The 131,601-nt window shown below is 49.7% G+C and overlaps 33 protein-coding genes across 33 annotated transcripts; 14 read left to right on the top strand and 19 right to left on the bottom strand.

The window, feature by feature from the left end:
- Nucleotides 1-25,814: 25,814 nt before the first annotated feature.
- On the top strand, nt 25,815-26,631 carry EI90DRAFT_3127350 (uncharacterized protein; the record flags this gene model as incomplete). Its single annotated transcript, XM_039064007.1, has 2 exons — nt 25,815-26,294; nt 26,374-26,631. The coding sequence occupies 2 exons, from the start codon at nt 25,815-25,817 to the stop codon at nt 26,629-26,631; spliced, it is 738 nt and encodes a 245-aa protein (XP_038913474.1).
- Nucleotides 26,632-39,465: 12,834 nt separating this feature from the next.
- On the bottom strand, nt 39,466-40,876 carry EI90DRAFT_3068623 (uncharacterized protein). The gene has a single exon (XM_039061104.1). It carries the CDS (start codon nt 40,652-40,654, stop codon nt 39,914-39,916), a length of 741 nt encoding a protein of 246 aa, XP_038913473.1. The 5' UTR covers nt 40,655-40,876; the 3' UTR covers nt 39,466-39,913.
- Nucleotides 40,877-41,366: 490 nt separating this feature from the next.
- On the bottom strand, nt 41,367-43,085 carry EI90DRAFT_1840761 (uncharacterized protein). Its single transcript, XM_039052259.1, has 9 exons — nt 42,974-43,085; nt 42,740-42,826; nt 42,441-42,638; nt 42,162-42,319; nt 42,082-42,099; nt 41,832-42,024; nt 41,650-41,777; nt 41,561-41,567; nt 41,367-41,501 (listed from the first exon to the last, which is right to left on the bottom strand). Exons 2-9 carry the CDS (start codon nt 42,768-42,770, stop codon nt 41,398-41,400), a joined length of 837 nt encoding a protein of 278 aa, XP_038913472.1. The 5' UTR covers nt 42,771-42,826; nt 42,974-43,085; the 3' UTR covers nt 41,367-41,397.
- Nucleotides 43,086-52,795: 9,710 nt separating this feature from the next.
- Nucleotides 52,796-55,489, bottom strand: EI90DRAFT_2998826 (Squalene/phytoene synthase-domain-containing protein). Its single transcript, XM_039056272.1, has 7 exons — nt 55,210-55,489; nt 55,004-55,154; nt 54,621-54,937; nt 54,390-54,563; nt 54,008-54,316; nt 53,574-53,953; nt 52,796-53,513 (listed from the first exon to the last, which is right to left on the bottom strand). Exons 1-7 carry the CDS (start codon nt 55,263-55,265, stop codon nt 52,903-52,905), a joined length of 1,998 nt encoding a protein of 665 aa, XP_038913471.1. The 5' UTR covers nt 55,266-55,489; the 3' UTR covers nt 52,796-52,902.
- A 356-nt stretch (nt 55,490-55,845) lies between these two features.
- EI90DRAFT_3068602 (uncharacterized protein) lies at nt 55,846-56,526 on the bottom strand. The gene is made up of 2 exons (XM_039061103.1): nt 56,505-56,526; nt 55,846-56,481 (listed from the first exon to the last, which is right to left on the bottom strand). The coding sequence occupies exon 2, from the start codon at nt 56,445-56,447 to the stop codon at nt 55,971-55,973; it is 477 nt and encodes a 158-aa protein (XP_038913470.1). The 5' UTR covers nt 56,448-56,481; nt 56,505-56,526; the 3' UTR covers nt 55,846-55,970.
- Nucleotides 56,527-59,160: 2,634 nt separating this feature from the next.
- On the bottom strand, nt 59,161-60,672 carry EI90DRAFT_1840493 (aquaporin-like protein). Its single transcript, XM_039052258.1, has 8 exons — nt 60,588-60,672; nt 60,324-60,531; nt 60,218-60,255; nt 60,126-60,148; nt 59,979-60,068; nt 59,740-59,926; nt 59,503-59,672; nt 59,161-59,439 (listed from the first exon to the last, which is right to left on the bottom strand). The coding sequence occupies exons 2-8, from the start codon at nt 60,500-60,502 to the stop codon at nt 59,269-59,271; spliced, it is 858 nt and encodes a 285-aa protein (XP_038913469.1). The 5' UTR covers nt 60,503-60,531; nt 60,588-60,672; the 3' UTR covers nt 59,161-59,268.
- A 688-nt stretch (nt 60,673-61,360) lies between these two features.
- On the bottom strand, nt 61,361-63,494 carry EI90DRAFT_3127342 (uncharacterized protein; the record flags this gene model as incomplete). The annotated part of the gene is made up of 5 exons (XM_039064006.1): nt 61,361-62,365; nt 62,442-62,976; nt 63,031-63,172; nt 63,232-63,278; nt 63,349-63,494. The coding sequence occupies 5 exons, from the start codon at nt 63,492-63,494 to the stop codon at nt 61,361-61,363; spliced, it is 1,875 nt and encodes a 624-aa protein (XP_038913468.1).
- Nucleotides 63,495-64,596: 1,102 nt separating this feature from the next.
- Nucleotides 64,597-66,887, bottom strand: EI90DRAFT_1840322 (uncharacterized protein). Its single transcript, XM_039052257.1, has 4 exons — nt 66,732-66,887; nt 66,407-66,665; nt 65,821-66,352; nt 64,597-65,760 (listed from the first exon to the last, which is right to left on the bottom strand). Exons 2-4 carry the CDS (start codon nt 66,556-66,558, stop codon nt 64,759-64,761), a joined length of 1,686 nt encoding a protein of 561 aa, XP_038913467.1. The 5' UTR covers nt 66,559-66,665; nt 66,732-66,887; the 3' UTR covers nt 64,597-64,758.
- A 93-nt stretch (nt 66,888-66,980) lies between these two features.
- Nucleotides 66,981-67,478, top strand: EI90DRAFT_3068594 (uncharacterized protein; the record flags this gene model as incomplete). The annotated part of the gene is made up of 3 exons (XM_039061102.1): nt 66,981-67,068; nt 67,127-67,292; nt 67,363-67,478. Coding segments are annotated over exons 1-2 (178 nt in total), but the record flags the coding sequence as incomplete, so codon positions are not given.
- On the top strand, nt 67,232-68,406 carry EI90DRAFT_3291118 (uncharacterized protein; the record flags this gene model as incomplete). Its single annotated transcript, XM_039067259.1, has 5 exons — nt 67,232-67,590; nt 67,619-67,668; nt 67,734-67,946; nt 68,025-68,274; nt 68,336-68,406. The coding sequence occupies exons 1-5, from the start codon at nt 67,518-67,520 to the stop codon at nt 68,404-68,406; spliced, it is 657 nt and encodes a 218-aa protein (XP_038913465.1). The 5' UTR covers nt 67,232-67,517.
- A 1,332-nt stretch (nt 68,407-69,738) lies between these two features.
- On the bottom strand, nt 69,739-70,897 carry EI90DRAFT_2928772 (uncharacterized protein; the record flags this gene model as incomplete). Its single annotated transcript, XM_039054971.1, has 4 exons — nt 69,739-69,886; nt 69,946-70,496; nt 70,561-70,773; nt 70,838-70,897. 4 exons carry the CDS (start codon nt 70,895-70,897, stop codon nt 69,739-69,741), a joined length of 972 nt encoding a protein of 323 aa, XP_038913464.1.
- Nucleotides 70,898-74,487: 3,590 nt separating this feature from the next.
- On the top strand, nt 74,488-75,785 carry EI90DRAFT_3068577 (uncharacterized protein; the record flags this gene model as incomplete). Its single annotated transcript, XM_039061101.1, has 5 exons — nt 74,488-74,677; nt 74,761-75,049; nt 75,085-75,269; nt 75,293-75,346; nt 75,397-75,785. The coding sequence occupies exons 1-5, from the start codon at nt 74,504-74,506 to the stop codon at nt 75,781-75,783; spliced, it is 1,089 nt and encodes a 362-aa protein (XP_038913463.1). The 5' UTR covers nt 74,488-74,503.
- Nucleotides 75,786-76,224: 439 nt separating this feature from the next.
- Nucleotides 76,225-77,144, top strand: EI90DRAFT_1839597 (uncharacterized protein). Its single transcript, XM_039052254.1, has 3 exons — nt 76,225-76,621; nt 76,697-77,077; nt 77,138-77,144. Exons 1-2 carry the CDS (start codon nt 76,372-76,374, stop codon nt 76,993-76,995), a joined length of 549 nt encoding a protein of 182 aa, XP_038913462.1. The 5' UTR covers nt 76,225-76,371; the 3' UTR covers nt 76,996-77,077; nt 77,138-77,144.
- Nucleotides 76,761-78,640, top strand: EI90DRAFT_1839856 (uncharacterized protein). Its single transcript, XM_039052255.1, has 8 exons — nt 76,761-76,826; nt 76,901-77,077; nt 77,134-77,300; nt 77,364-77,400; nt 77,459-77,470; nt 77,527-77,616; nt 77,704-78,270; nt 78,326-78,640. The coding sequence occupies exons 2-8, from the start codon at nt 77,051-77,053 to the stop codon at nt 78,473-78,475; spliced, it is 1,050 nt and encodes a 349-aa protein (XP_038913461.1). The 5' UTR covers nt 76,761-76,826; nt 76,901-77,050; the 3' UTR covers nt 78,476-78,640.
- EI90DRAFT_3068567 (uncharacterized protein) lies at nt 78,345-79,995 on the bottom strand. Its single transcript, XM_039061100.1, has 6 exons — nt 79,636-79,995; nt 79,562-79,574; nt 79,346-79,508; nt 78,829-79,279; nt 78,736-78,766; nt 78,345-78,673 (listed from the first exon to the last, which is right to left on the bottom strand). The coding sequence occupies exons 1-6, from the start codon at nt 79,767-79,769 to the stop codon at nt 78,584-78,586; spliced, it is 882 nt and encodes a 293-aa protein (XP_038913460.1). The 5' UTR covers nt 79,770-79,995; the 3' UTR covers nt 78,345-78,583.
- Nucleotides 79,996-80,225: 230 nt separating this feature from the next.
- On the top strand, nt 80,226-84,001 carry EI90DRAFT_2998810 (topoisomerase II-associated protein PAT1). The gene is made up of 11 exons (XM_039056271.1): nt 80,226-80,621; nt 80,690-80,842; nt 80,893-81,006; nt 81,056-81,837; nt 81,897-82,209; nt 82,268-82,425; nt 82,477-82,616; nt 82,673-82,744; nt 82,800-83,136; nt 83,188-83,291; nt 83,343-84,001. The coding sequence occupies exons 1-11, from the start codon at nt 80,444-80,446 to the stop codon at nt 83,695-83,697; spliced, it is 2,706 nt and encodes a 901-aa protein (XP_038913459.1). The 5' UTR covers nt 80,226-80,443; the 3' UTR covers nt 83,698-84,001.
- Nucleotides 84,002-86,713: 2,712 nt separating this feature from the next.
- Nucleotides 86,714-89,636, bottom strand: EI90DRAFT_3127335 (uncharacterized protein; the record flags this gene model as incomplete). Its single annotated transcript, XM_039064005.1, has 2 exons — nt 86,714-87,440; nt 87,496-89,636. The coding sequence occupies 2 exons, from the start codon at nt 89,634-89,636 to the stop codon at nt 86,714-86,716; spliced, it is 2,868 nt and encodes a 955-aa protein (XP_038913458.1).
- An 835-nt stretch (nt 89,637-90,471) lies between these two features.
- On the bottom strand, nt 90,472-91,989 carry EI90DRAFT_2928483 (acid protease; the record flags this gene model as incomplete). Its single annotated transcript, XM_039054963.1, has 6 exons — nt 90,472-90,698; nt 90,760-91,169; nt 91,231-91,383; nt 91,435-91,506; nt 91,582-91,764; nt 91,823-91,989. 6 exons carry the CDS (start codon nt 91,987-91,989, stop codon nt 90,472-90,474), a joined length of 1,212 nt encoding a protein of 403 aa, XP_038913457.1.
- Nucleotides 91,990-93,088: 1,099 nt separating this feature from the next.
- Nucleotides 93,089-93,876, top strand: EI90DRAFT_3018329 (uncharacterized protein; the record flags this gene model as incomplete). The annotated part of the gene is made up of 5 exons (XM_039057222.1): nt 93,089-93,118; nt 93,180-93,288; nt 93,320-93,434; nt 93,475-93,543; nt 93,651-93,876. The coding sequence occupies 5 exons, from the start codon at nt 93,089-93,091 to the stop codon at nt 93,874-93,876; spliced, it is 549 nt and encodes a 182-aa protein (XP_038913456.1).
- A 237-nt stretch (nt 93,877-94,113) lies between these two features.
- Nucleotides 94,114-95,105, top strand: EI90DRAFT_2975300 (carbonic anhydrase; the record flags this gene model as incomplete). Its single annotated transcript, XM_039055854.1, has 5 exons — nt 94,114-94,253; nt 94,305-94,382; nt 94,439-94,523; nt 94,650-94,911; nt 94,956-95,105. The coding sequence occupies 5 exons, from the start codon at nt 94,114-94,116 to the stop codon at nt 95,021-95,023; spliced, it is 633 nt and encodes a 210-aa protein (XP_038913455.1). The 3' UTR covers nt 95,024-95,105.
- Nucleotides 95,106-95,285: 180 nt separating this feature from the next.
- On the bottom strand, nt 95,286-96,348 carry EI90DRAFT_3068551 (uncharacterized protein). Its single transcript, XM_039061099.1, has 2 exons — nt 96,307-96,348; nt 95,286-96,231 (listed from the first exon to the last, which is right to left on the bottom strand). The coding sequence occupies exon 2, from the start codon at nt 96,074-96,076 to the stop codon at nt 95,777-95,779; it is 300 nt and encodes a 99-aa protein (XP_038913454.1). The 5' UTR covers nt 96,077-96,231; nt 96,307-96,348; the 3' UTR covers nt 95,286-95,776.
- Nucleotides 96,349-97,983: 1,635 nt separating this feature from the next.
- EI90DRAFT_3018326 (uncharacterized protein) lies at nt 97,984-99,353 on the top strand (the record flags this gene model as incomplete). The annotated part of the gene is made up of 4 exons (XM_039057221.1): nt 97,984-98,017; nt 98,072-98,225; nt 98,276-98,496; nt 98,554-99,353. 4 exons carry the CDS (start codon nt 97,984-97,986, stop codon nt 99,351-99,353), a joined length of 1,209 nt encoding a protein of 402 aa, XP_038913453.1.
- Nucleotides 99,354-100,719: 1,366 nt separating this feature from the next.
- On the bottom strand, nt 100,720-102,862 carry EI90DRAFT_3127331 (uncharacterized protein; the record flags this gene model as incomplete). The annotated part of the gene is made up of 5 exons (XM_039064004.1): nt 100,720-100,973; nt 101,033-101,376; nt 101,495-101,603; nt 101,686-101,858; nt 102,471-102,862. 5 exons carry the CDS (start codon nt 102,860-102,862, stop codon nt 100,720-100,722), a joined length of 1,272 nt encoding a protein of 423 aa, XP_038913452.1.
- Nucleotides 102,863-103,209: 347 nt separating this feature from the next.
- EI90DRAFT_3127330 (uncharacterized protein) lies at nt 103,210-103,718 on the bottom strand (the record flags this gene model as incomplete). The annotated part of the gene is made up of 2 exons (XM_039064003.1): nt 103,210-103,333; nt 103,489-103,718. The coding sequence occupies 2 exons, from the start codon at nt 103,716-103,718 to the stop codon at nt 103,210-103,212; spliced, it is 354 nt and encodes a 117-aa protein (XP_038913451.1).
- Nucleotides 103,719-103,944: 226 nt separating this feature from the next.
- EI90DRAFT_3156324 (uncharacterized protein) lies at nt 103,945-105,778 on the top strand. Its single transcript, XM_039066047.1, has 5 exons — nt 103,945-104,200; nt 104,255-104,746; nt 104,803-104,946; nt 105,012-105,127; nt 105,187-105,778. Exons 1-5 carry the CDS (start codon nt 103,990-103,992, stop codon nt 105,580-105,582), a joined length of 1,359 nt encoding a protein of 452 aa, XP_038913450.1. The 5' UTR covers nt 103,945-103,989; the 3' UTR covers nt 105,583-105,778.
- On the bottom strand, nt 105,713-106,928 carry EI90DRAFT_3068523 (uncharacterized protein). Its single transcript, XM_039061098.1, has 2 exons — nt 106,183-106,928; nt 105,713-106,129 (listed from the first exon to the last, which is right to left on the bottom strand). The coding sequence occupies exons 1-2, from the start codon at nt 106,581-106,583 to the stop codon at nt 106,069-106,071; spliced, it is 462 nt and encodes a 153-aa protein (XP_038913449.1). The 5' UTR covers nt 106,584-106,928; the 3' UTR covers nt 105,713-106,068.
- Nucleotides 106,929-107,976: 1,048 nt separating this feature from the next.
- EI90DRAFT_3225841 (uncharacterized protein) lies at nt 107,977-110,080 on the top strand (the record flags this gene model as incomplete). Its single annotated transcript, XM_039066486.1, has 4 exons — nt 107,977-108,364; nt 108,467-109,445; nt 109,502-109,601; nt 109,655-110,080. Coding segments are annotated over 4 exons (1,893 nt in total), but the record flags the coding sequence as incomplete, so codon positions are not given.
- On the bottom strand, nt 109,677-112,478 carry EI90DRAFT_3291104 (P-loop containing nucleoside triphosphate hydrolase protein). Its single transcript, XM_039067258.1, has 5 exons — nt 112,096-112,478; nt 111,436-112,038; nt 111,080-111,374; nt 110,534-111,028; nt 109,677-110,474 (listed from the first exon to the last, which is right to left on the bottom strand). The coding sequence occupies exons 1-5, from the start codon at nt 112,435-112,437 to the stop codon at nt 110,116-110,118; spliced, it is 2,094 nt and encodes a 697-aa protein (XP_038913447.1). The 5' UTR covers nt 112,438-112,478; the 3' UTR covers nt 109,677-110,115.
- A 4,035-nt stretch (nt 112,479-116,513) lies between these two features.
- On the top strand, nt 116,514-117,077 carry EI90DRAFT_3068497 (uncharacterized protein). The gene is made up of 3 exons (XM_039061097.1): nt 116,514-116,627; nt 116,687-116,818; nt 116,902-117,077. The coding sequence occupies exons 1-3, from the start codon at nt 116,544-116,546 to the stop codon at nt 117,034-117,036; spliced, it is 351 nt and encodes a 116-aa protein (XP_038913446.1). The 5' UTR covers nt 116,514-116,543; the 3' UTR covers nt 117,037-117,077.
- A 1,794-nt stretch (nt 117,078-118,871) lies between these two features.
- EI90DRAFT_3068492 (uncharacterized protein) lies at nt 118,872-119,758 on the top strand. The gene is made up of 4 exons (XM_039061096.1): nt 118,872-118,999; nt 119,106-119,219; nt 119,289-119,420; nt 119,564-119,758. The coding sequence occupies exons 1-4, from the start codon at nt 118,958-118,960 to the stop codon at nt 119,699-119,701; spliced, it is 426 nt and encodes a 141-aa protein (XP_038913445.1). The 5' UTR covers nt 118,872-118,957; the 3' UTR covers nt 119,702-119,758.
- A 679-nt stretch (nt 119,759-120,437) lies between these two features.
- On the bottom strand, nt 120,438-122,005 carry EI90DRAFT_3127325 (uncharacterized protein; the record flags this gene model as incomplete). The annotated part of the gene is made up of 4 exons (XM_039064002.1): nt 120,438-120,577; nt 120,635-121,057; nt 121,118-121,630; nt 121,720-122,005. 4 exons carry the CDS (start codon nt 122,003-122,005, stop codon nt 120,438-120,440), a joined length of 1,362 nt encoding a protein of 453 aa, XP_038913444.1.
- A 2,388-nt stretch (nt 122,006-124,393) lies between these two features.
- EI90DRAFT_1837728 (uncharacterized protein) lies at nt 124,394-125,027 on the bottom strand. The gene is made up of 3 exons (XM_039052253.1): nt 124,953-125,027; nt 124,796-124,872; nt 124,394-124,738 (listed from the first exon to the last, which is right to left on the bottom strand). Exons 2-3 carry the CDS (start codon nt 124,797-124,799, stop codon nt 124,476-124,478), a joined length of 267 nt encoding a protein of 88 aa, XP_038913443.1. The 5' UTR covers nt 124,800-124,872; nt 124,953-125,027; the 3' UTR covers nt 124,394-124,475.
- Nucleotides 125,028-128,706: 3,679 nt separating this feature from the next.
- On the bottom strand, nt 128,707-130,434 carry EI90DRAFT_2928527 (uncharacterized protein; the record flags this gene model as incomplete). Its single annotated transcript, XM_039054965.1, has 4 exons — nt 128,707-129,023; nt 129,088-129,513; nt 129,566-130,081; nt 130,158-130,434. 4 exons carry the CDS (start codon nt 130,432-130,434, stop codon nt 128,707-128,709), a joined length of 1,536 nt encoding a protein of 511 aa, XP_038913442.1.
- Nucleotides 130,435-131,601: the final 1,167 nt, after the last annotated feature.

The following is a 131,601-nucleotide window of genomic DNA, read 5'->3' as shown; positions in this document are numbered from 1 at the left end:
TATCGGAATGGATGGGAGTAGGGTAGGACTCCAGAGGTGGTGATGATGGGGGTCTGGGAGTCGGATTGGGATTGGGTATGTATGGATATGACATCCGGAAGTGGAGAAGGGACTCAGGAGTGGAGGGACCTTGGCCTCAGCGACCCAAGTGGAGCACTGTGCCATTGCTTGTTGTCTAAGGTGGTCCTTAACTTCAGGTTAGCAGGGGGAGTCTCTTTGGGAGACAATCCAGTCGTCATTGTCGTCAATTTCGACTGGGGTACAGAGTATATATATAATGATACAGGAGTGGAGTCAGAGAACAAAGGGAACTGAAAGGAGGACAAAGGGGGACTGGATGAGGGAACAACCCCAAGGGTCAAGGGTTGGGACTCTATGGTGCTTCCCAAAAGGGCAAGGCCAAGAGGGGAAGGAGTGAGGGGGTTGTGGGGTTGTGGGAATGACAGCTGACTAATATGGAAAGGAAGCAGCTGTCTAAATAAGGAAGAGGCAACGAGAGGATTAAATGACACCATAGAGTAGAGACTGCAGGGTCCAGAGTAAGTTCTGGAGGTCTGGAGTCGGAAGTCTAAGTCCAGAATATTGGCAAGACGTAATAAATGAAATGTAATAAGGAATACAAGGAGATAAGATGGAGGAGGAGGTCAAAGTCCAGAGGCAGAGATGTGACTGGAGTTCTGGAGGTGGAGGTGCGATGGGGTTCTGGTACAGGAGTCTGGAGCCGGAGTGTGGAGCATCACAAACTCTGGTCTGGAAGGTACAAGGTTGGGATCGGACCCGGAGTAAACTGGAGTCAGATCGGAGGTAGTGTTGGACGTGTGTTGGAGCCAGGGGTAGAGTGGGCTCTCAACAACCAACAAGGGAGGTGGTGGTGGTGGATGTGGAGTTCTTGTCAGGGCACGCCCCGCCTGACCCTGCGCCGCACCCACACCATACCGCACTACCCACTATCACTCCCCATCTACCCTCCCCCACTTTCCCCTCTCTCTCTATCTCTATTTCTATTTCTATTCTACGGTCGATTTCCCTTTCTCTATGTACCACTACATACTTAACCCCGCCCCCAATCGCCGCACGCACCGCACACACTCCTGCTTACTGAGCGGCCACCTCCGGGATCTCCTGCGGAGACACCCAGGGAGGTGCGGCTGTGTGTGGAGGTGACGTGGCTCCCTCCACGTGACCCTAGCCGCATGTATATAATAGTGCCTGGGGTGGGAACAGAAGAAGCAGCCTTCTTCTCAACTTCCCACTGTCAGGGACCAACCCGGGGTCGAGAGCGCCCGGGTGTATCGCCCGAGGCTGAGGGTCCAGTAGGTATGACGCGGGCCCGCGTAACAATGGGCCCGAAGCAGACAAGGGTCCCTGGCCACTGAGACTAAAGTGGGAAATGTGTTATTGTCATTATCAAGGGAAGTGTAAGCTACTTGCCTAAAGTGGGAAATGTGAGAAGAAGGTTGCTTCTCAGTTCCCACTTAGGCTGTGTTTATATACATGTGGTTGAAGGCCACGTGGAAGCGCCACGTCATCCGAGCACACAGCCACCTCCGTCTGGGTACCTCCGTAAGAGGTCCTAGGAGCGTCCGGTATGCGGGGGTCGTCTGGTGTGTCCGGGTTCGGGCGCGTTACACTGCAGCCAGGTCAATGGTACATTGATACAAAGGAAGTCGTCCGTGTGATAAGAAAGGAATAAAGAGGAGAGAGAATAGAAAAGAAGGAGAAGAAGAAAGGGAAGGGAAAAAAGGGAAGAGGGGGGGGTCGGGGGAGTGGATGGTGGGGCACCAGGTTGTGGGGCCAGGTCAGGCGGGTGTGCCCTGACAGAGTCCCTGACAGAGAGAGTGCATCTGGTTTCCCCATGAGCTTCCCTGGGCAGTGGACGGGGTGAAATGGAAGCGGGAGAGGAAGAGGGACCATCTGGCCTGACGTCGATTTAACCTCTGGCCATCCGGAAGTGGCCCAGGTTACGGTGGTGTCAGGGACTCATCTGGGGTCGAGGGGGCCCGGGTGTAGCGTCCGGGGCTGAGAGCCTGGCGGGGTGGATCGGGCATGCATACTGACAGGCCCGATGCGGGACAGTGGTCCCTGGCCACTTAGACTGAAGTGGAAAGTTGTTATCATTAAAGGAGAAATATTGTACTGCTTACCTGAAGTGGAAAGTTGAGAAGAAGGCTACTTCTTCGGTTCCCACTTCAGGTTTGTTTATATACATGCGGCTTAGATCACATGACGGATGCCATGTCACCCTCACATGCAGCCGTAACCACCCGGGTATCTCCGTGGGAGATCCCGAGGGCATCCGTGCAGGTGCACGTACTGGGCACAGTGGGAAGTCGCCCGAGGTGCCCGGTCCGGGTGCATGGTGGGCGTGCTGCAGATGGGTCAATGGTACATTGATACAAAGAAAGTCGTCCATGTAGAATAAAGAGAGAAATAAAGAAGAAGTAGGACAAGGAGGAAGTGAGGAGGGGAGGATGAGGAGGGAGGAAGGGAAAGGGGGAGGAGGCAAGGAAGGGTGGGCAGTGGGGTACCGGGTCAGGTTGGGCCGGGTGGAGCCGGGTCAGGCGGGTGTGCCCTGACAGGTGGTCGGTGTAGATCTCGACCTTCTCCTCAGCACCTTCCACAAAGTGTCGCCATTCCTCGAGGGCTTGGACGATTGCAAGCATCTCCTTATCGTACACTTCGTAGTTGCGCTCTACATCCATGAAACTTTTGGACATGAATGCTACCAGGTGGAACTCTCCATCCAGTTGGAGTTGGGAGAGGACCGCACCAGTTGCAAAGTTGGATGCATCGCACTCGAGCCTGAAGCGGCCGTGGTCAGTAGGGAAAGAGAGGACGGGGGCTGTGGTGATGGCTTCCTTGAGGGCACGGAAGGCATCGTCTTCATCTGGGCCCCAGTTCCAGGTTTGGGTCTTCCGGGTCAGCCTGTGAAGGGGGCAGGCCTTCTCAGAGAAGTCTCTGATGAACCGGTGATAGAAGTTTACGAATCCTAGGAAGGATTGTACCTCTTTCACCTTGGTTGGGGGGGGGCCAGTCGAGGACACCCTGGATCTTCACTGGGTCCATTGCGACGTTACCCTCCGAGATAACGAGGCCCAGGTACTCGATCCAGGTTCGCTCAAACTTGCACTTCTCTGGCTTAAGGAAGAGCCTCCTTCTCCTCAGCGTCTCTAGGACTTCTTGGACGACCCTTCAATGTTCCTCCAGGGTGGCCGTGAAGATCAGGATGTCGTCCATGTAACAGATGACAACCTCCCGGTCAATGAAATCCCTCAGGATGTCGTTCATCATGGTCTGGAAGGTTGCTGGGGAGTTACACAGGCTGAAGAACATCACCATGGGCTTGAACAGCCCTTGGTTGGTCGCGAATGCCGCCTTCCACTCGTCTCTGTCCTTGATCCGGATGTTGTTAAACCCCCAGCGTAGGTCTAAGGCTGAGAAGTATTTGGCGTTGCAGAGGCGGGCGAGGACGTCCGAGATGAGGGGGAGCGGGTACAAGTTCTTCACCGTGATCTCGTTCAGCTTTCTGTAATCCTGGACCAGGCGTAGGGACCTGTCCTTCTTCTTGACGAAGAAGACTGGTGCTCCCATAGGGGATTTGGATGGCCATAAGCGCCCGTTCTGTAGGTTCTTGCATAGGAACTCATCCAACTCTTTCTGTTCCGGGCGCGAGAGTGGGAAGGTCTTCCCCCTGGGCAGTTTGGCATCCGGTACCAGGTCTATAGCATGGTCCCAGGGCTTCCGGGGGGGCAATTGGTCAAAGGCTTCTTTGGAGAACACGTCCCGGAAGTCCTGGTAGTGCTCTGGTACTAGTGTCTCAAACGATGCAGGCTCAGCCTCCGGGTCGTGGGCCTCCTGGGCCATCCGCTGCGAGGGGGTCATGGTGGCTCTCAGGTCATGGCCCCAACTTGGGGGAATGATAGCGGCGTAGATCCCATCCCCAGGCTCCAGTACAGGGTCCTGATCATCTCGTATTCGCAATTGTCTGCAGGAGGACAGGCAGCAGGACATGACGACTTTCTGTCGTACCCAGTCCACTTCTGGGTTGTGGTGCAGCAACCACGAGTGTCCTATGATGAGGGACTGTTGCCCAAGATTTGCAACCGCAAAGCGTGCCCGCTCTGTGTGTCGCCTGAAGGTCAGGAGGGCTTCTAGCTCCTCTGTTATAGCTCCATTTTCGTTTGGGGTCCCATTGACATTATGGACGGGAATGGGCTGGGGGAGGGGGGTTGTCTCTAGGTTGTGCTTTCGGACGAACTCGGGGCTTACGAAGTTCCCGGTGGCTCCTGAGTCCAGGAGGGCTGATACAGATACTGATGCGAGGGAGGTTAGGGTGGTCAGCTTCACTGTGAGGTTAAGGGATCTGGGGGACTGCTTGGAAAGGACATAAATGGCCAGGGGGGAGACTGCTACCTCGGGCGTTACTGCCCCTGGGGTCTTCTCATTCTCATGGGTGGAGGATGCGTTTCTCCTCTTTTTCTTTGCGATGACTCGGTGAAACTTTGGCATTGGTGTTGGCTTACGTGTGCTGCGGTATTTACATGAGCTATCTTCTATGGGTGGCCGGGACACATCCCTTACCGGTCGCCTGCCTGAAAATCCCCCTGAGGTTCTACCTCTGGTTCCCCCTCCACCGTCTCTGTCCCTTTGGTCAACTGTCTCTTCAGCCCTTCCATCAGTGTCCTCAGGTCTTCCAGGTGGAGACGTCATACTCGGCTGACCCTGGGGTGTGGGCATTCTCGCACAAGATGACCCGGGGTGTTACAATTGTAGCACTGCCTCTGGTCAGTCCTCGACCTGTCGAGATCCATCGGCTGGGGGCCCGTCCCTGGTGTAGGACGGGCTGCTGGGGTGGGGGGCAGAGGTGCAGGAGCAGGTCACGGGGGGGTCTGTGCAGGTTGCGTCTGGGATGGGGTCGCGGTCAGCGGAGGTCGAGCTGGCGGAAATGGGGGTCTGGGTGGGGGTGCGCATGGGTGGGTGGCTTGGAAACGTCGCCACTGGTTGTCCAGAAGCATGGCTTCACGCTTCCACTCAGTCCAAGTGGTGGGCATGGGGCGGAGGCGGTATATACTCTCCCTGAGCCGGGAGTTAATCGCTTGCTTGAACTGGTCGACCAGTCCGACATCGCCTAGCCTCGAGGTGGGTCCCAATATCTCGAACTCCTGGATGACCTTATCCACGGAGTCAGTCCCTTGGCAGATGGCTGCCAACTTCTGCCGAGCTGTGGCCTCCCAGTTCGGGTCCTGAAACATGGCATCGAGTTCTGTGTTGAACTCGTCCATGGTTATGGTGGGGGAGCCGGCTGTCAACAGGGTGATCGTCCGTTGTGTCGCCCACGCCCCTGCGGGTCCTCCCTTCATGTAGGAGAGGATGAAGAGGATCTGGGATAGTTCGGTAGGGAACTCGGCTGTGCGGACATGGAAATAGATCCCGCACTCGGCCTTGAAATGATCAAGGTCTTCACTGGCTCCCGAGAAGGGAGGGGGGGCAGCGACCTTCGGTGGTTTGGGTCTAGGTGCAAGTGTGGGTACGGGCGCAGGTGCAGGGGTGGGTGTGGGTGCAGGTGCGGGTGGGGGGTGGTTGCAGGTTTGGCTCTCCACAATGGCTTGGAGCTCCTGGAAGCGGGCCAGCAGGTCGTCATACTGTTCTTCTGACACCATGGCTGAGGAGATGGGGGAGGCAGGGGAGATAAGGTTAAAACCTTCTTCTGCTGTCAGGGACACGTCCGGGGTCGAGAGGACCCGGGAGTAATGCCCGGCACTGAGGCCGTCGCAGGGTGTGGAACGGGCATGCATACTGGCGGGCCCGATCCGGGACAATGGTCCCTGGCCACTCAGTCTGAAGTGGAGAATGTGAGAAGAAGGTTACTTCTTTGGTTCCCACTTCAGGTACATTTATGTACATGCAGCTTGAGTCACATGATGAGTGCCACGTCATCCTCGGAGACAGCCGCAGGCATCTGGGTGTCCCCATGGGGGATCCCGAGAGTGTCCGCTACATGCGCGCGTGCTGGGCACAGTGGGAAGCCATCTGGGGTGTGTGGGCCGGATGGGTCAATAGTACATCAATACAAAGGAAGATGGTCCGTGTAGATAGAAGGAAATAAACAGGAAGAGGAAGATGAGAAGAATGAAATAAAGAAAGGAGAAGGAAGAGGGAAAAGGAAGGGGAAGAGAGGGAGGAAGGAGGAGGGAGAGGGATGGACAGTGGGGAGCGGGTGTGGTGCGGCCAGGTGGGTCCGGGTGGACCCGGGTCAGGCAGGTGTGCCCTGACAGTAGTGGGAAGTCATCCAGGGTGTCTGAGCCAGACAGGTTAACAGTACAATGATACAAGGGAAGGTGGTCCATGTAAATAGAAAGAATAAACAGAAAGGGAGAATGAAATAAAGGAGAAAGAGGAAAGAGAGAAAGGGAAGAAAGAGAAGGAGGGGAAGAGGGAGGAAGGAGGAAGGAGAAGGATGGGTAGCTGTCAGGGCACACCCACCTCACCCAGCTCCACCCGGTTCCACTCCACCCACTACCCCCTTCTCCCCCTTCCTATCTCCTCCTCCCTCCACTTCCCCCTCTTCCTATTTCTTCTCTGTCTCATTCTCTATTCTTTCTATTTCTATTTACATGGACGACTTTCCTTGATCGATGTACTACTAACCCGCCTGTGACCCATGCACGACGCATGCACCCCCGGATGCTCCAGACGACCCCTGGGTACACCCAGCATGCACGCCTGCAGCGGATCCCTTCAGGATCCCCCATGGGGATACCCGGGTGGCTGGGGCTGTGCATGGGGACGACATGGCAACTCTCATGTAACCTGAGCACCATGTATATAAACATACCTGGGGTGGGAACCAGAGAAGCAGTCTTCTTCTCACCATTCCCACTTCAGGGACATCTGCCTGCGCCGGACCTGTTGCTGTATGCGCCTGCTTCATACCCCACTGGGCCCTCAGTGCCAGGCAATATACCCGGACGCTCTCAACCCTGGACTGGTCCCTGACAGCAGAAGAAGACTTTATGTTATGGATATAGACTAGAATCTTATGGTCCATGGGTGGACCCAGGGCCTCCCCCCATTTTACTTCTCCATCAAACCCCATGCCAAGCTTTCCCACTGGGTTTTGGTGCTGGCTGGGGGATTTGTTGAGTTTCAAGGGACTTCCCTTGACCATTATAACTTTTATATTAGATAGTTAGAAGTCATATGATGTGTAAGGCAGATGCCGAAAATTTTTTCTCATTATCGAATACATAACCCACAAACCTTGTACTGCAATTGTAACATCCTCACCATTGTGCCACCACTGTAAACTCAACCTGTAACCTCGGAACCATGTCCACCTCCCTATTCATCCTCTCCATGACAAAACCGCAACGAGGAGGGCATTCCCACGCCCAACCTCCCGCTGCCCGCTCCCACCAGTCCACTGGGTGGTTGAGCAGTCACTCTGTCATGACTGACAAATCCCGGGGCTCCGTCAGCGGCAAATCAATGCTGACAGGCGATTCCTCTGACCCGAACCCATCCATACCAGCCTCAACCTGATGTCTGTTCGATCGACCATGCACCGCTTCCGCACCTTCCGCAACCTCTGTCCATTTCTGGTTGTCCTTGACACCTCTGGTCAGGTCAACACTCCCCTCCGTATCTTGCTGGCCATCATGCTGTCCTTTTATGACAGCACTGACAGACCACCCTCTGTTGCGGACTCATCAGCACCATGCTGATTCCCGCATCCTGATTTGCGGACTTGTATCGGTGCCGCGTGCTGACCTCCGCTTTTCCTCTGGCCATTTGTCACTTGGCAGCTTATCATTCATTCCTTGCTGAGTGCCATTTATTGTTTGCTTCCCTGCCAATATTGGCATTTGATCCCCTCTTTATTGGCACTAGGTTATTGATCTCATTCAGTTATTCATCAATAACCCTTGCCACTTATTGTTTATTGATCTGTTCCTCGTTTCCAGTTCCCGGGCTCTTGTCCTTATTTAGTTTGACAATCCCCGCTTATCTCCGTGCCAGACTGACCAGCCTTTCTATATTCCCTCTTGCCTATTTATATACCTTGTAAATACTTTTGGGGACCTCAGTCTGAAATCAACTAGAGTACCCCCCCTGTCTGGTCTGAGTCTCTCCTTCTGCAAAGGGGGCTTCCCCCCCCTCTGAGTCCGTCCCCATGCCCACCACCTGGGCCAAATGGAAGCGTGAGGCCACCCTCCTTGACAGCCAGTGGCAGCACTTCCAGGGGGTGCAAGTGTTGGATCTGGTGGGCTCTGCAGTGCGGGCTTGTCCCTGCCTTGGGGCGGGCTGCAGGGGTTATGGATGGTGTTGGTGGGAGAGGGGGTTCGGGTGCAGGCATCCGTGGTTGCATCCTGAAGACCTTCAAGTGCTGATGAAAGGGCTGAAGGGCCAAGCAATGAAAGGATCAGAGACAAGGGAAAAGGGAGTAAGGCCGGACCCGAGAGAACGCCCAGGGGACCATCCCGCGAAGGATGCACACCGGCTGGTTACAGAGAGCGGCCCATGCAGACGCAGCGACGCACGTAATTCGTCACCAGCACCAAAGCTCCACTGACTCATCGCAAAGAAGAGGAGGAAGGGTGCACCCTCAGCCCACAGAGACAAGAAGGCCATGGAGGAGGTCCCAGAAGTAGCAGTATCCCCACCCACCATCTATGTCCTCTCCAAACGCTCCCCAAGATCTCTGAACCTCTCCATGAAGCTGACCACCCTCACCTCCTTCACCTCTGTGTCCATGTCAGCCCTCCTAGACTCAGGGGCCACTGGGAACTTCGTAAGCCCCAAGTTCATCCGGAAGCACAGGCTCGAAACCACCCCGCTCCCTCAGCCCATCCCTGTCCGTAACATTGATGGGACCCCAAATGAGAATGGAGCCATAACAGAGGAACTAGAAGCCCTCCTGACGTTCGGACAGCATACAGAACGGGCCCGCTTCATGTGTCATATCCATCCCCGGCCATCGACTTCCGGTCCCTCCGATCCCTCCGGTCTACCTCCGCTCCTTCTTCACTAACCTCGGAGCTCCCATATTCCGCAATTCCCTTGGTACCCCTCGATGGTCACCACCCCCTCCTTTCAATTTATTACCTACGCCTCCCTAAGTATGGAGCCCTGAAGACTTCCGGACAGCTCCGACGTCCGCTAGCGCACTCCCACCTCTGCTGGGCAATACACTCGCCTGCCCTGCAGAGCCCACCTTCGGGCCTATCCCTCCTTTCCGTTTCTGGGTTATCACCTGCCTTTCCGTTAACCCCGTGACCCGACTCATTGGTAATATTCAGTCGGCTAATGTTTAACCCCGTTAGCTCCGCTCCGTTCGGCTCTGCCATTTGTGGACCCGTCTTTGCTGTAACCATATATATATCCAACTTGTACATAGGTTACACTTCAGTAATAAAATCGACTAGAGTTAACCCCCTTCAGTTCTGGTTGCCAGTTAGTAAGTTAGGGCACGGATGTGTTACTAGGCACAGCGCTCTTGGCATAAGTCACTGAGGCCGAAGCCCTCCGCCACGGAGACTTTCCTTCATCTCGAACCTGGTCTCTGACATCGGGTCGCAAACCTCGGGCAACAATCCCTCATCATAGGGCACTTGTGGCTGCTGCACCACAACCCGGAGGTGGACTGGGTACGACAAAAGATCACCATGTCCCACTGCCCATCCTCCTGCCAGCTGCCACGAGCACGAGATGACCAAGACCCCATGCTAGAGCCTGGAGATGGGATCTATGCTGCGATCATCCCCCCAGACTGGGCACACAAACTGAGGGTGACTACTACCCCCTTCCAGCGGATGGCCCAAGAGGCCCACAACCCAGAGGTGGAACCCGCACCATTCGAAACACTGGTACCAGAGCGGTACCAAGACTTCCGGGATGTGTTTTCAAAAGAGGCCTTCGACCAGCTACCTCCCCGGAAACCTTGGGACCACGCCATTGATCTGGTACCGGATGCTAAACTCCCCAGGGGGAGGACCTTCCCACTCTCATGGCCAGAGCAGAAGGAGCTGGATGAGTTTCTGCACAAAAACCTGCAGAACGGGCACATACGACCATCCAAGTCCCCAATGGGGGCCCCAGTCTTCTTTGTCAAGAAGAAGGACAGGTCACTGCGCCTGGTCCAAGACTACTGGAAGCTGAACGAGATCACAGTGAAGAACTCATATCCACTCCCACTCATCTCGGACGTCCTTGCCTGCCTCCATGGTGCTAAGTACTTCTCTGCACTAGACCTGCGCTGGGGGTTCAACAATGTCCGGATCAAGGATGGTGACAAATGGAAGGCCGCATTCGCGACCAACTGAGGGCTGTTCGAGCCCCTGGTGATGTTCTTCAGGTTGTGCAACTCGCCCGTGACTTTCCAAACCATGATGAACGACATCCTTTGGGATTTCATCGACTGAGAGGTTGTCATCTGTTACATGGATGACATCCTCATCTTCACTGGTACCCTGGAGGAAGACCAGAGGGTAGTACGAGAAGTCTTGGAGACACTGTGGAGGAGGAAGCTCTTCCTGAAGCCCGAGAAATGTAAGTTCAAGCGGACACAGATCGACTACTTGGGGCTCATCATTTCTGAAGGTAGCGTGGCAATGGACCCTGTAAAGGTCCAAGGAGTTCTCGACTGGCTGGTTCCGACCAAGGTGAAGGAGGTGCAGTCCTTCCTAGGGTTCGTGAACTTCTATCGCCGGCTCATCAAGGACTTCTCAGAGAAGGCACGCCCACTCCATGCACTCACCCGGAAGACCAAGGTTTGGAGCTGGGGCCCAGATGAGGATCTGGCCTTCCATGCTCTGAAGGAAGCCGTCACCACTGCCCCTGTCCTCTCCTTCCCCACCGATTCCGGGCACTTCAGGCTCGAGTGTGACACCTCCAATTTCGTGACCAGCAGGGTCCTCTCCCAACTCCAGTTGGACAGAGAGTTCCACCCAGTAGCGTTCATGTCCAAAAGCTTCACGGGTGTAGAACACAACTACAAAATATACGACAAGGAGATGCTTGCGATCATCCGAGCTCTCGAAGAATGGAGACACTTCCTGGAGGGCGCCCAAGAGAGGGTTGAGGTTTACACGGATCACCATAACCTGGGGTATTTCCGGATGGCCCAGAGGCTGAACCGGCGCCAAGCATGATGGTCCCTCTTCCTCTCCCACTTCTACTTCACCCTCATCCACTGCCTGGGGAAACTCATGGGGAAGCCTGACACACTCTCCCGCTGTTTGGACCACCCGAGAGGGAAGGACGACAACAAAGGGCTGACGCTCCTTCAACCAGCTTGGTTTGAAGCCTGGGGGATGGAGGCGATCTCAGTGGAGGGCGAAGAGGCAGGTATACTGGAGAGGATACATGGGGCAAAGGACCATGATGAGAGGGTGGTGAAAGCTATGTGAGAGTTAGGAGAGGGAACACTTAGGTCGGACGAATGGGAGAAGCAAGGAGAGCTGGTTCTCTACCAGGGGAGGGTGTACGTCCCGAAGGACCCTCAACTCCGCCATGATCTGGTATGGCTACACCATGATGCATGGGTGACAGGGCACCCGGGGCGATGGAAAACCCTGGAACTCGTCTCCTGCGACTACTGGTGGCCCCGGATGGCAGAGTACATCGGCCGATACGTACACGGGTGTGACACCTGCAACCGTGTCAAGCCCTTCCCCACATGCAAAGTGGGAAAGCTCACCTCAAACAAGATCCCTACCCACCGCTGGCAGGTGATCTCAGTAGACATGGTGGGAGAACTCCTGGAGTCGAAGGGCTACAATGCCATCCTAGTCGTAGTGGACCGCCTGTCCAAACGTATCCACGTGATCCCCACCACAACATCAGTGGACTCAGCTGGTATCGCGTGGCTCTTCCTGGACCATGTCTGGAAACACCATGGGCTCCCAGAAGAAATCCTCAGCGACAGAGGGAGCGCATTTGTCTCCCGCTTCTCGAGAGAGCTTGCGGACCTCCTAGGAGTGAAGCTGACCCCCTCAACACCCTACCACCCCCAGATGGATGGACAGACAGAGCGAGTTAACCAGGAGATCGAGGCCTACCTCCGGGTATTTGTCAACCACCGCCAGGACGACTGGGCGGACTGGCTCCCCTTGGCAGAGTTTGCCCACAACAACCATGTCCACTCCTCCACCCGCCGGACCCCCTTCAAACTCAACACCAGGCAGCACCCCAGGATGGGGACAGAACCCACACGCACATCCGAAGTGGAAGCTGCAGACACCTTCTCGTCTAGGATGATGAAAATGCAGGAAGAGGCGAAAGCAGTGCTGGAACACGCAGCGGACGAGATGGCCCACTATTACAACCGAGACCGTGAGGCAGCCCCAAAGTACCAAGAGGGCAACCAGGTCTGGCTTAGCACCCAGAATTACATGACAGACTGGCTGACCAAGAAGTTGGACCACAAATGGCTAGGCCCCTTCAAGATTATTAAAGTCGTCTCCCCAGCTGCTGTTAAACTCCAACTCACCGCACGACAAAAGGGAGTCCACCCAGTCGTGTCCGTGACAAACATCAGACTGCACCACCCGGACGAGATTGCAGAACAACCTCCCGACCCCCGCCCAGGTCCAGAACTCGTAGATGGAAAGGAGGGATATGAGGTGGAGAAAATATTGGACTCCAAGTGGCTACGCCGGAGACTTTGGTATTTGGTAAAGTTCACCGGCTGGCCGGACTCAGAAAATGAATGGCTTCCCCACAACCAACTAACCCACGCCCCCAACCGAATTAAAGAGTTCCACCAGACACACCCCCACGCCCCAGGGAGGGAAAGGGAAAACCCTCTGGCCACTTTGAGGCAAAGCTGTTAGAATGGGCAGATTCAGACGACTCCGGAGTGGAATCAGAGACTTAGCGTGGAAGGACCTCGGCCTCAGCGACTCAAGTGGAGCACTGTGCCATTGCTGTTTGTCCATTTGGTCCTTAATTTCACAGTAGGCGAGCAGGAAGTCTCTAGGAGGCATTTCAGGTCGATTTCGGACTGAGGCTCGGAGCAAAGGTACGAGCAGTAACCGAGTACGAAGTACAGGGCAGCGGTGGAAGGTCGTAACTTGGTGGGAGGTCGGTGGAAGAGGACCAGAGGGAAGAGAGGGGAAGGAGGAGAGGAGAGGAGTCAGGTCCGAAGGTGGGTATTGGAGCGGACGGGAGAAGAGTAGGAGGATGACAGAAGGGTGGAGGTGTTGTGAGGAGGGAGCGGAGGAGTGGGAGGAGGAGTAGGAGGAGGGTGGCAAGAGGGGTGGTGTTTGGTCCGAGGTGGTTATCGGAGCGGATGGAGATAGGACAGGAGAGTGACGGAGGAGTGGAGGTGGCATGGGAGGTGAAGGGTGGTGTGGTGCCAGGACCGAAGGTGAATATCGGAACAGACAGTGGTAGGGTAGGACTCCGGAGGTGGGGAAGGAGGAGGTCCGGAAGTCGGGTCGGGATCGGGTATGCACGGATATGATAGAAGCGGCTTAAGGGGGGGGTGATGTCAGGGCACACCTGCCTCACCCAGCTCCACCCAGTTCCACTCCACCCACTACCCCCTTCTCCCCCTTCCTATCTCCTCCTCCCTCCACTTCCCCCTCTTCCTATTTCTTCTCTGTCTCATTCTCTATTCTTTCTATTTCTATTTACACAGATGACTTTCCTTGATTGATGTACTACTAACCTGCCCACGACCCATGCACAATGCACCCAGCCCCGGATGCTCTGGACGACCCCCAGGTACACCCAGCATGCATGCCTGCAGCGGATCCCTTCAGGATCCCCCATGGGGATACCCGGGTGGCTGGGGCTATGCATGGGGACAACGTGGCAACTCTCATGTGACCTGAACACCATGTATATAAACATACCTGGGGTGGGAACCAAAGAAGCAGTCTTCTTCTCACCATTCCCACTTCAGGTAAGTAGCTTAGTTTTCTTTCTAATGATAATTCCCACCATTCCCACTTCAGGGACATCTGCCTGGCCCAGACCCGTTGCCGTACATGCCTGCTTCATATGTACCCCACCGGGCCCTCAGCACCAGGTGATATACCCAGACACTCTCGACCCCGGACCGGTCCCTGACAGTAGCGGGGGAGCGGGTCAGGTGGGCCCGGGTGTGCCTGGGTGGAACCGGGTCAGGTGGGTGTGCCCTGACATCACCCCCTCCTTAAGCCGCTTCGCCTTGAAGTGGCCAGATGGTTCTCTCTCTCTCTCCCTGGGGCTTGGGGATGCATCCTGTGGAATTCCTTGATCTGGTCAGGGGCATGGGCTAAGTGGTCCCGTTGGAGCCATTGGTTCTCTGAGCTTGGCCAACCAACAAACACCAGATACCAGAGTTTCCGGTGTAGCCACTTAGAGTCCAATACCTTCTCAACCTCGTGGGTCCGAGAGCTCTGGTAGTGAACCGAAGCTTCTCAGGGAGCCCGGTTCTGCTGGGTGGTACAAGAGGCTCTAAGAAGGATGCAGCCTCAGCAACTCGGAGGGAGCGCTGTGCCTCCGTTACGTCTCAGTTAGTCCTTGTATTTCTTATGTCTGAGGTATCTTGTAGAATAGGAACGGGATTCACTCAGAGGGACTTTGGGTGGCATTTTAGTCAAGATTAGAACTGAGGAACTACAGGTTCTAATCTACGGGTATTTATAAAGAGGAATGGGAAGGACTTAGTCAAAGTCCAAATGACAATGGAGCAACACCGGAAGGTGCCGAATGATACTGAGAGGTACCGAAAGGTCCCAAACGATATCTTAAACGGGGAACCGAGGTGTCGGACCAAGGAGGGCGGAGTTGGAGGCCGGAAAATGAATGGGAACGAGAAATGGGTAAAGGGGGGTTAGCCGACTGAATGGTAGGAAGAAGGTAGTCATGCTAAGAATGGAAGGTGACTAATAAGTGATAACATGAGTGAGATCACCGAAGGATGCGGGTAGCTCTGAAAGCGGAGTTGTGTATCCGAAGGATGTTAGGTGACTCAAATAAATGAAATGGGTGGAGGAATGTTTCAAGGGTATGTCACGGGATGTCGGAGGTCTGTTGGGATATCAGAGCAAATCCGGAGTCTCCGAATGTTCCGACTCAGGACCGAGCTTCCGGGATGGGAGTGGCCAAGGTTTCGGTGTTCCACAACCAGACCAGAGCTGGGACAGACAGGAGGGAAGGTGACTAGGGGAATGGGGAGGCAAGGTGTAGGGGATGGTGAAGTTGTTAGGAAGGTGTGGTGTGGTGGGAATGCGCGGGGTCAGGATTCCAGGATATGACATTCGGTACCGCTCCGCTTCTGTCTACCCTTTGTTCCTGTTTGGACGTCTTCGTTCCGATTCGGATCCCCTTTGTCTCCTTGTGCTTTTGCCCCTCCATTATATATATCGGTGCTTGTACATACTCGTTTTGGGCTCAGTCCGAAATCGACCTGAAATGCCCCCTAGAGACTTCCTGCTTGCCTACTGTGAAATTAAGGACCAAATGGACAAACAGCAATGGCACAGCGCTCCGCTTGAGTCGCTGAGGCCAAGGTCCCTCCACGCTAAGTCTCCGATTCCACTCCGGAGTCGTCTGAATCCACGACACATCTCTAACATTACATGCAAATGAACCATTGGGGGGTGTGAACCATTGGCACGTGAATGACTGTACAACTTGCCTAAGTGGGGATTGAGTTGAGAAGAAGGGTAAGTTTCCCTATTCCCCACTTGGCTGCTATAAAAGGGAAATGTACTGTACAGTTCATAACATGACTATGGGTAGAAGCTGAGCATGTTCCCACGATGCAGAAAAGGTGTCACATGGGTTAAGGTGATTTTTCCCATGGGTTTGCATGCGGGCTGTAGTTGTGAGAGGTGTGTAAAGATGGGAGGATCAGGGAAGTGGGGGGAGGTCAGGGAAGGTGGTTCTGGGGTTGTATGGTCAGGTGTGGTTGCTCTGACAGTGTGGCTCTCAACAATGGCCTGCAGGTCTTGAAACTGGGCTAGCTGTCAGGGCAATAGCCCCAAACCCCAAGCCATATGTAATCACGATGTACATATAGTCACGTGGGTAAGTGGGAACTGTGATAACTGCGCAGCGTGATACCTCAATTAGTTAGGTATGAGTAGTGATGGACGGACTTGCCTGCACAGCGTGATACCTCAATTAGTGAGGTATCAGCTGCTAGCGCAAGTCCGGTCCTTATATACATCTTGTAATGACTCTACGCCACTGAGGTGAAACATAAATGGTAAACAACAAGTTGAAAACAAAAGTGCAAAGACAAAGAGTCTAAGAGGTTGCCGCCATTTGTGCCTCAAAGCACCCCTCCCCTTCCCAAAGCATGAATGTCCGGCCCAGGTGACTCCCTTGACCACCAGTGGCGTTGGGCTGCAACTTCTAACACTCCCCCACAGTCCAACGTCCACGCATCTATCTAGGCCACGAACTCCATCCCAAGCATCAGGCAGAAGCGATCGTGCTTTGCCTTGACTAAGGACTTCGTAAGTATGTCAGCCGCCATATCATTCGTTCCAATAAGCTTCAAATCAACCGTTCCATCCGCAACACATTCCCATATGAAATGATACCTGACATCGATACTTTTGGTCGTGGCATGATTGATGGGGTTTCGAGCGAGTAGGTTTGCAGCTCGGTTATCAATGTGTAACGTGGTTGAGCCAGGCATTCCTTCATGTAATTCCTCCAGGAGGCGTCAAAGCCAGACTACTTCTTTGGCTGCTTCGGCTGCTGCAACGTACTCCGCATGTGTTGAGGATGATGCTATGCCAGCTTGCTGCTTTGACATCCACGAAACCACTCCCCCAGATAAAAGAAAGGCATATCCGGATACTGACTTTCTGTTTACCACGTCGTTCGCCCAATCTGCATCGGTGTAGCCTACGAGGTCCCCGCTCCCGGCTGTATATACTATCCCTCAGTTCATAGTCCCTGCAAGATATTTCATTATGTGCCTAAGTCCCTCGATGTGTTCTTGTCCGAAGGTCGATGTGAATGGTGCCAGCGCTCTCACGGATGCGCAGATGTCTGGACGGGTTCCTAGAGCAGCATACATGAGAGATCCGATGACTTCGAGGAAGGGGTACGAGGAAACTCTCAAATGGTCTTCCATTGGTACCGGTTTGTAGTGTATCCCAGCAGGTAATGGCATGGTGCATGGCGCGCAATCTGTCATGTCGAAACGAGCGAGAATATCCTTGATATACTGCAACTGGTCAATCGATAGCGTGCCGGCCAATATGTCTTGGCGAACTCGGATCCCCAGGATCCATGATGCTTCCCCTTTGCTTGAGACTTTGAAATGGTCCCCGATGGTGTCTTGGATAGATGTAAGCAGTTTTTCGTCGTTTCCAGCAAGGAGTTTGTCGTCAACATAGACAGGAATGATTACAATGGATCGTCCTCGTTTGAATACGAAGACCGAGTGGTCAGCATGTGTTCAACGAAATCCAAGGTGAATCAAGAAGTCATGTAAGGTTGCATACCACTCCCATCCAGCTTGCTTCAATCCATAGAGCCCCTTCTTAAGTTTTGCAACCATTTGTTCCCTCCCCTTTTCCTCATATCCCTTCGGTTGACACATGTATATATCTTCCGAGAGCACCCCATTGAGATATGCCGATTTGATATCCATCTGGCAGACTTTCCAACTGTGACGGTGTAACGGGTCTATCCAACTAGACTCGCGACAGGAAAGAGGGGGGGATAAAGATCTCACTACAAGTCAGGTCTGAAGTGGGGTATATTGGTCCAGTAGAGTCTGGTGCTGATACTCTCTACCAAACTATACAGCGGGTCACGGAAGAGTCCGATAGACAAAATAGGAAAGAATATCACATGGCAATAAGAAAATGGAAACATCGGCCTCTAGACATCGGAAATGGAATCAGAAAAATTAGGAAAAATAGGAAATATGTGTAAGGAGTGTGAGTGGATATGGGCTACATGTGATGGATGTGAGGTGCTTGCTGAGGGTAGTAGAATCGCGGGATTTGGCTCGTTTATGGTACACCGGCAAATCCCCGTGACAACGGGCACATATGGCAAGAAAAACACGTAGGGAGGCTGATTTCACAACGGGGGCAAACATCTCTGAGTAATCGATCCCCTCCCGTTGACCAAAGCCTTGAGCCACCAGATGAGCCTTAAAACGGGTTACCTTTCCATCAGCGCCATGCTTCTTGGCGAGCACAAATCGACAGCCGATGACGTTACGGATACTTGGAGATGGGTCAACCAGATCCCAGGTGCCGGCGTCCTGGATGGCAGCAAGCTCTTCTAGCATGGCGGCATGCCATTGGTCCCGCTCGGGGCCAGCCAACGCATCCCACAAGGTTGGAGTGTCTGGCAGATCAGCGTCTTTATCTAATATGGGGTTCACCAGATGGGCCTCATCCAACACAATATCCAGGACGTCTTCCATGGTGACAGTCGCCGCAATTGGTACCTCATTCAGGAAGTCTTCATACACATTGGCAATCAGGTCCTTGCGCCGGCCATGTGCATCGTAGTCTGATGGGTCGAAGCGATGAGGATGTCGTTCCCTCTGTGGTCAAGCAGTGGGCTGGGTGGCAGCGGGAGGTACAGTAGGGGGTACAGGCGGAGATGTGGGTCTGGAAGATGCTGCCTCAGTCAGGTGATCCGGGTCATCTGACTCATCACCAGAATCGTCATGTGCCCTTGACTCAAAGATGGCACGTGGCTGGATCTTCGCCTCCTCCCGGAAGATAGGTGAGTGGACGATCTCGACCTTGTGGGTCAGTTCATCGTATGCCTTATACCCAGAAGAATTCTCTGGATACCCCAGAAACTTAGCTGGTCGCCCCCTCTCCCCCAACTTCTGCACTCCCAAATCTTTCGGCTGATGAACGAACATGTTAGCGTACCAAACCCTCATGTGCACGACACTTGGCTTCCTTCTGTGGAATCGTTCAAAGGGCGTCGTTGTATTAGAGTGGGTATCGATGGTCCAGTTCATAGTGTAGACAGCTGTGGCGAAAGCCTCAGCCCATAAGAAGTTTGGAGCCTCGGCGTCCTTCAGCAAGGTGCATCCTTTATCCAAGATCTTCCGATTAGTCTGTTGTAGGAGAAATAATATTCAAAGAATAAAACAATGATCTATCAGAATAGTCAACGAACAGGTGACAAGTTCAGATGTTTAACAGATCTCATGATCTTTATGAGACTGGACAGACATTAGAAGATCATTATAAATTATCTACACCCATGTAGCATGAAATTTAATCTACTACAATCATGCCTAGAACTTGGCATAAGTGTAATATTCAAAGAATATAACCCTACAACAAGAAAATAGCACATAGACGGCAGAATAAGAAGGAACATTGGGAAAGAAATGTGAATATCTCGGGAACCAGTAAACTTTTGACTGTAATCTTTTTACCATCTGAAAGGACTGTTTCTTAACTTTATCCACGGTTTTGTTTCATTCTAAAAGCTTCAAAACTGACGGAGATATCGCTCAAACGGCGAAACACCTTATAATTCATATATATTTATTTGCTAATTCTTACAAAAAGTAATGTGACTCAAGGGAAATATATTGGCGCCCGAAAGTCTGGCGGACCGAATACCATATGATAGAGTATTCCCCGGCGCGGGCGGACAGTTTTTGATCGCATCAGAAGAGGAGGAAATGCTAAAAAACCGGATCTTGTATATTTTCCCATGATTCATCAAAACTTTTTGATTTTAAGCTCAAATAAATCGGAACAAAGGAATGATTGATGATCTGGATCTCGGATCATAAGCATGAAGTGATTCAGAAGTCCGCGGATCAGTTAATTAATTGGGAAGGCTCTAGAACATTAGTAATGATGCGGCTTCACAAAAAGGGGTCAATTAGAGAACAGTCTAGAAAGTTCCTTTATAGCCGAGTCATTTCTAAAGATAACCGTTCGTAATTAAGGCGGTGTAGAGCATAGCTTCAGCGCTACAAGATCCCGCTGAGATCGGCCCAAAAGACAAAGAAATGAATTACTTATTGCTGAGTCATGTCCTAAGTCCATTATTAAGCTTACACAGCCCAAGCCCCTATATCATTCTAGAACTATCTATAATACAAATGTAGCACATGTAACTAGTGCGAGGCGTGGGAGTAGAGAGGCCTCTGAAAAGCATAAAAGGCCGCCGCTTCTGCCCCCTCTCAAACCTCAGGTAGAAATAAAAGTTTAATTCTCCTCACCAGTGGTTGGTTTGTTTGCTCCAAAAGATAAAAGCAAATATTAGTTGTTAGCTAATATAAAACTAACACGTCACTCTAAGCGTGAGTTAGGGTCAGTTAGACACAGCTGAACAAAAGTGTCATAGTGAGAATTAGTGAGAATTTGGTGGAGGGACTTCTTAATTGAATAATCTCTCAGCAATACTTGGTTATCACACCACAGGAGAAAAGTGAGCGATCCTGAACCTGCTAGATAACTAGCACGCACTCTAAGCGATAGAAAGAGCAGTTTGGTCACTCCTGTATTGAGTAACATTTATTGCGGAATTATTTTATTAGTAGTTTTTTCCTTCAGTAAATTATCAGGAAAATCACGTCCTACTGAAAAGTGGTATATCTAGGTGTAATATTGACTAGAAATCATAGTAAAGTCAATATAAAATTTTATCTGTAGACGATCTATACGTCAGGTGAGATCGTTGGGGGGTGTTTATTGTTGTTTAGACAGTGAACAATCATATATTTGGCAACCAAAACACAGTCAGTACGCAAATCAGCACACACTCTAATATCGTTATTGGACATAGGAAACTGGTTACATAAGGTGATCCAGCTCCACTCCTTCACCGTTCGGCCACTCCATTTTGTTCAGGGGTGTGCGGGACTGTCTGCTCCATGGCAATTCCCTTGTCTTTACAATACATCCGAAGGGTCGAGTTCAAGTACTCTCCTCCTCCATCTGTCCTCAAAACCTTGACATGGGACCTGTACTGATTTGCAAAGTATGTGTCCATCTTGATGAACCACCCTGTGAAATCTGACTTAAGTGAGCACAGACAGAACCAGGTGAAACCTGTCTTGTCGTCCACGAGTGTGCAGAAATATTGCCTCTTTCCAAGTGACATCACCTCCATCGGCTTGCAGATATCGGAGTGTATTCGCCCTAGTCTCTCACCAGCAACCTCATGTCCCCTTCCAAACAATCCCCTCGTCATCTTTCCCCTGATACACACTTCACAATCGAAACTCCTCGAATCATCCCGAACGTCTTCCATTCCCAGAACTGACCTGCTCTTTATCATTTCCTTTAATGCATCCTTCCCAGGGTGGGCCAGGCGTTTGTGGAGAAGGTCAAAGGAGGGGGTGGAGGCTTCTGCAGCCAGGTTCGCCCTTTTGGATGTGGTGGGTGTCAGCTGCGAGGTTGGGTGATTCAGGTAGAACATCGGTGCAAGTTCTTTTAGTGTTTCGGCGATCAGCTTCCCATCTTTTTCAATCCTGCAGACATTGTCAAGGCCAAAGGTAATCCGGGCGCCCCGACGGATGAGGACTCTACAGGAAAGGAGACTGTACTTGAGACTAGGTACATACTGTACGTCTGGAATTCGACAGGTGAAGCACCTCCCTCCGGCAGTGCAGGCGATCAAGACAGTCCCCTCCCTGAGCGAGGGAACACGGCTATCGTTTCCCAAGGCAATCTGGTGTGGAGGATCAAAAGGTGTGTATTCCACGAAGTCGTCTTTGTTTGGGCAAAAATGGTTACTGCATCCTGAGTCCACGATCCAGGGTTTCGGCGCATCTGTGTTCCTGTCAGTGACCAGTGCAGTGTCCATGATATGTTCAGCACATAGAGCCTTTTCTTCAGAGTCCTCAGTAGCGTTTGCACTTTCTTTTTCGGCGGCTCTCTTTTTCTGGTAGGTTTCCTTTTCAGCTTCTGTTGCCATGCATTTTGTGCGAAGATGGCTGGTCTTTCCACAACTCCAACATGTTTTGCACGTTAGCCAAGATGGATCACCCTTCCTTCCCTTTGTATTGCTCTCTGCAGCAAGGGCCTTTGGCATGAGTGCAAGTTCAGTTTTCATTCCAAGGTTCTCCCCCTTTGCCCGGGCCCGGAGTTCCTCGGTCTCTACCTCCCCCTTCAGTTTGTCGAGGTCCCAGCTCATGTCGTTAGTTGCTGCTGGGGCGTTCTGGATGAGCAAGGTCTGCAGGGTACTCATGCAAGATGGGAGGGTATGGATGAGTTGCATGGCAATCATTCAATCTTCGATCCGTCCTCGATTGCCAGGGACAAGTTTGTTTACCTCATGAGCGAGGTTCATAAGGCCAGATAAGAAGTCCGAGATCAATTCGTAGTTGCTGACTTTTGCCTCACAGTACCTAGTTCTTGCATAGTATTCAGCAGAGGCACCAGTCTGCTGGTAGGCACCTTTCAAGGCTCTGAATAGTGTTGCAGCAGGACTTTCGGAGTGGCGAAAAATGTTGACTTGGACTGAATCGCTGAGAGATAGCCATAATCTTCAGCGAGTATTCCTTTCTCCTTCAACCCATTCCGCGTTTCAGGTATTGTCTTATCAGATGGTTCAATCAGGCTTCCATCTAGGTAGCCCCAGGTGTGTCCCATAGCAAATCGGAGGTTGATAGACCATCTATTCCAATCGTTGCGTCCCTTCAGCTTAGCGATAGCAAGGACAGCCTTATCGATGGTTGAGTCTTTCAGAGTCATGGTACGTTCTTCAGGTCTGATCCAGAACGAGTAGGTAACGGCGATTCAGAACGAGACAGCTCCTTTCTGAGCAATAGTTCAACAGTGCCGGGCAACTTTTAAAGTGGTGGAGTAAAACTGGGCTGATAACCTGTGATAACTGCGCAGCGTGATACCTCAATTAGTTAGGTATGAGTAGTGATGGACGGACTTGCCTGCGCAGCGCGATACCTCAATTAGTGAGGTATCAGCTGCTGGTGCAAGTCCGGTCCTTATATACATCTTGTAATGACTCTACACCACTGAGGTGAAACATAAATGGTAAACAACAAGTTGAAAACAAAAGCGCAAAGACAAAGAGTCTAAGAGGTTGCCGCCGTTTGTGCCTCAAAGTGCCCCTCCCCTTCCCAAAGCGTGAATGTCCGGCCCGGGTGACTCCCTTGACCACCAGTGGCATTGGGCTGCAACTTCTAACAGGAACTTCCGTTAACTGCTTACACATACCATAAAATATACCATCATGTCACTTACGGCCTCATGTGCTGAGCTACCCTGTGTCAGGGCACACACCCTGACTAGCCCAGACCCGCTACACTTCCTGCACATTGCAAGCGGGAAAACAAAGTGAGGACCACAGTCAAGGGTTACGTCATTCTCCAGCTGCTCCCTCACCAAAGGGAAAGAAGAAAGGGCACCTAGGGCTTCAGACTCACTGCGGCCCCAGTCCTGACTAAGTCAGCCTAAAAATCTCAACACTAGGTGGACCTCCCTGGAAGACAAGCTAGCAGTACTGCCTGCGAAGCACTGTCCCCAAGACTACAAGCACTCAGACACCACCCCAGGCACACGGACCTAGTACTTAGTGGAGCAGAGGGGAGAATCCCTGTATCATACTGGATACATCTTGTATATAAACCCAAGTTATACTGAGCTAATGTCTGAGCAATCCGACGGTGTAAGGGACGGATAGAAACGGACAGAACAACATAGAACAAAGCAAACAACAGAAAACATAAAAATATATAGGAACAGCCACACAATCGACAAACTCCGACGATCTCCACAACGGCTGAACCAAATCTCCTGATCTTGGACTCGTTCTACTCGCCTTGATGGTAGCTTTCCAGCGATACCAAGTGCATCCGGATCGGAGAAGAACTGGGGGAGTTATGGTGAAAATACTGTGAAAGCGGCCCAGTAACATGTCCAGGTGGGCTGTAACCTGGTCTGAAAAATTATCAAAAAATACAACGAAGATAGGGGAGGTTCATCGAGCTTTGGGGGACTGGGGTACTGTGTGTCAGGCGCTAGGTAATGTCTGTAGGCCATGACATAGTGGTGTTGGGGTACTACCAGCTTTTCCCTGCTTCAGCATACTTCCTGTGCCGCATGCTCCGGCCCTGGATCCTGCCTTCATGTGACTTCTGGGTATCCCCGGAAGTTTTCCTGATATGGTGGCCACTGTGGGAAGATGAGAAGTTAGCTTCCTTCTCATCTCCTTACCTACTGTCAGGGCCTGGCCTCAGACTCGGAGGCTCCCTGACCTCAACCCCCCATCTAACCTGTCCTCACACTATGCAGGGCATGAGATGTATAGTAAAAGAGAGAGAATATATACACTTGCCTATGTGGGGCATGAGATGAGGAGGAGGGTAGAGGTCTCATCTCCCCGCATGGTTGCTATATAAAGGAATGGGTCACATGCTGTCAGGGAAATAGCCCCAAACCCCGAGCCACATGTAATTAGATACATATAGTCACGTGGGTAAGTGGGAACCTCCAGGTAACTGCTTACACACTACCGTAAAATACACACTCTTGTATCACTTACAGCTCTGTGTGCTGAGCTACCCTGAGACCTCACACATGCCCACAACTATACAACTCCTAGAGTTGTGTAGTGTGACCTGGAGGGGACACCCAGGTGGCAGTGCCCAGTAAGCATGGGAATGTTCTGGGCGAGTTGCTTGCCCAGAATTGTGGCTGTGACCTGTGGGAACATTCTGGGCAAGCTGCTTGCTCAGAATGTTCCCATGCTATCCCATGCATGCATGTACACAACACACAAAGGCAACAACAAGGCAACAATCAAAGAATAAAGGGAGTAAAGTAGGTGGGGAGTCTGGGGCACCCTAAGGCAGGGTGCTGAACCCTGACACCTACTGTTTATATATTCATCTCCTTACCCACATAGGTTGTGCCCTGGATAGGGCTGGTTTGTCATATCCTGGAATCCCAACCCCGCGCTCTCCCACCTCATCACACCTTCCTAACAACTTCATCATCCCCTACACCATAACTCCCCACTCCCTAAGTCATCTTCCTTCCCAACTGTCTCAGCTCCAGCCTGGTTTGCAGCACACTTTACCTTGGCCACTCCCATCCTGGAAGCTCAGTCCTGAGATGGAGCATTCAGAGACTCCGGATTTGCTCCGACCTCCCAATGGATCTCTGACATCCTGTGACATACCTCTAAACCATTCCCCCTCCCATTTCATTTATTGGAGTCACCCAACATCCTTCTGATACGTAACTCCACCTTCAGAGCTACCCACATCCTCCAGTGATCCCACTCACGTCATCACAAATTAGTCACCTTCCATTGATAGTATGACTGTCTTCTTCTTTCCATTCAGTCAGCTAACACCCTCTTACCCATTTCTTGTTCCCATTCATTCTCCAGCCTTTTACTCCACCCTTCTTGACCCGACACCTCAGTTCCCTGTTAAGGATATCGTTTGGCACCTTTCGTTATCACTCAACACCTTTCAATGTTTGTCAATATCACTCAGACTTTGACTAAAGTCCTTCCCTTCCTCCTTCTATATATGGGGTCGGCAATCCATGTTGAAGCATGCCACCCCCACATGACCCACTTTTCCCTGTGAAACCTGGCGAGTCCTTTGATCATCTAACAAAGTGCTTAAACTCTCTCCAATCTCTTAATTATTGTTATTAATGCCAATATATGGTCTCTAGTAATCTAAATGGCCAGTTATTTTGAAAATTTCTCTGTGGGATTGTGCTGATCGGCTGTCATCACCTCGCTATCTCCCACATCCTCCATTTCTCGCCCTCTCCTGTGCTCAATTCGCCACTGCCACAACAAAAAACTGTCGAAATCTCGCTCGTATCTCAAAGTGCCATACTGACGCCATAACCGTCTTATGCCCCAAAATGAAGGGCCACAAGACCCCCCCCACAGGTCCTCTTGTGAACCCGGGGGGGCTCAAGAATGTGACCAACAAAGCATGGGCTAATTTTATGCACAACACCCAAAATTCAGAAGCAACTAGTATTAATGGCTCAAAAAAGAGGCCGTCGGACTCTTCACCCCCACCGAATTGCGCAGCACCCTCAGTGCCGAAGACACCACCCCAAAAACCCAACTGTATATTGCAAAGCGTGACTGTCGAAAATTTTGTAACATTGATCAACTCTGCTTGGGAAGCTGCCACTAGATTAAAAACGGAACTCTCACCACCAACGCTAGATGAATCAGTCAAAAAGAAAATTGAGGATATCTATGTCATGTTTGGTGCACCCCTCCCAAAGTTCCCAGACATAACTCCCCTGTCCATTGACCTTGAACACGCTACTGCCACATGTAAGAGCTTGGCTCAAATGAATGCTACCCTTACAGCGGAGCTAGCGAAGGTGAATGAGAAAATAATGCAGACACAGGAACCTGCAGCTAACATGCTGAAAACAGTGAACACCACGCATTCTGCACCAGCGCCCTCAGTACAATCCCCCACATCCCAGAACAACAACCACCCCACCATCATACACTCAGCAAACCCCATCCCAATCAAACCAACCAAGAAACCAAATAATAAACCACCCTAGCCACCTGATCATTGCCACTGACCCGCCGCTTCCTATTCACAAGCGTAACATACAGCCCGACACAATCCGACATATTAATATGCTACTGAAGGAGAAGCAACCCATGGCGAACAAGCAAATCTTGGCTGCATACTCCTCTGCATGAGGCAACATCGTTGTTGTTGGAGCAGTTGGAACACACGCAGTAGACTTAACACCCCTCAAAGAGGAAATAGTCAGCATTATCGATGATGGCCAGCCCTACTGAACAACTGCCTGGCAAGACAAAGCCCTATATCGGAAAAAGCTTGATGGTGTCCCCACCAGGGAGATGCCAGGAAGCGACCCATACAACCCCGAACAAATTCTTACTCAACTTCGAGATGGGTATGGCCTGCTCTGGGACCAATTCAACCCCACAGCACCACCATCTTGGTTGGCCAGCGATGTGAAACTATGAACAAGTCAAAGAGCGTCACTTGTATTTATGTTTGACAGCTTCAAAAAGGCACAGCAATTCCAGAGCGCCAAATCTTTCTATATCAGGTACATTGGCTACAGTCTCTGACTACAAAGACTGGCCCCGCCCAGTTCACTGTGAAAAATGTGCGTCTCTCCACCACATGTCACATCAGTGCAAGTCCGCCCACCTCTGCCATGTATGCAGTGATGAGGACCATATGACAAATGACCACCCTGAAGACCGACCACCGAAATGCATCAACTGTGAGGACCACCCATCAACCAGTCACATCTGCCCGGTTATATTGCAAGAAGGCACAGATCATGCCTAAACTATTGGTAACAAACATGGGAAAGACCTCTGGACCCCCTGCTGTTGAAGTCTCAATGAGAGACAGCCCATGATCGGACCTCTGCCCCTTCTTTCTTTTCCTTCCTTACATGACACCCACCCCCTGACGCCACAAACCAGAGGATTATGCTTTAACCTGACGTCACCCACCTGCCCTTCCTATTTTCCCATCCCAATGACCTCACATGTAAACTCGATGTAGATTACAGTAGGGGTAGCTGCACTGTTGCGTCGTCACGCGACCGTGGGGTAACAAATCAGAGTACAACAACATCCTGTGCTCAATTGCTAGCATCAGCTCTCTAACCTTGTCATCCTGATTTGGAATGCGACTGCTGAGAGGAACCAATGCATCTTGGAGCCTATATGCATTTAGCTGAGGCTTAGGCTGCCAGCTGCGCGATAGTTGTCTTTGGGTTTCTTGCCCATTCTATGTCATTGGTGAGTTCAACTGCCTTTAATGCCTTGATTTTAGCAGTGTATTTGAGTTCCTTAAACTTCCTTTATCTGCCTTTCCCTCCTATTTTCTGCAACCTTTGCTATTCCAGCATCTGCAAGCAATGTTCTACGAGCTTTCTCGGATCCTGACATGCTGATAGGGGCTGTCCGCAAGATCTTGTGTTTTCTTGGTGTAAGCTTTGCTGTGATGAATTCGTTGACAATTGATGCAGCTGTTTGATTACGAGAACAGCCATTCCTTTTGACCCGGTTCTGCTGTGAAGCCATGATACAACGGGATCCCTCATCAGTACCCAACCCTGGTGTGTGAATGCACTTAAAAGAGCGAAAAAGGCCCACTTTGCGTGTGAATTTGGGCTTCGGCAACTGCTGCATGCACTCAATAACCACAAATCCCGCTGCCCAAATTTCTCCTTTATCTCATAGTGTCTTGACTTTACAGATGAATTGAATATATATTGTATTGGATGTATCTAGGTATCCATAGGTTTCGTTTTCAAAATTAATGGCATCTTTCATGTTTTTCACTGTGATTTCTTGCAATATCTCAACAAAGAAGCATATTCAAAACGAAAAAAACCTAAGGTGCACTGGTATGGGTCACCAAGAACACTAATTTGCAATCACTTGAGTTCTATATTTGTTGTGTAGAGAGTCAAATGTCCCACCGTTCCCAGCTTTATTCACAATAGACAGCACAGCCACAGGTGGGTCAACCTGAATTGCCAACCCCCACTATATATACCCATAGATGAGAACTCTTTGTACCTCAGTTCTAATCTTGACTTAAAGTTACCCCAAGTCCCTCTATGAGTGAATCCTGACCTCTTGCTACAAGATACCTCAGACACCTGAAATATAAGGACTAACTGAGATGTAACGGAGGCACAGCACTCCTCCGAGTCACTGAGGCCGCATCCTTCTTAGAGCCTCTTGTACCACCCAGCAGACCTGGGCTTCCTGGAGAAGCTTCGGTTCACTACCAGAGCTCTCAGATCCCCTCTAGTTGAGCCCTGCCTGCATTTGGACTCATGCACTTTTCCCTATGTTTGGGGTTTTTGACATGGTTACACCATAGGGCTGTGGACCATAGGGAGGGTCATGGGGACCTGGGAGTCATCCCCTGACACCCTGTCATATCCATACAATCCCAACCTCTGCTCCGGGCTCCTGGAACTCCAAAACTGACTCTGGAGCCCTACTTCCCTTCCATCACCTTCTCCTTGCCAACTCCCAAGAGGTTATCCCACCTCCGGCTCCAACACCACCTTTGGTCCAACTCCAGAACATTCCAGGCCCAACCTCAACCTCGACACCTTCCAGATGAGCATGCAACACCTATGCTCCCGACTCTGGACCTCCACTCCAGAATCCTGTTTGCATCTCCATCTCCAGAACCTCCAGTCTTAGCTCCAACCTCAGACTTTGACCCCACCTCTGCTTATACCCATTGTATTGGTTAGCTCATTCCATTTAATTACCTTTGCCAATATTCCGGAGTTTAACTTCCGAGTTCGGACTTTCCAGACTTACTTCAGACCTTGTAACTATTGCATTGCTCCATTCAATTCTGCTATTCTCCCTCATTCCTATTTGGGCTGCTGCTTCCTTTCTATTCGGTTAGCTGGCCATTCCCCACTCCCTTCCTCCTTCCTTCCTCCTTGGGCCTTGGCCCTTCACTCCTCCTTTGGGAAACACCATTGAGTCAAACCCTTGACCCTCAGTGTTGTTCCTCCTTCCAGCTCCCTTTGTCTCCTTTCAGAGTACCCTTGCTCCTTTTGATTCTGGACCCCTCCTTATATACAAATAGACGACTTTCATAAGTCATCACTCTCTGGATGCAAATCTCACTAAAACTTGCATCCTGTTCAATGCTTGCCTCAATGCTTTTGGGGCTAATGTGAGACTTAAAGGTAGTAGAACTAACATTATTTTGTAACTTCTCAGTGCACAAATTTTAATATCTGTCCTTACTATTGCACTGAATGTAAAATACTTTATAGTGATACATTGGATGTTTCTTTCAACTCTAAACCCGATTTCCAGATTAAAAAAAAAGAACCAGTTTTAAGATTCACCAGCATGGACCCATGCAAACTGAATTGCAGTAATTGCTGAATACAAAAAAGGAAACCAAGTTTATCACTCCCTTTCCCCTCCCAAGCACATTCATGCCAATACACAGGAAGCACCACCATGCAAACAATCTTGGAGAGTACTCCAAGAAGGTATGGAACTCCCTTGCAAAAAAAATTGATTAACAGAAAGTTTCTTGGTTAGAGAAAATGTCTAAGTCTCACACCTGGATCCGTTCACACAGCACAGAGCAGTGGACGGCCTGTCAGGGTCAAGAGTGCCTGGATGTGTCACCTGGCACTGAGGACCCAATAGGGTGTATCATGGGCACGCGTACTAACAAACCCAGCACAGAAGGGCATCCCTGGCCACTTAGGCTAAAGTGGGAAGTGTGTTATTATTATTAGCGAGGGAATGTAAGCTACTTGCCTAAAGTGGGAAGTGTGAGAAGAAGGTTACTTCTCAGTTCCCACTTAGGCTGTGTTTATGTGCATGCGGTCGAAGGTCACATGGGGGGTGCCACATCATCTACGCGCACAGCCGTATCCACCCGGGTATCTCTGTAAGAGATCTCAGGAGCGTCCAGTGTGTAGGGCGTCACCCAGTGTGCCCGGGTCTGGGCATGTTGCACAGCCTGGTTAATGGTACATCAAGGAAAGAAGGAGAAGGAAAGGAAAGAAGAAAGAAGAAGAGAAAGGAAGAAGGAGAGAGGATGGAGGAGAGAAGGGAGGATGGAGGATGGGGGCACCAGGTGAGGGTAGTGGGATCGGGTGGGGTTGGACTGGGTGGAGTAGGGTCAGGTGGGTGTGCCCTGACATGGCCCCACAGCATGCAATGGCACTGATATGTGTCAGAGACTGGATCAAGATGAAGGATTGTCTCCATGACAGAGGGCTTCAGCCTCAGCAACTCAAGCCAGGAGCGCTGTGCCAAGTTACACATCCATGCCCTAATTTACTTATTGGCAATGAGAACTAAGGGGGATCAACTCTAGTTGATTTTATTACTGAGGTGTAACCTATGTACAAGTTAAGTATATATATAGTTACAGCGAGGGCAGGCCCGTGAATGGCAGGGCTGAGTGGAGTGGAGCTAACGGAGTTAAACATTAGCCAATTGAATATTACCGACAAGTTGGGTTATGGGGTTAGCAGAATTGCAGGTGATAACCCAGAAACAGAAAGGAGGGATAGACCTGAAGGTGGGCTTGCAGGGCAAGCGAGTGAATTGCCCAGCGGAGGTGGGAGTGCACTAGTGGATATCGGAGCTGTCTGGAAGCCTTCAGGGCTCCATACTTAGGGAGGTGTAGGTAATATATTGAAAAGAGGGGATGGTGACCATCAAGGGAAGTGGAGGTGATTGTGGAATATGGGAGCTCCGAGGTTAGTGAAGAAGGAGCGGAGGTAGTCCGGAGAGATTGGAGGTAGTGGAAGTCGATGGCCATGGATGGATATGACAGTATCCCCTTCTTAGGCCTGAACCCTTGAAGGCCCAGAATTAGTAAGGTGAGGGGAGCTGTACTGACAGAAAGAAAAAAATGAAAATGGAAGTGGAGTGGAGAGAAAGGGAGAGATGGGAGAGGAGTCAAGGTTCCTAAGGAGCTTCGGGACCAGGCTTGTCTGGGTACTGGGAGTGGAATGCTTCGATGAGGTCAGAGGTGTGATCGAGTTCACCAGCAAGGAGCCATTGTGTCTCCTTGTCAGTTCCTTCATAGCCTAGCCACTTGACCAGGTAGAACAACTTGTTGCGTCTACGTTGGTTGATCTTGGAGTTGAGTATCTCTTTGATCTCAATCTCAATCTCGCCTTCAATTTCTATGGGAGGCGGAGGTGGCTGGTGTCAGTTCAGAATGACGTTTGGGATGGAGGGTTCGATCTGTGAGACATGGAATACCAGGTGAATGGCTTGCATGTTTTCTGGCAGGCAGAGAGTGAGGGAGTGGGTTCCAATGCAGGCAATGATCTCAAATGGGCCGAGGTTTTTCTTGGAGAGCTTTTTGGAAGGTCAGGTGGAGCAGAAATACTTGGCCTTTACATAGACCAAAGTTCCTACCTCAAAAGCTGGGGCAGGACTCTGACAGGAGTCTGCCGGGCCCTGATAACAGATCTGAGCGAGGTGCATTTCCTCACGAAGGAAGTGATGGAGGGAGTCGAGATCTACAGAGTACTCCTGGGCGCTGTCAGGGGATGACTCCCGGGTCCCCATGACCCTCCCCTATGGTCCACAGCCTACTGGTGTAACCAGCCCTATCCAGGGCACAACCTACTGTGGGTAAGAAGATGAGAAGGAAGCTAATTTCTCATCTTCCCACAGTGGCCACCATATCAGGAAAACTTCCGGGGATACCCGGAAGTCACATGAAGGGGTAGGAACCAGGCCCAGAGCATGTGGCACGTGGAGCATGCACATGTGTGGGAAGCGCAGTGGGTGGAAGTGGGTCGCTCCCCCAACCCATCCCAGTCTGCAACATTGATGGGACCCCAAACGAGAACGGGGCCATAACTGAGGAGCTAGAGGCCCTTCTGACATTTGGATGGCACATAGAGCGGGCCCGCTTCGCCGTCACAAACCTAGGGCGACAGTCCCTCATCATAGGCCATTCGTGGTTGCTGCACCACAACCCAGAGGTAGACTGGATGCGACAAAAGGTCAGTATGTCTCGCTGCCCATCCTCCTGTCGGCCGATGTGAGGGCACGCTGACCAGGACCCCGTAGTGGAACCAGGGGACGGGATCTACACCGCTATCATCCCTCCGGGGTGGGGACACGAACTGAGAGCAACCACGACTCCATCTCAGCAGATGGCCCAGGAAGCCCGCAAACTGGAAGCAGAGCCCACACCGTTTGAGGCGCTGGTCCCAGAGCAGTACCAGGACTTCCGGGATGTATTCTCAAAAGAGGCCTTCGACCAGCTGCCCCCACGGAAGCCCTGGGACCACGCAATAGACCTGGTGCCAGATGCCAAGCTCCCGAGAGGGAGGACCTTCCCCCTGTCACGACCAGAGCAGAAGGAACTAGACGAGTTCCTGCGCGAGAACCTGCGGAACGGGCGCATATGGGCATCCAAATCCCTGATGGGAGCCCCAGTCTTCTTTGTCAAGAAGAAGGATGGAACGCTGTGCCTAGTCCAGGATTACCAGAAGCTCAACGAGATCACGGTCAAAAACTCGTACCCCCTCCCACTCATTTCGGATGTCCTCGCACGCCTCCGAAACGCCAAGTACTTCTCAGCGCTAGATCTGCACTGGGGATTTAACAACGTCCACATCAAGGACAGCGACAAGTGGAAGGCGGCGTTTTCGACCAACTGCGGGCTATTTGAGCCCACCGTCATGTTCTTTGGCCTGTGCAACTCCCCAGCGACCTTCCAAACGATGATGAACGACATCCTCCGGGACTTCATTGACCAGGAGGTCGTCATCTGCTACATGGATGACATTTTGATCTTCACTGCCACCCTGGAGGAGCACCGGAGGGTCGTCCGAGAAGTCCTAGGGATGCTGCGGAAGCGGAGACTCTTCTTGAAGCCGGAGAAGTGTAAGTTTGAGCGGAAACGGATCGAGTACCTCGGCCTCATCATCTCCGAGGGAAGCGTCGCAATGGATCCCGTGAAAGTCCGCGGAGTTCTTGACTGGCCAACCCCAACCAAGGTCAAAGAAGTACAGTCTTTCTTGGGGTTTGTCAACTTTTACTGCCGGTTTATTAAAGACTTCTCTGAGACCACCGCCCCCCTCCACACGCTGACTTGCAAAACCAAGGCATGGGCCTGGGGACCAGACGAGGACCATGCCTTCCACGCCCTTAAAGATGCCGTCACCTCCACCCCGCATCAGCAAACTTGGTAGGGAGCTCTTGGAGCTCTCAGAGCTCTGTGAGCAAATTGAGTCTTTTTGCTGTGCACCCTCTACACATTGGGTGGAGAAAATTAAATGTTTGAATGATTTTATTCTCCTAAGGATGCAGAAGTGCAAAGATAATATGTATATACATTTTTGGAAATACATATTAAATGGCCAGCATCATTACTTGAAACACTCTATGAGCTCTATGAGCTCTATGAACTCTATGAACTCAGTGGGCTCATAGAGCTCATATACCTTTTGTGTTTACTAAAATCAGCACCTTATTTTTTATTGCTATTTACAAAATTTGAGGAAAACTCTGAAATTCAAAAATTTGCACTTTATCTTTCATCTCATTTCTTGCTCAAAACTCAACCAATTTTGATGATTCTATGTGAATTGGAAAGCACCAAAGTGTGGCAATGTAACCATGCATGTTATGTAGGGTATAAATCAGTTTTAACAAAGTGTTCCAAATGAAGTAAATTGAAAATAAAGCAAACAAAAAGCTGATGTATTCTTCAGATATCATCCAAGCCTTTGACACCAAATTTCCCATGGTCAAAAAGCCATGGTTATTTGGCTCACTGTCAGGGCCCAGCCCTTGTTCTGTGACGGGCCCAGGGGGATCCTCCTAGTCACTGGGGTATCTAGTCCCAGTCCGAGATCCTCAAACTCACTGAGGGGGCTAAACCTTCTCAACCTCCTCTACAAATGGGAGCCAGGAACTATACAGTTTTCAGCTCTTTGTTGACTCCCCATAAATGGCACCCCCCCGTGGGAACGAGCTGCTCACCCAGAAAGTTCCCACAGTTGTGGCTGTGATGGTTTCTGGGTGAGTAACTTACCCAGAACTTTCCCATGGGTCTGCATGCATGCAGGATTGTGGAATAGTGAGGGGCTGTGCCCTGACACTCACCAAAACATGGTGGGAGACTTTTCTAACACTGAAACATACATTGCTACATTGCCCCACTTTGGCACTTTCCAATGCACATTGAATTATCAAAAAAGTGAATTAATTTTTTTTCCAATTATTCCTAATTTCCTGAAATATCTCTCCCTAACTTATCCCAAAATTTCTGATTTTCCCCCTGATTTTTTGGACATTCTCCTTTTTTAGAAAGTCCCCCATTTTCTGAATTTTCCTTAATTTTCCCTGACTTTTTTTCAAGTTTTTAGAAACCCCCCAGTTCCCCCTCATTTTCCTCCCATTTTCCCCTTCATCCCCCCCCTCAATTTCCCCCCCATCCCCCCCTTCGATTTTCCCCTCATTCCCCCCCCAATTCCCACCTCAATTTCCCCCCCATTTCTCCCCCATTCCCCCCCCCATTCCCCCCTCCATTTTCCCCTCATTTTCCCCCTCATTTCCCCCCTCATCCCCCCCTCCAAATTTCCCCATTTCCCCCCTCATTTTCCCCCCATTTCCCCCTTTAATTTTTCCCTCATTCCCCCTCCCAATTCCCCCCCAATTCCCCCATTTTTCCCCCTCAATTTTCCCCTCATTTTCCCCCCCATTTCCCCCCCACTCATTTTCCCACATTTTCCCTAAGTAATTTCAGATTAACTGCATTTATATCCCTAAATTTGGTCTATATATTGATTGGGCTACATACCCTTGGTGTCTGGTGCCACATTGGTGCTGAAAGTGAAGCTGAGTTTGTTCAGTCCCTTGTATGGTAGGGAGTTGGCTATGGCTAGTCACATGATGCCATAGTCAATGCTTTTAAATTTTAATTTTGATATCGGGTAAATTAAACACTCAGGGAGCTCATATAGATAATAGTCCCCTGTGTGCAAATATAGCTCTATGAGCTCTCAGAGCTTTGACTACTTTTCAGAGCTTTGACTACTTTTTGGAGCTCTCAGAGAAGGGGACCTGCAATTTCAAAGTACTGAAGCTCTGAGAGCTCTATGAGCTCTATGAGCTCTCAGGCCTCCGCATCCAGGTTTGCTGATGCGGTCCTCACCTTCCCCGCCGATACAGGTCGCTTCAAACTCGAGTGCGACGCCTCTAACTTCGCCACCGGAGCAGTACTATCCCAGCTCCAGACAGATGGAGAGTTCCACCCCATAGCCTTCATGTCCAAGGGTTTCACGGACGTAGAGCATAACTACAAAGTGTATGACAAGGAGATGCTCGCAATAGTGCACGCCCTCAAGGAGTGGCGGCATTTCCTACAAGGAGCAGAGGAGAAAGTCGAGGTCTACACCAACCACCGCAACCTAGGATACTTCCGCACCGTGCAATGGCTGAACCGGCGCCAAGCGCGGTGGTCCCTTTTCCTCTCCCAATTCCACTTCACCCTCATCCACTGCCCCGGGAAACTCATGGGAAAGCCGGACGCACTCTCTCGCCACGTGGACCACCCGAAAGGCAAGGACGACAATGATGGGCTAACCCTCCTCCAACCTGCTTGGTTTGAGGCCCATGCAGCAGAGGCGGTCTTGGTAGAGGGTGAGGAGACGACTATCCTCGAGAGGATTAGCAGGGCAAAGGACCTAGATGAAAAGGTGGTGAAGGCGATGTGGGAATTGGGAGAGGGCACACTGAGGTCGGACGAGTGGGAGAAGCAAGGAGAGCTGGTTCTGTACAGAGGGAAGATATATGTCCTGAAAGACCCACAGCTCCACCATGACCTAGTGTGGCTACACCATGATGCGCAGGCGACAGGACACCCAGGATGGTGTAAAACCCTGGAACTCGTCTCCCGCGACTACTGGTGGCCATGGATGGCAGAGTATGTCGGGCAGTACGTCCGCAGGTGCGACACCTGCAACCGTGTCAAATCCTTCCCCTCCCACAAAGTGGGGAAGCTCATCCCGAACAAGATCCCTGCCCGCCGCTGGCAGGTGATTTCGGTGGACATGATCGGAGAGCTCCCCGAGTCGAAGGGCTACAACGCAGTCTTGGTTGTGGTGGATCACCTATCCAAACGCATCCACGCAATCCCCACAGTGACAACGGTGGACTCGGCGGGGATCGTGCAGCTTTTCCTCGAACATGTCTGGAAGCACCATGGCCTCCCTGAGGAAATCCTCAGTGACAGAGGGAGCGCCTTCGTCTCGCGATTCTCGAAGGAACTCGTGGACCTCCTCGGCGTCAAGCTCACCCCCTCGATGCCCTACCACCCCCAGACAGATGGGCAGACAGAGAGAGTAAACCAAGAGGTAGAAGCCTACCTCCAGGTATTTGTCAACCACCACCAAGATGACTGGGTGGACTGGCTCCTGCTAGCGGAGTTCGCCTATAACAACCGCGTCCACTCCTCCACTCACCGCACCCCTTTTGAGCTTGACACTGGCCAACACCCCAGGATGGGGACGGAACCCACATGCACATCTGAGGTAGAAGCCGCTGATGCCTTCTCATTGAGGATGATGAAGATGCAAGAAGAGGCGAAAGCGGCGCTAGAGCATGCGGCGGATGAGATGGCCCACTACTATGACTGGAACCACGAGGCGGCCCCTACGTACCAAGAAGGCGACCGGGTCTGGCTCAGCACCCAGAACTACACAACTGACCACCCAACCAAGAAGCTAGACCACAAATGGACTGGCCCCTTCACGATCGTTAAAGTCGTCTCCCCCACCGCCGTCAAACTCCGGCTCACCGCCCGACAAAGAGGGATCCACCCAGTTGTATCCGTGACAAACATCAGACCACACCGCCCCAATGAAATCACGGAACGCCCCACCGAACCCCGCCCCAGCCCAGACCTCGTAGATGGAGAAGAGGAGTACGAGGTTGAGAAAATCCTGGACTCTAAGTGGCTACGCCGAAAACTCCGGTACCTGGTAAAGTATACAGGCTGGCCACACTCAGAAAACCAGTGGCTCACGCACGACCACCTGACCCACGCCTCCAACCTAGTTGAGGAGTTCCACCGAGTGCACCCCCACACCCTGGGGAGAGAGAAGGAGAACCGCCCAGCCACTTCGAGGCAAAGCGGCTTAAGGGGGGGGTGATGTCAGGGCACATCCGCTTAACCCCACGCCGCACCCCGTGCTGCACCCCGCACCGTACCGCACTACCCCGTTATCACTCCCCGTCTCCCCTCCCCCATTTTCCCCCTTCTCTCTATCTCTATTTCTATTTCTATTCTACGGTCGATTTCCCTTTCTCCATGTACTACTACATACCTGACCCCACCCCCCTGATCACCGCACATGCCATGCACACTCCCGCCTACTGAGCGGCCACCCCCGGGATCTCCCATGGAGACACCCAGGGAGGTGCAGCTGTGTGCAGAGATGACGTGGCTCCCTCCATGTGACCCTGGCCGCATGTATATAATAGTGCCTGGGGTGGGAACAGAAGAAGCAGCCTTCTTCTCAACTTCCCACTTCAGCTTAAAGTGGTTGGGGACGCTCACCCTGTGACGGGATCGCCGCTACGCACAGCCGCTACTCGTCCCACCGAGTCCCACGTGCAGGGACCTCGCCGCTTTCGGAGCTGTCCCTGACAGACAGTTAGGAAGGGAGGTGACTTGGGGAGTGGGGAGGCATGGTGTAGGGGATGGTGAAGTTGTTAGGAAGGTGTGGTGGGGTGGGAGTGCATGGGGTCGGGATTCCAGGATATGACAGTAGGAATGAAAATGCACTGTTTGGACAGGTGGTCCACGACAACCAAGATGGAAGTGAATCCAGAAGAGGAGGGTAGCTGTTCGATGAAATCCATGGAGATGGAGTTCCAAGGATGTTCAGGGATGGGGAGTTGCCCGAATAAGCCGTAAAGCTTATAATGGGGGACTTTGGCACAGGCACAAGATGTACAGGAGGAGACGTAGCTCTTGATGAAGTTACGGATGCCTGGCCAGGTATACTCACAACGGACTAGATCCAGAGTCCAGTTTTGACCGAAGTGTCCAGAAAGCTGGTGGTCGTGTTTGTCTCACAAAACATGGAGACGAAGATCGTTAGAATCCGGAACATAAATGCAGTTGTCCAGCCTTAACAGGCCTTCAGCATCAATGGACCAGTGGGAATTGGGGAGGTTGGGGGAAGCAAGATGAGAAGAGATTGTGGTATCGGAGGAGAGGGAGGCTAGAATGTCTCGATGGAGAGCCTCTGTGTCGATGAGTACAGCTGCTCGGATTACTGTGGCAGCTAGGAAAGTGGCTTGTAAGGACGCAGTGAGCTGCTCCAAAGTGAAGACTGGTCGGAAGTTCTGTGGATTGACGTGAGCGTAGTTGAAAGGTTTGCTTACTATTTTGGGGACAGTATGTTCCGTTCCCCCATTCGCCTCAGGCCTCAGGTAGTCCGTCTAAATATAAACTTTAATGTGCTGTATATTCAATGGGGTAGAGGTAAAATACAACTACTCCAAGGTATATATATGTAAATTACATATCTCAGCACAAATAAATAAAGAAATAACCACATCACTATAATGGGAATTATAGTGATGCAACATAATATAGACATTGTAATGGGTCTATCCAACTAGACTCGCGACAGGAAAGAGGGGGGATAAGGATCTCACTACAAGTCAGGTCTGAAGTGGGGTATATTGGTCCTCTAGAGTGTGGTGCTGATACTCTCTACCAAACTGTACAGCGGGTCACGGAAGAGTCCGATAAAACAAATAAGGAAAGAGCATCACATGACGATAAAGAAGTGGAAACATCGGGCTCTAGACACCGGAAATGGAATCAGAAAAATAAGGAAAAATAGGAAAGTGTGTAAGGAGTGTGAGGGGGTATAGGCTACATGTGATGGATGTGAGGTGCTTGCTGAGGGTAGTAGAATCGCGGGATTTGGCTCATTTGTGGTACACCGGCAAATCCCCGTGACATACAGGCCTAGCTCTTAATCGTTCACGATATCCTCCAATCATCCTAACAGATTGCCTCTGGTCCAAGAATCGACAAGGAATAAATAAATAATATGCTGGGTATCCGCTCTGGTAACATCTAAAAGTCTTTGCCACATCAGGTGACTTCATGTATTGTCCACAAACTCTTGGCGTTCGTGCTCGGAGCTGGTCAAGGAGGATGCTTGGTCTGTGGAATGACCCTTCGGCTGGGCAATGCTATTCGACATAGCAGAAGCGGTGTGGCGGCAACCTAATTCTGGATGAAACTCTGGTAGTTTGACTGACTTGCGATCGACACAGCGCAATTCTGATACACTTGAGTTGAACTCGACATCGTTGTCATCGCTTCCTGGAGGCTCAGGGACTTGAGCAGCCTCGCTCTTTGCGTCAGGTTCACACCCAGTATCACTCAACAACATTACTGTGCAACTGGGACCTTTCACGCGTCTCTGTACCATCGTGGCCACTGATCCAGGAGAACCACAGGTCGAGTGATAGGATTAGGCACAATGGTGCGCCTCATTTCCACTTGCATCACTGGCTCATGTGGGCTGTTGCTGACTTCCCTCGCTTCGGCACCAAACTCCACACCCAACATGCAATCGACACCTCGCTCTACCCCAGGCTTGCAGTCTTGAGTTGGGCACTTAGGATTCCCATCATTCACGGCGATCTCACGATCCAAGGCTGATACTCGCATGGCCTCAACGGCTTCCTCATCTGGAACTTCGCTAATGAGCTTGTCGCTGAGGTCAGGAGGCCTCAGCTCTTTAACCTCGTGCTCTCGTGCCCGCGGAATCACAATATACATGTTCGGTCCTCTTGGATGAGGATCCTCTGACTGGCAGAAAAACTCCAATGCGTGGTCAGCACTCGCGTCTCCGACCTTCAAAGCCATCATGTATTCAACATGGTCTGTAATCACGCTTGGATCAAGGCCGTGAGGCCTAAGCTCTTTAGGCTCGACGTCTTGCTTGCTCAAGTTGGAACTCGGAATGTATTTGATGTCACTGAGGACTTTGCAGGACTCAAGGCTGGGAGACTCAACGCGTTGCTTGCTCGACTCAGATGCTAGGTGTGGGGTGGGCTGTCTGACGACTCCAGTGTCTCCTTGAATGGTGGGAGAGCGCTGCAGCATTTCTAGCGGGCATGGGTCAACCTGGAACTCGGCGACTGACATGGAATGGGCGACTTGAGTCAATTCGGACTCGCATGCTCGGGCCCCTGCACTCTGATTCGTGCCTGAGACCTCGTCTGGGTCTTTCTCAGGTGGGCGTTCATATCCATCGTCAATCGCATCAGAGGAACAAGCATGCTCCAGCGCTTTCTTACTGGGATCATTGCTGGCGGCACAATTGACAGTAGAACCATTTGTCACGATGTAACCATGATGTATGATAGCATAGTCATGAATCAAATCATGAACTCGTTTTTCGTGTGGCACAAAGGCAAGAACGACTTCGGGTGAGATAATGAGTCTGGTGCACTCAGCCTGAGGCACATCAGCACCAACTGCGGTGTCGTCGGATTCATATCCGGAATCCCAAGTGAAATCTTCGGTTGAGTTAGCGGTTTTTAACACATCCCTGAAGTACTCTGTGTCGTAGTAAGGCACTTCAGACTCGTCACAGTTATGCACCAGATAACAGTGAATAAATGTGTCAAATTTCCAACAGTGGAAGACCCATCTGCAGAACAGTGGCTCACAAGGGAGAAAAGATCATACAGTCCATCGATTCACATCGCTGAATTAACAAGGCAGGTTTGTGAAACGGTTCTGGATGTGTGGCGAAATCTGCTATGGGTGAATTATGCTGAATCTCATTCTCAAATTGTGACAAGCAAGAAAACTCTGACATGAACTACTTTACAACAATATGCTTCATCAAGGCGGGAATTCCTTGACAGACAAACAGACACAGGTTAATTATCATCCCCATCGTAGTCGTCCCAAACAGCAACCTGGTCCGTCGACACCCATCGAAAGTTTCCAAGAGCCGTCGCGTCTGAATCTTTGGTTTCAAGGGCTAGAGAAGCAAGTGAGTAACCGCATCAAGTCTTGGAGTGGACTCGAGCTAAGACTCACGGAAGAACTAGTGAAAAGGATGAGGGTGGGCCGAGAGCAATGTCATCAGACTTCACGACTACTGGGCGAGCTTGGAAGGAAACACGTACAACGGCCGTCAGGTCTTTACTCCCATTCTGAGGGTAGAATAGAATTCGATCGTCGTTATAATTGACGACTGATTTAGTGCCCTTCTTGATCTTTTTGATGTCGTTGGTAGACAGATTTCCCCAGACGGCTGTGGGGACACACTATAAAGTTTCGTTCTATGCTACGAAAGGCAAATGCTCACAAATGTTTTTTCCGGAGGCGTACCCAGCAGGGAGGTCGAACGAAACTTGTTTACCAAGGGTAGCGAGGGTGATATTGACTTCGTTTTCATTGCCTCTCTTTTCGACAAACGCAGTGCTTGTTGTGAGTTTGAGGGGATGCCACTCCCCTCCCCTGTGCGCCGTACCGTCCACGATCCACCAGACAGTGCGCGCCTGGGTATTTTTTTTTACTCAGGCACGCGTCTAAAACACATGCAGACAGTCACCTACCGGATCTCTGCCGACAAACTGAAGGCAAAAGGAGTCATCAATATCACAAGAAAGAAGAGGGTCCAACGGGGGAAAAGCACCTCAGCATAAAAATTGCCCTGACTCTTATTGTTGCCAAAGAATTGAACGATGACAGCCGCATCCTCGTTCTTCACAGAGGCATCGCTGTAGATCACATTGTACTTCGTCTTCCCTCTGATATCGTTAATGTCGTTGTAGAACAATGTACCGACGGGATCTAAAACCCAAGCACGTCATTAATTTCAGTATCAAGCAGACCAACATGCCACTACTACCTCTTCCGTAGGCAACGTTGTCAACGAACTCCTTCAAGATCTCAGGGGCTTCGATGCGCACGCCTTGCTCTTCGTTGCCATCGGCATTGCTAAAGTAGAACAGAGCAGAGGCGCCAGCTGACCAGCCGTACTTTTTGAGGCGTTCCTCGTATGCAGCCTTGTAGCCCTGGTTGGTCTTGGCAACAGTATAACCCATTGAGCTTTGCTGTCTTGGTGTTGGAGTGTGAGTAGCAGTGTAGGTGTAGTTCGAGCCTGGGGTCTCTGGGATGAATCCATGAGCTATTTATACGCTGATTGGGTCAATAGAGGCCCTGCGCCATGAGAGATCACCAGTAATGGCTATTAATTGAGTTGCTTCGCACTTTTATTACTTACTGCCCCACACCTAGACATGTCGTCTTCAATACCATGTAGACTTTCTTTGGCTGCTTGTTTCGGCCGTCGATGTCCTGCTTGCGTAGTGACAATCAGCGTACACCATACCCTAGGTTTTCTGCTCATTATTCTTCTAAACCAGCTGTGTTGTGAGTATCTCTACCTTGCAGTGGGTTGGCACGAAGGCATGACCTTCAGTAAGGAAGATCCCATTTACTTACAATATATGGCGCACGGAGATTGGTCCCCTTTCTCTTTCAGTTCATTCCGGACTGTGAATTCCTTGTTCTTACACCATCACAGTCTACTGCTGGGTATCCCCTCGATTGCACGGATGTTATGATTGAATTAAAATCATCTCAAGGTAACCCGTGGGAACTTACCTTTTATTTGCAGCGTTACATAACTTCTCGTAGCGCTATATAAATACCCTTAGTACCCCAGGCCCTCGTTTCCCAGCACCCCCGCGCCATTGAAAGGAAGACAAATATTAATGCTATCACGCATGCTTCTATGCGTGTCTAGTTGGACACATGATGCAGCCGTGGGCAGTGATAAGCCCTAGGACATTCAATGTCCACTTTATTAATTTCCACTTTTACGAGGCAATCTTCCCATTCACTCTCTTCCTGCTGAAGAGAGGCTGGTCACCTGCCTACCCATTCGCCCTGCGTTGATACAAGCCCCATCAGCTGCCCTGATTACCAACAAGTAATGATGATATCATCGAACTTTTATCGGAGACTGACGCTGTTGGATGGGACAATAGCCCCATATCTCAAATGTAATGCTTAACCTGCAAGCATCCGATCGACATGTCCGTCCGACATGTGCCGCCCTCACGTTCTTTTATTATCTGGCCCTTCTGACGACGCTGGACGACCCCGCCCCTGCTAGTAGTAAATACCTTGAGGCTTCAAGTACTACTCACACTCAACCACCCTTTCTTGGCGATGAATACTTCTCCCGGCGACCCCTCGTTTTCATGCCCGCGCGTCATTGAAAGGAACACAGATATGCTATCACGCATATGCGTGTCCAGTTAGACAGCCGCAGCAGCCATGCGTAGACGATAAGCCTTAGGACATTCAACGTCCACTTTCTTTTTTACGCTGTAATCCTCTCATTCCTTAATATACGGCTTATCAGCTGCCGCCCTGATTACTAATGAGTAACGATATTCATCGGGAGACTGATGCCGTTGGACGGGACAGCAGCTCCGGATCTTAGGTAGAGTAAATGTATCTGTGTAATTCTCAATCTGCGAGAGTTCGTCCAATATGTGCCGTGCCCCCCCTCCTCTTCATGCTCTTTCATCATCTGGCCCTTCTGACGGTGCCGGGCAACCTCAACCCTACTGGCAGTGTCACCATATCATTTTCCAGGAAGGACGTCCCCTCAACCTCGGTGCTCCTTTATTCCATTTCGTCTTCCTGAACTCTGTTAGGCGGGTGACCAGCTTCTAGAACTCTGCCTGAGTATTGACTGGGTGCAAGTCGTACACCCATGATTTCAATTAGACTTTATACATCTCGTCAGTTTGCCCATCGGTTTTATTCCTTGGACAACGGCTCCAGCGTGCTATATCGCGTCTGCCACTGCTGCTGAAACAACGTTCCAGGTGACAAGACTGGTGCCCCGCGCCACATGAATATTACTGGCGCTGCGTTGTTCTTGGCAAGCCGGATTACCCCCAAAGTTTACCTCATCTTGGAGCTGCGCAAGGTACTTTCTATGAAGTGAGTAGACTCCGAGTCCGTGACTTTGTTGCTCAATGCTTTCGGGGGGTAATTTGTGAATGATTGAAGAGTTGCCAGTGCCGGTGCAAGATTCATATCGCTGAACTGATAAGATACGATCGTGAAGCAGCTCTGGATGTGTTGGCAAAAATCTGCGAGTGAATATGTTGAATTCCATTCTCGAGCTGTGTACCTGCAAGAAAACATTGGCATGAACCATCTCGACGACGGCAAGGAATAGTACTTCAGGGACTTGACAGGCAAGCAGTCACTGGTCAATCATTCGTCGTCCCAAATAGCAACCTGGTCCAAGGGCTGGCGCATCTGCAGCTTTGGTTTCATTAGCTAGTAACACAAGAGTCGGAAGTGCAGCATGGAGTCTTGCAGTGGAACCGAGACTCATGAATGAATTATGAGGGTGGACACATGATGTGAAATGAAAAGATGACGAATAATTAAGGTACAGAACAGTTCTAAAGGGGATGACAAAAATTAAGTACAGTTGAAACCGTGATAACCCATACCCTTGCGTTCCCAGACTTCAGTATGGGTAATGACAGGTTATGTGCAAGGTCTAAACATTAAGATTATGTATCTACATAAAGCCCATCTACACAACTTTTTTGAAGTATGTACTGCTGCAGAGTGATGGGTCTCACATCCGAACTGACCCAAAATGGCTTCCATTTTCCACGATGTATTTGTTTGGTGTAAGTCATTAGCAAAAGCACTGCCTGAAGAGCCTTCTGACATGAGACAACTAGTGTATCATCACCGGAATGATCAGCATCGTAGGCCCCTGCCAAATCCTGGTCGTCCCCATGTTCCCATGCCTCAGACACGGCATCAAAGATGTGATTGTCAGAGTCGTCATTAATCTCCAGTGAATTGTTTACCAGTTCAGTTATACTCATTTTATTTCTCTTGTGGGCCCCAGCTGACTCAAGAGCATCCAAACATTCCTTCCTACTTTGCTGCTGTCAATTTCTCTGAATTGACAGAGCCATGGCCACTCTTTCAGTTATGGGTTATGGATCAAATTTCGCGAAATTCCAATATAAAAATCTCCCAGCATGTTATGTGTTATGGGGGATGGCAGGTTTATGGGTTAGACAATAAGAACCATACCGGTTCCCAGAAATTTCTATGGGTAATGGCAGGTTATGCGTTATCTCAGGTATGGCTTACCACGGTTTCAACTGTAGTTGACAAGTCATGAATTTGAGAACGCTCTGTTTATCTGTCATTTAAAGTAATATGAGATTGCTAGCAAAGCGGGGCAACTCAGTCTCAAGCAAATAATGCGAAAGAGAACTGAGGGAAAAAGTGATTCAAAGAGCGGTAATTCCCATGTAGTTTGGGAGCAGGATAGTCCGAAATGAATACAAAAGAATGAATAAATAGATGTGGCTGGCCGGGCGAGTTCCTCGCTCAGCTGTGGGAATGTGGCTGTACGAAAACTCGCACGGCCGCGCTAGCGTGCTGTTTTCCAACATCATTGACGACATTGACGCTGGTAGTTTGGGAAGAAAAGAGGGAAGTGGCAGAAAGGAAAATTGCAGCACTCAGGATTCCTAAATAGGAACCCACATAGTACTAACTGAGCAGTGCTCAGCTTAACTATGCCTAGTTTAGGTTCTCATGCAAGCGACTTGATTGACAATGCCTTCCCCCACTGTTTCACATTATCTTCACCCACCTCACTCAGGCCCGGTGGCGTCTATGTACTACACAACAAAGCATCACCATATGTTTGCTCTGCACTGTACATGCAAAGCCAGTTCTTGAAATTCAATGTGCATGCATGCAGTGCAGGTTTTGTTGCAAAGCAAGGCGAGCAATCTAGTATGACGAGATTTGTTGGAGTGTGAAGGTGTAAAATGGTCGCAGTGGGCAGTTTATTGATCTATTTTGAATGTGCTTGTTCTCAAGCTTCCATTGTGCAGTTTGCATCCATGACTGTTTGTGTTGATGACCGATGTGTCCAGTGGGAGTCTCAACTGGAAGCATGCATCAGAGGAGAAGTTCTCTGAAGCTCTAGCAGCAACTGTTGAATCCAACAGAGATGCACATAATGTCCTAGTCTCCACACTACTTAATGGAAACTGCACCTCCACATCCAATGAGGAACTGGATGAAGCCACGGCAACCATCCATGGCTACTTAGAGAAAGCAGGTGGCATTGCAGTCCCAGTCAGATGCCCCAGCAAAGCAGCAAAACTGTGGTGGACAGAGGAGCTCACGACTGCATACCACGAGCTCTGCAAGGCAAAAGAAGCACTCAGAGCATGGAGCCGGGACTTCCACTACCCAGCAACATACCTGGTGGACCGAGTCAAGTCACTCCAGAATGAGGTACTTTCCCGCATAAGGAGGACCAAACAGGAGTACTTCCGCAAAATCATGGAAGACGCTACCCCCCAGAACATATGGCAACTGAAGAAATGGATGAAGTGCCACAGAACATATGTATCCCCACCAATATCCTGTGGGGAGAACAGGGCCCCAGCCTTAAGCCATGAGGAGAAATGCCAGACACTACGGGAAAGTCTCCTACCACCCCCACCGGACCTAAGAGATGCACCTCCAATAGATCTGGACCCAAGGAATGAAGACCTGGAGTACCTGCATGTAACCAAAAGAGAGGTGTGGGACTCAATCTTCACCGCTGCTCAGCTAAATGCCCCAGGCATATCTGGCCTCACTGGCCATGCATGGCACTGGGCATGGAAAACCTTGGACGAAGAGATATTCCACCTCCTCAGACTCTGCACAGACTCAGGTTATCACCCAAAACTATGGAAGACATCCATAGCAGTAGCCTTACAGAAACCCAACAGGGACTACTCACTCCCGCGTTCATACCGACTAATCCAACTACTGGAAGTCTCAGGCAAAGTGTTACAAAAACGGGGCCGGAAGCGCCCATTTTCGTCCGTTCTGGCGCAGGAATAGGGAAGGGGGTTGGACATAGGGGTTTTGTCAGGGCCCGGCCTCGGACTCGGAGGCTCCCTGACCTCAGCCCCCATCTAACCTGTCCTTACACTATGCAGGGCATGAGATGTATAGTAAAAGGAAAGATAATATATACACTTGCCTATGCAGGGCATGAGATGAGAAGAAGGGTAAAGGTCTCATCTCCCCACATGGTTGCTATATAAAGGAATGGGTCACATGCCCACAACTATACAGCTCCTAGAGTTGTGTAGTGTGACCCGGAGGGAACATCCAGGTGGCAGTGCCCAGTAAGCGTGGGAACATTCTGGGCGAGCTGCTCGCTCAGAATGTTCCCACGCTATCCCGTGCGCGTGGATACACAACACAGAAAGGCAACAACAAGGCAACAATGAAGGAATGGAAGGAAGGGATTGGTTGGGGAGTCTGGGGCACCCTAGGGCAGGGTGCTGAACCCTGACACTTCACAAAAAGGGGTCAATTAGAGAACAGTCTAGAAAGTTCCTTTATAGCCAAGTCATTTCTAAAGATAACCGTTCGTAATTAAGGCGGTGTAGAGCATAGCTTCAGCACTACAAGATCCTGCTAAGATCGGCCCAAAAGACAAAGAAATGAATTACTTATTGCTGAGTCATGTCCTAAGTCCATTATTAAGCTTACACAGCCCAAGCCCCTATATCATTCTAGAACTATCTATAATACAAATGTAGCACATGTAACTAGTGCGAGGTGTGGGAGTAGAGAGGCCTCTGAAAAGCATAAAAGGCCGCTGCTTCTGCCCCCTCTCAAACCTCAGGTAGAAATAAAAGTTTAATTCTCCTCACCAGTGGTTGGTTCGTTTGCTCCAAAAGATAAAAGCAAATATTAGTTGTTAGCTAATATAAAACTAACATGTCACTCTAAGCGTGAGTTAGGGTCAGTTAGACACAGCTGAACAAAAGTGTCATAGTGAGAATTAGTGAGAATTTGGTGGAGGGACTTCTTAATTGAATAATCTCTCAGCAATATTTGGTTATCACACCACAGGAGAAAAGTGAGCGATCCTGAACCTGCTAGATAACTAGCATGCACTCTAAGCGATAGAAAGAGCAGTTTGGTCACTCCTGTATTGAGTAACATTTATTGCAGAATTATTTTATTAGTAGTTTTCCTTCAGTAAATTATCAGGAAAATCACGTCCTACTGAAAAGTGGTATATCTAGGTGTAATATTGACTAGAAATCATAGTAAAGTCAATATAAAATTTTATCTGTAGACAATCTATACGTCAGGTGAGATCGTTGGGGGGTGTTTATTGTTGTTTAGACAGTGAACAATCATATATTTGGCAACCAAAACACGGTCAGTACACAAATCAGCACAAACTCTAATATCGTTATTGGACATAGGAAACTGGTTACATAAGGTGATCCAGCTCCGCTCCTTCAGCGTGCATCCATACACTACTCGCCCCTGAGCCATGCCAGTATAGGCTGTTAAACTCTATACTATTGGGAACATATTATATTCTCCAACAGTCTTGACTCTCACCTTTGACATCACAGGTTTCTTCGACAACATTCCACATGCCCATCTGATCGACACACTCAGAGCATACCACATACCACTACCAATGGTAAAATGGGTCCATAGCTTCTTAAAAGACAGAAAAACAGCCATTAGCCTAGATGGGAAAAGGGACCAACTGAGACCCACATCCACAGGTGTCCCACAAGGCTCATGTGTCTCCCCCATCCTAGCGGCATACTTCACATCTCCCATGGACAAAGCTATTAGAGAAAGCATCAGACAAACAGCCTTGGCAGATGTGGAGCTAAATACCAAATTCAACAATGGTCTAACCACCCTCTTCCCCCTCACACTATACGTAGATGATGGGTCCCTGTTGGCCGCAGCTCAAACCAGGGAGGAAGCAACAGAGGTTATCAGACTTGCCTTTCATGCAGCCCACAAGTGGCTCAGGGAAAGGGGCCTAAGAACCGACCCAGTCAAAAATGACCTAATGCATTTTACCCGCACAGGCATGGGCAAGAATGCAGGGCCAGGCCCATCCATAACCATCCCATCCCACGAGGAGGACTCGGTCAAGACAATCACACCATCAAACCTAATGAAGTATCTCAGGTTATGGTTTGACCCCCACCTCAGATTCAACGAACATGTTAAGAGAGCCTCCTCAAAAGCCACTGCAGCAGCACAATCGCTTCGCATGTTAGGCAACTCAATGAGAGGCCTCCACCAATCCCACTTCCACTGCCTATATGTAGGAGCCATCCTCCCAATAGCGCTGTACAGATTGCCAATATACTGGAGGAGAAAAACCAAGTCAATAGTTAAGCACCTTTCTAGTCTCCAGAATAAGTGCCTATGCTTGATCACAGGCGTGTTCCACACAACCAACATCATCGCCATGGAGATCGAGGCATCCATACCACCCATTGACATCCTCCTCGAATACAGGCTGAAGATGGAGGCCACCCGGTTATCCCGCCTCCCCACTGATCACCCTGTCACCAATCGCCTATACTCCTGGCAAAGACAAGGCACACCACCAACCACCTCCCCCCCCCCCACCCAATATACGACCTCCACAGAAGGTATCGAATAGACCCAAGAGAGAAATTCTCCACCTGCATCACCCATGTAGCGGACCACATCATAGCAGGCACAGAGAAGGTCAAGCCCCACCTAGAGGCACCATGGCATTTCTCTGAGCACGATCTAGAAGAAAGGATCCGGGTCTACATCCTGGAGAACAGCCCAGGGTCATCCCCCAAAGAATCCTGGAAGGACAATCACTTGGAGTTCATCATGGAACACAAAGATGACTTGGACTTCCTCTTTGTCTACTCCGATGGGTCCAAGACAGACAAGGCTGGCCAGAGAATCACAGGCTACGGCGTAGTAGGGTACTTGGCGGGCGATATCGTCTTTGAAGGGAACGGTGCGATGGGAGGCAATGTCGACACCTTCGACACCGAAATGATGGGCCTACACACAGCAGCCGAACTAACCAAATGCTACCTAGAGAACAACCCGAACAGCCCTTCGAACATCGTCCTATACTCAGACAATGCCAGTGCAGTGAAACGCATCTTCCAGGGGAAACCTGGGAAGGCACAAGAACACTCATGGGTCTTCAGGAACACGATAGGAGGGCTGCTTGAGGAAAAGGAGGACCTAAAAATTGCAATCAGCTGGTGTCTGGGCCACTGCAGTATTGCAGGAAATGACTGGGCCGACGAGCTAGCAAAGGAAGGTGCCCACCTTAGAACAGACAGGCCAGGTTACCACTCACTTGCATACATAGAGAGCCTACACAGAGTGGAGATGGAAGAAGCTTGGAAGACACGATGGTCAACCACACCCAACCCCCCCAGCTCCGGATTCCACCTGGCGAACCATATCGCCCTGACACTCAGACCCACCCTGAGGTTTAAGTCACTAGACCAGAAAACATTCAGCAGACTAATCCAGTTTTGCACCGGACACGCACACATTGGGGAATACTACCAGCGCTTCGGCATTCATACAGAGAGCCAAGAATGCCAGTGTGGCGCAACGGTCCAGACACGAACCCACGTCCTACAAAACTGCCCGCAACTCAGGAAGTTTCGACCCCTGCTGGGTAGCGGACGGCAGACCAGACCCATGGTGCTGATGGGGAGACCGAAAGGAATCCTCAGACTGGCAAAATACCTAAAGAAGTCGCATGCCATCGATAAGAGACCCAGACTTACCCCTGATCGTACCTCAGTTCCCATCGACCGAAACTTTCAAGAAAACCACCCATCGTGACAGCACTGAACCCGGGGAGTAACCCCATCCACAGATGAACCAAATCAACCCGAAACCAGACCCCAGAGGACACCGTCACTGAAAGGTTGCTTACTATTTTGGGGACAGTAACGTTCCGTTCCCCCGTTCGCCTCAGGCCTCAGTAGGTCCGTCTAAACATAAGCTTTAATGAGCTGTATATTCAACGGGGTAGAGGTAAAAGGCTACCAGGCCTTTACAACTACTCCGAGGTATATATATGTAATTTACATATCTCGGCACAAATAAATAAAGAAAGAACAGCATCACTATAATGGGAATTATAGCGATGCAACATAATATAAATATCACTATAATCGGAATTATAGTGAAGTAAGGTTAATCCCTTACAGTCACCTAATAGGAGGGCTAAAGCGGGAGCTCAGTCTCTGTAAATGAAGAACTGAATTACTATGTTTAGTACTAACCTAAAGTGGGAGCTATAGAACAAAAGTGTACAGAGTAAGTAATGTAACAACTAACTAAAAGCAATGATACTAACCTCAGTCTCCATAAATGAAGAACTGAGGGGAAAAAGAAAGTAGAGTATATACAATTATATACATTGTGTCACGAGGCGAATACGGATGTAAGAGAGATCATGTGGTGTTGGTTGGTAAGTCACGGGTCGTTGTTACTCCAACATCACCCCGACCCTACTAACCCGACGACACTCCACGTTGTGAAAGTCCCCTCATGTACAGATGTAATGTAGTGGGATATGCCGCTCTGTCACGTGCCAACGCGACCGCGGGGTAACAAATATGATATCAACAACAACAACAACCGATGTGTCCAGTTCAATTTCATTATAATTATTAGGGAACTACGTTCCACCGCTGGAATGCCATACATCAGAACAACGTCCAGAGGCCAAAGTCCGGGGTCGAAATGGAAGTGAAGGATGGATGAAGACCAGGGGGGCCGCCACGTGGACTGGTAGTGGTCCCAACCGGTGAGAGCGAGGGTTAAGCGCGACAGAGGTGGACGCCATGGATGTTGAGGCGCAATCGGAGCGGGCAAGATTTGCGTCCGACGTGATGTCAGTACGATGTCAAGTCGTCAAAGTCCACCCTAAGGCCAGCGAATGAGGTGGACGCTCGCAGCGAGAGTGAGGCTCGAGCATGATGTGGGTTTACACCAGGAATGTGAGGCAAGTGAACGTGATCGGAATGTCGCTGGGCGCGCGGCAAGCCAATGAGAAAGTGAGCGACCAACCGAGCGTTTCAATGTAACTTTGCACATTGAAAGGTTCAAGAGTGTGCAGTGTGTGTGTGCCGTTGCAACGAAATCGATGTCGAGAGCACGAATAGCACGAATTGGGAGTGACTCAGTCAAGTTTGCAACGATTTACTTCCCTGCGGAGAAATCGGCGAGCGATTGAGAGTAACCTTGCTCTGCAGGTAACCCCGGATCCATTGCCTCAATGGCACCGCGGGTTTGCAGATGGCAGCACTTGTACACGTCGTCATCAAGCTTATCTTGAAGTTGGATAGTGTTCAGTCCCAACCTAAGCACACCTGTGTTTCCATCCTGCAACAAATCCAGTGACATAAACCAGTATAGTCAGAGCAAGTCTACAGCATCATCCAAGAGAAAAATAAAGATCATCTATAGTCATTGAGTTCCTTTCTAGCACATTAACCTGTAACGAGGGTAGACCAGGCAACCCAGACCCTTCTCCACTTCGGTACACTAGGCCTTGTCAAACGGGTCTGAAGAGGAGTCATTGCAAAAATGTCATCCGCGTCTAAAGTGTATTGTGTATCACCAATCTTCTTCTCTAGCTGCCTTCCAATTTCCATGTAACTCTCGACCGCGACCCTCAAGCCCTTGCGTGCCGAGAAAATGGTCGGCATCTGATCTATCGCTGGTCGTGAGGTAAGGAAGAAGTCTTTCGCCATCTGAAGCAAGTGGAGTCGATGAATCCGAGCTTCATCAGGTGGGAAATGATATGGCGATTGTGTAGTCACGGGCTTCGCGTTCGATCCGTGATGGTCAACAGACTCGGAGCTTTCAGCTTTGGAGAAGTTGCCGATCCACCATTCTCGCGGAACGTACACCCTCCCAGCCCGTTCGTCCACCCTAATATCGCGGGCGATATTTACGAATTGAAGGGCCATACCCATTTTGACAGCTGCGTCTAGAATTTCCTCACGAGGACGAGGGGAATTGTAAGAAGTGGGCGCATAGTGGAAAATCATGTGGCAACACATCTTGGCGACTGTACCAGCAACCCGGTACGCATAAACTAAGAGACACGGAATGCTCCATGATTAAATTCGTGTAAAACAAGCGAGAAAGAACGTACGAATCAAATCCTCGTCGTTATGAATCAGAATTTCATTTGGTGGAGCACCCGCCTTCTCTGACTCTTTGAATATGAGGTCCGAGTCGAAGCCGTCAAGGAGCTCCAATAGCGGTTCACGGAGTGGGTCCTCGACCAGCTTGTATTTTATCGAGGATCCAGAGCTTGTGCGGGGCAGCGCAAAGAAGGCCCGTCGCTGGGCAGTCGACAAGTTGAGCGGCTTCAGCAAATCATCGAAATGCGAGCCTTCCTGTCCGGCAGGTATCCCCGAAGTGTACCATCGATCAATGAACGCTCGGACATGCTTCAGAATCTCATGACCTTCCTGTCTCGTGCGGGCATCGTCATCGATCAAATCATCGATAACTCGGCAAAAGGCATACCTAGGCGCCGGAACTTAATCAGTCAGAATGACTAGGAACAACTGAAAGGCTCACAAATTGATCAATTCTATCCTTAAGGGACCTTGGAATATGCTGCTTGCGGTCCAGAAACTTCTACTTTTTCCTTTGAGGATCAAACTGGTGTCCCGAAGGTTGTTGAGCCGGTGAGTGATCACCTCGTTATTCAAGTACCTCGAAGTCACTGAGAATGATGCGATGAGTGAGAATGGTGCCGAGAAGAAAGTGTGTGACGCGGTGGAAGGGAAGTCTATGGCGTATATGGTAAGGATCCCGTACGCTCTGTCAATGGCGATTTGACCAAAGACAACGAGGAAATTCGTAATTAAAAAGAATACTGCTTCTCTGAATAAACACATCACGGGAGTGGGACGTTTCAGAAAACAGAGTGGCGAGAAAGGAGGCAAAAACGACGCACTCTACGTCGAGATGGCCCCAAAGCTGAACATTAAATTTGGTGCCAGATTCGATAACCCAAGTACCCCGTTGAAGAGCTGTCGCATCAAGAATCCACATATACGCAGTCGAGAGGAGAATAGGTCCGAGCGAGGATAAGGCGGGCATGGCGATGATATGAAGTCCTGCTACGCTCCTTCGAAACGATAGGTTCATACATTCAACCAAAAACAAAGAAGCGAGGATTATTCACCAGATAAACTGAAGGATGGGACACGCCCAAACGAGTATGAGACCCATATACGTTCCTTGGCCTCCTCTCCAGTATAACCATGCACCGCTACCTGTTCCAGCAGCAAACCACAACGAGCCAAGGCGATGGAGCGCCATATGCGACGTGGATGAGGGGTATTCATGGGTGGGTATCAGGGCAGGATGTAACACGGGCTTCGAAAGGATGAGGTACAGAACTGAAGTGAAACATGTTTGGATGGCGAAAAAAAAGAGTTCTTCAGCAGGAATGGAATAGAACGTCACGTTAAATGTCGCGTCTGGCGGGTATGACCAAATCTTTTGTGAAGTTGTAGATTTTATTAACAAGATAATGCAGTGTCAGATCAAAAGTCGAGGACGTACGTCGCTTCGGATAAGATACGAATCCCATGGGATGGTGTACGCGATAGCAATAAAGACAAGGGAACCAACTCTGAAGCAGTCGATAGAAGTCCTCAATGGGAAGTAAAGTGCCAAGAGCACAGAAAACGCAGGTATAGTCCAGCGGAGATGACTATTACGCATCCAAATTATTCGGGCTCAATGTTAACGTAAAGCATGTCACCTACACCAAATCGTAATCCGGGATTCTCGTTAGAGACACCACGTCCAAGATGCGTTCCATAGCAGGTAGAATCTCCTATAGAAATGTGGGGATGCACGTTGCACGTCTGAATGATCGGAAGGGAGCTTCGACTTGACCACGCTTGCCAAGTGGCTCCGTGGCACCTGTGTTGGTAGGATGTAACGAACAATGTACCAATGGCAGGGGGAAGATGGGAGGAAAGCTGACATTGGTGTTATAAAAATCTTGACATGCCATCTTCATCACTCGCAGGGGTTCTGAATTGTTTATGGGTGTTGACATCCGGGTCGCGGTTTCCGACAGCACATGAAAATGCAAGCATGATATCGGGTTCCATTCCGAACCATCATGCCTGTCAGCGCGTTCTTCTAAGAGGGGGCGAATGGAATCCGAATTTGATGAACGATGCCATGTAAAGGTCATATGATTGACCTTATTTAGCTGGAGGTCGATCATCATTTATTTGCTACCATTTTTGGACAATCACATGATTCGCCCGGACATTCATCCAAATCGGGCGCGCCAATTTTTTTTGGCTTGACTTGACCGCTGAATGACAGCTCAAAATGGGCAGAGGCACCGGAAAAATGATTTGAAGATTCCCTTCGACATTCATTGACTACGAACCAGTGCCTCTTGATAAGTTAAGGTGCAGCCAACTATGTAACGACCCAAAGGAACGTTTCCTTCTCTAGGGAGAAATCGCTCCATCAATTCCCAGCCTAGGCTGTGCCTCATATATTATCAACCGCACGTTTCGCACCTGGTGGGACAACAGTTCATCAGGCTGACGCACCCTGTGTTTGAACTATACCCAGAGTTCTCATTACATTGCCGCCGTTCCCAGAAAATCGACCACCTTGATCTCATCGGGAAGGTGGCGAAATCATGGCAGTATAGTAGCGGCGGTTGCGGCACGAGGACGTGACCCCATGTCCCGAGACTTCTGAACTCAGCACGACTAGCACTGGGGTACAGAATAACAGTGCCAATCTGATAGAGAAAACACATCAGGCGGATGGACATGATAGAAAGAGAAACACGTGAAGGGAGCTGATTGGGGAGCGCTCGATGGAAGGGCCTCTTGATCACCAACTGCAAGACCGAAGTCATCACAACACAGCATCGAGCAATCAAGAGGCGTGCAGCGGACACAGATGGGGGACAAATACATGTTATTGGAGCCTGATGCCTAGGTGCTAGGCTGGAGCTGGCTGGCATTAGCGAATCAACAGTGCACGAAGGATTGTAAGCAGCAGGCGACTGGCTAGAATGAAGGGGGCATGGAATAGAATGCTTCACACCTCGATTAAATCTTAGTTTAATATAATATTCTATTTTACTTGACTAAACGTGTCGGTGTCCGCGCCGAGGGAGCTATGATTGATGATACGTTCCTGAGTCACTCCGCACACCGTGAATCAGTTCTTCCGTGGATGAGACAAAACTTTCTCATCCACTAAACCCCAAAGATATCAACGTGAACAATTCCATTCACCAGCACGACAAGAAGGATGGGGCATCTGAGGAATAAAAGAAGGCACCAGACAGGAACTTGGTATGGGAAACAAAGAAACCACATCGGTGAGCCCTTTCTATCGTGCACTGCTTATATGCGCTCAAGGATACATCCCAGCCGACCTTGGGATCGTGAGTCGAGACTTTCTGCGAAGAGTCTTCAGATTCAGATTTACTGGGGTACTCATCGCCTTTGTGAGGAGCGGCAAGCAGTTGTCGAACGATACAGGCACGCACTCCTGAGACGTGAGCAACCTCTCAGGGACATAGAGACCATGATATCAATATCTTTTGCACTTGACTCAAGGTGTCTCCCCATAGTGACTGCGGATTGCTACGGCGAATGCAGGGGGTTTCACGGTACCCGTCAAATGCCCCAAACAAGGAAACCTCGTGAGCCAGAGTTCTCGCCAACTAGGTGGTCGACCTGGTTGCCGGCCGAGTTTTTTGAGAATCGCATGTGCCAGTGACATCTCTCGAGAATATCAAGGCCTGATCTCAATAGAATTAAAAACCGTCCAGTCTCTCTTTCGTCACAAGCAGGGTCGTGATAAGATCGAGGACCTGAACTTGCGAAAAGTTCCTAGCCGTGATCGAAGGCCCAAGGTGTCAGAAAGGCGTTCCACAAAAAGACACGCAGCAATTACGCAACAAAGGCAAGAGTAACCGGAGTAGATCGTCAATAGAATAGGTACATACATCCGGAACCGGGGAGGGACAGAGAGGCTAGTAACGGCAGCGGGAACTGGACATGGTTCAAAATAACACATCCAAAACCTTCTGAATCGGTTGCGGATTGACTATTATCAATGATTTATTATCGAGCAGCATTCCCATAATGGTAGTATGACGAGTACTGGCGGACCACGCGGCCGCCCATACAGCAGCATCAAATCCCCACTCCATGAACAGCCTGAGCAATACTGCCGGGGAGGTGGCTCACTAGAAATTGGTCGGCATCGATATCAAAAGCTGCGCCTGCAGAGGTTGGGTTCCAACGCAGGGAACAGAATGTCAGTCAGAAAAACATGACTGTATGACTCGGGCGCGCCACGTTGGCCATAGGGGTGCCTGATGGTCTGCCGGCCCTTCTGCCACCTGTGGCCCGGGCGTCGGGTTGCCACTCCGACACCAGATAACATAGCGGCGACGCACGAGATGTCTGCCATGCGGATGATGTGATTCCCTCACGATTGGTTGAGAATGCCCTCGCAAGCGAAGAGGAAGACATATCTATCGCTTGAAACTCCTAACACGCTATCCAATGTAACACCTCACACGTTCCATGTCTGCATGTTTCGGACTAGCAGACTGGCCATTGAAGTTCGTCACAAGCAGTGACTTGATATGTAAGATCGGCGACCTGAGAACCCGCGGGAAGTCGCTATATAGCCGCGAAAGCTCAGGCTCAAGGTGTCAGAATGGTGTCCCACAAAAAGACGTGCACGACGCAACAAACGAAAGAGTAATCCCCACCCCGTAAGTGGTATCCCCTTGCCAGGCGAAATCGGCTTCTACTGGCCACGAAAGCAGAAAGTTCCTAAGCACCCTCGTCTGTAATATACAGAGCATGCTGTTGTAGACGTACTATCGCCGAAGTTGACGATGTCCACGAAAACAACCTCCCTGTTCCTTATGTGCATAATTAGACAGAAGTCAATCTAGGGGTTATAGAGATAAGGAGAGTCAGATATGTATGAGGCCGGGACCTGCACAAGTCTAGTTCCATGTAATTAACCGCTTGCCACAGTCCGAGAAGATAACTGAATCGGGCTCCGATTGGGATATCAATAAGATCTGATTTTACACAGGAAAATACGTCATTGATCGATCCAGAAGGGCACTACATACTACTGCAGCTAGAACTCAACCCGTGTTGCCGCGGATCAGGAACAAAGGGAATCAATGGGACCGTTTGGCGTGACAGCAGATATAGGCCGTGCCTGTTGAAGTTAGCAGTCCAACGCCACAGGCGGTCAGGGGCGGTAATCCACCCGGCACGTCACCGCCGGATTGGAGGAGCTCGGACCGGACAAATTGAGCTTTGGGAGAGGCGTCGGGGCGCTCCTGCAACTTGGCACTGGACCACAAAGCATCCAGTTACCTTTGTAGTTTGCCCCATCTCATTTCCTTTGTCTTTCGCGTATCACTGTTGCCACTCACGCATGTATTTAAGGGCGAAGCCTGCAGATGCGGATACCCAACTAATCGACGGTATCCGACATCTCAGTGGGGCGCAACAACAGTGCCTCGTCGTGGGAGCTTATATAGGGCCTCAAAGTCGCCAGAAAACTCGGCAGTCAGGGAAATGTGTATGTGCCCCACGGAAGTTGGGGGGATAAGTTATTGAGAGGATGTATCTTAGACCGAGGAGCACGGATACCAGTGTCACCCCCATGGATATGAGAACGCCACCCTTTGATCAGGGATCAGTTTCCGACGTCAGAGTTCCGTATTAAGGGACTACAGTAGGATACATTAATATGGATCAGACCCACTCCCTAGTATGGCTAGTGTATTGGTATCAAAGTATAGAACCATCGTCAACGTACAGCACGTCGCACAGTAATCCCGCTAATATGGGGCCGCAAAGAGGACGGAGTATGTTCCACAGTATTGTATACCAGGAAACGTTGTCAGCCGGGGTCGTGTATATCCTAGCCCCTGGGAAGAGATGGGGCACGAGAAAATTGGCCTGCGGAAAGCGTTGGGATCAGACAGAAAGTGGGCCCACAAAGGAAGCTACAGTCCTACTGACCCAGGTCACCCACTCGCTCAGAATTGTCCAGAGCGTGAGTTCTATGATGTGCACACAAAGCACGATGGGTACTAAAGTGGGGTTGCGTGTCCCTCGTTTATCATTGACCGCACAAAGCACGGCCAAAAAGATAAGCCCAGAACAGACAACTCCGAAAATGAAGCATGCAACTTGGAAAATACGCAGTCAGCTCTGCAGGATGAACCGTGACGATGCGGAGGAATAGAAATCGCTCACTGGCCGACAAGGATCCAGAAAACTCGTGAAGCCCGAAAACTGTTGATCCTGGAGGAGCTACACTGATAGCGATGGACCTCCCCCACAAAACCAGCACTGCAACTGCTCCTCCACATGTTTGCGAAAGAACGTATAGAGGCACATCTCTCCATGGAAAGTAGCCAGTCAATGAGAGAGCCAAGGTGACCTTTTTGGAAATTCTAGATAGCGGTGGGTAGTATACAGGAGGCACCACGCACCAATGGACTGAGATGAGCGTCGCTGTATCGAGCAGTCCATACACCAACAATTATCCCGAGGAAATTCCCGCAAAGGATGGACATATAACCCTAAGAGATCTCAATGAGTACAAGAAAGTTACCCTTCCGTCCAATGATCAGACTGACCCCTCCAGGACTTGTAGGGAAACCTACGGAAAGGTGGGTATCAAATACAAACTAACAATAAGACAGCTGGTTGGTACTAGTGAAAAACTCACCGCAGAGAAGAAATTGTGATGAAAGCGAAGAAGCGAGTCTGAATGAATGATTAATGCATGTCAGATATGAAAGCCGCTCGTGACGGGGGGGACATGGGTCGCGAACAGCATGCGTATCATCGTCCCCAAATACTCAGACCCAGCGATCCGAATAGCACTTGCGTGATCGTCGATTACCTGGCGAACGCGGCTGCCACCTTTCGGAAAGCCAAAGGAAGCTGAAGCTTGGCTGTAACTGTGAACAGGCATTTTTTCTATATCACTTTTTATGGTAGCAACGTCCATGGTCGGATGAAGACCGGGGGCTGAGTGGACTGCAGAAGTGGAGGTTGAGTTGGTATTTGGGAGAACGTTCGTGCTAGTTACGCACGCCACCTCTCAAATTTCAGTCAGGTATCTGCCAGCATGTAGCTTTTTATATCGCCTGGGAGATCATTTAGAGAAGGACAGAAAGGGTTTGGCGAACATGCGAGGGTTCTTTTACGGTCACAGGTGGAATTTGCCCGTCTTCCCTGCATTTCAAAGCTTAAAGCTAAGAACAAGGAAGTCTTCGGGGCATAAATGAGTGTGTTAGTAGTTCGAACCAGCGTGCGTTTGAGAGGCGGCCGCGGAGAAACTAGTACATAGCCGCAGAATCAGCAGAAGGAAAGGATGATCATTTTGACTTCTTGGGCGTAGAATCTGATCGCATACGCTTCATCGAGCCAGGGTAACCGTGACCAAGTAAGTTGGCCGACCCTGTAGAGATTGGCAATGGAAGGGAACGTCGGAGCATAAATCCTCGATAGAACCTGAGCTAGAGCAATGCAATTGTGATGTGAACCCCTCTGTGACATATTCCTTGCAAATTGTCAGTTGGTAGACGCGACGGATCATTGTTGAATGCTGAACAGTGGGGATTTGAGAAGGAGAAGTGGGCAACTCGACCGATCGCAAAAAAGACAAGTGCCTCTTCTGGTTACCCGTGTGGCCCTGCAAGTGGCTCCCCATTACGTATGATATATTAAGTAATGTCATGCCCGAATTAGAAACATCCCGGATTATGTAGGAAGCTTCCTGTGGCTTGTTGAAGGGTCACACGAGCGGAGTATATTGGGGTTGGGGTATCAAAGTGCCAAAGGCAAAGTATATATACGACTTCCACTACAACCTAGCACCCACCATACTTCCAGTCCCAACCTCGAGGCCCCTTTCAAGCCAGAAATCTTCGCTCTCCCCAACCAGGAACTCTCTAATCCCCCCTTCGAACTCTTTCCAAAACTCCTCAATGACACCCTCCGGGAAACAATTTGCATCCCAGCCGAACGAAACGTTGATCTTACCCCGTAGAGTAAATCCCATGATGAGCATGCCACCAGTGTTTTTACGAGTTTGAGAGACAAGCTGGAGAAGATTGATAGCAGGGAAATTGGATGGGTCATAAATCGAGTCGATAGAAGGCCAGATGGATATACCGATGAGAGCGGCGGAAGGGGGTTTGGGTGTTACCGATGGTTTCGAAGCTGGTGCCAACGTGGATGAGGGCTTTAGAGGAGGAAGGGGAGGAAGTCCAGCGACGGCCCTTCTCTTATCCTCCTCTGCTCTATCATCTACAACCGCCCAAGCTTTTGCCCTTGCAGCTCGTTCCTGGCCCATGATCCGGTTTCGGCTGGCAAAGAACGGGCTCGCCAATGCTTTCCGTGACTGTTCCCTGACGCTCCTCGCTCTGAGCCAGAAGATCGCCTGAAGGGCCCTCTTTTTCTCCTCTTCGCTCATAACCTTGCCGGCAAAGCGGGGGAGAAAGCCAGGAAGAATGACATTGAGGTATCCCAATGTCAAGTACACGTATGATTCTGGTGGTGGAGGATTTGCATCCATATAAGGACGTAGATTCACAGCAGTGTACACCATGATGGGTAACATCTCATTACCAATTTGCTTCCAGAGTCGCTTCTCGGTAGCTGGTGTGAGGGGACTGGAAATACGTGACGATACGAGGCGAATCCAAGCGAACGAACAGAGAACAAAAATGGCATTTGACACCGTTACACCATGAGCTTTGCATTTAGCGACAATGATTTGGGATAGGTGTTCTGGAACAGCCATTGTTGTAATCTTGTTGTGGCGCCGTCTGCTCGTGGGTTTTATGCGGGGAAATAGATGACCTCCCTAAATGATATGTGAGTGTAACAGACAACGTTATGTAAACATGTTGGATTCGGAACAACTAGAGAAAGAAACACACTAGTTCCTTGTTCTGGAAATTCTGGAACGCGATTTTCTCAGCTGCTAACCTAAATCTGTTTGCGGGAGTATGCATTCGTTCCTCGGCTGGTTTGGGTATAGGCTTGAACCCATCGGGCCTGGACCTCGCGCCTCTCTGTCCCCATCTCATATTCCACTCGTCCTCCAAGAGACGCCTCAACTCCTCTTCTGACCGTGGTCGAGAATGATTGCTGGCGGAAGGGCCACCAAGAAGTGACAACAATTCATTCGTAAATTGATGTGCTGCCGTCCCATCGACCGTAAAGTGGGCGAAACCAATGAGCATTTCGCATGTTATTCGGTTTTTATGGCTGCTCTCAAAGCCGTGGACAGATCGGAGCGCATAAGCGTAGGGCGGAAGTGAAACGATAAGACAGCAGAGCCTCTGATCCGAAAGAATTCTAGGTCCGTTGACAAATTCATCGGCCAGTTCTTTCCCCGTTTTATCAAACGAAATTTCCAGGGAAGCGCGTGCTTCGCTAAGAGCTGCATTTGGGTTGGAGGGTGGTATGTATCTGCGAAGGTTCAGTGAGCTTCCTGAGCAGTGTCTGGTGGGAAAATGGTATTACTCGAAACGAGCTTGATCATAACATCCAGGATCCATCCTGACGGAGGATGCAAAAGGGGGGTGTCGAACTCGCAGGATAGCCCATGCGAGATGAATTCGCCTGCTCGTGACAATTTCTAGTCCGCAATCAAACTTGAAGTAACCTGTAGAGATCAACCGAGCGTCAACGCATAAACAATTAGACAATAAGGGTGATGCCAACATATCATATCATTCGCTCCGTCTGCACGACTCGGAAGATAATATGAGCTGAGAGAGAATTAAGTATGTGATGTTAAAGTCGGCGGACGCGGTCCCAAAAACAGAGTTATCGACGCACAGCTCGTTGTGACCCATGATCCGGGCGTACTTCCCCGAATAGCTGGGCAGCGTTTCTTCGTCATATTCATGCCTCAAATTAGTATTCGGCAAGGTTGTGGAATCCTCGGTCGGGAGATGAGCCTGAAGGAAGGACTTGACCGTCATTGTTGGTGATGAACAACTCCAACGTCGCACCCATCGGCTAGGTTTTAAAGGATGAACACGTACATCGTACTGATGATGGGGCGATGAAATAAAGGCCGGTCAACTGCCGGGTGAAGTTCTATCGGACTTCATATTTACAGCGGATTACATAAATTCAAAGTGAAATTCCAAAGAGAACGTGGAATGAACAAAAACCTGGATCTGAGATGGCACTTTTTGGGCCTTCTCAACTTGGGCCCAATTCAACGTTATTCTGCCGGTTTCAATTTTTATATAGCGAGATCCCTTTCCATGAAAAGATCTTCTTCGCCCAATCCCAGGTCCTGCCGCGTCGGATTTGCGATTGCCCGATGCAACCTTCTACATAAACTCCACGCAAAGCCCCTGGGTTGTGATTTATGTAGAACCCAGTCGACAAATCAACTGTGAAACACGGATGAATGGCCGCAAGAAAGAACGGAAAAGGTATCCTTATGTAACCCGTGTGGATCGCATGCACACGGGGCTGGTGGCCGGTCGTATTGGCAAGCTCGGCGGATCAGTGAGAAGGGCAAGATACGAATGTTGTAAGTGCGAACCGATGGTTGTCTAGCAGGAACGGTTGTCCTAGTCCGGAACTGGGCTAGTAACCTGCCTAGTCCGGAACAAACATCATTGAATATTCTGGGATTGCCCAAACGCGGCTGTGTCAGTACACGTGACACCCAATCACGTAAGGCCTTGGTAATGACTCAAATAGAGCGGCCTTCATTGAACCCTATGTAGTTCATTATTTTGCCCCGATCAAATGTAACGCGCCATATACCGCGGTATTCGCCAACAACCAGTTCCATGGCATCCGGGAATTGCCGATGACTGCCAATCAATTCAATTGCATCAATCTTTCATTCAATTCAAGATGATCGCGCGAAGTACGACTGCTCATCAACACGAGACTTGACAGCGGAGAAGGCACATAACAGAACATCAGATGAATGGACATGGACAAGGAACTGATAGGATAGGATAGGACCGCTTTACCAACTGCAGATGCAACACGCCATCGAGAAGGTCTAGAGGTTGTCCGAGCGAATGCCAGATATGTAGAGCGGTAAACGCCAGACCAAACCTGACTGATAAATGCGGGGCAATCAACAATTGGGGCTCTCTAGCGTTACCTCTTCGAGTTTACTCCCGTGACGTGAATGTCATCCCCGATTAGGAACTTCTTAAATTAGCTGTCACACGAGCGGAGTGTAATATGTGACGCCCGTGCAAGACCCGCTTACAACCTAGCATCTACTAAACTCCGAGTCCCAACCTCAAGACCCTTTTCCAGCCAGAAATCTTCACCTTCCCCAACCAGAAACTCTCTGATACCGGACCCGAACTCTTTCCAAAACTCCTCAACGACACCCTCCAGGAAGCAATTTGCATCCCAGCCCAACGAAAGGTTGATCTTGCCCCGGAGAGCAAATCCCATGAGGAGTATGCCGCCAGTGTTTTTACGAGTTTGAGGGACAAGCTGGAGATTATTGATAAAAGGGAAATTGGATGGGTCGTAAATCGAATTAATAGAAGGCCATATGGAAATACCAACGAGAGCAGTGGAAGGGGGTTTGGGTGTTGCCGATGGTGTCGATGCCGGTCCAAATGTAGGTGGGGGCTTTAAGGGAGGAAGAGGAGAAAGCCCAGCGACAGCCCTTCTCTTATCCTCTCTTGATCTATCATCTACAACTGCCCAAGCCTTTGCCCTTACAGCTCGTTCCTGGCCCATGATTCGATTTCGGCTGGCGAAGAATGGGCTCGCCAATGCTTTCCGCAGCTGTTCCCTCACTCTCCTCGCTCTAAGCCAGAAAATCCCACGAAGAGCCTTCTTTTTATCCTCTTCGCTCATAGCCCTTCCGGCGAAGCGGGGAAGGAAGCCAGGAAGAATGACGTTGAGATAACCCAATGCCAAGAACACGTATGACTCCGGCGGAGGATTTTCGACCATATAAGGGCGCAAATTTACAGCAGTGTACATCATGATGGGTAACATCTCGTTACCAATCTGCTTCCAGATTCGTTTCTCGGTGGCTGATGTGAGAGGATTAGAAATACGTGACGATACGATACGAATCCAAGCGAATGAACAGAGAGTGAAAACGGCATTTGATACAGTCACGCCTTGAGCTTTGCATTTAGCGACAATTATTTGGGATAGGTGTTCTGGAATGACCATTGTTGTAATCTTGTTGTGGCGCCGTTTACTCGTGGGTTTCGTGCGGGGAAGCAGATGGCCTCCCTAAGTGATACAATCGTCAATGTTATGACAAGCGTGTTTGATTCGGGAAAAAGAACGCACTATTTCCTTGTTCTGGAAATTCTGAAACGCGATTTTCTCGGCTGCCAATCTTAATCTGTTTGTGGGAGTATGCATTCGTTCCTCGGCTGGCTCGGGCATAGGCGTAAATCCTTCAGGCCCGAACCTCGCGCCTCTCACTCCCCATCTTATATTCCACTCGTCTTCTAGAATACCCCTCAACTCGTCTTCTGACCTTGGAGAATGATTACTAGTGGAGGGGCCACCAAGCAGCGACAACAATTCGTTCGTGAATTGATGGACTGCCGTCGCATCGGCCGTAAAGTGGGCGAGTCCGATGAGCATTTCGCATGTTATTCGGGTTTTATGGCTCTTCTCAAAGCCGTGGATGGATTGAAGCGCATAAGCGTTGGGGGGGAGCGATACGATAAGACAGCCGAGCTTCTGGTCCGAAAGAATTCTAGGTCCATTGATAAATTCATCCACTACTTCTTTCCCCGTTTTATCAAAACTGATTTCTAAGGAAGCGAGTGCTTCACTAAGAGCAGCATTTGGGCTGGAGGGCGGTATGTATCTGCGAAGGTTCGGTGAGCTTCCTGAACAATGTCTGGTGGGAAAATGGCATTACTCAAAACGGGTTTGATCGTAACATCCTGGATCCATCCTAATGGAGGATGCAAAAGGGGGGTGTCGAACCAGCAGGATAGTCCATGCGAGATGAATCCTTCTGCTCGTGACGACTTCTAGCTGGCAGTCAAACTTGAGGTAGACTATGAACATCAACCCGGTTAGGGTCAGCGTCAGTGCAGAAACAACTGGACGATAAGGATGTTGCCGGACACATCATATCATTCGCTCCGTCTGCACGACCTGGAAGGTAATATGAACTAAACGTGTAAATATGCGCCATTAGAGTCGGCGGACGCGGTCCCCCAAACAGAGTGTGAACGCACAGCTCGTTGTAACCCATGATCCTCGTGTATTTCGTTCCCCAGTCATATTCGGGCCTCGAAGAGGGGAGCCCAGTAGTCGGCAAGGCTGTGGAATTTTCACTAGGGACATGAGCCTGAGGGGGGGACTTGGCCCTCATCGTTGGCACAACTCCAACGTCGCCCCCATTGGTTAGATTTTAAACGATGATGGTAGCCTTGGTATCGATGATGGGCAATATTGACATGGGTGAGGCTGATCACCTGCCAGAGGAGGGATATCATGCAGGAGCCCGACAGATCTGACCCGGGATTTTACAACAGCAGATGCAGAGTGAGATTCCAAAGAAAACCTATAGATCTAGAGTGGCACTTTTGGGCATTCTCGACCTGGGCCCAATGCACGTAAGTCAACTCACCACCTGTGTAGCTGTTTTCGAAGAAATTTCCCGGTTTCGATTTTTTGCGAAATTCTATGTAGGCGAAGTCCTCTACCGAAATCGGCCAACGATTCCGTGAATGATCTCGCTAACCGTTTTAAATGATTGTCCTACTACGCCTATCATATAATGAATAAAGGTGCCACTATGGCGACGCGGAGACAGAAAGAAACATAAATCAAAGCAATGAAGGAAAAACAATATCAAATACATACAATAAGATGATAAGAGTATCCATCCTACATAATCAAACAACCTTCTCTCGTCACTCCAATTGACTCGCCCCGCTCGCAGCTTTCCAACGATATCAACGTCATCCAAAATCCATCCAGCAGTGACTGGGGTATCCTTGGGATTGGGTAGTCGGCCAATGATGATTTTGAGAATAATTCCGTCAAATCGGACGGGACTGACCACGATGGATTCTGCATCCCTATCGATCGGTATGAATTGCGTGTGGTGGTGTGTCAGGGCTTGGGGAAGGGAAAAAGGAATGGTGCCCATCAGTTACTAATCTAGAGGTGGGTATCTCCGCTACGTGGGACCCATTCCCTGTTCCTGCGGCTGCTCTCTTGACCTCTCGTAGGCCCTCATGGGCTCGCCGATTCCCTCATGGTTCTCGTGCTTCCCCAATGCGCCGGGGTGCATCACAATTCAAGAGCGTATACGTGCCATTCTAGCGGCCGCGTGGGCTTGTAACAAAGGCGCTAGGGAGCGAGACCATCAAAGGGGGCATATGCAGACCGGGACACCGCACAAGGAACTACTAGCTACCTATTGCAGATTCTTCTACGTTCGAGTGAGTCTAAAGTATGCTCTCAAACTCTGCAGAGTTTGCAATCTACTCGATCCAATGTTAGACGATACACGCTTCCAGTCAACGAGCTTACTTCACTGGATCAATAGGGTCGTGCAAGTAACCATTGACATGTGCCTTCTGACCCTCTGCGACCGCGTGGAAGGGATAGGGGGGCTTGGCCCTTGTGTGCCACCAATCCCACCATCTCGGTTGCCGTGCCCGCCACTCTCGCTCCTCAGGAACGCCCCTGCAGTGAGAAAAAGAACTGCGTCAGTTTTCTTCCAACGCCCTCTTGCTAAGCTCGCCGCTATGCCCACCGCTTCACCCGGTGCGTCGGAACGAGCGTGGCCGCCGTTGTTGTGGAGCACCCGAATTACTACCCGTTTCAGCCGCCGTACCTGGTGCACCGGTGGCGAACTATCATTACCCATCATCCCCTTGCATCGGCACAAGAGCCTAGTGACCATTTAGTTTCAATAACTGGTGGACGCCGCCTGACGCGGCAGCACCCGTCACTCTTAGGCGCTTCGCCCACGCACCACCCTACAACCATTTCCCGAGGCACACTGGCCTCTGAGTCCTCAGGACTTGATCCATCATAGCTCTGATGCCAGGAGACTCCGGCTCGGCTCTGCATTATCCTTGCCTAACAGTGACGCTCCGTCATCCACATCGTCCAGATCGTGCGAGATATCCGGAATCCCTTCACATGGGGTGCCAAAACTCGGATGAAGCTCGTCCAACGTAACTAGCGCCTCTTGGTCTGAACTCTGTCAGGGACTCGACGCAATCTTGACTATTTCAAGTTCCTTGGTCTCTGTGACTGTCGCATCTATGCACGCAACGCGCTGGGCTTCCGACAAGCCAAACTCGATTGTCCACGTTGACTTCCAGTATACCTTGCGCTATGAACTTCTTCGTCTCTGTACAGTCTCGAATCCCATGTCCGTATACGTTGCACATATAACACGTCAGGCCCTGGCGCTTAAGTAGCAACTCTGCGACCTAAACCCGACTCATCTCAGGTGGCGTCGTCAAATCCGTCCACAATCTTTGCAAGCAGAGTTCACCTCCTCCACAAACTGACGAAATGCGTAAAGCATGGCAGAACCATTTCTCATATTCGAAGGGGCATGCAGAGGTATGAAGACATTGTCATAGTCAGGAAATCGGGAGGCAAGACGGACGCACGTGGGGAAGGCATGTGGATTTCGTAACAACCACCAAACAAAGTAAAACGGTCACGAATATGCGACACAGCGCAAACAGTTCAGGAATTGCCATGATTTTCAGCATTGGAAGTCAACTGGTGAGGGGATGAAGAGTCGGTTACACACCTGTGTCCTCGGTCAAGGAACTCAAAGCTAGCGGGTGGGCCGGAAACCATTGTGGGACTAGCGACGAGTAACGATAGGATAAGAGTTGGGTGAAAATATTGCTTAGTGACTGGTTATGCAGAATTGGCAATAATAGAAGACCTTGTCATCAATCGGCTACGAAGTTAGCGGGAATTTTTGTTTCCTTGTTGTGTCCGGTATTCGCTGTTCGTTCAATGCCACTAACAGCCTCTTTCTCACTCTCACCTCCTTCGTTACCACCCGACGAGTAATGTCATCATGCCATGATCCGCGGAGCAAGATAATACGGGACTTGTTACTGCATCGCGCAAAGGAATCAATATAAGTAATACCTGAACCCGAATGATACAAATTGGTGTGTTCAACATGAAGAGGCCAGCGAGATGATACAAGCAGAAAATAAAAAAATCCCCAAGGCGTAAAAAAAATTATGGTTAGATCTTTTGAGCCCCTTCGTCGGTTCCTTTCTCAACATCGTGGTCCGTCGAAGGTGGAGGGGGAGGGGGAGGAGGTGTGCTCGATTTGAGCCATGTATAATAAACCGTGCCTGCCGTGATGACGAATATAGAACTAGCTCGATTCCTGGGCAATAGAGTGGTCAGATCAATTTACACAAAGGGAGCTTCGACCTAAAGACTTACGGTGTTATCACATCACCGAAAATAACAACGCCCAACACGCTTTGGATGACGCTCCTTGCGGCGCTCGAGAACATGTGAGTGACAGGGCTGGTCACTTTGATGCTCAACAACCCTGCCATACACAACAAGAACCCGAAAAAGCCGGTGACAGCACACCCAATCACGAACACTTTCATCTCTTCACCATTCAGCGCCAGTACGGCTCCGACCTCCTCGTTCAATATCACAAAGGGCGGAAGTGCACAGATCGCTATCAAGTTTGTCCAATATGCCATTCCAATGACATTGTTTCCACCCATATACTGCTGTGCGGATTTGACCATGACGGCATGCAACGCAGTCATGAGTGAGGAAAGGATGCCATAAACGAGTGAGCGGGCCGTGACATCGAGCGCAGTTGTGTGACGGGAAAAGTATGAGCTTGGTGTTGCTCCGATGAAGAAGCCACCAGTGACGACAAAGGCAGCTCGTAGGACTTTATATCGGGGCATGGTACGGGTTGCGATGGCCGAGACGACGACGGTGAGGGGGAGGATAAGGCCACGAGCGATCTAGAGCGCGTTTGGAATCAGTATTCATATTTCGTAACGCGATGTGGCATCAAAAAGTTCATACTTGGAAGAAAGAGGCGTCGACATCTTTCAGGCAAAGAGTGTTGAATATTATTCCGGCGATACCAATAAGCGAAACTGGAGCGAGAGTGTAGAAACCTCGTAGATCAATCTCAGGGAGCTCAGCGTGAAAGGGGAGATAGGAGGAAAAACCGGGGGTTTGCGTTATCCATTTACAAACGTGCAACAGTGCGATGCAAATGAAAGTTTGCACGAGCTGAGTGAACGACAGGTGTCATGAGGGGCCATGATCAACGATGATGGCTTGAACTGGGACATACGAGGAGAGAAAATGGTAAGTTCGGGGTGGAGTTCAGAACTACTTTGTTCACGAACACCATCTACAAGTGAGAAATCAGTTTACAGTCATCGTGTGAACCACAGTTTTAGCAATGATAATGTAACTGAATCAATGGGGACTCTCAACTTACCACCATGGCCGCAATCATATAGAACGCCACAACGGTGGCTACCTTGAGCTTCGACGGTTGAGCCTCTGCGTCAGACATGATTGTAGTAACTGTTCCTATGTGCGGGATTTCAAGGGGGGGGGGGGGGCACGTAGGATTCCAGGGGTTGTCCAAAAAGCTTAGGTTGACCTAGGACCTTGCTCTTCACGATTGTCTACAATGAAAGGACAGGAGTCGTGAAGGCAGCGGAAGAGAGAGAAAGTCAAGGAAGCTTGGTACGTAACATTATTCAAATTCACCAAGTCTGGAACTTTGGTGGTCACGTGGGAACAAAGAGTGGATCCGGGAGACTGTCACAACAGACAATTAAGATTCACGCTTGACTATCGCGGGCACGTAGTTTAACAGCAATGGTTGGTAGATACAACAAAGATCGGAAGTGTATGTCTGCTTGTCTTGGAACGGTACAATCGCGCGTTTTCTTGGTGGATCGACTTCGCCTTTAGATCTGTGAGAATACATGTGCTGCCCCACGCAAATACCACGCAATATGAGATCCCGTTATCACACCCTGTCTAATGTTGAATTCGCGATAAGAAGGCGTCGAGAAAGCACGGGAGCTGTTTTTACCTAAGTGCTGTTATCGACCCCCATATACTTCTCTGCATTCATTCCCTTTTCCCTTCGTCAGGGCTTCATCCGTAGTATATCCAGGCCATCGAGCACTCTTCATGTCATGTCGTGGAGAAGCTGATGTTCCTATCCCTGAATAATTGAAAACGTCATACCAGATTGGTCTGACACACTCGTTGTCAATGTGTTCAAGTGCATTACTGCACAGATCGCGAGTGAGTCTGCTGGTGGCAAGGGATGGGAATGTGCGGAAGGAAGAAAGTGAGAGAACAATTTGTTCGCCGGAACGGACGTTGGATGTTCCATGCAGTTCTTCTACCTCCAGAACCACCGATGTGAAGGTTGCAGCATCAGCCCCGCAAGCAAGCAACGGTCCAAATGAATGCACGTCCAGGCACGCGAGCAAACATGAGCGGCTGTGATGATTCTGATCACCCGTCCTTTGGAGGTTGCATCATTTATGAGCGGCTTGCTGCTCTTCTCCCACGCACTCTTGAGCTTGGAGCCCCCTAATATGAACGACGTTCGATTTTCCACAGATGAAGTACGACCCCAAGGATAAACGATGATGTGAATTGCGTCCTCTTGCCTCGCTCGTGAAGTGACCAAGCACAGATGTGAGTAACCCACTAGTATTGAACCCGTGTGAAGATGGCACGAGGGAAAACTTGTGCGATTCGTGGAAAATTAAAAGCTCGAGGTGGCTTGGCCTAGTTGTGCGGGTAAGCATTAGTTGATGCCACGATGGCAAGGCGAAGGCTGCTGGTACCTGTAGGGGCAGCTAGGTGGATTGATGGGGACCAGGGGACTTATGTACATGATGAGTGGGCAAACTAAGAAGCGTCCGTTTGTTGCATGACATTGCATGTGGCACCACGGAGCAGGCACGTTCATTGTAACATTCAGTCAACCTGTGGATTGATGTGTCAAGAACAGCGCACATACGATCGGAGGCTTCAAGTAAGATCCGAAGCGACGCCGCATGCCTGCAAGCAGAATGCAGATGTGTCGCAGAAATCAGGCCTCCAGAAGCTATGGCGCTTCGTTGCTGGATTCTTCTCAGAAGGCTGGAGAGGTGGGTCATCAGTTGGCTACCCCTGTCACCAATGACCAGACGAGGGATTGCCTTGTAGGTTGCGGCGTCCCGTATGAATCAAGTCACGGCTTCACTCCCAACTTTGTTGTTCACAGACAGTGAAAATTCCTCCTGGTTTCAGAAGCAGCGGACGCTCCTCCGGACAGGCCGCCTTGAGCTTCGCAAGGCTTCTATTTGGATTTATGTAGCTCATTCGTATATATACCCCCGCATACGCTTCCCTTTTGGGTGATGCAAAAGCTCAGGTTCGAGCTCAGTCCCTGCGGCTGTTGGACAAAGCCCTGTAAAACGGCCCTCTCCAAGCGGAGGAGCAAATGATTGCAGCATTTGTAATTCGGTTGCTATGGTTTGATCATGAAATCATGACTGTGGATATCCATGCTAGCTTCCCCTGGATGCTGTGTCGAACGAGGTTTGTCGGCATGCAGGGGCTGAGACTGTCGGGTTTCCGGACAATGACGATCAGAATGTCGTTGTCTAATGGAGAATATTCGGACTGTTTTCCAGACATGCTGTGGGAGCCTCAGCGGCCATAATGTTTCGGTAGCCAAACGTCCGAGTACATCGTCACCCGCGCCCGAGCTGGAGGGAAAGTCTGTACTAATCAAGGGCAGAACAACGTGCGAGAAAACTATTATTGGGGCGTGTGCGTGAGTTTTCGGAGGCAAACATCCATCCATATCTGGTCATGCCGTCATGTAAGTTGCATACATATTTCATTTTGTAAATTTAAAATGCGATTGTCTCGAACATGTTCGCTTCCTCATATGTAACTCATTGTCCTTACGTCTTTAAGTATGCCATTTCTTGTTTGGGATCCTTTCCCTCTTCCTCTTATTCGTGGTTGCACAAAAGCTTTTAGCTTCTTGACATTTCCTGCCAACTCCTATAGTTTTGCTAGCCGGTGTTTCTCCTTCGCTGGACTGCCTGGCTCAGGATGTCGTCCGGACGCCCACCACTTCGCGCTTCTTCCGAGAACGATTCTCAACATGTGGCTCTGGACTCCACGTCCCATTCCTGGGCTGGCAATCCCACTACTGACGAATATCAAGTGCGGACCCCAAATTTCAACTTTGAGCGTATTATGAGCTCAAACGAACTGTAAGTTCATCTAGTTATTTTGACCTGAAGTATCTTATTCATTGCGTAGGTCGTACTACCTCCCAAGTCGCGCGGATGGCGCCAATGACACGTTCGGTGTGTCCAATTTTTGTTCTTCCCCATCATTCACATTTCCCAATACTCATACCCATGCGATTTGCCATGTAGTGTACTTTAGATTCGACTGTGCTTCAGGTTTTATCACGCCCCAGAGGATAAACCTTGCGTGGGCTATCCTTCGCCTCCGGCATCCCCTTTGTTCCTGCAAAGTCCTGATGGACGCAGGCGAGTATGACCGTGTTCGGTTTCTGTACGTGATAATCATCCCCCCCCCTCCCCGCTCGATCTAAACCTTGTTTTAATTCGCCTCTGCACAGGTATACAGCACCCTCCAGTCCCACCGAGGCACTTGTAGAGGCGCGCCAGCACTATTGGATCTTCGCGAGCAAGACCCGCGAGCAATTGATGGATATGTGCAACAATGGACCTCGTATTCTTTCGAACGAGCGACCTTGCTTCCTTTTCGTTACTATCCCCCTCAGTCCTCTGACAGCGAGAAGACGGTGCACGATATTTTGCTCTGCTATAGCCATTATAGCACTGACGGTCTAGCGGGGCATTACCTCGGAAACGAGCTTCTCTCGCTCCTCGGTGGCAATTCCTCGATTTCGCCGTCCTCCCCACGCCCTGAGGCAGAATTATGGCACATGCTTGAATATGAGTGGGAAAGGAGGTGGGGAAAGAAGCAGGGTTCCATTTACAGCCCGAAGGGATTTAAACCAGTGCCTAGCGCAGCCGAAGAGAGAATGGGACGTGATGACCGCAGGTTAAAGAAAGTTGCAGAGAGAGTGGCGTTTATGAATAGTTTGGATAAAGATGCGGTGAGTGTGTTGTCGGCCTGCTGCTTTTTGTAACGAGTGCAGACCTGATCCGCGTTCTTCTTTTGACCTTGCCCTGGATCCAGGGCGGTCATGTGTTCCCACGAATCAGGCCTACCTCTTCCGCTCGCAATTCGAAGATCCAAACGTTCATCATCTCGCAGCAGCACACCCGCACCATTCTTTCCTTGTGCAAATCTCACCATGCTACGGTGACGAATGCCATCTTTGTCCTGGTGACGTTTGCATGGCTTCGCCTAGTTGCATCTCGTACTGACCCTCGCAACGCGCGTGTCAGCGAGGCGGAGCGGAAACGATGGAAGGCGATTGGGAGCGAGCGGATGCCCATCATGATGTACACCGCCATTAACCTCCGTCCGTATATCCACCATGCGAACCCACTACCCCAGAATCGAACATTTTCCTTGCCTTGGGGTACCTTAACGTCGTCCTTCCTGGATTCCTTCCCCACCTTGCTCTCGAACAATGTGAATCAGACGAAGAAGCGAGGAAAGTGCTAGAGAGAACCTTCTGGTTACGTGTGCGGAGTGTACGAGATCAACATACGAAGGTATTGAGCAGTCCATTGTTCCGAGTCGGAACCGGGAAATGGGAAAGGAAAGGGCTGAAAGGGCCAAAGCCTGGGCGGTGATCGATGATTACGAGGAAGAGGTGAGGAGAAGGAAGATGAGAGGGTTACCACCCCGAATCCTGGGCCGAAGCTTACTACAGCTAAGGCCGAAGGTGGCAGTCGAGTTGCGCCGAAGCAGCCAAGGGTTCCATCCGTCGCTCTCCTTGGCGTATCCCTCCTCGCTAACCTTGACAACCTCTATCTACCGTCCAACTTCCCCGCATTGAACCTTTTTGACATCCTTAACGGTACCAGGAAAAATACGGGCGGGATACTGCTCATGGGGTACACGTTTAGAGGCAGGATTTACTCCACTCTTGGGTGGGACTCCCGATCTTTCGAGCCTGGTGTTGTGGAGGAATTCTTCGAGAAGTTCGAAGCGACCTTGAAGGAGTTCTTACTTCCCAGTGTTGAAGGCGTCGTATTTGAGAGAGGGTTGGAGTGTCGATCGAAGGCGGCGGAACAAGCGAGGTTGTGACTGTACGTACTGTCAGTTGTTGCACAGGGTTTTGATGCTGAGACCAGATTGTGGTGACAGGCCAACAGCGTCTTAGTTTTCACGGACCTTGATTTTCCAATCCCACTCTCCCCAGATATTTAGCGTGTCATAAGGCATGCAAGTTGACTTGCTTGGTTATTTTCGGTTGCACATACCTCAGTTCGCCATTCATACCCCCCATTCTCCACAATGCTCGTCCTATCCCTCCTAACTGCATTGATATTTTTCTTCCAATTTTTTCCTTGGAGATGAATTCCTACGAAAGTTGACATCCTTTGTTCAGAGTTAGTGGTTCCCCCAAACGGGTCGAGTTGCTCGATACAAACAACGTTAAATACATATCAATACCGCTCTTGTGAGCGGTCCAAGTCGAAGTTATAGAGGCTGGAGTCCTGAGTCCTGCCTAGTCTAAGTCTGGGCTAGAGTGATAGTAATAACAAGCTCACTAGCCCGCCTTTTAGTATACAAGACCGATCTTCAGGCTTTGTGAGGTTCCTCAGGTCACTAGGGTTGGGGTGCTCCGTTCGACCTCTCCTTGTCTGAGACACTTTCCAGTCCTTCTCTCCGATGTTAAGAACGTATCTACGTTGGTGCGAGGAACAAGGCATCAAGATAGACCCTCGATTGTCGGTTCGAGTCCCTTCAGATGGCCAATCATTGAGTACAAGTAATGCGCCTGGCACAGACGAGACTCAGCGGGACGCAAGAAGCGTACTTGCTGCGGAAACGGGGAATGTCCCTGACATGGACGAGACTGAGCAGGGTGCACATGGCCTTTGCGTGTTTGCCACTGCCTTCATAGAAAATAGAGAAATTGGCAAGCTTTCGGATGACTTCACATAGATCCAATGGTCCTAATTTCTTTCTCCCCCTCTCTTTCTCTCTCTCTCAGTGGCGAGTATTCCCAAATCCGCTGTCTTGTCTGCTAGAAACTTTCGATATTCCAGAGGATTGGAAGAGTTTTTATGTGAAAGGGAAGTCGATCCCAACTTGTCCCTGAGCCTTGCACTATGCATTGAGCGGTGTGTGTGCTGCTGTCTTGGGAGCTTCTCTCTGTATCTTCAAACTAAGTTTTTCTCTCTATGTTCTCGATCAGACAATTGGGACAGGCTTCTAAGTGGTGGGGTACATACAAAGTCTCCCCAAAGATCCAGTCGATCTCGTTGCCTTCTGGCCTTCCGATGCCAGTAATGACGATACGAAAGAAGCTCTGCAGTGGCTTCGAGGGACTGGGTTACTTCGATACATGGCCTGTGAAGTTCGGCCATCACTCGTAAGTCTCCTGCGTCTTGTGAAGCAGCTCAATGTGAGAGGTTTTTACTGGCATAGTCAGACATTCTATCTTTCTTCAATACGGTTTTCCTGCCATTTTCTGGCAGTATAGGCGTTCAGCCCGTCACCTTTGACGATTTCTGCTATGCCTTTTCGATGGTTTCGTCGCGAGCATTCCGTGTGGATAACTATCATACCTTGGCTCTTGTTCCTATAGCGGATGCGTGCGTTGGACCTCTCAATATTGACCCAGAAACCAAGCGTCATGTAAAACTTTGTATTTTCAGATTCAACCATGCGGAGGAAAATACGGTTCATTTAGAGGTAGGTACACATGATTAACTCGTTCCTCGCACCACTTCTGATTGTCGATTTAATCTAGACTGACTACTTTGTATGCGCAATTTGTGGCTCCTTCGATGAATGTCCGCATGACCGGACGAACCTAAGGCTCGTGCAACCACCGGTTCTACTGTATCGACTACGGAAGAGGATTGCTGCGAAATGGTTACAAATGCCGTGCTATACGGCGGAGAAGAGGTGTTTAACATCTACGACCAGCGACTCTCGAACGTCAAACTCATGTCACATTATGGATTTCTACTCGATGGGAACTCGTATGATGAGATTTTGTTCACAGTGCAAGAGATCGAAGATTACCTCGCCCACACTCCTTCCCAACGCACACGCTTGTCCATGCAGCTCCTGAATGAACTGTGGCAAGACCTGTTTGAGAGTCAAGAGCTCTGGGTGGAATGCCTTCCCACATCGTCTCCCTTCTTTCCGCCTTTCATCGAGGAGACGGAAGACGACATGGATAGGGAGTCTTTGGGGAAGCGCCTTGATAATGAACGATTATCAGCTACCTTCTTCGCTATAAATGCGAGTGCTCAAATATCTCCAGCACTATGGCTTTACCTCCTCTTACGAAGAGCCCCGCAAGCCGTGCTTGACTCTATTGCCCCACCCGTCGTGCAGGCGCGGAACGAATCGCTTCTAGGGTATCTACGTGATTTGGCAAAAAGAATGTCTTTGTTGGATGTCGAAGATGAGGAGTGCGAAATTCATGGTTTACGTCTGGGCAGTTGTCAAGCTCTCATCGACATCGCAGTGGATATTCTAACCATCTGCCGAGCGAGACTTGCCTCCATGCATTGGAGCGACCGACCCATATCAGAAATCGCCGAGCTTGAAGTGCGTCTAATTATACTCCCACACAACATGCACTCGCTTACAACTTTGGATCAAGGGTGCACTTCAACGATCGAGATATCGGCGACGGACAGAGATCGCAGTACGATTTGCTCTCAACGAGAGATTGATCTTGGACAGCTGCATCAAAATGTGGGAGAATATCGAGTCACAGTTGGCTAATTTTGGCGCAGACCATAGTGTCTAGACGTCCAACAATTTTCACATACACACTTAAGTTAGAATCTAAGCTAATTCTCCACGAGAATAATATTGCAGCAGCCCGAAGAGAGCAGTGTGATTCTGTCAAACGTCATCAATGCATGGGTGACGGCAATCGCGACCCTTCCCATCCGCCTCGAAAGGCTGCAACGGCGGAAATGAAAGAGTAAAAGTTCGTCCAAAACTGATCACGTCCGAAATCAGCGTACGGGACAAAAAGGAGACTGACACGCAGTTTCAACGCACCTCATTCTTATAGAATCCTTTGACCAGGGACCTATGCAATTACAAAATGTCCGATGATTATTCAGGTTTTTCAGAGGGTGACACCAAACTGACCAGTGCAATATGACAGGCAGGCGAGAAGCATTTGCTATCAATTGGTACCTAACCTGCTTCTTTCTCTTCAGCACTTTCTCTAAATCACTTTTGACCTTGCCTTTCTCCCCCTCCACCTTCTCTAATTCTTCCAACTTCTCTTCAAGCGCCTTTCTGAATGCGTCCTCCTTCCAAGATAGCTCCCCCAGTTCATTCGCACATATCCATACCTGAAGCAAAACGTAAACACCCCAGGCTCGAATGCTCCACATCTGAATCTTGGTGGATTGAGACGGCGAGATGATGCGTGGAGGAATGACGGGCGCAAACGGAGATGAGAAGAAAGCGAGGTATTCGAGTGGGTAATAAATGAGCATTGAAAGCCCTTGGAGACGTTGGAGGGTCAGCTGGAGGCTGGAAGTCGCGGGGTTGCGCTCAAGGGCTGAGATGCCTTTGAGAATGGCGAGCAGGCCTAGAATGAAAGGATTGACAATGAAATAAGCGGCATGTTGTTATCTGGCAACAGTCGGAGGCCTACCCCACAGACCGGAGACGCGCCGAGAGAGGCTAAGCTGCCCTGCAAATTTGAACAGCCCTTCAGCGGTGGGGGAAGCAGGCGCCAGGCGACGACCCAAACGATGCTCTGCCTCAGCATACCGAGTCATCGGCAACGCAGAGAGTTTAGCAGTGTACTGGACGAGCTGCATGGAATATAATGTCAGTCGAACCCCAGGTTCACAAAGTTGGAACATACCATCATGAGTTTACTGGGGAGGTACGAGAACACATTATGAGTATTTGCATCGTGAGCTATGGTATTCAACATACTCGCTGCCAGACCATGTTCCCAAGTAGCGAACCAGGTGGTCCAATTTCACCGAGGGGGGAATTGCAGATCCAGCTGCGCCAAGAACAATATCTCCAGCTGCCTGGAGGACCTCAAGGGACTTGGCCTCTGACATATTCAGCCACTGACCACGCCTACACTTTCCGTGGTTGACAAACTCGGAACCCTGAGTTTCGTTGGCTGAAGCTGACCCTTCGACTTTGAAGGCACGAACGTGTGACTTCTAGTGGGCTCGGTTCACTTTTTGGGAGGTCGAGTTGGATCGAAAAGAGAGGAACAAAAGAGAGAGAACAATATTGACAAAGTATCGCCTTGTTCAGCTCATTGTTCATTGAGTGATCGGAAGCAAACAACTACCGCTTGCCGATAACATAATAAAATACGCATAATATTTGGATATTTGGATATCTGTTGTGCGGCGACGGGATCATATTCTCCCACACTAGACCCATGGCTCAGCTACGCGTTTGTTGTTTTTGGACAGTACATACTTATGTAGGCCGAGTAGGACCATAATTATATGCTGGGGTCGAAACAGGCATGCACCCTGCTCACTTCTCGCAGACCTTTTGCTTACGCGATCCTGGGCATATGAACTAGCGCTCTGAGCTCTAAGAATGTTAAGCGCGCTCGCCTACCAGATTAAGGACAGATCAATTCACCAACGTCAAATCCGGCACCTCCCGGTTTCATCGGGCAATATTGAGATCTAACATCGTGAAGAGAACAAGGTCACAGGAGTGGCATTAACGGCTCTTGACGAGTTATTTAGATTCTTCAGTGCCACGCATGTCATTTTTTGGGTTCGACACGACACTAGATCGAGAGTTGCACAAACCGTCACAAGATGAAGACATCGCCGTATACACCTTCGGTGAAGAAGGCTACGAAGGGCTCGCAGATGCCCTTGATGAAGGCTTGGATGAACGTAATGATGAAACCTTTGGTGGGGATGCTGGCGAATTAAGTACGTCCATCTATACGACAGGTGTTGTTTGGAGCTGCGTCGTACTGATGAAGCGCAATTCGATATAGCAACCGAATTTGACTTTACTGCCCGAACTTTGCCCGAAAATGACTTAGCAAAGAGGCGAAGGTCATCAAAAGCTTCACAGCATGTATTTGTCGAAAGCACAAAACTTTCAGGTTCCGGTGTTCTTGGTAGCGCTTCTTCGAACGCCGCCCCAAGTGGGTCACGGTAGGATCTTATGATATCATATTCTCATACTGGTCCATAGGATTTGCTGCGCAACAACCTCTAGAGGCGGTATGGAATAACCAAGCGTCTCCTCGCATTTTGTCGAACGAACGCATTACGTTATCAGGGTCGCTCCAACCCCCAGCTGCAGGTCGTAAGTTTATTCCCATGGCCTCGAATTGCACGCTCATACCGTATTCAAGCCGCACCAGCCATCCCTCGAACGTATACCCCGTTGAACGGCTCGACTACACTCCAGCGTCAGGGTCAACCACTTCCACCTCAACCAGGCCCCAAAATACGGACACTAGCAGAGATTGAAGCGGAACAACGTGCAGCGGCGCAGCTTGCACGGCTGTCTCTATCTGCCTCCCCTCAAGTCGAACATCAAAGTCCTCGAATCTCGCGTGGGACTCCCCCTCACCAGCAGGAATACCATTCCTCGCCGCTTGCCCAACACGCGTTACCGAATATTGATTGGGAAAGCGAGCGGGAAATGCTGCCCAATTTCTCGCTGCAGCAGCAATTACGCCAGCAATCGATAGGCCAGGACCATCAACAGCAGCAGCTCCTTGCTCTGCAGCAGCAACGGACACTGACCCAACAGCAGAACCACCTCGCGCATCAAATGCTGCAACACCAACGTGAGATCGAGATTGCCCAGCAGTTGCAAAGAATACGTGAACAGCAGGAACGTGAGCTTCTATTGCAGCAACAGTTGCTCCAACAGCAACAGCGTTCCAACATCTCCATCTCGCAACAGCACCAGTTCCTTCAACAGCAGTTTCACTCAGCTCAGGCGAGCTTCCCACACTCGACAGGTTACCCAAATTTGGATCGTTCATATGACGCTGCCGATGGCGTTGGACTGTCATTAACGGCAGCACAACGGGATGCCTTGATGCTTGAAGCGACAGAGAAAATTTATGAGGCGGAGCGGCACGAGGAAAAACGTCGAAGGCGGATGTTCAAATTAGCGCAGATGGTACGCCTCTGCATTGCCCCCTGGTGCTCTAATCTAACTCGGAAATAATCACCATGCAGTCTAGATACAATGACCTTATGACGCAATCGGACAAAGACTTTATCACCCGAATACAGGTGTCTCAGCTGATTTCCGCAGATCCTTATGGAAGTGATTTTTATGCCCAAGTATTCGGTACCGTTCAACGTACGCATTTGGGAACCGGGGAGAATGATGCGGCTATTATCAATTTTGGGAACTTCGGCGGTATCGGTGTCGGGCTGCCACCTGGCCACAAAGGTGCTGGACGCAGGGAAAGCGCGCTGAATAAGATGGTACATCAAATTGAGCGTATCGTGAAGAATCAACGGAATCGTGCGCCTCAATCCCAGGGTGTGTCACTTGCGGGATTGTCAGCCGACACAAAATACTCACAAGCCTCATCTTGAAGCTCATCTGCAGGGCGCCCTTGGGAAGATGGCGGGGAGGAGCTACAAAGCTGCACCTCGTCAGCTGCTTCAGATTGATGGGACTGCTGATGCTCATGGACAAAACGCTGCGAAGGAGGCAGCAAAGCAAGGTCGGGAAGCGCTTGCTGATGCTTCAGGGGTATATTCTGAGCGCCTGAAGGTTTCCACTATTCTCTAACGCTTTGTTTAGACTCAACTTGTCCGAAGAGAGCCCCTCAGCAGGCGTGAGGCTTTGGTTGCAGCGGAAAAGCTCTACAGCTTAATCATCAAACTGGAGCAACTCCATAGAATTCGAGATAAAGCGCCTCCGGATTTAGATTTGGTAACATGGTTAGTTGAATGCCAGGCAGGAATAACAAGCGGGCTTAGGCACCGTTGTCACTTAGGAACGAGGACTTCACAGCACTAGTCGAGGAATTATGGGTTGAATCGCAAATCATGGCCCCATTAGAAACAAGGTAATCCTCTGATACCACCTCCCCCGCTTACATTCTTATCTCCGGATCCTGACAGCAATCCGCATCCTTTCATATCACTTCTTGGCCTTGGGAAAGGAAAACGATTGCTACCCAGGTTGTTACGGCAGGTGGATGAGAAACGACAGAATCTTTTCTTCACTCTCCTCGTCGCTTGTTATACGCAACTCGACGTCGTCCGTGAAGCCCTCCTCCTTGATCAACTCCAAAATACCCCTCAAAAGAGGGAGGCGGAAATTCAGAATGAATTATTCTTTTCTACGATTTTTCAGGCTGGGATGCATGTCGTGCGGTCATCTCCTCTACGTTTCGTTACTGGCATGCTTGGATTGTTGCTGGAATCAGGCAGCATAGTCGGACTAGCACGAACACGGGTTAGCGCCCTTCTACTCCTCTAATGCTTCGGACTGAGCTCGATTTCCTAGGCTGGGCTAGGCCTTCTAACGATGCTTCTAAGCCGTGCTGGTGATCTTAAACAGATCCCCCAAAATACTCCGGACGCCCCAACTCCGGAAGAGCTTGCCCAATGGTATGTGAATGACAATAGCATGTTCCATCTTCGACCTAACGCTTGATCAAGGCAAATTATATTCAACCACCTCATCCAATATCTCTACGGAAACCTCCTATCCTTATTCCCCTCCATTCGCATTGCCGCCTCGGTCCCCCCTACTCTAACGCAGCAAATACGTTCAACCTCCTGGATCGAAGTGGCCGACCAAACAGTATGGCATTTCCTTGCTACGCTGGCTGTTTGTTCTAGTTCAGAACAGCAGCAGCATGTAGTAGCGGAAGTGCGAGAAAAAGTATTACAGAATGTTGTGAGTGCGACGAAGGGATGGGTAGACGAAGAGAGCGAACGGAAGGCGAAGCTGGATAATGTGAACTTGTTTTTGCATGCGCTTGGCCTTGATAGTTCCCAGATTACGGTATAATTGAGTTCGCTTCTAGTTTTGGCTCTTGTTGGCAGGGTTAGTGACGAAAATTCACGCCTTGGTTGTGCATGAGCGGTCATTCGTTGGTTTTACATGCTTGATGATGATCGGTTTGTCCTCTATGGATTCTATTATAGTCAGTGCTTTCTCGCGGTTTATATGACAGAGCAGGCAATGGGATGCATGTGCGGGGACACTGTTGGGCGAATGCTTCATCAGTGCATCGCTCTCACATAAGATCATATCTAAGGTCCGAAGTGGAACATGGTATCGCTAGGACTGCAAACCAGGCACTTAGGATCCCACATGTTGTGCTGAAATGTATCGCGTTTCCTCAGTGGAATAGAAATGTTCGTAGAGTATCAAGAGACTTGTTTCGACAGCGATTGTGGACGCGTGCATGCAAGAGATGGTGTGGCGGGGCCCATGAAGGGCTCGTGATTACTCAGACATTGGGAATCCAAAATTACATATGCAGTACTAGTTCAACGGGTTTCGTTGGAGAGTCTATTTAGTGAAGACCTCGAGACGCGGCACCTCACGTCTTTTTTGGCGCTCAAGAAATGTAACTATGCGCGCGCGTTGTGTTCTTACTGGTTCCTTTCGAAGAGGGACCGAAGGACCAGAAAACCCACACCACCGAGCAGCGTCCCGGCTCTCGCTCAGAAGACACCATTCAGATAGGCACTGAGACAGTGCACTTCCCGTGTTGGTGCATCGGCACCTTTTGACTAGCTGAACGGCGTTTGAGCTGTTGTCGGAAATCCTCATCAAGCTGGCGTGAGTCAAGCAGGTCGAGGGAGCCACGAGGAAAGAAGCTTACACCCCCGACACCTGTCCAGCTGGATGAAAAGGGTGGTGGGTGGTGCTTGACACTGACTCGGCGTTTGCAACAGCACAAAAGCGATTTGGCAAAACGAGGATGGCGGCAGTTCCCTCGCTCATCAATCGCTGCCCACCCATTAACAACCTTGAAGAATGCCATAGTTGTATGCTCAACTAGAGTTACTGGGGTGAGCCAGCTAATGATGTCGACGCAAGTAAGCTAGGCTTGAGCCCGCTGTGGTTTCACCCGATCTTGCCACGGTCCTTATCTTGTTGCTGGCTCTATTCCGAGTATATTGCAGGCGGCGATGCTTCATCTGCGCATTGGGGAGACGTATGTGCTACAAGCCATGAATGCACAAAGTAAATTAGAACAGCGACCCAAATGCCATTCGCCCCGCTCAGACGGGTGGTACTCATATTGGACTGGGGGATATCACCCACTGATGCTGAAGAATAGTCGCCTATGACCAAAGGCTCTGGTCTGAACTGGGCCAGTCAACCAGTGGCAAAAGTTACCCGCGAGGACAAAGCAACGAGGCACCATGGGTCATGAAACGCTGAGGTCAATCCCGAAAATAATCGCTTTCTTGGTATTTGTGAATAATGCTACGCCTACCTTCTGCACTTCCCTCACCATTGGCTTTGAAAACAGAGTAGGCCAATGCTAGTAGCTAGAAGCGCTGGGAACAATTTTTCGAGATACATTTAGCAATACTACCAAGCGAGTTGGGGCCCTATGGCTCAGAATGTTTGCCTACAAAACGGGCTTTGGCCGAGTATCCCACGATACTTGTAGCCACAAACCTCCGTACGTTTCCCCCAACTCAAGTCCATGGAGAAACCGATGAAATAATTCTAGCGGGTCCCTCCGGTCGAAACAACAGGGACGATCCACTGGGATTATGTGCCGAAATCTGGATGCACTGGATCTGAGACAGAATTTCGTGGATGCCCTGCCGAGCGCTCATACTGCATGCTCACGGCGATGTCTGTTGTAATGTTGGTTCAATAGGGAGTAGATGGCGGCTCGTGATTCATACCAGTACTCATGCTCTTCAACGCGACTGTCTAACTCTACGCGAACAAGGCTTACCGTCTGTCGAAATAGGTCAGCACCTTTTAGACTGCTCATTGGTCAGACTTCATTCAGCGCGATTTTTTCTAGCCTCCAGACCCTCTCTCATGTTGTCCCTCCGTATCTTCTCCACCGTCTTTATGGCGGGGGATAGTCTAGTCGTTTTCGTGGCCGAATGAAGCTCAAAGGTGTGGAGAAGGTCGAGTTGCCGTGAAAATGGTGGCACTCAGCGAAGTGATTCGATCTCACTCATATATTACTTTGATTGCACGGCTTGGCGAAGAAAATTGAGATTGTAAATGCCATTCGCTGCTGCCGGGAGAGGGGATGGAATTAGCCAAAAAAGCATAAAAGACCGCCCCAAGCACTCGTTTCTTCATCACCTCTACCTCTCCCTCCTTCCTCTCTTTTAATTCTCACCCTCTACTCACTGCGCATTGCCTCGGGCATAGTCGATCAGCTCATGTCCTTCCCCCCGCAATTAGTTACTGTCACCATCCACAGTGTCCACCGCACCTATTTATGGGCACCACCACAAGATCAGGTGGTGTTCTCGCCAGGCCCCCCTCCACGATTCTGTTTCTCGCATCTCAGGATACTATCTTGAATTAAAGCTAATTGGTATGTTACTAACATACAGTCGTCGTGTTTAGGTTATTAAGTATATATATTTTTACCTTACGTTGGTTATTTGGGAGCTGACTTGGATGTTATTCCATTTAGATAGCACTCGTTGGTCGTGCCCCTTTTCTGCGGGTGGACGCCAGTTGAATGGGCAGTTTGCTCCTGGTGTCTGCCCGGCGGTCAGGGCCACAGGTGCTATATCCTCTGTCTTCGCCATCTAGATCGTGCTGACCTTACACGTTTAGGAACCATATTGGAGTTCGCACGACAAGCGTCGTGATGGGACAGTTCTGGATTGACGACTGACGTAGAGGCTATTTCAGCGCTTCAATCCTATGTGACTATTATATATAACCGATGTACGCGTATCCTATCAAGGAATAGTTAATAAGGTTCACGATTGAGATCGCCAAAATACTAATGGACCGAAGGTCTTGTTGTAAATTAATGGCTGTCATACTGAAACAGAGAAACGCTCGCATCATTCCATTAGGTCGGCCGAACAGTACATGACGCAGATCCCGTTGGCCCGTCCCATTCAAGAGACTCGTTGGAAACTGCGCATTTGTCCGCCACCAATTCCGTGTGTCGGGCGAACCCGATGGCCACTAAGGTACGTTCTTGTTGCAATGCCCCCCACAAATCTACGACAGGGAGTTCTTCCCATCGAGGGACCCTCCCATTGGGGAGGCCAAATAAAGAGGGCTCAAGAATGCTCATCGAAGTGAGCGGCATTAGTGGGAGTTCGAACGCGGCTTTCTTCGCTGCGAAGCCACTATCCATGACAGCATCACGTCGTACATGGGTCCCTGCCTCCAGGTGATTTGTCGAAAAGGAAGTAAAATTAGGGTAGTTCGGATATAGCATGAGATATCCACGCAAGAATACTAATTCGATGAAGAACTTTTTCCAGGATTTGGTCCACTTGTTCGAACGGCTGTCTGGGACAACCAAAGTCTCAATATCAAAGATACGCTCAGAGAGGCGATCGATAAGGTACTCGTGGAACTCACGCCAAACCTCGGGGAAATAAATGGCTCCCCAGCTACAAGGGACCTGAGAGAGATATGGGGTAGAAGCGTGACGAATACCGGAGGAATGAAAGAGGTGCGTGGCGTTGAAGGGACGTCTACCTTCTGGGCGTAACTCGATCGTCTTCTGTTGATACAGGCTAATCCCAAATAGTCGAGGAGATCTGTTCACCTCAGCTCCGTACCTTGACGAAAAGATTAGGCTGTACCATGCGCGAGTACGTTAAACCCACGGCTCACCGATACTGAAGCATGTTCATCTTTGCCCAAGCGTAGAAAGCAGGAGATAGCTCCACGTCATCTTCCAATATCAACCCATAAGAGTCGTTGCTGGAAGGATACCACGACTCTACCACGGCGGGCAGCAAACCACCAAGGATCACTCTATGACGAATGTGTAGATTCCCATAGTCCCACTCAAGCGAGCGTACAAAGGCCATGGTCTCTTCATCGGCTGTCTGTTCGACGTTTATATAGAGGTGTAGCCGATCGCCGAAGAACACTGCCCTCTGCAAGGATTCAAACAGCCGTCGGAGTGACTTTGGCCGATTGTTGGTGATGACGACCAATTCAAGCTTCGGAATATGCCAGTCTATGCGAATTTCAGCGAGGGTATGTTTCACAAAGAAGGATGTACTTTGCCACTGAGTGACTGACAAGGTGCTGGTCCACACCAGATATTTCAAGTGATCTCGAGGTATCCTGATCAAAGTCGGTCGGGTCTGATTCTGATTAAGTCTGTCAAGGTAGCGATCCAGAGCGTAGGGAAGGGCACGATCCAAACACTTATTTCCGGCGGCCGTGATAACGACGTTCACTCCAAGTCCGTTCCTGCTTAACCAGTTTTCGACAGAATCACTTTCTGCTTGAGCAGAGCTGACATCCCCTATGACATCATAGTGCAGATGACAATCAGAAGATTGGTAGTACGCAGATCGGGATCCATCTTGTGCAGAGTAGAGGAAGATTCGCAGTGAATTACCGTAGAGTCCGAGGCGACACAAAGTCGGTAAAAATTGCCGCAATTCGCTCAGACTTGGAAGAGCTACAACAAAAGTCCCTGCTCGATCTCCATTTTCCCTCGTAGCTTTGTGGAATGCATGACGCAGTGCATCCAGACCCTGTCTATGTGTCTTTATGTTCGAGTTAAAATCCACCTCAGTTGACGGCACAACCTGCTGAAGGGCCCGACTGCACCAGTCGCTCGATTTACCGTGGCCTGGTCCAGCCACGAGACCCCCTACCCCATTTGTTCCAGGCAAGGATGAGATGCGCCGCCCTAGGTTTGCCCAGATCCCAATAGCCTCGTCCAGAAAAAGCGCATGCTCAGAGTTCCGGAGCACTTCTGTTCGAATGAAAAATGGGGGAATAAGAAACGCGGTAGACACAGGTCCACCGGAACTGCTGGGGTGAGGAGAGATACACAACGCGTTCGACGGGGTGAGGGTAACCCCGCGAACCCCGAAAGGAACCACCACCTGATCCAGGGGATGAAGCAGCCTCCAAGTTTCAAGAGAGATATCTGCGACTCCGTCTTCGTCAATGAGAAGGACCCAATCGGCTAGACTTTGGGCAGCCATGTGGATAAGGTTCATTTCCAAGGTCGCCTCAGTAGTACCATTGTGCACCACGAAGACCGGCAAGTCATCAGAGCCATGCTCATCCAGGAACAGTGCTGCTTCTCGGGCCTGGGAACGTAAGCAGATAAAGGTGATGGAATGTAGCGTCGAAAAAGTAAATCCAGCATTAATCCTCAATAGCAAGTCCGACATTCGTGCCGGAAAATCATCATTGGGACACAGTGCAAATATTGAAATGGTGCTAGGCGATGGTGCGGTGGCTGGAGCAAGTAACTCTCCTAGGGACTGGGTTCGAAGGGGAACGGCACCTAAATAGTCAAGGTTCGACAAAGCAGACGGCGAATTGCTCGGGAAGGTTGTTTGGAACGGACTATCGAGATGTTCGATCGGTCCTGGAGGTGAGACAGATGAATTACGAACAACGTGCCATGTAACTACCCAAATTGTTATGGTACAAAGGGCGAAAAGAGATATAGCGGTATACTTGAAGAACATGGATCGACGGCGCCAAAGACACGAGGGGCAGGCGAGTCCATTGGGAGCAGATTCGCCGTAGAGATTAAAGCCGGGAGATTTTCCAGCTGTCCGAGAATATTTGATCCGTTGGCCGAGAACAATCAAAGGTGCCCTCCTTATCTTCGAGCCTTCATCATGCTTTATGGGCAAAGGGTCTTCTATAGTAGGAATGACAGGAGATCTAAACTTTAACGCTGGTGAAAAGGGTGTGAAGGGAGTCCTTGGAGATGTCACCGAGCGCCGCCTCATTGGCCGATCACCCAGGGGCGAGGTATCAGACGACATTGTTCAGGAACGTAAACAACCTTATTTCCCTAACTGGGAGTCGAGAACTGACTCTCCTGCCAGAATCGTGTTGCCAATAACAGTCAGTGCCGCTGGCGGCAGTCCCAGTCCGATTCCCACACTCACGTGAAACTGGTCTTGTTATAGCAACTGCAGTGCTTGAAAATTCGACGCATGCTATGTTAACAACCCACTTGAAATGCCCGGCACTGACATCCTCAAGATGGTATAATCACAACACGTTCGTATATCATACCCAGCACTCGCAGTATATACATGGCAAGCGTGAGGCGGGGCGCGATGGTACGTTGCCACATACGCCACTCGTTACGAGGAACAAAGAAACATAGGCAAAGCTTATACAAGAAAGGGAAACATATCGTTGGCGACACTCCAACAGATGGTAGGTATTGCGAATTTTGTCTCAACCACTGATTACCTTAAGGAACGGGAGGAAAGGAAGGCTTCAAAGCAAAAGTTCAATAATGGCGGGAATTTGAGGCAAACCTCATGTTGGAACGTGCAAAGAGAGAGGGAATTGGTTTTGATTTTTGATTTGATGCTTAGTTAACAGCCCACATCCCCAATATCATCACTGTGGTTAATACACAACTGTTTGAACCGTCCCAGGACCGAACCGAACCGTACGAGGACCGTAACTGCAGTTCGGTCCTGGTTCTGGTCCTCAAAAAAGTCACCGCCGAACCGGACCATGGCACCCCTAGTAATGTGGGTTTTAAGTGTTAACTGATGCCTTCCAACCGTTAATGGTTTCGGAAAGGTCAGCAAATCCGACACCGGACTCAAAGTCGAAGACTAGAAAACCAAGATCTGCTCAACTTATATCATCAGGAGGAGGATGGAAGGAGCGTTCACCAGTATAAACGTTCATCATGAAACGATCACCGAGGATCCAGACAGGAAAGTCAGCTAGAGCGGCAATGCAACCAAGGCAGTGGCTTGACCCTTCGGAGACTTGACCGAGGTTGAAGTATTGGGAAGCAATGGAATACGAAACATTGTTGAGTGTGAATGAGACTTGAGGATCCTGGCTACAGGGGTCTGTGGACAAATGTGGTTGGTCAGGTTTTCAGAGACAAAGGTAGAGGTAATAGGAATGCACAAGAGTAGAAGGTAAACCCATCAGTGGTGTTAAAAATGGCACTGCCATTAATAGCCTGATAGAATTGCCCAACTGTGTCTGGATCACCGGCGATAACAGTGGTCCCTGAATCAATAATGGCCGATAGACCGCTGACTGCCCTGTTTCGTCCAACATTGACACCATCGAGATTAACCTGCCAATAAAGCTGACTAGTCACATTGTTGAAGGTAAGAGGTGGCTTATATATCGATTCATCGGTTCCACCGAGGCGGAGCGATGAGCCGCACTCTGAGAGGTGGAAAGCGAAGACACTTCGTCTAACGCATCCCTGTTGGATGAGGGTGTTGAAGAAAGGTGTAGCGTTGTAGCGAGAGAGGAGTGGCCGGGCCAGGCCCAACAAACCATCCGTCGATGCAGTCTGAAAGACCCTGTTGAACCAACTAATGAATGAGAACTCCGATCAAGTATCAGATATGATTGGGGACGAACGGGGCGTAGTTGGTGGCAGATCCGAGGGTTTGATCCTTGGCTTTAAGGCCAGCCACAGTGACATCGTCAGTGTATAGCTGACCGCTGGAGGAAGCACCGCCGGCATAAGTAACGTTAAAGCTCTTTCCAACATCACGGGAAGTAGAGCTCGAGCTAGATAAAGATATAATGAAGGCAATGCAGCATCGCAGATTCTGAACACACCTAGAGTTGTAACGCGTATGTTGCCCACAATTTTCGCAAGAGATATCAGGAATGAATAAGTCGCTGCTTCCGCTATGTCGGATTGAAGTAGGAGAGAAGGCACGGCCGTCACTTCCAACTTGCTTTTTAAATCCAGAAGTGACTCACGTGTCGAAAACGGTGGTAAAAATGACAGGAGGGCTTCCAATCGAGACGTTTCCGTACCAACCTTGCTGTCCGACGTCTGCTAAGGCTTCGACACCGGTTTTTCTCTTCGAGGTGTGGGCCACTCCGTTCGGAGTGGCAGGATGTACTGAGCCAGTATTCTTCACATGGCCGGCACCGTATTTGCTGGGGCGAAAGAAAAAATTTGTTGAGAATTCACGGAAGCCCTGCCGAAATTTCATACGTGGCAACATGTCTAAGGTGGGCACGGAGAGCCCTCATGTTGACAACGCCGTCCTGGGTGAAGGAGGATCCCCTCTTGGTAACTGGGATAGAAAAGCCTTTCGCAGTGGGACTGGCAAGCGCCATGAAAGGTAGAGAAGCAACAATGAAAGGAGTGGTGAACTTCATTTGGTTTGAAAGGGGGGGGGGTTATAACAAGCACAAGTCATTGTCACGGGGGAGAGTTCTTATTCCTCTCTGACCTCGCTTCGGCGATATTACGACTGAAATGCCGCGTAGCCAATATCCATGCCTGATGTGTGTTGAGAGTAAATCAACCGAAATATCAATGAAACCAGACTTGCCTGCTCATTACAGCCGGGATTGTCCCGTTTGATAGGAACTTATGTGGTTCATTCAAACCACGGGTGAATCATGAACTAAACCACGGTTTCGGCTCCGGTCCGGAAATGGTTCTCCCCCCAACCCCCAAACTGCTGGGCTGCCGAGGTACGGAGCTTGAGAAGGCTCAGGTCAACTTTCAAAATTGGGGACTAGTGTTTGCCAATATTTCAATATTGTGTTTCGCCACTAAACCATAAATCAATAAGACAATACAATACATTTTGTAGTCACCTGATGCGTCCGTGCCTTGCTGGCTCGAGCCTCGGCGCTAAAGCTCACAGCGTATATTCTTCTGTTCCACCTGATCTACTATATATCAATCAGCAATAATATATTCTTATATCGGCTGGGCAGGCTTACAGCGGCTCGACCAAAAAAATCCGGAATATATCTCGTGTACAAATTAGGGGTCAATACAATTCTGAATTGGCAAATTTGGTGCTTTGTCGACTGTGCTGACAGTGCCAAGAGTATAAATTTAAAAAAGTGAATGCCATGAGTCACTGCGTTCTGAAAAATATTCAAGCTCGGATATCACCAGAATCCCCACAGAATACTGGAAGTATCTGACGCTGGATATCGAAGTGTTTCCACATCGAATATACCAGTAACCAGTTACCCCAGTCATATCGCTCGGATATAACATGGATACATATGAGACAGCTCAAGGGGATACTTATTGTTCATAGCTAAACCCAGGATATCGCTGACATTAATATATCGATATATTGGTCAAAAGTTTTCGCAGTAAATACATCCAAATACAACGTCCTCAGCTTTTCCGAAGCCCACGATCAGCTATGTAGCGGGTTCGTACACAATACTAGTGCACTCGTTGAACAGAGCCCCGAGGTAACGCGTGAATTTAAGGTCAAGTATCAAAATGGCCACATCCATACCTTCTGGCCCACGGGTCAGTAAACAATCACCCCAATGAAACACTCTCCAATGTCCAAATATCAGCCACATGGCAGGCACCTATATGGCTGAACAAGGTCAGTTTGGAGCCCACCTTGGGCAAGCACGCACTTCAATGGATACTGGGCTGGAGGTACGTCTCAACTTTCCGCGAGTTTGGAGCAAGTAAGTACTGATATGATTGTTTGGTCAGCAGGGACACCAACCCCAGTGCCATACATACCGCCCATGCACCCAAATAGATTTCACATGCGGGTGCGAGGAACCGAACCGGAACATATGGAGGTGAAATTCCATAATATTTTGGATTTGTACGCAATTTTTTTTGTCATTTGCTGTAATACCTTACAGTGGATTAGGAGAACGCCCCATACCCTTTTACTTTATCATGTTTGAGCATATTTTGCCTTCCCCCAAAAGGTATTTCCATGCTGGACAGCAAAATAGTTGCACCGTATTAACCTAGAATCCGCATGAAAGTATTTGTGAGCGCGATTTTCCCTCTTGCCCCTGTCTTGTGTGTCTAGCAAGTGCCCTGAAGTGGAGTTGTGGGTGCCTCAATCCAATGGCACATTTTGTGTCCCAGTGCCCGGAGTCTCAGGTAGTAGCCCACTTTCACTTTTGCATCGGTCCAACGGCTATAAATTTGTCTTAGGAGAGCTAAGTAAAAAGACCAAGACTTGTAAAGATTTTCCCCCTGTTTTAGCCCTCTCTCGTGCCAAAATGTTTGATGGTACAGCGCCCGTTGACTAATGCGGCTTGGGCGTGGGAGCTAATCAATTCAGTTGTCGGTGTGGACGCTTTTCGCCGGCCCTCAGTTTGAACTCGTGACATAGCGCCCATTGACTAATGCGTGGGAGCTAATCAGTCGGTGTGGGCGCTTTTTGCCGGCGCTCCCTGAGAGAGTAGGCAGGTTACATTGGACCTGAGCAGGAGTATATTAAGACAGAAGACTTGCTCTTGCGACGGTCCCCCACCAAACTTGCCAACATGACCACTCCCGATTCCAATGCTCTCCTTGATTTGCTTATCGCCAACATTTCCTGGGCAGGCGCCATAAACAAAGTCGCCCCAAATTTCTTCCCTGATTCTGCTCTGGGCCAGAGTCCTAAAGTCCTCTGGATCGGATGGTACGCTGCTTCCACATCGATATCTCCTGACCTATCTCCCACCTATGATAGCTCCGATTCACGAGTTCCAGAGAGTGTCATTACCGTACGCAAACCAGGGGACGTCTTCGTCCATCGCAACATTGCCAAGTAAGCACCGACAATGTTATTGGGTATGCGCCCAGATGGAGCAATGAAAATTTCAGTCAGTTCGTTCCAAATGACTCGAACATTTTATCAGTCATCCAGTACGCAGTATTGGTGCTGAAGGTTCAACATAGTAAGTATGGCGTAGGCAAGATCGTCTCACTCTCCATTCATCATTCTATCCAACATTCTGACAGTCGTCATCGTGGTAAGTGGTGACGTTATTGGCTGATCGCTTCTGACTCAACCTGATTTTCTCACAACCCACAGGGCCACACAAAATGCGGAGGAGCAGCGGCATCCTATGATCTCCTTTGGTCGCCAGATCCCCCTCAGGGTATCCTAGGGACGCCTTTGGGCGATTGGCTTGAACCACTCATCAACTTGGCAAGAGAACTTGGGCCTGCAACCAATCGGGAAGAAGGGGTTCTAAGGCTATTGGAGGAGAATGTTAGAAGGGCTGCGATGAACATCGCGAGATCAGACGTCGTTCAGCAAGCCCGGATGCCAGTAAAGGGTGAGTCTCATCTCCGTTGATGTGTGCCTGACGAAATGATGATCGCTTTCCCTCAATAGTGCATGGATGGATCTATGTCCTTGAGACGGGTACCCTCAGAGACCTTTGTGTTTTCCGTGATGATTAGTGTTCCGTGGGCTTCCCGGTCTCGCGCTTGTGTATTATCCTTGTCTCTTGTTTCCAATAAACCCCAGCTTTCCAACGCACTTTTCCGCGTCCGAAACGATGAAGAATTGGGAAAGATAGGGTCAAACTAATTGTGAATGAGGAGAGGAATGGGGTATTTCTCGACGAACGCAACGTATTACCCACGGCTTCTAAGAGCATTCCCTCCTTTGAAGCAGCTCCTGTGCATATGAGGCTGCTTTCCCACGCCTACTTAAAAGTTGCTCAATTCCTAATGGTTTCTGGCATTTCACCGTTCGTTAAATCAGGCCTTTCCATCAGACCTAGGTGCATCTTCTGTCTCTCCGAGATCGCTCATATATATTCAACACCAACAGGCACGTCCGAATCAAAGAGTGGGTTGGCAGCGAAAGGTTGGTCAGCAGGAAAGCGTTGGTTGGTGGCAAGGGATTGGTTGGCTGGGATCGGTAGATCGATACAGGCCTGGCCAATGAAGGACCAGCCTTTCTGTCAGATTGTCCTGGGCTCTCATTCGTGAAATCCTGCTGGGGAGTGTTCATGCTTGATTCTTCTAGATCGGTGGCCCAGAGAGAGAGTTACGTACTGTGTAGCATGGATGGTTACACTGGATGACACTGAAAGGAGATGCCACTTAGCTGGCCTCCGAACAGGATTTAGGTTATTGTCCGTTGTTTTCACCTTTGAGCTGAAGACCGGTTCATATACGGTGCGGAATTGATAGACCATGATGGTATTATCGATCCGTCCCGAGGAGCGATTGCATCATGCTGACGAGAAAGACCCATGCAGACCGCATCGCGTTCCGTTCCGCATCGTTGCATCGGTAGCGTGAGTGATATAACTTGAGTGTTCTCGGCGCATCCTCAAATTTCCTGGTATGCGCAAGTCCCTTCTGGGCTCCAACGGCGTTGAAAGCATTGCGATCACGATCTTTTTCATACAATGCCACGAATCGATCTTTTGGAAATGGCAGGCACCACAACTTGTAAACGCCAAAGTTCCAAAGTCGCCCTAGAGCAGGGGAAATTTTCATCAATTCCCACCGATGCTTCCCTTCGGCAATGAAGCTCTCTCAAAGGGGGGGTTCATCAGAAGGACTCGGGTGAGGGTATTGATCCAGCTAGTTCAGCTGATTGTTCAGGAGTTAGGTGTCGCTCCAGCAGGACTAGACCTTAGGTTCTAGCTTCGCTATCCGGGATTGGAAAACCAGGTGCAATCGCGTCTCACTCATTATATTATTGGAATCATTTCGCGCGTGCGTACCTATCAAAAGTGCTTCGTCATGCATGTCGTTGTAGAGTTCCTTGATGGAACGTGGACGTGACTCGGCACTGGTATATAATGGTTGACGTCCCAAGCTTAGCGATAAGATATTTATAGAGCAGAAGTAATTCAGGACTCTGGGGCTTTGTTCGAGATAGCAGATGGGAGCAGACCGATATCTTTATATCCACTAGACGGAGCGTTGAACACCTGTCACCGTTCTCTGGCTCTGCTTCTGACGTCGACATATCTATTGGGGGACAACAAATGACTGAAAGCTATGGGAAGACAACATGGTGACCAATGAAGTCGATATCACAATGAATGGAGTGGCGTTTATGTAATGTTGTATTGGCCACTGACGATCTTCTCCATTCGGAATTAGAGTGGAGTAGTTGCAATTGGACGAATGGATTCGGCCGAACGGGAATCGCAACCCCTGGTCACCTCGAATTGTCAGGAAATCCGATGTTCGTGACTTCAGATAAGGCTGCTCCACTGCTGCGAATACGTTTGCAGGTGGCTTTGACTTCCTGCTGTATGAAAAAACGGTTGCACTCTGACATAGAAGAGGGGTTTCGCTGGAGTCGGACGCGCAGGAGAGAAGGCGTGAAGCTGGGAGGAATTGGACATGCAGCCATGCCACCGTAATCCATTCATCACCGGTGTGGGCCATATGTGAGTAGACAGAACTCTGACTGTAATGTGTGGGCCAAACCCGGCCATCATCCTCGGGTCACCCGTGGCAATACCCCGTGCCAGCTGTCCGTCCGTCCCAAATCGCCAATTCACTGATGCGCTTGCCGATGAATATAGTTGTACAACCGGCCACGCCGACACCTAATATCTCTTTTACCATGTGCACGGAATATTTGCTAGAAGTCGCCCCACCGTACTATCCTTTCGTTGCTGTCGTCTCCCTCCCCTTCCCATGTAACCTTCTTGCAAACATGGGAGCCTGCATGCGATTTATAATTGATTTCCAGTCAGCCAACGGTACAATATTCTGATTATCCTCCTGGTAAACACGGATTACAATAGGCGGCGAAGTTGAGACCCTCTTATGGACTATCCGCCCCAACAATATTGAATGAGCATCAGACCAACGTAAACGACGGTCCAGATCTCAGAGGAACCAACAATCGGAAACCTAATCGTCTGAGCCCCGTTTCAAACTCTCTGAGATGCGCGCAGGGTCGCCTACGTAGGGCAGTTCATGCGGGTGCGAAATATTGTCCCCCTGATTCCCTTTTTTTGCCGATTAGCAATCCTCCGCCACTCAGACGGCTGGACCCGCGTCTGAACCTTGAAATGGAACTGGTACAAAGGATAGGCAAACAATCCTTCTGGTCTGCCTAGGCCTCAAGTTGGCTAGTCTGGAACTCGCCTTGATAGAGACCATTTCAATTGCGCTTTGGTCCGCACAAAAAGGGTTTAAAAGCAAAATTACGACCAGATGTCCGTCGCTCCCCTCCGTCCTGTGCGCTTTCCTGGAATTCCAGATGCACAATTGATGGACATCAATGCTTCATTCAAACCAAGCAAAGCTTGTCCGAGTCGTGAGGATTCAGGGGGTTGCGCTTTGGATTCACGCATGCAACGATATTGCTCCGCGAGTCGGCTATAAAACCCCAAATCCTTTATTTGGACCCCTACATTAGCCCTCCCTAGTCAACCATGTCTGTGAGCCAAATGCCTCACCTCATCCCGGGTAAGTGTTATGTCCGTGCATTGTCGATCCTCTTCTGACCGTTTCATTATTTAGCCCCCGTAACAAAGCTTATTGTTTCTTCTGGATCATGGAGCTCGGAACACATAATCCCCCCACTCAACATCGCTTCCACCACTCCGGGGCACATCTTTTTACCAAGGATTGACACATTCTATCAGGTCATGAAGAAAACATCGTCTTTGGTAACGTGCGTTGTATCATTTAATGTCCTGCAATTTTCGCCCAACATCCCTACAGAACACTTCAAGGGAAATATTTTGAAATCGTTCGAACAGGAACAGGTCCCCTGGCTCCAACGACAACTCTAGGCTGGCTGGAGTTGGATGGAGTGGGACCGATCTGGAGAAGAGGGCAGTTGGATGCAAGGGAACCAGATCCCCCGCGGGTCCCTGGCCCCTACGGTCTCAAGGAGATCCGGGTCGTGATACGGCCAATTCCGGGGATTCCTGATTGCACTAGTGAGTTGGTTTCTTGTTGTTTTCGAGCCCGGGCTGTATATCTCTGACATTCCTTAGGAACTACCCCACCTATCTTAGAGGATCTGTTCGTAGTTTCACAAGCGATTCCTCCCCAATCCCTGTACGGGATGGTGTACAACGGCACACCGGCAGACACCGACATCCATTCTTCCCCCTTGACCCCATCCGCTTCTACATACCTCCCCCGCAGCCCTGGACCTTCCATGGGCCCCTCTGTTGGTGGAGGGAGGCCACGGAGGTCAGACACTTTAAGGGAACGGCAGGTGGAGCAAGCTGTGGCAGGCCCAAGCCGGCCCACACTTTCCACTAGCCGCAGACGGCAAACATCTACCCCTTACGGGAGGGCGAGTGAAAGGAGGCCAAAGGGTATAAAGTCCACTGCACGTCGACAGCTACCCGTCACTCCACCAAACGCCCCCGCAACTGATAATAATCACCCCTATTATTGGTACCCCCAAGTTCAACCCTCGAACCATCCATTCCAACAATCGTCTGACGCTTTTACCGGAGAGCCGTTTCTAAACTTCGGTGCGGTCACCACACCAGGAACATTCGGGCTGCAGCCCACTGCAGACTCTTCCCCTCAGCGGGGTTATGATGCTGCATCTTCATCGATGTGGCAGAACCCATCCCCTCTGGGGTTGCCACTTAGAGTCGAGGCGCACCAAGAGTCGCAGTTATGGGCCCCGAGCTCCATCCCTGGAGGGGATACGCTACAAAATATCTTGAGATCCTTCCCGTCAGCCCCTGGCAGCAGTGGACACGCCCCCGCACCGTTGCCTGCCGACGATCATTTCTCTACATATTTTGACGTAGATCCCCAGGGGGGGCTTTGACGGGCTTGGTTTTCTTGATCGGTAGCTTACTCTGGCTAACTTCAGCAACTCACTTTTCCCTACCCTACTAATCTCGCGATCGTTAACGATCAGTTCGTACGAGTGGAGGTCCCGTCCAAATTTGCAAAATCGCCGGAAAGTTCCGTGGTTTGTGCCCGCTTATTTGTGTCGGACGCCTTTTTTTGTTGTTGATTTCTCTGCGCTCACCTCAAATTCATTTTCTTGCCTATGGGTACGCTTCCTTCCTTTGGACCCTTTCTCCACCGCAGCGTTCCCTGTGAATGAACAATGATGAAGTTTTATTCATATTTGCACTTCTACGAACTCCTCACCCACCGAGGTATACCATAGGCATTAATATTAGCTCTATCTGAGCTTCGTTCATGCCGCGTGTGGTGGTGGCTTTTTAATTCTTGCGTGACGTCTTGTTGTGTTGGCGTTGCTAATGCAAGCTTTTCTTCAGGCATTTTCAAATTTACATACGGACCAAAGCACCGAGATACTTTTAATTCCTTCTGTGCTTTCCCACTTTGTACTGAATATTTGTTAGAGGTTAAGGTTGCATAACCCTCAGTGTATCTTATACTCTCGCTTAAAGGTGGACGCTGTATTGTATTGACATTTTTAAGACTGAGGTAAGCTGGGCAACGCACATCAAACCATGGAACGCCCAAGATAGAAAACTAGAATGAAGATCGGTCATTCTTCCTATTAATACTAGTGTAAGTGGGTGTCGACAGTTCGGGCGAGACGGCAAACAGGGAACAAAGAGTCAACACAGAAGCACTTTGAGCCCGCTGCATAGCCTCACCCATGGCTTCCGCACATTCTTATCTTCCCACTCGATCAAGGACGCGAGAAGGGATCCAACGAGAGAATCACCAGCCTCAGTGACGTTTATCGCCGACGTATTCGGCAAGCTATGAGCAGGGAAATGTTGAAAAACTACAACATCCCCCTTGCTCGTTCTATTTACGACTAGATGTTTGTTCAGATCAGTGCTGGTGGAGAGTCAGGCCCTTCGAATTGCTTCTTGTGGGTGTAAATGCATAGCAACAAAGACGCCTGATGGCCAGATTTGTATAATCAGACATCCTTTCTTGTGTTGAGGGCACCAACACTTCCGCATTTGACGATAACATGTTGGAAGAAAGGCAGCAACTGGATCATCATTTGTACCACTCCTCTCTGGGCCAAGAACTCTAACTAGGCCCACTTCTAGCCAATCGTACGATCTCTTCGCTCCAGTTGGAAATGATCAATGTGACTGGTTGGAGGGATGATACGGCAGCACTTGCTAAGTATTGCGTACAAAGTGTTGGAAGGATTCGAGTTGACTTGACGATCGAAGTGAATTCAAACCAAACTATTGCGAGAAGGCGTAAGTCGCAATTTGGATGGACGCAGCCGGCGTTCTCTTACTTGGGATATTACGTTTCGAAGCGAATTGCACCAGGTCAGATATGGTATCCGAACTTAAATTACCGTCCAAGCAATAATGTTTGGATCGGAGGCTTGAAGCACCTTGGAAAGCTGAACTCGTAGGAAGACCCTCCTTATAGAAATGGATGAACGGAGAATGTGCCTCACTGAATCCGAACGTATCCAGAGCTGAGAAGTCTGACACACCACCGAGAAGCGCCCCGGCTGGCGTCAGACCATATTGCACACCGGTGTACGTCGATTGCCGCCAGACAACCCAGAAAGAAGACCGTCGCTTCGCATTCCGATTTGAGTGATCTCGGTGGACACGACAGCGCCGAGTTTATCCGTTCCAATTGGGGAAACCAGCTGTACATACGAGGAAGAGGATGCAGAAGACCCTCGAGGGTCTAGCGATGAGAGACTTCGGTGGGCTGCCTCGGCCATGTTTCGCGCTACACCACCAAAGGTAATTGACACTTGTCCTGGGACGGTTGACTGGGCAATGAGAGTGGGGTCTGTGTCCGCTCGAGCAACAACATCGACGGCTGCAGCACCCAATACCACAAGTCGTGCCTTTGGTGCTTGAGATGACTTGGCGCTACATTTGGAGAACCGACGCCGATAGTGTAGCCGTCAGATGGAGTCTTACAAATTAAGGATTCATTCCATATTCAACCAATACATAGCGCAAAAATGGCATACAGATCAAGACTTACTCTTGCTGATGCATGTTCTTCCCGTTCAGCAACAAGTCTTGCGTATTCCACGGCAATCTCGCCGCGTTGAAGGAAGAGCCGCTCGATGTTACACAGGCATATTGTGGGACTTTGAAAGTAGCTCACCTATTCGGATGTATTCTCGATCAAAGCGATATTTGCTGAGCAAGAAATTTCATGAGGTGACTCACTGTTCGGGATGGAAGATCCACCAGTGAGCTCAGCTACCCGGCGAAGCAACCACGGAGTGGCATCCTTGCCTGTCTTACTGACACCGTTTTCCTCTGATTCCTGAATGGCTTGTTCCACGGCTTGTTGGATTTTGAGCCCGGCCGTCTCGTATTCTTCAGGGTTATGAGCGCTCCTGAATTAAGACTGAGCTGGTGCTGCGCATCTGGGCTCTTGATAATGATCATTGGGCTAAGGTGGAGAGGAACCCTACAAAGCATTCTGGAAACCTGGGTGGCAGAATCAAAATTCCAGGGATTCTGGGGCAAAGAGGAAGATCAGTAGTGATCGAAGGTGGAGATATGGCCGACTTTTATCAACACATTTGTCCTAGTGATCCCAGGGAGCATAGACGCGTCATTTTCAGATAACTTTTTCCCCAATCGTTCTGCAATTCAATAAGCCGAATCTAACGATTAGTGTCAAGTCGTCGGCCATAGCGGATGGTCAAGATCGTCTGCACGAACATCAATTCTCAGCGAACGCCGATGTGCAGATGCCGCCGAGTGCGATTTCACCAAGGCATGCCTGGAAGGCACTGGAATAGATATCATCAGGTGCAGCATGGAGGATAGCGAGTAGTGCTTCTGACCATTACGGCTTAAGGTAGGCGAGCGATCTTGGTTAGATCTCTAGACACTCACCACGAATTCCATCTCTCCTGAATCTGGCATTTTTCGGGGCAGCAAATGATTCCGTTGCATTCAACCATGGCCTTTTTCTAATAGACTCGCGGGATCCTACGCACCAGGCTTGGCTGCATCGTTCCCCACTTAGACGGCACTCCGAGGCGCCCCGGTTCATGAAAAAACTGTCAAACTCTTGCGCGGCACTCGATTTGACGGTACTGTTCATGTATCTATATCGCACGCTCTGTGCTTGGAGGGCACTCGGAGGCGCTCCAGAAAGCTTAACACCTGTGGCAGCCAGTTGGCGTTCAACAGGGTATCTATCACTCGTGGATCTATACCGCACTCTCTGTGCATCTGGACGGCCCCCTCCTAGGCGCTTCAGTTCATTGGCGAAAGTGCCGAACAGCTGACTATCGTTCAACGAGAACCATATGAACGCCCTGTGGCTCAACGATCTATATCGCAGCTTCTCCGCACTTAGCCAGAATTTCGGAGTGCTCACGTTCATTAAAACACCGGCTGCCGAGCCTGAAATGATGCAGCGTTGCGCAGAAGGGAGTCACTTCTATCCCTGCAGAATTTGTAACGGTGTCAAGTGTGTGCACCTGGGATTTAAGGTGGTGGCGAGGAAGTAAAATGGACATAGTTCAATTGGGACATACAATCGCAAGCATGCGGCTTGAGGCAAACGGTAGTTGCGCTGATGGAGTTGACTCCAATATCAATCCATTAGGCATGGACGGATCATGGTGACGCACGGGAAAATAAACAGCATATTTTCAGCATAAATAATACAGGTCGGCAGGAAGATGAATAGACAAGTTCAGCCCAGGATATGAAAGGGCCGAATGAAAGTTATAATTCCTCTCGAGGGGGATGGCGCCGCGGATAGTCGCCTCGAATCTCGATTCGACCGTCAGGAAGTCTTCTCCGAATGATGGGAGAGGCGGCGGGACGATACTTGAACTGTTGGGAGTACCTAGGAAAGGTCGAGAAAGTTAGGATGGAAAGTCCTTCCTTCCAAATAATCAAAAAAAGGGAAACAATAACACCTCAATGACTTCATAATACGGCGTGCAGTCCGAAAAGAGAGGACCGCGCGACTTACGACAGCATAGCCACTTAATTCCTCACCTATCAGCATATACATAAACTGGGTCGCTTCGCATGGAACGGAGCTTATATCCCGCCCAAGCGAGGAACAATATGAACAAAATCAATGCTGCACGCTTCCAATGTGCGGGTGTTGGTTCAACAAAACGAGGGTCGTCTCGGTAGGAGCGTGGTCGGTTTTCCTCATCCTCCTCTACATTGACACGGTCTGGGTCGTACGTCGGGAGGCGGCTGTACTCGGCGGTAGACATGCTGGCAGTGTGGCGTAAGAGAATCAAGGAGCTGGCTGGCTGAGATGGTGAAAGAGAATCGGGCGCAGCACTACGAAACTGAATCACGTGTTAATTCAATTGATATTATTTGAAATCACACCGATGGATTGCTGACAGGTTTGGTTTAATCTCATATTGCAAAGCTCATTGCGTTGGCACAAGATGCCCCTAGGGAAATTTCCTGCAGCCTCAAGCTCAAGTGCTGCCCCGAAATCCCCGTCTCGCGCGCGTAAATCTCGAATTGTCGAGGATGATTCCGATGAAGGCGAGTTCAAGCTATGTACCCTGCCTCCACTCAATGCGGCACACTAATATTGAGCAACAACGCTCTGGCGGACCAACGCTCTCCTCCCATGTCCCCGGTTCTTATGCACACGGCACAGATGTAAAGAGGACAGCTGATTCTGGGTTGACTGCTTCCCGCAACCTTACTTCGGCGCATCGTTGGAAAAATGCTACCAGTGGGAGACTTTTCAATATTGTGCTCACGACTTATTGATTAATACTTCTCTTAGAGTCTCATGGATCCGACAACGAGCCCAATAAGGGAAATGAGCAACAATGGCAGGAAAGGAAAGGCCAAGAGAAGGATCGTGACGGCAATGAAGATGGTCATCTCGAATCCGAGGACCAAGCAGAACGGGATGATGAAGAGGCCGATGTCGACATTGAAGAAGACGAATCCCCAATCTCAGATCCACCCTCAGAGTTAGAATCCGAAGACTCGATATCGCCTCCGCCCATCTCGACTCCTGCAAAATCGACCAAGTCAAAATTCACACCCAAACCAAAAGTAGCTGCACCACCAAAACAGAAACCCCCCTCAACGACCAGCAAGCCTGTTGAAAAACCTCCGGTGCTTAAAGTTACGCTCAAGTGGGGCAAATCTCGACTCGGTGGTGCTGGAGGTGCTACGTCTTCGTCAAAGGTGGCTCCTAGTACAACGAGTGACAGCCTACAGGAAGGAGCCACGCCCGACAGAGATCCAGTCCCAAAGAAAAAACGAAGTAAGTCACTCATTTCAATGCCCTTGTATCTTGTAACCGTTCGATACATTGGGCAGCGCGTCTTGTTGGAGAGTCTGAAGATGACGACTTTGACGAATTGGATATGGATGAACAGTCTCTCAATTCCACCTCGCGGCTAACAGTAAGACAGGCCGCCTTGGCTTCTGGTACAGCTGCAGCTGCGAGCCTTTTAGAATTGCGTAAGCCCATGTGGAACCTGTCCCATTTCGGTCCTCATACAATTGCTTGGACTGTGTTACTGCAGCGACGAAGCAATCGTCGAAGAAGAAAAACTTGAATGCTGAAGAACTCGCAGCGCGCAGAGCTGAAACCGCAAAAAAAAGGAAAGAACTCACTACTCAAAAGTTAGAAGATGACAAGGTCTGTATTCACTTATCCACTTTTCGTATTGTCTCTGACCCTCTGACTATCTAATTCAGACCGAGACAATAAACCGTCTACTCAAACGCCAATCAGCAGGCACGCGACGCAAAAAAGCTATTGAGGAGTTGCAATCAAATACGGGTAATAGAGGCTCACTTCAACCAGAATCCACCATCGCGCCTATCCCTACTCCTAGGTTGGGATCAGAGGATCTCCGAATTACACGAAGTGTGCCTTGTTTCAGGTGGATATCGACATCACGACCACCTGCTTTGGCATCCAGTCCGACAACAAAGAAAATGGAAGAGAGCGTTGGTTGCGCGGCTTCGATGGAACGAAGTGACGAAGACACAACGATGAAGGCTCCAGAAGAAGGATCGAACGTTAGATTCAGCTTTTCGATTCCTTTTGAGCTACTTCCTTCTCAACCTCCAGCCGGCGATGTAACTTGAGGATAATTTGTAGATTCTTTGGGTCTGCGTTCTGCTCCTCATATTGGGGTTACTAGCATTATCTTGCATTAGTCACTAAAGAGTTGCACACCCATTGTAACATCGCCATGATACATGTACATATATGAGTACCAGGTGGGCTCACGGCGCGTTGTTTCAAACAGGCTGGTAATTTTCAATTGATGATATGCCAAGGAATGACGGTGTTATCGTGCTGACTTCAATGGAACAGCGAATTCTTTCATCTTAGCGGTGGCTCTTCTCAACCAATGAATTTGGACGGCAGCGATCCGCCCTCCGGCTTCTTAAGATGTGAATGAAGCGGAGCGTCATCTCAAGGGGCACTTTTTCGGTAGGATCACCGTCAATCCATACACAAGGCTCCGATTCCAATTTGCGACTTCATCGTGACTATGGGCAAGTCTATAAAGTGCAAGCCATCGAATGTCAAAGGCCGTTCGACACTAGGCAGGATCCCGGGCTCTACTAGTTCGGCACCATAGAGCAGAACAGTCCGATATATAGCCTCGTTTTAGAAACAAGGACTCTATGTCGCATTAGCTTAGACTCCAGTTATAGATCAGAAAATATCATTCTAACCTCACATTCCAAGCCCCAAAGTTCGCCCAACACAGCAGCCACTCATTTACCGATGTAAATAGAGTTGATAATAACCCACACTGTGGAAGACCGTGTATAATAAGATGATCATGCGTCTTGAAGAGTACTTGAGGGTTAACTGAATTGTCTCCAGGGAGGGAGAGTTTTGCTTCAGGACCGTGTTTGAGGATGAGGACGATCCGAGTTTCAAGTTGGACCCAAGGCGCTCCAAATTCCCGGTAAGTCAAGGGAACCCCAAAGACATGGGAACGGTGTCGCGATCGATGGTCGATTCCACGAATGATCTTTGCCAGAACGCGACCTGTGCAATATGGTTTTTGGTCTTTCCCGGCAAGTGTGTGGCACCCCGTTTGCAGAGCGCGCCACCAACCTCTAACCATCAGGTAATAGGGAACTCAGAACGACTTGACGCAACTGTTCCCGGTGTAACGACAAACAAAGTCCCCCTCGAGGCGTCGACATTCCGAGTCGAGAGCTCAAAGACATAATCAGATCCCTTCCAGTCTCATGAGGAAGCCAATGCCCCCATTCAAGCAAACAAGCTGCACTCCACGGGCCCTTCTAATAATGGCCTTGATCTCAGTCAATGAAGGTTTGACCCTTGTGTAACCTGCATGGTAAGGGGATGTTCTGTAAAAACAAATGTACGCCGGGAATAACGGCGCCGGAGGCACGCTGGTGTTCCCTCTGGAATAAGGGGCGATTCTCAGGCGAGCTAGAGCCCATGAGGAAGGTCGCACGAAGCGAGATGGACCAGATTCTATTAGTACGTAAGTGCCTGGCACGCATCACCGAGCGTCTGACATATATTGAGGGAATGAAGATCCATCTGGTAAAACTAGATGTATTGACTATAACACGGAAGTACGATAGAAATGGCACCGAGCTGCTGTCGGATCAAACCGCCAAGATACAGGCTCGTACCCAGCCGTTCTGTTTATGCTTGTTTATCTTGTCAGAACGGCTGGTGGAAAACATTTTCCCACGACAGCTGTATACTGTTATTTGTGCATATTGAATTGAACAAACAATACTCAACAAGAATATTATTGTGCAACTGATCTCACTGTCCGATACAATGAACGTCCACCAGTCCCCACTTCCTTCACCCTTTCAAGTGCCGAAGAGAGCGCGTATAGAGGCTGTGCTTAACTCCTTCGAAGCAAATGGTCTGACATTGTATGAATTTCTCGATGCTTGCCTTAGCGATGATCTGCGTCACAACCCCACAAATCTCCATAAAATCAAGGGATCTCTCCCTATGCTTGTTGGTCTCATTATTCAAAGGGAAAGCCTCCAAAAGTGTCTCTCAATGCTCTACTCGTGGGATCCTACCCTGTTTCTCACTTCAGTGCTCCTTTACACTCGCCAACAACTCACGAATGAGCTCGATTGCCTAACAGACATAGCCTCTGGCTTCCATTTCTCAGCTTCATCTATGACACACAAGGAAGTTAAATTTTTGTCTGTTCAGCAGACAGCAAAGAAATTCTCCCATAAAGCTCCTACTTTGTGGCATTTTATTGGCTGTCTCCTTTCGGCAACATTTACCCCCGAGGAAATTGTTGAACTGGATGAATGGGAGGACATTGACGATTTGGAAAACGAAAATAATGACGACGATGATTGCTGGTTAGATTCTAGTGGCTTCCCACCTTCATCTCAAAGGAGCCGATCCCGCAGTGAGAAGCGGCAGGTTGCACTCCTACTCATTGTAAGAATTACAGTCTTATCATATTCACCTAAATTTATATATATATATATAAGAAACGTGTCACCATAATTTCAATCCTTATTCAGAATCGAAACCAGAAATGCTCTGGAACGCAAGCACTTCTCAGTATTTGTCTTTATGCAAAAAGGACACCGTCAAAAGTCATCGATGCTCTTGCACATGCCGGTATCTGTTTCTCTTATTCAAGCATACTGAATATGATTGGCTCGCTATCTCAAGATCATACACGCCAACTAAAGAGGCTCAAGGGCGATGGAAAACTTTCCCGTGTCATGCTTGCATATGATAATTTCGATGTCAACATCTCTACTTCTCAGCCAACTATACAACGACAAGGCTACATGCTCAATGCCACCTCTGGTATCTTCATCCCTCTTGCTCATGTTGACCCTGAATCTCTTCGTGTATCGGACCACCTTTGGCACTGTGATCTTCGTAATCCACATCGAGACCGATCAGTTCCTGTTCGAGAGAGGACCTATTTGGACTACCTTCCACCTCCAGGAACTGCAAAGCATATGTGGGAAGCATATGCATACTACTTTCGTCGAATCCTTGTTGAACTTGCTCCTGATTTTGCCAAATTCAAAAGGAATCTTGGCCACTTAGCCCCTGTCATGCAAGTCCCAGTGATCAAGAGTGAAATTCTCCCTGCCCGGGCAATGCATCTACAGCAATCGACAATAGATGACAATATTAGGGCTATAGAAGACTTACACCGTCAGGCTGGCTATCAAGCGGCAGACCTGTACAATTACGTCCAGCTAGTGCATGGAGACCTTGGAGCCTTCGAAAAACTCGAGTCGGCTCGTGAGCATCGTGCTGCCGAAGAGACACCTGGACTCCGAATGCAGTATCTTATTCACATTCCAGGTCTCTTCCATGTTTGGATGGCAGGGCTCGAAGGGCTATATAGAGCATGGTTTTCCCCTTTGGCCCGTCTACATCCTGAGAAAGAGAAGGAAAATCGAAAGAAGACCAATCATACTGGTGTCAAACATACAGATGCTCTCCGCTGGCTCACACTACTACGCCCAAAAGAAAAGGGAAAATTCTCCTCGAGTTCTATGCCAGACCTTCACCGCCTCGAGTCTTCACTGACTCATACTAGCTGGGGGCTTGTACTGGACTGCTGGCGTCTTGCTGTTAAGGCTAAAGACCCAAGATGGGAAACCCTTGCTGACTGGGTGAAGTCTAAACCAAAATGGGAAGATATTGTCGCGATTTCCCATGAAATGGTGGAACAGTTCTTGCCTGGGCCTGCATTTGACCGGGAAAGGTTAACTGCGAATGCTGATCAGGTCAACGCAAACTCGAAATTGTATCTTCGTGACCTCATGGATTGTACGATCTTCAAGGCAGCAGTCTCATCTGGGGATATCGGGCGAGTGGAGCAGGTGCTATATTCTTGGGTGCCAATGTGGAAATCGACTGGGAAGCATAAATATGCAAGGATGATATCCAATTTCCTATATCGCCTTCGTTTTGAGTACCCCGAACCACTGAGGTATGTATTGTTGTGCATTTCTGGCTATAATTTCTAGCTTCATGAACATCCCATAGTCACGCAATACGTATGAATTGGGTGTTTTGTCCTACGGGGAAAAATGGCCAGTATCGGGCCGTTGATTGGGGCGTTGAAGAGCTAAATCTTCACACAAAAGTATTTTAATTATTTCTATCATCACTTTTTGACGTTCTTATCCTTAGCTCCAGGTGCTCTGGGGTGGTGCAGGTGGTCCATCGAGAACGTGGAATCTAATCTATAAACACTCTATTCTGGTGGGAACATTCCGAAAAGCGATGAAAAGTTTGGAGAGAAACTTCTATATAAAAAGCACAGCTGTTCTTCACCCACCACCCAAAATAGAGAAGACACTGAAGCGCCTGGTGGACGGAATTAAGGTAGTTAATCCTAACAAATACATTGAAGGTCGGAGAGCCGATGCATGGATTCCAAACCACATTACACGCGGCCGTCGAATGATGCAGGATGAGATCAATGTGGCAAGCAGAGAAGTGGTGGATATGGATGGAAATCAGCCTGTCGTGGAAAATTTAGATGATGTAGGCACTGGAAGGGAAGCACAAGAAGAATGGATGGAAATCGACGATGCACTAGTTGATGAGCAGCCGCAGTAGTAGCGACAAATTAAGCAGTTCCTTACCATCTGTGCTTAACTTGCCTTTGAATTTCCCAATTGGCAGTTTCCCATAGTCAACAGGTGGAGGAAAGTTTGTGCCCACGTAAACTGAAGGCCGGAATCAGAAAGTGCCGCATCCGTAGCATGGATAAACCCACATCGCTTAGCATGGTGGGAGTCAGTACTGTCTACAGGTTCCGGTGCACGTTTAGCTGGAACTGAATGTGTCGGAAATGAAAGGTGATGCTCAAACAGGGAGCTAGGTCTTCGAAACAACGACTGAGCTGAGTTTGATAGGGATGTAGCAGCAAGGGGAAAGGGAGGTTGGGCTAGAGAACTTTGGACTGAGGCCTGGATATGGCTCGGGTGTTGTGGACAGATTTTTTGCATTTCTTGAAACAAGAACTGTTAATTCTATAGTATCTAGTCACTTGAGAAGCGTCTAACTCACTAGTGTGGCCAGGATTGTTGCATGCACTGCAGGTGGGAGGTCTTCGTGCCTTGAGCTCTTCTAGATCAGCTTCCTTCTTCATGCTCGGAACAGTTTGTGGATGAGTTGCAGTCACAAGCGCCAATATTTCTTGCCCAAATCTCGAACTAAGTGTCCATCGTGTTTCAAACTGTAGGGCTTCAATGCTCGGAAGACGCCCAAAATGTGCTAAATCTACGATTTGTGTAAGAATTTCATCCGCAAGAATGTCAGAACCCGGCAAGATGTCAGCCTCATCAGGAAAAAGGCCCCGCAGTTTTTCCTCCCTCCATTTTAGCAGCTGCTGTTCCAGTTGCTCTTCAGCCTCGGACCTCTCATAAGCCCTTAATGGGGCACGGCGGATCAAAACAGTAGGTTCATCTGGGGGTTGAAGAATACTGGAACCGGGACTGCAGTTATCGCAGCATGATAGTGGGGTGTGAGGGGCACATCGGCTACAGCAAAACTCTTCTATGTCTGATACCAGATAAGAAATGCACCTGATCTTCGCACAATAAACGAACTTACCACAGTCATCATTACTGAAATATCTATTCAGAATGATTCGACGGCAGCGGCTGGTTGTAATAAACTCCTTCATAGCCATAGCTTCCCTAAGTTTAATCTCGGAAACCCGCTGGGTCGTCTTCGACGATGTCGATACTGGAGTTTCAGGACCAAACCATTTTGGCTCAGCAATGAGGATTGCAGAACAAAATAAGGAAAAATCTCGGGCACCCCTTCTGAGCCGTTGAGCCCAAGTTGAGAGTGTATCCGGAACACCGTACTGCACAATAAGCCTGATGTTGGGAAGATCAAGTCCCTAAAATATTTTGCTCGTGCATGCGCACTGATGTCAGTGCACATATATTAGGAGCACATACCATTCCTGCTGCGTCTGTGCAGCAAATCCCAATCAAAGTACCTGATTTAAGCTTCTGGATTGCAGATGCACGAAAGTCGGCAGACATGGTAGAGTGGAACCAAACGACTTTCTCCTTGGACTCTTGGCCTAGGAGGCTCCGGATATATTTTGCGGCACCCAACGTGTGGTTTCGATCATCAAAGAAAGCCATCCAAGGGCCACCGACAGTGACCAAGAAGTTTAAATCGTGATATTTTCGGAAAGCACCCCGCATTTTCCACACTGAAAGGCTAATGTTAAAGCGGTCATTTGTCCTCTTGACTTCCACATAGTTTTTTGAAAGCCCGAGGTTTTGGATAACTTCGAGTTTGATGCAGCGAGGTAGCGTAGCAGTTGCAGCAGTAATGGTCACAGACGGTGGGAAAATGTAGCGAAGGGTGTGGAGATGTTTATATGATTCACGAAAGGTCGACCCCCATTCAGAAACCACATGGCATTCGTCCACAATGACTCGGTCTACCCAAGTCGAGAAGGAGTCCAGCGTCCATATCTCCAGAAAGCGATGGTCCATAGCCAGCTCAGGAGAGAGAATAATGACACGGTATTTTCGATGGCAGATGTCCTATAGGCATATAATATAGCATTTGGATTCCGAATATCGGTGAAAAACAAGACAAACCTCAAGAAGATCTGGCGATAGATTGTCCTTTGAGATACAGACAGATCTTACACCAAGTGCGCTCAGTCCAGTTGCTTGCTGAGAGCCAAGGACAGTAAGTGGTGTTATGACTACTAGAATCCTTCCGCCATTATACAGCAATGGCACCCAGTATATCAAAGTTTTGCCAGAGCCAGTCCCGGATGTCAAGAGCAAATCCCTCCGATGGATTTGGGCAACGACTGCTCTCAATTGGAAACCGCAAAGAGTCTTCCCAAAGACGTCAGCGACATTTCTCCTTATTGTATCTTCTGTTGGCTCAGCATATGGGTGCGGATAGGATAGGGATGGAGTCGGTGGCATGCCGTTCGCGAGTTTACATCGAAGTAGGTGTAAATAGTGATATACATTGTACCGACGTCGGTATAGTCACATGTAGCGCTTACATCATCCCGGATGCAATGTTTTCCACCAGTCGTTCCCCTGGAACGACTGGGTCCGAGTCTGGCCAAGATAAAATTGTCGGCACAAACACATGTAAACACATGTTTCGAAGTTGGTCTCCACCACGACAATACCCGCAGACGTCACAAACCCCGAGGACCACTTACACCCGACGGTACCAACCAGAACCCCCTTCATGTAGAGATGATCTGCCACGTCATCACGAGGCCGCGGGATATTTATCATCATCATTATCATCTGCAACACAACTGCAACACAAGCAAAATAGTTGCCAGTCTCTTGATGAACCAAATCACTGTGTGAACAGGCTAGGGATGGGATAGTGACTACGACGCTGTTGTCTTGGTGTATGAACAGCTCGGGGGGAAGCACGCCGGTGGCGGGGCTTGCTCACTTGAAAGTCTGTCTAAGACCACTGCTAAGACTATGTCTCACTCCAGGGGCTCGGTGTACATCTGATGCTCACGAGGTCTGGGATTTCGGACGAATAAATTGCTGGCTAATAGCATGCAACATCCATGCCCTGGAAATATTCTCAGGTGATGATACCTTAGGCCGAAATGGGTAATTTCGCATCATTTCCCTCAACTCCAAGCACGTTCGATGATGCGTTGTCACCCAGGTGTATGGTCATGCGCGTGTGATAAAGGGGATTACCCCATTCTATGCAGAGCGGAGGGACTAGCATGGCTGGATTCCCTGAATCGTGCAGAATCGGACATCATGTGGCTTGTTCGGCCGCTTCAGAGCCTAACTGCCACTATTGATCCAAGACAATGCCATATTGGGTTGGTTGCAAGAGATTGGGCTGAGAATCATTTTTATCAGGTGCCACATCATCAGGCCCTTCAGATCTGATGTTCTGGCCCGCCTACTTGTATGTCAGTCAAGTGGCACGCGCGAAAGCTGGTGACTGAAATTACAAAGATACAGCCGGCCCGGGTGTACCGCACCTGGCGCCCACAGAGTACGGTCAACTTGACCCGTGCAAACGTGCGAAGCCCTAACCTAAAGGAAAGGGACGGGGTGTGAAGCGGCTACGTAATGTAGTTGGTATGGTGCGATGAAAAGCTGAGACAGATCAGATGCCTGGTGTCGTAACATCTAGGGCTATGTAACTCATCTAGATCCAACATTGGATGAACGTTCAAGGACACTTACGTAGCTCCGCACAAGGATCCGAGCTCGGATCCTTGTGCGGAGCTACGTGCCCCTTGGAAATATGTCGGCATGGCATAGGCACGAGGGCACAATATAAAAACAAGCGATTGGGTATTGATTCACGGCATCAACAAAACTTGATGACTTGGTCTGCTGATCGTCTTGGGGAGCCAGGTTGGCTGATTAGGGAGTTGTCACCTGTCACTTACATAGTTGCAAGATCACTCAATTGATGGGTTCCTTGCTCGAGCGTGTGAGCTCTATGTTGGGTGAATGGAGAAACACGGAGTCAGGTGTGAAAAGGATAATCTTCCGCTTGCGGTGCAACAGGTTGCAACCCAGTAGAAGATCAGGAAGATCAGGAAGCTTTTGGGCCATCGTCCCCAGGGTCCGCTATGTAACCACATCCCTTCCCCACAGGCTGGCAATTGGTTGATCGATATTGCAACGCTTCAATTAGTTCTGGGGTAAACGGCTGCCTAGCTGGCTGTGGCGCGCGCAAAAGGATTCGCACGTTATTTGCGCATGGAGCGAGGCATTTTCGCAGCTCCGTGTGTACGTGCTCGAGGTCGTAATTTGAACTGTATGACTGGTAGCACAAGTCTTCATCATATGGGAATATTGGCGTGATCTCATCGCGAGAATGACAAATATTCATGCTCGATGCAATGGTGCTAGGCCCTCTCTTTAGCGGCATTAACATTGGTGCCCGCATCAGAGGGAACGTGCGATATGCGCTATTATTTCTTGTTCATGGGATGACGCGGGCGGCAGGAGGGTACGTTAGGCACTTACGATTTCCCAACCGATGCATATGTACATTTGGGGAATCTGGTGGCGTTCCACACGGTGGTTCCTACAGATCAGAAAACACCCCTGAGGTTTCAGTACGAGTGAAATAATCATTTTAGGATGTCACACACCAAAACTCATGACCTTGAACTTGGAGGGGCCCAACATTGGTTATCATATCAGTGCATGTAGCGCTATGCGGGGATAGTACTTCACTCCTAAAAATCGTTTCTTGTGGCGTATATACGTGCCCTGGATGATGGTTTGTACGATCAAGAATTCGTGGTGCCCCACGTCCCTTCGTTCTTGGTTTTCGGATCCGGTACTGGCTAGGATTTTGACGAACCCCTGCGTCCATCTCGTCCATACGTGCACTAGCCGGCGAGATACCTACCAAATCAGTATCGAACGGCTCTGGCGTCCTCCTGGTTCTGCATTATCATACTAGCAGGCCCCTAGCTTGAGTCATTTCTTCATTACTTGACGTATAGGGGTCATCTCTTGGTAACGCCACTTGTGCCCGCCGCTGAGAGGTAAACCTGCTTTGGATTATTAGCGCTAGGAGGGAGCTGAGATTTTTCATTTTCCCAGCACCGCTAAACGCTCGACGTCAAAGGACTAAGACCCCCCTGAAGCCCGCAACCAAGTGGAAAGCGAAAAAAATCGACTTTTTTGGTCCTGTCGGCGCCGGCGTCTATCGCTTAAGCTGTCCTTTCATTACTGTAGCACATGTGCACTACACGTATCGATGACGAGCGTCAACCTGAACTTTTTTCCAGTAACGTGTGCAAAAAAACGACAAACAATGCCAACAATGATCGCCACCCCAGTTGGATATCAGAGTGGATCCTTTCGCCCTTTGACCCTGGTTGGTATACCGGTGATGGAAACGGGCCCGGTGCGGGTTGTGCATGTCCGGGGGCAGCAGGTGCCACTGCGAGTGAGTTTGACCAATTTCCGATCCATTCAAATTGTTGCTCTGGTTTTGTGGTTGTTTCATCGGCGCACGTTCGACTCACCATAGGGTCAAAAGTGAGGGGGATTACCCGAATTGCTCAAATTTGCCGTGGCGGGGGTTGGCAATGTGACATGCACCTGCGCCCGAGGGACAAACAATTCTTTGTCCTGCTGTGCACCCACAGGAACTAGCTTAATCAGCTGACGCTCAAACCCCTCTCCGGCGTTGCTAGCGGCGTAAACAACGCGGTTGCTCCATGTATCTGTCCTCGCTTACAAAGACGGCGATCTTCTCTCGTCCCTCCAATCCCCCCCTGTTCTTCTGTGGCATGTTACCGATCCCTCCTGTTTTTTCTCGCGCTTTCGGTGATATTACATGGAGGAAACTGAATTGATCAATGAGTCATCCGACCATTCCTCCTGTCGAATAATTCAGGCGGAGTTGGCCGATCTTGTTTGTCTTATTTGTCTTATTATCGTTGTTCCTTGTTTTTTCTTACATCATCTATCCTGTCATGGATTCGGAGGCCCGACCGCGCGGTAGGCACCTCCACATTTTCCTTGCTAAGGCGGAGACCGAGCGGAGACCAAGCTCGGGCTGTGCACTTTGGCGTTTCGGATAATTGAATTGTTCAATTTATTTTGCAAGCGAAGAATTCAATTCAATTCAATTGATCATCCCGGAGTTTGGGTTGCTGTTTCGTTGCGATCTCATGACGCGTTGAACAACCCTCAGTTTTGTTTTTATTTCTTCAAACCCATGACTCGTGCTCTGTCCTCCACGTATAAATCCCTCACCGCTCTTGCCTTGCTCCTCATCTTCACCCTCTCGACGTGAGCTGATTAACAGTCCCACTTCACCATTCAACTTCACAAAACTTCTGCTCACCTGTACTACAACTCGTACGGTCGATCATGTCTTCAGAAAGATCCCAGTCCAGTGGTCGTCCCCCCTCCTATGTGAGTTTTCTCTTCGCCCCCTCGCTCACTTGCACAGCATGCTTGCTGGCCCCATCCCTGTCTGCTTCCAACTCAGGCTCATGCTGACATCACCCGCTGGATAGGTTTCAACGGGACGAGGTGGATCTGGTAACATGATACTTGACCTTTCAGTTTCTCGCGAACGGCAAAGCTCACCATCTGGAAGAGAGTTATCACCAGTTTCTCACTCCGGCAGTGTGAGTGCACTGGATATGTTGGATACCGGGTGAGAATGGCTAACAGGTGATTGTTATAGGTAACCCACATTGGAAGAGGTGGACGTGGGAACGTTCATTCGCCTTCTCCTGCTGATGAGGCGATCAATCGTCAGATTGTGGAGGATGCAGCGCTTGCTCACGAACACGACGTGGCTCGAGAAGGTGTTCAGGTAAGCTTGCTCCGAGACCTGGACCCCCACCACTCACCTTTCTTTCCGGCATCCGCATGTACTGACCACGCCTTTTGAAATAGTTCACAGGCAGAGGTGGCTATGGAAACAGGCGTACCATTTCCCCTGCTCCCGAATTACCTTTGACCGACAAAGTTAGGGGTCGTCCCCAAGTGATCCGTTTTCTTGGATCGGTGAGCGAGAACGTCGCACATTAAGATCGAAGCGAAACCATCACCCTCAAGTTATTTCACCGACCCCGGTTTTCTTCGCGTCGTATTTTTTTGCTACCCACCGCTCTAATATTCCCCATCTCGCTTTATTTGACTTGGCCTTTCCTTGGATATTATCACCATTTATCTCATCTTATCGGATTACGTTGCTTTGGACTCTGTCTCTGATACTGCTCGTGGTTGACCGACTGAAATTAGGCTAGTTCTAAAATGTATGTACTATAGTCAGTTCTAATGGCACATATGTACACGTAAGGGATTTTACGAAAGATGATGGGGTAGAAAGTGAACAAGGCAGCAGATTTTGCTATGTCACGAAGTCATAGAGGCTGCTGGAGTACTGCAGAGCTGCCCTACTTGCCCCCATCATCCGGGTCGGAGGATCTGAAATGGGAGGCGTTTGCGGTTTTCGGGGATGGAGCGGCGACCGTAGGAAGAGGTAGACGGATGGGACACCGGCGGTTGAACGGTCAGAGAGCTGGCAAAGTGGGAGATTATGCACAACCGACTGAGCATGCGTTGATTGGTACGCTGTATGCTCCTTCGTATGTCACGTTTGGCGTGCATGGGGAGTTAAAAAATGATGACATCCATCCATCCTCCTGCCTAGCAAGCACCAGCTAGCAACCCCAGATGTCTCCCTGTATCGGTCATCATGACTCATGTCTTCACTTTTTTTTTACCGGAGAGTTCATACATACAATATGTAGATCAGAAACACAGCGGCGCAGTGTTGTTTAAGTAACCGACAAGATTACATGTAAACTTTTTCAATGTTGCATGACTCTTCAAAGTTCATGTAATGACATCCTGAGAGATGTAGCCCCTAGACCATGGCTGCCATGAAAACAAACAAGCAAGCAATAGTTATAACTGCTAATCTTGATCGAATAAAAGCCACACCGCCGCGGCGAAATAATAGAATGTCACATACCGGTCCATCATTTATTATGTAAGAAAGCTGTCATATGTCCATGTGGCGCTAGCTTACCCCTGAGAACCATGAGGTCGATTTTGAGGGGAACGCATCTGTCGCTCCGTCGCCTTCTCGGCTGCAATTGAGACGCCTGGCTTGAGTCATTCCTTCATTACTTGACGATTCCCCAGCTGTTCCGCCGCTGAGAGATAAACCTGCTTTGGAATCTAGCGCTAGGAGGGAGCCGAATTTATTCATTGTCTCGGCACCGCTAAATGCTTGGCGTCAAAAACTAAGATCCCGCCACCAGGAAATTAGCGCCGGCGTCTACTTATCGCTTAAGCTGTCCTTTCACCACTGCAGCATATGGGGCACTTTACGTATCGACGACGAACGTCAACTTGGACTTTGTTCTAGCAACGTGTGCAAAGAACGACAAAACGAGTAAAACAATGTTCGCCACCTCAGTTGGATACGGCCCTTCAGGTATACCGGTGATGGAAGCGGGACCGGTGCTGGCTGTGTATGTTCGGGGGTCAGCAGGTTGAGTTTACCAATTTCCGGTCACGTTCGACTTCGTCATAGGGTCAACAAGTTTGGTTGTGTATGTAATTTGCCGTGGCGGAGCCGAGAGCGAAAACAACTCCTTGTACGTCAGCTGACTCTTAAATTCCTCTCCGGTGCTCCCTCGCTTACAGAGGCGGTCACCCGATCCTTCTTCTCGTAACCCCGTTCTCTCCGGCATTTATTTCCCGATCCTCCCGTTTGTTTCTCGCGCTTTCGGTGAGGAGAGCACAGGTCTGAACTCATGACGCGTTGAACAACCCTCAACTTGAACCCATGACCCGTGCTCCATCCTCCACGTATAAATCCCTCCCCACTCTTACCTTGCTCCTCATCTTCATCCCTCTCGACTTGAGCTGATTGACAGTCCCACTTCCATTCAACTTTAAAAACTTGCACTCCCCTGTACTACAACTCGTCTCGATCATGTCTACAGAACGATCCCAGTCCAGAGGTCGCCCCTCCTACGTGAGTCTTCTGTTCGCCCTCCATGCCCGGCCCCATCCACTGTCTGCTTCCAACTCAGGCTCATGCTGACATCACCTTTCTCCATTCCTCATTCTTCGTTGGGTAGGTTTCAACGGGACGAGGTGGAGCTGGTAACATGACCCCCGAGTCCTCACTTCCTCGCGAACTGCGAAGCGAACCATCTGGAAGAGAGTTATCTCCAGTTTCTCGCCCCGGTGATGTAAGTGCACTTGGATAAGTTGGACACTGGGTGGGAGAAGGCTAACAGGTCGTTGTTTTTTTTTTTTAGATAACCCACATCGGAAGAGGCGGACGTGGGAACATTCGTTCGCCTTCTCGTGATAACGATACGGTCAATCGTCAAATAGTGAAGGATGCAGCGCTTGCTCACGACTATGACGCGGCTCGAGAAGGTGTTCAGGTAAGCTTGCTCCGGGTCCCCCCATTCTTCCCCTTTGTCTCATTCCGTTCCCCCACCAACCACTACTCCACCCTCCCCGCCCCCTTTTATTTCCGGCATTTGTTTGCATGTATTGACAACATTAATTTTCACTTCTGAAATAGTCTACGGGCAGAGGTGGCTATGGAAACATGGTTTCCCCCGCTCGACCGTCAGACGAAGCGTCTTTAACCGATCAAGTCAGAGGTCGTCCCCAGGAGATCCGGTCTCTTGGATTGGTGAGCGAGAACGCTGGAAATTAAAATCGAAGCGAAGCCAGGTTGGACTCTCCACCCATCAAGTTGTTTCACTCCCCCCCCCGGTTTCTCCTCGCCCCCGCCTCACCTCGTTTCTGCTACCCCGCCGCCTTAATACTAGCCGTTTGGTCCATATAAGTTGAGATCTGATTAGCAGTAATCTTATCGTACCAGATTTACGTTGTTTTGAACTCTCCCTGTGGTTGGCCGACTGGAGTTATAATAAGTTGATTTCTTTCTGCGTAAATGTTCTCTGTGTTCTCGTGCCTCCTGTCCAAAATGTACTATCCCAACGACATTAATGAACAATATTCCCTCACACTCAGAGTGTTAGTGCCATATGTAAGGGATTTTCCAAAGGATGACACGATAAAAGTGAACTCGCTCGTAGCGTGGTGAGGCAGGACTCTAGCCTCTATGACTTCGTAACATTGCGTAATCATGATGGAAGCAGCCAAGTTACGAAGTCATAGAGGCTACACAGTAACCCGCCGTGCAGGTAAACAAAATGTGATAGTGGATGCGGGAAGACGTCTCCGAAGTCTTCGATGACCTCCACAGCCGCACCTGTTTCCACACTCTGTCAAAGGTGACGTACTATATGTACATAGAGATTCAACCTTTCTGATACCATTCTTTGTGCTCTGATAAATACGGGCAATACAATGCTATCTAGGATCTGAAGTGGAACAACCGAACGTGGTGGACGAAAAAGTCAGACGGAGATTTACTTCACAACAACTCAGGCTGAATCGACGTAGAAAAATGGCCGAAGATACGGCGCTAGTGGTGTCAAAGCGGGGAACAGGATTCGTTGGGTAGGACTGAGGCGCGGCGGTATCAATATCCCCTTCAGGTACCCACGAGCGTGCCAAGCATTAACTAGGGAAAATAGTGAGACTCAGCGCTTTGCTCTGCACCCGAGCACGAGCTACTCACTGCACCATTGTGCTCCGACCACAATCCAGAGATACACCCAAACCCCTCCAAGAAACCCGCCTAACCTTCGGCCGGTGATGCGCCTGTACAATCGCTCGAACAAAAATGCCAAAGGCTGCACTGTAAAGTATATCAAGTTTTGATAATCTGGCCCCCCTGCAGCCGTGTACAACCCCCAGGAATGGTAGAATCCTGAAGTAATAAACGAACCGATCACTAAACCAGGGAAACCGAAGAGAGACTCGAGAGGGCGACCCAAGACAAGGACGGCTCTACGAAGGAATTGATGCCATCCCCTGGACCAGAAATCGTGCATGGATGTCCTTGAACAAGGGTTATCAAAAAGAGGTGGCCAGGAGGCTGGGGGGTGGAATAAGAGTCCAACGCCCACCAATGAACAAATGTGATACAAGAGGCCGAACACTATTTAAAAAAAATAACCATTAGTACAAGGAAACAAATAGGGAAGACATTGCGACGTACGCCTAATGATACTGAGCCCTGTCATGAAGGAAAGGACACAAGAGATGAAATACTTCTCAATTGGATTTCTTCCGAAAGCGAAGATGGTAGCACCCCGTGGCTTGTCGAAGCCAGGGAGAAGTTTGAAGGTAGAGTCCAAAAAATCGAGAAAGAGGAAACACTGGACGGATTTCCATGACGTTTGGAGCAACCATTTCCACCTGCGCCCGGTGTCTCGGGACTCTGGCTTCAAATAAATGTCCTTTCCATCTTCCCATCCAATACCACGCTGGTTGAGAATTACCGCTAATCCTTCCAACAGTGTTCTCCAAAGCGACGGATTTGAATTGGTTTGTTCAGCATGAACCTTGCTGTGACCGTTTCCATTCGCAGAAGGGTGGATACCGTTAGATTTATGGCCATTGGCGGACGTCTTGAGCTTTCCAGGCTCAACTTCGCCTATTCTGAGTTCACCCTTGCGCTTGTATAAACCCAAGTCAATGGCTCGGAAGGCACAGGTAAGCCAAATGTGACCTTGGTTAATACAAAGTGTAAAGGAGGATAGGACGAATAAGCTTAGGTGACCTCCTCAAGACGAAGAACTAACGAATTTGAAATCTTACCCCAAGCGTAATCGCTCTCGTCCGTTCCTGGAAGTCGTTTTCTATGCGCAAAGCCAACATGCACGCATGAAAGGAAAACAACCGGAAAGAAAGCCAATCTTATCCAATAAGTGTTTGGCCTTCGTGCGAGGCACCCGAGGATCCAGAGTAGGATGACCGAACTGACCCAGCTCTTGCGAGTGATAGGCATTCGATCTTCTGGGTGGGGTACGAAATGTCGAAATGTCTGGACCACAACCTCATCGGCGCGTCGCGCTAGAGGGTGATCGATGAAACCAGATGCCATCGTGAAGTTGGGGGGGAGGAGGCGAAGAAGCTGGGGCAAACCTTCCCCATTTTCAATCCCTGAAGATATAACTTATGATGTGAGTGTGACGTGACGTGAACATAACGGTCACGGGCTGGAGGACCATGTCCGGACCCTGCAAGCACTCTGACGCCGGAAAACCGTTGCGAATTTCCAAAAGCACGAGGTTCGTCGAGGAAGCTTCACTTGCACAACAACAACACCTGAAAGGGGGGAGGGGGATGCCTTGTCGCGTTCCCGTCCCAGAAAGATGTGTACTATATTGACAATATCCATGGGAGGGCGTTAGCGCGCGCGCAACATGTACCTGCAAGTTCACACGTTGTAATATATTGATTTCAATGCAAAAATGTAAAGAAGAACATATTACGTAATGGTTCCTCATATAATGGAAGACTCCTGGCGGACTATTTTCCCGTAACTTGACAGGATGTCTAGATTCTTAGACCCTGTGATGAGTCATGTGATATGTAGTCAGAAAAATATTAATCCACTTTATGCGGTTCGCGCTCTCGGAATTCCCATCGGGTTTGTGAATGGGAGGCAAACTTGAAGACACATGGATAGCACTCCAGATGGTCCCATGCATTGAGAATGAAGGTCGCCGAAGGAATTCAACAGTGAATATTTGTACGGCAGTGATGGAATTGGGAATACGTCTTGACAGTTGACCTGCTCCAAGTTCGATTCCTATCCCGGGGTCTGCAAGTTGAGTGTTCGCGGCCACTGCCAAGTTGATCTGCCCCGCCGATTCATTTTTCAGACAACAAATGTTCGTTCCCGATCGCCCAACTGGTGTGTTGGTAACTGGCGGTCATTCTCACTGATCTCGTTCACACAATCGCACATGTGAACCGTGAGTTTGGTTCCTGCAGCAATCCATGCAGGTCTTGTGTCGATTCCAAAACAACCGTTTTTCGTGCGCGCGTGTGCCGCAAGCCCACGGATACAATAATTCTACTGTATGGGACCTCTCGCGAACAGGCTTTCTTCGCAAGAATTTCCTCAAAACAGGGCACCTAACCAGTTATTTAGTGTTCAGTGTCTGATGACAGTGAACCCACTGGATCAACGCTTCGAACCGTTCGGATTCCCGAGGATTAAATGCTCAACATATTCCCCAAGGTCTCGTTGTTGAGTCGCTGGGTACTAGCTTAGGTCACTAGCGATGTGCCATGGCCCGATGTGGCCTGCCCCACATCCGACTCAAACTATGTCGCTTGTCTACGGGTCGTGCATAATGGCGGAAACCATTCTCACTCACTCTCCAACGTCATGCGCACATTCAGGCAGGGTATGCTGCTTTTTTCGTGGAAGTTCGGGGGAATCTCAGTGGCTGGCTTAACGGGTTTGCATATGGAGTACCCCGCGTGCTTTGTTTGCGTCTGCGTCCAGGACTTTCCAGTGAAGCATCGATCGCGAACAGTACAACAAAACTTGTAATGCTGACTTAGTATGCACAACTTGCGGAAGATAGCCACCCTCTAGCCTCTAGGCACTGACCTGACCCGCCGATTGACACGCCCAATAAACGAGCCGACGTCCCACATGACAACACAAATTGCCACTCGCGAACTCGTCATTATCGCGCCCAACGGTAGGGCAGGGATTCATGGACACTGCGAGGGGGACTAAGGCAGAACGCGAAATGCTTACTACACTCTGACTTTGACCTTTAACGTGGCCAAAGTGTTTTTTGTTTTGTGCCAACGGACGCTTCCCGGGCCAGGGCTGAACCTGTTTCATCTGTCAATTTTCGACGTCGAGCACGTCATCCCACAAATAATACCAGATCCCATTGGAAATTAATGAGATATATACGATGCCGAAAGTACACCATGAGACGAGAATATCCGGAACCTAAACGAGGTGCCCAGCACCAGAGCGAATAATGTACAATTTCCTAACGTGTTAGGGGTTCAGTATCACGATAAGGGGCGGGATAGAATGAAAACTCACCGGCCCACTAGGGGGGGGGCGCCCTAATAGGGCGCCCCACCCCATACAGGGAGGGTCTAACTGGACGATCTGCCACTCAGACTGGAGATCAGACCGCTTGATGTCCAGCCCTCCCCTCCCTGAGTAGGTGACTGACAAGTGCTCCAGCGCAGGGAACACCCGCCAGGCAACCAACGTTGGCGATGGATCTTGTTGCCCCCAACCAGCTCAGAGGGCTGGCCACTGCTGCCATCACCATCACGCCGGTCCGACCAAGTAAAACACATGACAGGCGAACGGAAAGAAAATATTGTTGCCAGAGCTCTAAGACGTTAGGACATCGTTAGCGGACTGATTGCAACACAGTGAATAAATGAAACGCACGAAGCACAGACAGAATGTCCCTATATCCTTGCTGGCATAGCGAATTGTCGGTTGTTGGTTATAGAAAGATGAAGTGGATTTGTCGGGAACCGATAAAGTAGACCAGAATACCAGTATCATTCAAGCATCAGTGACAAAGCCAAAGAAAGTTCCATAGCACGGCCCCAAGACTCGTGTTGTCCCAATCTCGTGCGAGGAAGCTGAGCCCAGACAGACAAACAAAGACAGGCGGTCGAGTCGCAAACTTGATCAATTTCTTCGTGGTTGCTTTTGGACAAAGTGTGGGTATGGAGGAGCTTGCCATCGTTGCGTGGTGAGGGAAGGACTCGGATCCGAAGGTGGCCCATTCATGGTGACATAAAACGGAAAAAGAAAAGAAAAAGAAACATTCTACATAAACCCTGAAAGTCAAACAATGTGCCAGCGCTGGAGACGAGTAACACTTACTCATTGACACGATGTCACAAACACCTCAGGGCGAGTTATGGCGAACCGAAAACGCGCGCTTGCCAACAACCTTTGACCTAGCAACCGCCAAACAAAGATCCACAAAGTACGAATCAATTCATCAAACGATAAAAGCAGGAAATAAAGGTGAACGAACCGCCCTAGCCCACAGGCGACGCTGCGTGGACTCATCACATAATGACGATCATCCACAAAATTTGTCCCCAAACGGCCATCCCGCAGCGAGTGGCGCCACTGAGCACAGAGAGGGGATTGCTGGGGAGGGAGACCTGCTTCTACTGGCCCCCTTTTATGCTTTTCCTGCGCCCTCTACTTCCTGCACACGCCGATAATCGGGCGGAACCAATGTTACTGACTGGATGACGTTTTTGAAATACGGATTATTGGTGGATGAAAGTCACACACCGCCGAAAACACGTCTCCTGCGATATCTCGACTGCCCGTTCACCGATTTGCACCGTTCAACCGCGCAAGTGTGGTCTCTGAGCATTCCTTGGTTGTCCGCCGTCTGGAAAGGGCGGGACAGCTGCGGATGGTGCTCAAAGCAAGAATCAGTGTAGTCCTTCAGGAATGATGGACCCTTCACGCATCAAATTGTCAAGGCTATGCTCCACTCAAACAGGGACCGTATTCGGGTCGAAAACCTGTCACACAGACAAGCCTGATAATTAGCAAACAGCAAGCGCCACTCAACTCCGGAGGCTTTTCTACAGAAGGCGTGTTCCTCCATGCATCGCTGTGCACCAAGATTAGGAGCTGGTGAAAGGAGTTGGCTGAGGGCTGGTTGACCGTCGTAGCTGTTACTTACATATTTGGATGCTTCCATGGAAGCATCGATGCGATTTAATTTACATATTTGGACGGACCCAGCGCAACGGCTACGTTAATTTTAGAAGCAAGGCAATTTGTGTCGTTCTTGTTTGCGATTAAATTTCCCCTCATCCCCATGAGTTGATATGCATGCCAACGCTGTTCAGCTGGTCGAAGGACGCCACAACCCACTTCTGACACCAGCAGCAGAAGGGGGAACAGGCTTCGCCACCCCAGCCAAACTCGACCTCTAGAATGGATCCAGGAACCTTTATTGATCATATCAGGTTTCAGCCGTCGTCATACGTAATAGCCGGACCAAATGATCCGGAATATTATGTCCAGATATTGCCAGCCTTTGTGACCATCCGTGTACTTTTCCCCGCGAAAACGCGGCGGACGCCAGAAGACCCATCAAAAGACCCGCAACCCCCAAACAATCGGCGGCCCCGAGACTTGTTGTTACTCAAATGGAGCCCTAGAGGCCGATGTCAGCCATACGTAACCAGATAAAAACCAAGTTGGACATATTTTGCGCAAGTAATGATAGGGATACATCCTGAGTCCCAAACAATCGTAGCAGAGGCAAGGAATAGCACGATGTGCTGACCAGCATGACTGCGACGCGGGCATGATGCCGGCCCGGTCAACCTACTGGATTAAGCCATTATGAGCCAATCACTCTCACTCGGAGCTTCTCTGTCTTTACATAGTCCTAACGGCTCTCGCCAACCTAACTGCTGACATGGAAATCCTGTTCGGTAGCCTCTTGCCGATCATGAGTGTGGACTCGCAAGATACCTGCGCAGGTAGGTATTTCTCAGAGTCAGTACTGGCATAAGTGGAACCAACCGAGCATGTGAACATTTCTCGCACACTCAAATCCAGAATGATTGAGAAGCAACTGCATTCGTCGTCTTGGAAATTGACGGATTGGAGATGCTGGTGCTAGTGTTCGCACAAATCGTCGCCAACGACCAAAAATATTGCATGAATCGCGAGTATTGTTAGGAATTCTCTTATTCTTGAAGGTGCCGATGGAACCGGGAAGCGAAGACTCATAGGCTATGGATTGCGAGTTGTCCGTCTTCCGGGATCTTGAACGCGAAAAGGCGAGAAAGCAGTCACATTGCCGGCCTCCAATCACCAGCGCAAGGAGCACACTAGAATGACAAACACCCTCCAAGGAGCACTTTAAAAGGGAGGGCTCTGTATTGCACTTTCGGTATCAGCGAATCCTGAATAAAACATTGGATTGACTCATTGTCCCCGGACCAATCTGGTGGTGCAAGTGATACCCCCTTCCACATTAATCGCATTAAGGGCCATGCCTGGGGGCCTTGAAGTCAAGATTTACGTCACCTGAGCATCACAATAGGTATTATCCCAGTTTCGGCGTTCAGCCAATAACTGATTAATATGAGAGAAAGGATATTAGGTGGTACCTGAGTTGAGGCCTGTGGACTCAACTGAGGGCCCGCACACCCTGTATTTCTGCAAATGTGCCAGGATGTCATAAAGGGACGACGCAAAGCATCCCTAAAGTGGGGGGGAAGACGGCGCCGCGGCGCAAACCCGAAGGAGATAGATCACATAACCAATCCTGATTCTCCGCAATCTGGGAGGGGAGAGGGAGGAATCAATGATGCTAGTGCTTCGGGGTAGTTGAGGTGCACATAAACCTAATGTCCCGAATTCTGGTTCCCATGGGGACCGCACCGAGAATACCTAAATTACGACGAGACGGAAGTTTAATAGAGGTCGAGGCTGAGTATTAGTTTGGGGACCAGCAGCATCTCTACGTGGCCTCGTGGGGTCGCGCCCAGGTGTGATTGTGGGTGCTGCATTCGAGCCGAGCAATGCTCCTGTCGACCTCTCAAGTGCAGTTTCGAACACAGCTGATTTCCTCTCGCGTTGAAGCGGCAGTATGCATGGTCAGGGTGAAGGGATAGAAATGCAGGCCGCGGAGCACCATTGTGAACAGACAAGGGAGAATATTGTTGAAGTATTGAGTGGCAGCCAGGTCCCGGTGCGAATGGTCAGCAAGCCCTGGCATTGCACGATCAGGGCACACAAGTTATCACTCATTAGGTTGGTTGCAGACATTGCCATTCCCCCTTTGTTATCCTGCGTGGTGGATGTATGACCACCCGATGGGAGACACACGGCGGACGCCGCCTGTCGTGGGAAGTGCCCGCTACTCTTCGCAATTTTTTGGCACCCTTTTGCCAATAATATACACTTCAATCTCTTATAGCCCCCTTCATCGAGGATCCCCTCATTCGGCGTTGTGTCCTTCTCCGTGGATGAGATTCAGATCCGGATGGACCAGAAGATAGGTACTAATATCTTATTCAAACCTTGACACACGCATTTGGCTCAAGCATAACGCATCTTGCCCTTTAATCTCGCATTCGTAAGGCTCGGCGACAATTCGCTGGGCGGAGCATTTTCCGACTTTGTTGTCGTTCATCATGCCACCATGCAGCTGGATGGCCCATTGCTGGCGTAACTGGTTGGAGGTAGACGTCAATTGCTAACTTCCTTTATCTGTTTACTGCTTGACTAAATGCCATCAAGGCGAATGTAAAGCAAGGTGATAATGTCCTCATCGTAAGTTCTGCTGGCATTTTATGATTGATGTCGGTGGTTACTAGACGGGAATAGATGAGGAATATCACGCAGAAAGATATGTGTCTGTTAATGAGAAGGGAGTGTATCATCGAAGATGCAAATCAATGGTTGCCACGGTTTAGGGCTAGGCCCCCGTCCTTGTCAGCACCGCAGGACCTTTGAAGAGCATTACCTATTTGACTCACAAACTAAACCCCTTCGATCTCATGTGCACTTCCTCAGCTTACTCCGATAGTTCTTCCAGTGAGCGTTAGCAGAGTTAGAATAGATCTGTAGCCTCTTCTGTGATGCAATAGGTAGAGATCAATTTGTATATTCAATCATTTGGACGGCAGGAGCTTGTACATTCCATTCTAGTATGCAGTGAGCGTTGCTCAAACGCACGACAAACAGCCCCTTGGGATTATGGTAGACCAACGATATGATGCTAATTGTATCTTGGGTAGTCACTGCCGAGCTGGGGTGTGGTTTGTGGAAAGGACGGGAAATAAAATCCAGCTCGGAACACAAGTGTCCGTCTTGATTAAGCTTGAGAGCGTAGCCCCACTCAAAGTGGCAGTGGCCCGGTACCTGCGATAGTGATGCTGAAAGTTGATGGAGATATATGCCAAATATCCCTTACCTTGGGCTGAATTGGCGTAGAAAAATGGCCGAATATAGGGTGTCAGTGGCGCTAAGTTGGGCAATAAGATTTGCCGTGCAGGGCTGATGCTAAGTGGTATTATCACGCCCGACATTAACCCGCGGGAGTGCCAAGTATTCACTGAAGAACGAATTTTAGGGCTTTTTTGTACGCCTGAGCGAGGGATGAATGATGGATTACTCACTGCACCATTGCCCTCCAACTACTATCCAAAGATACACCCAAATCATTCCAAACCACCCACCTATTCTTTTCCCAACGATACGCCTAAACAATCGCTCGAGCAAGAATCCTACAGGCTGCGATGAAAAAAAAATCAAGGCTTGGTAATCCGGTCCCCCTCCGAGGGCGTACAGCGCCCAGGAATGATATAGCCCTGAAGCGGTGAATGAACCAACGACTAAACCGCCAAAGCCGAAGAGAGACTGAAGGGGACGGCCCAACATGACAATGAAGGTTCTGCGAAGGAGTTGATGCCATCCCTTGGACCAGAAATCGTGCAGGGAAGTCCTCGACAAAGGGCGATCAAAGAGGGGGGGCCAGGAGGCAGGGCTCTGGTTGAGGAGTCCAACGAACACCAATGAACTCAGGTGATACACTATGGAGATGCCTAGAATGTATATTAACGCTATGAAACAAATAGGAGGAGTGCTGGCAAATACTCGTAATGATGATGAGCCCCGTCATGAAGGAGAGGAGGGAAGAGATGATATACTTCTCAACCACATTTCTTCCGTAGGCAAAGATGGTTGCCCCAACTGGTTTTTCGAAGCCGGGAAGAAGTTTGAAGCAAGACACCACAAAATCCATGACGATGAAGCACTTGAGTAATTTCCAGACCGTTTGCAGCCACCATGTTGTCTTATGCCCAGTGTCTCGATCATCTGGCTTCAAATAAATGCCTTCTCCAGTTCCGAATTCCCACCCAATACCACGCATAGCGACAAGTGTATCCAGTCCTTCTATCAGGATACCCCAAAGCGAGTTTGAATAGTTTTGTTCAGCTTGAACGTTGGTATGACTGTTTCCACTAACGGAAGAGTCAAAACCGCCAGATTTACGGCCACTGGCAGGCACCTTGAGCTTTCCAGGCTCTAATTCGCCCACTCTGAGTTGACCCTTGCGATTGTACAAACCTAAGTCGATGGTTCTTACGGCAGCGGGAAGCCAAACAAGGGCTGGACCAACACAAAGTTTCAAGGAGGATCCGATAAATCAGTTTAGGTGCCCCGAAGATGAAAGTTGCAATCTTACTCCAACCGAGATTCTTTCCGTTCTGGTCTGGACCAGGTAATTTGCACCCAAAGGCTAATCGCAGACACGAAGCAAACGCAAGTGGGAAGATAGCCAGCCTCAACAAATAAGTGTTTGGCTTCCGTACGAGGTACGCGAGGATCCAGAGTAGGGCAAGTGAAGGGAGTATGCTTTGTAGACTTATGGGCTTCCGAGCTTCTGGGGAAGGTACGAGATGGCTGAGGGCCTGGGACCGGATTTCATTAACGCGGGGGTGGTCGATGAAACCGAATGCCATCGGTATGCTAGACGTCAAGGACGTGGAAGAAACAACCCCCTCGTGTCCGTCATCGAAGCTGCGGCATTAAGAAATGGCACCGCGTGATTCCCGTTATTCTGTAGCGCCCATCCAACGAAGGCTTTCATATTACATAATGCACGTTGGTGGCTTTTCTATATTGTAGCAGAGTTGGCCGAAAGAATTGTCCGGCAGAATCATGGCCCGAGGGAATTGCTTGCAAATTTCCTAATACAGGATGAAGCGGGGCACTATGTAAGCCTCCCAGTGCTTTCCGTCATACACAACTGCTCGCGTAACAACATCCCTTCGTTCAAGATAACTCCTTCAGATCTCATGTCTACTATCTCGCCATCGTCATCGCAACCGGAAGACAAAGCGGTTTGGGCTCTGGTGTCTATCTCAATTGCCTGAGGATGCTTCCAAGGTTATGTCTCGATTTTACTGATTCACTTGTCAATTGTTGACTCCGCGAGAACACCCATCATGTCGCATCCCACGCATAATACCTGATCCCATAGAAATGAATTATATGATTGGGATATATGTATACGATACAGAAAGTACAGGTTGCAAGACGAAAAGGAAGGCCTAAAGAAAACTATCATGTCCCAACAGTGAAGGGTGACCCATCCGAGGTCCGAGGTGCCCAACACCAGGGAAATTATTGTATGGTTTCCTAAAATGTTGGGGGGTCAGAGTCGTGATGAGAAAAAAAAAACAACATAAAACTCACCGGCCCACTAGGGGGGGCGCCCTATCTAGGCGCCCCCGTGCAGGGAGGGCGAAACTGGACGGTCTGCCACTCAGACGGGAGATCAGACCACTAAACGCCCAGCCCTTCCCTCCCCGAGCAGGTGACTAGCAAGTGCCCCAGCGCTAAGAACACCCGCCAGTCAACCGACGTTGGTGATGGATCTTGTTGCCCCCAACCAGCTCAGAGGACTGGCCACTGCTGCCATCACCATCACGCCGGTCCGACCAAGTATGACACATGACAGGCGAAGAGAAAGAAAATATTGTTGCCAGAGCTCTAAGACGTTAGGACATCGTTAGCGGACTGATTGAAACACAATGGACAAATGAAACGCACTAAGCACAGACAGAATGTCCCTATATCCTTGCTGGCATACCGAATTGTCGGTTGTCGAAAGATGAAGTGGATTT

The sequence above is a fragment of the Cantharellus anzutake genome, assembly GCF_015039405.1.
Source record: "Cantharellus anzutake strain C23 chromosome Unknown EI90scaffold_42, whole genome shotgun sequence".
NCBI classification, from domain to species: domain Eukaryota; kingdom Fungi; phylum Basidiomycota; class Agaricomycetes; order Cantharellales; family Hydnaceae; genus Cantharellus; species Cantharellus anzutake.
This window is presented reverse-complemented; position numbering and strand designations above follow the sequence as displayed.

Bases quoted from the DNA above. Each gene is read 5' to 3' on its own strand.
- EI90DRAFT_1840322 (XM_039052257.1), bottom strand. From the start codon at position 66,558: ATGTTCATAGTCTACCTCAAGTTTGACTGCCAGCTAGAAGTCGTCACG. The intron at 66,353-66,406 runs GTAATGCCATTT...GAACCTTCGCAG, and splicing joins TACGATCAAACCCGTTTTGA to ATACATACCGCCCTCCAGCC. The intron at 65,761-65,820 runs GTGCGTTCTTTT...TGTATCACTTAG, and splicing joins ATTTCCAGAACAAGGAAATA to GGAGGCCATCTGCTTCCCCG.
- EI90DRAFT_1839597 (XM_039052254.1), top strand. From the start codon at position 76,372: ATGTTAAGAACGTATCTACGTTGGTGCGAGGAACAAGGCATCAAGATA. The intron at 76,622-76,696 runs GCAAGCTTTCGG...TCTCTCTCTCAG, and splicing joins CATAGAAAATAGAGAAATTG to TGGCGAGTATTCCCAAATCC.
- EI90DRAFT_3068497 (XM_039061097.1), top strand. From the start codon at position 116,544: ATGATACTTGACCTTTCAGTTTCTCGCGAACGGCAAAGCTCACCATCT. The intron at 116,628-116,686 runs GTGAGTGCACTG...TGATTGTTATAG, and splicing joins CAGTTTCTCACTCCGGCAGT to GTAACCCACATTGGAAGAGG. The intron at 116,819-116,901 runs GTAAGCTTGCTC...CTTTTGAAATAG, and splicing joins TGGCTCGAGAAGGTGTTCAG to TTCACAGGCAGAGGTGGCTA.
- EI90DRAFT_3068523 (XM_039061098.1), bottom strand. From the start codon at position 106,583: ATGGTTAGAGGTTGGTGGCGCGCTCTGCAAACGGGGTGCCACACACTT. The intron at 106,130-106,182 runs GTTAGAATGATA...AATGCGACATAG, and splicing joins TTTGGGGCTTGGAATGTGAG to AGTCCTTGTTTCTAAAACGA.
- EI90DRAFT_1840761 (XM_039052259.1), bottom strand. From the start codon at position 42,770: ATGTCTAGGTGTGGGGCAGTAAGTAATAAAA. The intron at 42,639-42,739 runs GTGCGAAGCAAC...GATTCATCCCAG, and splicing joins TGGGGCAGTAAGTAATAAAA to AGACCCCAGGCTCGAACTAC. The intron at 41,778-41,831 runs GTGAGCATTTGC...GTGTCCCCACAG, and splicing joins CGCCTCCGGAAAAAACATTT to CCGTCTGGGGAAATCTGTCT.
- EI90DRAFT_3068492 (XM_039061096.1), top strand. From the start codon at position 118,958: ATGTCTACAGAACGATCCCAGTCCAGAGGTCGCCCCTCCTAC. The intron at 119,000-119,105 runs GTGAGTCTTCTG...TTCGTTGGGTAG, and splicing joins CCAGAGGTCGCCCCTCCTAC to GTTTCAACGGGACGAGGTGG. The intron at 119,220-119,288 runs GTAAGTGCACTT...TTTTTTTTTTAG, and splicing joins CAGTTTCTCGCCCCGGTGAT to ATAACCCACATCGGAAGAGG.
- EI90DRAFT_3068623 (XM_039061104.1), bottom strand. From the start codon at position 40,654: ATGTCAGTCGCCGAGTTCCAGGTTGACCCATGCCCGCTAGAAATGCTG.
- EI90DRAFT_1839856 (XM_039052255.1), top strand. From the start codon at position 77,051: ATGGCCTGTGAAGTTCGGCCATCACTC. The intron at 77,078-77,133 runs GTAAGTCTCCTG...TTACTGGCATAG, and splicing joins GTGAAGTTCGGCCATCACTC to TCAGACATTCTATCTTTCTT. The intron at 77,617-77,703 runs GTGTTTAACATC...TCGTATGATGAG, and splicing joins TGCTATACGGCGGAGAAGAG to ATTTTGTTCACAGTGCAAGA.
- EI90DRAFT_3068602 (XM_039061103.1), bottom strand. From the start codon at position 56,447: ATGCCAGCCAGCTCCAGCCTAGCACCTAGGCATCAGGCTCCAATAACA.
- EI90DRAFT_3156324 (XM_039066047.1), top strand. From the start codon at position 103,990: ATGATTCCGATGAAGGCGAGTTCAAGCTATGTACCCTGCCTCCACTCA. The intron at 104,747-104,802 runs GTAAGTCACTCA...TACATTGGGCAG, and splicing joins AGTCCCAAAGAAAAAACGAA to CGCGTCTTGTTGGAGAGTCT. The intron at 104,947-105,011 runs GTAAGCCCATGT...GTGTTACTGCAG, and splicing joins TGCGAGCCTTTTAGAATTGC to CGACGAAGCAATCGTCGAAG.
- EI90DRAFT_2998826 (XM_039056272.1), bottom strand. From the start codon at position 55,265: ATGGAACGCATCTTGGACGTGGTGTCTCTAACGAGAATCCCGGATTAC. The intron at 55,155-55,209 runs GTAGGTGACATG...GATGCGTAATAG, and splicing joins ATCCCGGATTACGATTTGGT to TCATCTCCGCTGGACTATAC. The intron at 53,514-53,573 runs GTACGTTCTTTC...CGTGTCTCTTAG, and splicing joins TAACGACGAGGATTTGATTC to TTTATGCGTACCGGGTTGCT.
- EI90DRAFT_3068551 (XM_039061099.1), bottom strand. From the start codon at position 96,076: ATGAAAATTTCCCCTGCTCTAGGGCGACTTTGGAACTTTGGCGTTTAC.
- EI90DRAFT_3068567 (XM_039061100.1), bottom strand. From the start codon at position 79,769: ATGTCAGAGGCCAAGTCCCTTGAGGTCCTCCAGGCAGCTGGAGATATT. The intron at 78,767-78,828 runs GTCAGTTTGGTG...GTAATTGCATAG, and splicing joins CTGCCTGTCATATTGCACTG to GTCCCTGGTCAAAGGATTCT. The intron at 78,674-78,735 runs GTGCGTTGAAAC...GGACGTGATCAG, and splicing joins AAGGATTCTATAAGAATGAG to TTTTGGACGAACTTTTACTC.
- EI90DRAFT_1840493 (XM_039052258.1), bottom strand. From the start codon at position 60,502: ATGGACGTTGCTACCATAAAAAGTGATATAGAAAAAATGCCTGTTCAC. The intron at 60,149-60,217 runs GTGAGTTTTTCA...ACCTTTCCGTAG, and splicing joins ATCACAATTTCTTCTCTGCG to GTTTCCCTACAAGTCCTGGA. The intron at 60,069-60,125 runs GTCAGTCTGATC...GAGATCTCTTAG, and splicing joins TCCCTACAAGTCCTGGAGGG to GGTTATATGTCCATCCTTTG.
- EI90DRAFT_2998810 (XM_039056271.1), top strand. From the start codon at position 80,444: ATGTCATTTTTTGGGTTCGACACGACACTAGATCGAGAGTTGCACAAA. The intron at 82,210-82,267 runs GTGTGTCACTTG...CTCATCTTGAAG, and splicing joins TCGTGCGCCTCAATCCCAGG to CTCATCTGCAGGGCGCCCTT. The intron at 83,137-83,187 runs GTTAGCGCCCTT...TCGATTTCCTAG, and splicing joins TCGGACTAGCACGAACACGG to GCTGGGCTAGGCCTTCTAAC.
- EI90DRAFT_3291104 (XM_039067258.1), bottom strand. From the start codon at position 112,437: ATGCCACCGACTCCATCCCTATCCTATCCGCACCCATATGCTGAGCCA. The intron at 112,039-112,095 runs GTTTGTCTTGTT...ATATGCCTATAG, and splicing joins TATCGCCAGATCTTCTTGAG to GACATCTGCCATCGAAAATA. The intron at 111,375-111,435 runs GTATGTGCTCCT...AAAATATTTTAG, and splicing joins GCACAGACGCAGCAGGAATG to GGACTTGATCTTCCCAACAT.